Consider the following 125,927-nt stretch of genomic DNA (forward strand, 5'->3'; position numbering starts at 1 on the left):
CCTGCCACATTATGCGCAGGAATGCCACAAGAACATCAAAAACGTAACAGGCGTCACCGCGTGACGACTTCACCGAGATCACAAGTTCTCAGGTAGCTGCAGGCAACGTGGTCACCCATCAACGACAAGAAGGCCGCCCATGTCGTTCAGGTACTACTGGATATTACGTAGCTATAATATTGCATGTGTGCTGCCTGCATCTGTAATAATTGGAAACTGTGTGAATATCTCAATGAATATCTCTGTGAATATCTCAATTTTAATCATATACGCTGCCAGCCCGCGATTTATGAACGTTACGTTGCTGGAAAATCGTTCATAAATCGAAGGATTCATAAATTGTGGTTTGGAATGAGGAAGGCCAAGTGCATTATCCTGGAGGGCACCGATGACAAAGCGAGGGAATAGTAAATCGAAGTTTCATAAATTGACAGTTGACTATATAGCATGATGTACGTGGAATATTCTGTCGTTCTGATTTGTTCATTCCTGTTAATATTTATGTGGTACGATTGACTTCTACGATTGTCTCGTTGAGTTAAGTTATGTTTGAGTTTAAAAAAAAAAAACGATTCCACTCTGGTTCATAATCTGTCGCTGTGCCTGGTGATGCGTAAATCTCAAGAGTTCGTGAACGGTTCTTTCGCTCAAATCAAGTTTCGTATAAAGTGCTAACTGTGGCTGTGGTTCTTCCTTCCAGCCAAACGCTCCTCCTTTGCTGGGCTTGCGCCCTTCCGTCTTCTTCACGGGAGGGCATTGCTGATAAACAAGCGTTCCTCCCACACCGAATGTCGTGGAGTTTAGACGAAGCTGGCCAGCGAAATCTATCCTTCCAAGGTGAGGATGATATTTTTTTTTATCGTTGTTCGTTGACCACGCGAACACGTAATTGCTGGTGAAAAATAACATGTACCACAACCAGGGATCGGAACCGAAATTGAACCTGAACCGAAAACCGCAAAAAACCCGTATTTTCGCTGAACCGGAACTGAACCGAACCACAATATTGTTTTCCCGCGTTGAACCGAACCGGAACTGAATCATTATAAATTTAATCGGTTACCGGTTCGCGAAACGGTTCAGACGAAATGTGCGTTGTGAGAGATCGGAACTACGATTTACAGTGCGGATTCACCACCACCACCACCCTACGCGAATTGTGTCGACCATCAACCCCAAGTTTTCATTTTGGGCTGTGAAACTAACGGCCAGTCCATGAGCGGATTGTAACCGGGTTTATCGATGAGTGAACATAGATAGTACAGTATGCTACCGTAACGTTGCGCCTGAAATGCAGATCTGTAACACATATAGTGTTGAGGTGTCACCTCATCATCAGGACACATCTCATCCTGCCCATTGTGCCTTGGGGTAGTTGGCCGTACCATGTGGCGAATTTCCCCATTCCTCATCATTAATCTATCTGTTCTTGGTGTTGTTGAGGTGAACCACTGCTGTGTCGGCAACAACAACAACAAAAGTACATTTCTGTTATTTGAGAATCGTAAGGATGTGCTTGCCTTTAACCCATGACAATCTGCTCAAGATTCACTTTCCTGAACCGGTTTGAACCCATATTTTGCGCTGCTGCGGAGCTGAACCCGAACCGAACAAAAAAAAAAAAAAACTGTTCCGATCCCTGACCACAACTGAACTCTGTCGGACTTGCTGTAATTTCCGTTGTATCACGTGTATGTACAGTACCGCCCTAAACAGTATTCATGGTATCTAAGCTCGACATCACCATGCATGTCGCGTCTGTCCACTGCTAGTTTTTCTTTTTTTTTCTTGTTGGCGCCACACAGCAACTGACAACTGGCTGTGAGCCGCATTATTGTGTATTAGTGCTCTCGATATTGGTGCTCGCATGGTGTGCATTTGTTTCTTTTTTCTTTTCTTTTTTTTTTTGCAGGCGAAAGGATATACGGAGGCTATACCCGAGAACCTACTTCTGCTTCGATAAGGTCTGCAAGCGTAGCGTCGTTCTTTGAAGAAAACGCCAGAGCACTCGTATCATGTGGGTGAGGCAAACAAAAATTCTCGTGTCATATCTGCAGTGTGAAATATGTGCTACTGTAGATCCCTTCGCCACGAGGTGTACCTACTACACTACTGAGCCTGTGGTGATAGGCGTCGTTACAGAGCGGTCCTCCTACAGTCTTTTGAAGTTCGGTGGAAATGTAACAATATAAAGAGTGAAAACCGGAGCAGTCGGTGACGGTTAACCACGGTATAATCAGCGCCCCTAACAGGTCTCTTTTTCAGCAGACTTAGCCACCATCATCATTATGGCTAGCTGAACAATCGTGCACATCAAGTACGAAAACAAACCTAAACAAAAAAAAAAAAAACGTTGAGATGTGTGGGACCGTATTCGCAGTAACCCCGTACATCATGTAATATAAACTAAAATAATCGTTAAACAGTGCAACTTTCTCTTGTGCCGAGTCAGTCAGTCAGTCAGTCACCTGCAGAAGTTACACTTCTGACTTGTCACCTCATTATCTCTTGGAAAGTAAGCTAGATGGTAGTCGACGAAGTTATACGCCTTGCAACTACTCGTTGTGCGTTAATCGTCGCATTCGGGACCGTCAAGATCCTCCTGCTGAATCATGGCGCTTCTTTATGAGATACGTGGTGTCCTTCTGGAGACTTATCCTGTCTCACAGAGGCTGGGCAAAGGACTCTTTGTTCTATGTCCTTCAACCTCTACTTGCGAGTCCGACTGATTGATGAGTTCCGGCTTACTTAAACTTGGAAGCATGTGTCGACTCAATTATATGAAATTACCAGCAGCATGCATTACGGTGTTGTTAGAATACGTAGAAGTTGTAGTTCCCGCGCGTTATCAATCAGGACATGCTGTAAGCTCTGCATATTGTGAGTGTCGTGATTCTCATGGTATAAGGACGTGTATCAGATACGTTTATACATAGCTCACCTTCAACATTTAATGCATCTAATCATTTCGTAAACATTCGAATGTAGAGCATCTTACGCTCATTGCTGCTAATAGTTCACACTCACATTTCAAACTGAATATGCAGCACTTCTTGCCGGTGTATCGGTGTATGACAGCATCACATTGCTCTGCTAGAACAGCTTATTTATAGTTAACCCGTGCGTCAATACCTGGTCGCAATCTCAGAACCTCTTTTCCGAGCAGTGTTCTCCCTTTGATCTCTGTTAGCCTTATACTCATGCTCTTTGCTGCACAGTGTGTCTTCATGGCCATGGGGGTGTCCTCTTCTGACCTGGACGCGTGCATTACCTGCACTGCACGAAGTGTGCTCGGCGGAGAAGGTTGCATGCAATGCAACATCCCCATACCGGACAGCTGACGGCATGTGCAACAATTTGGTGCACGAGGAATGGGGACGTGCAGGCTCCTGTCTGAGACGCGTTCTTCCTCCGGACTACGCAGATGGTAAGGTCCCTGGACACTAACACTAATTACTGTGACTAAGACTAATAAGTGATAAAGAGATAAATAAAAAGACGCTGTTGGTGGTACTTGAATACTGTAGACCGTGCGCTTTGGCGTTCGATTGTACAAGGAACAACACAGAGATGTATATTTATTTCATTTCACTTCGTTTATTGAGACCATTAAAGTCCCGGAGGCATTACATAAAAGGGGGGGGTTCAAAATAGTTATACAAGAACGAAGCAAAACATGAAATAACAACTTCGAGGCAGCGGATTGCCAGGTAGACCACATCGGTAGTTACAACAGAAGAATATGTAATACAAGTTATAGCAAACAACAATGCAAGTTCTATATTATTTATGAAGACTGGCTACAATAAATATGATAAGAACGAAACATGAATAGCTGGAAAGTATACGTGCATGTGTGGGTAGATATCGTGTTTCCCTTTCGAAAAGCACGAGAAAGGGCGATTCGTCCCTATTCATGCATCTTTGGATGTGTATTCCAAGAGAATTGCAACGGTTTCTTTTGTCTTCAGCGATTCATTTCATACCAGCGTGTTTTGGAATAATTGAAATGATGTGGCCATCATCTGAAATTTCGAAAGCCAGCCATTACTTCTACATTCAGCAGCTGGGTGCATTCACTTCCTGTTGCTTGTTACGTCTTGATACTTCGGTTATTCAGTTTTGTGAGCCGGATCTTGACTTCGTCCTTGGTGCCATTATGAGACGAAACGATAGGCGCTACATGGGAAACCTGCGAAGGCCGGTATTTCTATAAAAATACATTATCTGTCTTTCCACTAAACTATGACACTTCAGCAGTTACGGGCAAAGTACCAGGAAAAGTAGTACTTCACGTAAGATATTAAGCAGGGAAGGGTAACGGTAATGGTAACAGAAACAGAAATGGTATATTACCGAAATTGGAGATGGTAACGCATACTACGGTCTTCCATTATCGGAAACAGAAACGGAAACGAAAATTATCATCCGGTATAGAATTCGAGTGATGGCTATTCCTGTTGTGCGATGACATTTGAGTGACTTTTTATTTTATTTTTGTATTTTGATGACTCTATTCCCTGTAATGCTCTAAATGCTACACGTGAGCGTGGATATTGGATCTCGAGGATGCATCCCTTGCTTACCTCGTCCCAGTCCTCGTAACTTCATGATATCAACACATGATTATACTCCACCATAGCACGAGGATGACAGCCTACGATTTTTAGTTCGTTGTTTTTTACTTTTTTTTTTTCATTGTACCGTGGCCATGGCAGTATTATTTAGTACCGAGAGTGTCCGCTTATGAATGCGACATTGGATGAAGGCTACGTCCATCTTGAGTTGCTGAACTCAGAGTGAGTGAAGACTGAAGATATGTTACTACATTTAAAAAAAATCTTGCAAGATGTGCGCATCCCAACGACGTAAACTTACTTGTGTAGCGTTTACGCGTGACACAGAAGCAGCACTTGGGCGAAACAGGGTGCTGGACACAGAGCTGGACTGACTGCCCTCCCGCAGCTCGTAACAGCTGTTACGGAGCTGCGGTCAGCTGTTACAGAGATGGAAAGGCTAGCCTTTCTATTACCGGAAACGTAACAGAAACGAAATTGAAAGGCTGGTATCAGAAACGGATAACGGAAACGAAAATATAGCAGTAACGAAAATAGAAACGGTAACGAAAATACGTCCGTTACCCTTCCCTGGTATTAAGTACTTGCTAAAATATGTACTTTAAATCCAGTAAAACTCCTGCCATTGCTAAATACTTTAAGTAAAGCATAAAGTAGTGAGAAGTACTTGAAGCACTTATTACGTACTCTCAAATACAACAGGTTAATATGCACATACATATGTTGAAATGTAACCTCTCAGACAAACCAAACACGGGCGCTATATGGATGAGAAAACAACGTGGAAGAGCACGTTGAGGCTTGCCAATATATCGGCTCCTCCGACTGGCTAAAAGGATAGCTGTGGGCTAGCAAGGCTCACAGAATACTTCAAGTACCGCATTGGAAAGTACGGCAAACTATACTCCATGCAAAGTACAAAGCATAAATCAGCAGAATTACTTCACGTGAAGCGAAAGTAACCCCCCAAAGTACCTTAAGTACTACGTAACTACAGAGTATTTCAAGTACTGCCCATCACTGCATTTCAGGCATCAGCGAACCACGCATGGCAAAGTCTGGCCACCCGCTGCCGAACCCGAGAAGGATTTCCTTTCTTCTACACACAAATACGAGCGTGCCCTCAATAACTACTACGCACTTGCTGATGCAGTTTGGTCAGTTCCTGGATCACGACATTGCTCTCGCACCACAGCAGGCGAATACCATGGGTAAGATAATGGATTAACGGATTGTACAGGGGGACCTGGTACGTGCACATGATGAGAGAACTGCAGCAAAAAGACTAGCACACGGGATAATAAACGATGTAGATAGGACGACTGCAGACTCGCAGCTGAACCTTTACTTGACACACTGACTTATATGATAAACACTAACGGATCGCTTCCGCTAGCGGCACGTGCTCTCCCACTTTTGAGGATATTTCTATCACTGCTAAGCACAGAGAACAATCTGTCCGTGAAATCACTGAGGCACATAACATCCTCGCTCATGGGTAGCGTTCTATCAGTTCACCTTCTATCACCTAACTAACTTGTAGGTCGACTATCTTGGCCCGCTTTGACACACGCGCCACTGGGACTATGTAAGAAAATCTCCCAAAGTGCTATGGTTCAGCGCCACGCAAAATCTTTATGTTCCTTGTATTCCGGTGTTGGGAAGCTCACTCTAGCAGGAACAATCCGCCAGTATTTTCATATAAGTCAACCCATCTGTCACATAAATTTTTAGTTGCGAGCCTGCCGTCGCCCTATCTTCGTAGTTCATTAACACGTGCCCTAGTCTTTTACTGCAGTTCTTTCACCATGTAAGGTAATTTTTTTCAAGTTTTGAAGTAATTTGATTTGGCGTTTGTTGCCCGCCCTGGAATTGCTTATAAGTAATATTAATTCCTATTCAATAGCCCCCGTTTGCTTCTACGAACCTTATTGTCTAGTAAGAAAGGAAGCATATGGAATTGATGGCTATTGACATCAATGAGTAAACGTCCCTCACTCAAATGTCACACTGTGGGTTCTCGTTGACTTGGTTCTAGACCGTCAAATGCGCTTGGACTGCTGCTCTCCCGATGTGAAAAATGGCCCTGATTGCTATTCCATCGATATTCCACCAGAAGATCCCTTCTACACTCACTTCGGCGAAACGTGTATGCCCTTCGTCCGCTCGGCGCCCTGCACACGTTGTGTGCTAGGTGAGTCAGTGTAACATTCCTGAGACACTAACATCAACTTCATTCTCATATCTCTCACATAATGTTTACTCATGTAATGGGGAAGGGCACTGCGCCCCAGCGGTAAATCACCGCATGTCATAGTCAGGATTTATCTATTGTTGTTCTTGTTCCTGGGAGAGTGTGAAAAAAAAAAAAAAACAGCGTTCTGGCAAAACGAAACGTCGCAAAAAATAGCAGAGTCGTATCTAGGGCAGTGCAGTCTACTGTTCCGAAGGGCGAACGAAGCAATACACATAACTACATGAACGCGAAACAAGTCGTAGAAACATACACGAGTATTTCCTGTACTGCTATGTATCAGTACGTTATGATCCCGTTATGTGTGTGTTTAAATAAAATAATGTGTTTAATTAAAATATCGGTGTACCACGGATGCACAGTGGCATAACTGATGTCACGCGACTTCTTTAAAGCCGAGGGCTCAAAGCTGGAAGTTCGAACAACTTAACAAGGGTAGGGTTTGGAATGTGAAGAGAAGGGAAAGTTACAAACTGGCCTCTGAAGAGGGTCAAACGGCAAGTGGACACCCAGCGGCAGAGAGTCAGCATAAATATTGAGGACATTGGGAGACAGACGTCAGAAGTTGCAGATGAAAACCTCTCACGATTTTTACGCTGGAAGTCATTTGCAAGGCCAGATTCTGAAATTATTTTCTTAAAGGGTTCGCGAAACGTCAACTCAGGTTATCTGGGATAAATGTAAAAAACGGTTCCTGGCACCGATGACAACCTGCATTCCAAGTTTTACAGCGGAGAGGATAGTAGACGCGTAGAAAATTGGCACCGCGAACACCGAAGCTCAACCGGCTCTGACATTACGGCACGCGTCGCTGCCACGTGAACGTGGCCACGTGACACACACATTCTAAATTGTAGAAAACGAGTTTATTTAAAGCGATACAGTCTTGCACTTTGTTTAGTTTTCGCAGAATAAATGCAGATATCATGTTTTTTTTTTTGTTTTTTTTTTTAATGAAGTCTTGCGAAGTGCTGGCGCCCCAATTGATACTACCGTGGCGACACACTTGTCGTAGGTGCGAAGCTCTCCCGGGTGTCCCGCACCTAACGATACGCAGAATAATAATTCTTTATTCTCAGTATATTCGAGTGTAGTACAATGAGTGCATGATGCAATAAACCACATCTATCAACGTGTCACAACCCCTTTAAAGTCTGTGTTGAAATCATGCTCAGAGAGACGAAAACTGGTAGACACAGGAGTAGGCAACTTATTTACAATGTCACCTTTATGTCCGTAAAAAGCACGGGCTTACGAAAGCTTGTTCTATTAAATTCGTTAATTAATTGTGTGTAATTTCTTTAAAGTCACGTAATGGTAGGGTTAATAAATAAATTATGCTCCAAAATAAGCTCAGGTACATGGCAAGCACCGTATATCATCGAAAAACAAGGATATGCGTCGTCAGAGTACCAGGCGTGAACTCTCAATTGACTTCTTGGGTTACGTCTGTCGTATTCGACGAACGACCTTCTGTAGCTGATGCAGGTTTCTATAACTGGCCGTCCATCTTTCATCTGGCCTATGCAGCCAACTCTGTACGTTGCTTACAAAATGCGACCCCATAGTTGAGGATAGTAGAGATTTTTAAAAACCGTCAGCGCACCCCTGGGGGGAGGGGGGAGAGTCTTCGACTTCCTGTACGTCTTGGGAATGGGACCAGGGATTGGAACCGCTATTACTGGGGTTTCAGTTGAGGTTCGGATTTAGAACGCAAAACATAGAGGTTCGAACCAGTTCACAAATGCTAAAAGTTTTAATGTACTAAAGCGCAGTGCAAGCTAACACGTGTAGTACGGTGGCACGATTGCCCGAAACACTACATTTATGACAACAGGGTGTCAGTACTTGCTGAAAAATAAATAAATGTAGGAGTGAGACAAATTGGAAGAAAAGACAGGTAATTTTACCGAGTGGTTCTTGCCTTTATGCACGCTCGTAATTCAGGATGAATCAAGCAAGTCGTTATTTGTTTTAACTTTCTGGGGAACTGTACACTTTCACGAACGAGATCTCGTGGCAGGTGAGTCAGTGCATTGCGTTACATTCATACTTGGATTGCTGAACAATGGAAACTGCTTATTACGTCAAACGTTTCACGCAAGGTACCCAAAAATCCAAAACCACAATAAATTGCCATATCTATAGTCAGGACACTTGGTGCACTGAAAGGAAACCGTTGTCACATTAAAGCAGTTTATGTGCGGTTTTGCTCGTGAATTCGCCGAATAAAAGCCTCGAAATAAGACTTTCAACTCTGGAACCATTTGAAGTCCGCCATATATGGTTTGCAAGAGAAACTGGCTTACTGAAACGGCTGAGAAACGATGACTGGCTTGCTGAAGCAAACATTCCACCTGAACCGTTTCTCGGACTGGCAACCACTTGGGTTCAGTTTCGGCTCGCTTCAACGTTAGGGAAAAAATTGTTCGGTTCAGTCCCGGTTCGGCAAAAAATAACGGGTTTAGCGGTTTTCGGTTTGTGTTTAGAACGGGCTCTGATCCCTGAATGGGATACGGAGCGAACTTCGAAGTGTTCTAGTGAAATGGCCGCCACGCCACTCAGGAAAAACGAATGGTGCGGTCTCAACTTCTTTAGGGGAGCAAGTAGGTTGTCCCTAAGCACACTCCCTTTTGGAGTAAAGCTTACACCCTCCAAGAGGGGGTAACCATGACACCATTTATGGATCATGCTGACACCATGAAACGGGTTTATGCCAGTAACTCTGCAGCTGCTTTGTAATATCTGTGTATCCGCACATAAGCAAGTCGAAGCTGAAGCTCAGTTGCTGCGCCGTAGTACGTGTTCGATGGAAATGGGAAAAGTTGTGCGTAAATGTTGGAGGAAGTGTTATGGTGGTGTAGAAGAGGTAGGGGATATGGTACCCTTATGTCTCTAATTTGGGTAGTCGCAGAGAACTACTTGCCAGAAAAACAAAAACAAAAAGAGCTTCCTTCAGCAACCTTCATTGGGAAGACCAGGAAAAATCTTTCCAGGAGCAGTATTCTCAGTTGGAGAAATTCTCACCCTTACGTGAGGGCATCGTCGCATATGACCTCCTTCGCTCGAACACGAGAGACTCCGGGACAAGTACCCGACGAAATTAGTGAGTCACGATATGTCCTCACGTGAGGGTGAGAACTGCTCTAACTGATAGTCTTAATGTAAACCAACGAACATATAACAAAAATGATGCAACATCAGAATGGCTGCACTGTATTACACAAGTTCACAACTCAAAAATCACCGTACGAGAAGGAGGGTGATATCACATATCACTTGTTGAGTAAAATTTGGACGGCTGGAGGGAGTAATTATTTGCAGTAATGGAGTTACATGCCAGATGTACGAAGAAAGCGGGAGTCAGTGAGTCAGAGGGGGAGTGAAAATAAAGCAAGAGTAGGAAGTTGCCCCCCACTAATTTTTTATTGTTTTTCTCTCAGAGTGACGGTGCGATTCCATGGCAGCACCAATGAGCGATGAGAGAAACTGAATGGGTCACACTGACGTTCCGTCCGCTTAGCTGTTTTCTTTAACCACTGTGCCATCTCTTTATCCCCATCTTTCGTCTAACGAGCATGTAACAATTGAAGACTATGTCATCGTCCACCGTTAAGCGCTTGCACGTAATTTGTGAGCTTCACGAAACAGTGTTCGAGCTTCGTCGGGGCGCGACCCACGATTCAGCCGAGTGCAGTATGTCGGAGTTCAAGGTCCTATCAGTCGTACTGAAATACTTTGTCCATGAGCGTGAAGAAAATTGCCTTTGAAACCTTTTCAATGGGAACTCAGCGATCCTGTAATTACGTACTCAAGAATTCTTTCGGTTCTGTCGACAGTGCCAGTGAAGGTGCTACAGCTCCCATAGTGAATAGATAGTTGAGGAGGATTCATCCACGATACCTTTCGGGTTCGTAACACCTGGATTCCAAACATTCACCTGCCTAGCTTCAGCCGAGCTTTACAGCTTGGATCTTCATAGTATTCGGCCCCTCCAGAGGTGATGTTTGAGACTATGTCAGCGTTCCTCGCAAGACACGGAACGTAGCGTGAACAACTCGGTGCTGGGGAAATATACGAGGGTCGTTCAAGGTTGACCGAGATTTTTGCTCGAGCAAAAGCAGTGAACAAATGTAATTGAGTAAAACTTTCGGAGGACAAAGTGGATGTTTACTTTTTTTACTTTCTTTTGCTGCCATTGTCGTGTCAAGGGCATGTGCAGCAGTGCACGTCCAGCAGCCGCAGCTATCGTGGCGACGAGAAGTGTGTCTGTAGCTGTGGAATAGGGATGCCTAATGGAGTGTCTTGTGAAGGGGAACGTCAAACGACCTGAAAGTTTGCAAATATTACAGACACAGTATGGGGAACAAATGATGTCAAGAGGATAATAATAATAATAATAATTGGGTGTTTACGTCGCGAGACAGCTGAGATCATGAGCGACGCCACAGCGGTCGGTCTGTGGATTGCTTTTGCCCACCTGAGGGTTCTTTAACGTGCGATGAAAGCTCATCACACGGCGCCCCGTATTTAACGTCCCTCGCGGAAGACGGCGTGTCTAAGCAACTTGTACCCTGCCACCAAGTTGCTGGCGTCCTCGGCCGGGTTCGAACCCGCGATCTCGGGATCAGAAGGCGAACACGCTACCGACTGAGCCACCGAGGCCGGTGATGTCAAGAGGAGAGAGTACGAGCTCATATGCTCAGTAACATGCCTAGATTATCTTCGCGTTTCTTTCTTTCTTTCTTTTTTTTTTTTGTTTCACTTGTTAAACTGTACGTTTGAAACCAGCTTTCCAGTCAGAAACGTTTTAGTTGCGAGTTACCAGTGGTTGTGTTCATTTCCTTCGTTTCGTCCGTGTGTCTGTCCTCTTGCTGCTTGTTTCCTACGACACCATGTCATGTGCCATAGTCATAACATATTCAACTAATGCTCACCCTGTCAGCGGGCATAACATTTACTATGTTCACATCCTGTGGCGTTGCGTACAAATGTCCGTTGAAATCCACATACTGCTTGTTTGTTTGTTAGTAACGAAAAACAAGTGTGCATATGCTGTGTCCCAGCATCAGCCATTGATTTGATGGAAGGAAGCCACTCTATGCACTCTAAAAACAGAGCTTCATCGTAGGGCACGCTGAAGGCTAGGGCATCGCACGCTGTGCGCCAACCATTGCCACAAATGATAGGGTTATCGCTTCTGATTCGATGAGAGAGAGAGAGGCGTACGCCATTTGGGGCATTTGAGGCAATTTCGATACATGATAATTGCTAGAAAAAGGCGTACGCCTCCCTCTCTCCTCGAATCGAAAGCGATAGCCCTATCGTTCGCGACAACGGTTGGCGCAGAGCGTGCTGTGCAGTGAAGTTCTGTTTTTTGAGTGTGCGGTAGAGCAACGTGTCAGCACTTCACAAGTTCTTGTTGATACATGGGATATGAAGCGGAATGGAGACTTCCACTATTAAGCTGCGACCCGGTTACTCAAGCGCACTTGCATATTCTATTGTATACATAGTACTCCGGACGATACGTCGTGGTCAAAGTATGCCCAACAAACTTGAGTATTTTCAGAAATGCAGAACTGCTGCACAGAGCGGTTCTGCCGGACACAGTGCAATTTCCTAGCATCATCGTCACATCCAATGGGCTGCAGTCCATCCAGGCCTTTATCTCAAGAGCCAGCAGAACGCCAATCCTGTCCTGAACAGACCGACATGTTCTGTGACGGATAAGATGGTATATCAGTAGGCAGGCAAGCTGGGATTTAAAATTAATGGAGCCAAGCAATGGGCACGATGTATAAACGACAAGTCACGAAGGCTCAAAAGCCTTCGTACGGTGTCGTTCCTCTGCTGTGTCCATGCCTTAGGCTTTCCTAGTATGGGTGTCCTGTGACCTTGTTATTATCTTGATACATTCTTTCATCTAAGTGAGAGCTGCTGATTATGGGGTGCGGTTAAACAAGTACGTCTCCTGTCACGCTTTGTTGGGATGAGCTTTTCGACAGTTTTCTTTCTCCAGGGTACAGGGAACAGCAGCAAGCTGTGACGTCATACATCGACGGATCCCCTATTTATGGAAGCAGTGACGAAGTTTTAAACAGTCTTCGATTGCACAAAGATGGTGAGCTACTTCAATAATATAAGTTCAATAACACAATGCATAAACATCGAGGATTCGCACTGATGGGACGTTCTCTGGTCTCATACGAAGCCAGGCGTCCGGCCATATGCTGTACCGTAGGTACCGTAGAACTGTCACGATATACAGGCTGTTTTCTGGTGTTTTTAGCTGCACCGAATCTTTGATTTAAAAAAAGATGAGAGCAGTATACCTGCCGTTTTTGCACTTCACTTATACGGCCAGCAGGACATCCTCTCGGAAAGGTTACGTAACGGCTCGACGAATAATTACCTACAATTCGTTAATTAACTCTTCAATTACGAACTTTAGGACAAAAGTGAGATAGAAGAATGGGAGATAGCCCTCGTTGAAAGGTACTATATTTTTTTTAAGTCCTGAAACGAGCCCGTACCGGATTTAGCTATGCCAATGAGCCGGGACCGAAAGCGCGCGACTCAGCTGCGTTTACATGAATGCGACAAAAGCGTATCGTATGAACTTATCGCAACACATCTTCTATGACAGGGCCACGTCATCCAATCCACTCGTCGAGAGAGGTGCGAGGAGGTGCAATAATCCTTATAATGCGCTTCTTTCACATTCATGTAACCGAGGCTAGTTGCGCTAGACCTTCCCGTCGAAAGCTTCTCGATGCTCAACTTTTGGTTATTCCGTACGGCACGATAAGTGCACAGCACCGCTGTGATTCGTCACGGGCTACCGCGCGATGACCAGTCGTGTCGTTTCTTTGAAATCTCGGCCGGCCTCGGTGGCTCAGTATGTATAGCGTGTCCGCCTGCTGATCCCAAGATCGCGGATTCAAACCCGGCCGAGGACGGTGGTAACTTGGTGGATGGGTACAAGTTGATCAGATACGCCGTCTTCCGCGAAGGGCGTTAAATGTGGCGTGCGGTGTGTCGAGATTTCGGCGCACGTTAAAGAACCCTCAGGTAAGCAAAATCAATCCACAGACCCGACCACTGTGGCGTCGCTCATAATCACGGCTGTCCCGCGAGGTAAAGCCCCGAATCATATTATTTGAAATCCCAGCCTACCGAAAGGTTTTCACGCGGTTTGGAGCGCGCCAACTTCAAATAATAACGACAAGGAAAGGTATGTTCAGTTCAGTATCGTGCCCGGTCGCAAAGCGGTTTATTTGGCCGGCAGATCAGCACCTACTCCAATCATCTCGATTGCTCCAAAGCATGTGACCATCTGACGTGGAACGAGCACTGTCCTTTCTGTTCATTTGCATAGCAAAATTCGGAATTCGGAAATGAATATTCCAACGGTCACGCTCGCTTCATGATTTTTTTTAAAAAGTAGAATGGCTTTTAACGAGGACTGTCTCCCATTCTGCAATCTCACTTTTGCCCGAAAGCTCCTAGTTAAACTCTTAATTAATGAATTTCAGGTAATTATTCATCTAGTAGTTACTCTCTTCTAGAAGATGTCCACCTGGCCGTATAACTCAACTGCAAAAACGGCATGTATGCTGCTCTCATAGCTTGTTTCATAAAAAATATGGTGTAAAAATTCCAGGGTACAGGTTAGACAGGCATTAAAAGTTACAGAGTTCCCAAGCAAAGAGCGTATCTTCGAGAAACCTCATACAGGTTTCTTAGATGTCGCAGTAGAAGCTCTGCACGGTACGGGATCTCTTCTTTAGCGATTATAGGAAGCAACCTAATCACGCTTGGTGGTAGCATAACAGGAATATCGAGACGTAGAAATGCCGTTTCCGTATTTATCATGGCGACCCTTCGATTTGAACATTTAAAGATGGCATCATTCTCCTTACAAAACCTTTCCCCTTCTTTCTCTCTCAGCTTTGCTTCTAGACTCTTTCCTTATGATTTCTGTGGTCGACACAGCTTCTGTGCAGCTGGTACCTTTCTTCTTTTTCCTTTGCTTTATTACCACCTTTACTTTCACATCACAGTAAGGAAAACATCGTGTAGCTATTAGCTCCTTGCGCCGTACCTAGCGTTTCACTTCACTCCTTCTTTAATGTTCATTTATGCAGGATTGCTAAAGTTTCAAAGCGTCAACGGCGAGAAGCTCTTGCCGAAGATAGAGCAACCAGGTGATATGTGCAGTCGCCGGCCTATGGGTGAGAAGTGCTTCAGGGCTGGTGAGTCATTTTGCATTGTTTGCCAGCCACACAATCCTAGTACCACTCCATATTGGTCCAATGGTACCAGTAGGATAGTAAAATGGAACCAATAAATTGTAATTTCCTGATTTTATTGGCATTGCCTTAGATTACTGGATGTATTGCAGATTAGACGAGACGAAGCTGCATTAAAAAAAGCAATGTAGTGCCCTGCATTTTTTTATTGGGAATTTCGCCGCTATACTACCAGTGGAAATGCCCTGCGCTATGCTACCAGTGGAAAGTTACGCTATCAGGGGAAATGCCCAAGTGAAATACAAGCAGAGCACCCAATATTTCCGTTTGAGGGTTATCTCTCACAGAGGTTGGATACACGTGGAAGATACTCAAATGCTAAACAAATGTGTCTAATAAAACGGTATTGTGAAATACTATTCGCTTAAACCTAAGACTAAGGGAATCCTGGAAGGGAGTACCGCTAGGGTTGCTACCTTTCACTAAAAAGAGACCAAAAGGTGTGTGTGGGGGGGGGGGGGAATAGAGAGAGGAATAGGGGAGGGTGAAAGAGAAGCGTACCGGGAGAGAAAGCCCCTCATTAAGCAGCGTGCACAAACGCATACTGTTTGTTCCATTCGTAGTGGTCCAGTGCATTCGGCGTGCTCAGGACATTTTGAGAATCATCACCATGAAATGCCCTGTGTGATAAAATACCGACAAAAAACGCTGCCAGTATTGCCTTTCAGCCGGCACAGGCCGCAAAGAACACCAATATAACACAGAAATATAACACCTCTACTTAACTGTGGCGCACTTTGAAAAATACTCATCCTCACAGCTCAGCAACACCTGCAGGCTGTCCATTATGCGTTTTCTTTCGCAAAAGTTCCCTTTCTGGTCACAAAATTGTATAGCGATATGTAGATTTGTGTTAATCGTTCATTGTAGTATATTGACAGTGCTTTATTGGTGTTCATTAGGTGCTTGAGTATTTATCGGAGGAGCACCAGACATAATTATCAATAGTACAGTACACAATTTCTAATGTGCTTCATGTATAGTACGGCATACTTACAAACGAACTTGTACTGATATGTACATAAAAGCTTCATAACTTAAAGCAGCGTGGAAAGGGTTCGACGGAAATATGTCTGCTGGAGTAGAAATTAAGATTACAAGCCCCGGTACAGATATACACACGAAACGTACGAAGACTGTAGACGAGCAACACTGGTGCGCAAGAGTGTTTGCAATTTCTTCGGTCAGAATTGCTGCTTCCTTCTGCTAGCAGCAAGCGACGTAATCGCATCCTCCCAATAGTGAGGTCGCGCTTCTTCTTTTTTACTATATCTATTTTTACGGTTGCATTTGGGGCCGTCCGTCCCTCGTCTTTCGCAACGACAGTCGACCGACCGCCTTGCTCCCGCGATGTAGCAGACGATTCTCGGCAGCCAATAAAGTTGTTCCGATGATCTGAATGTCGTATCTTCGGATCTCTGGAAGGAACAATAAAAAAATGAATTTCAGGACGGACGAACTAGCGATAGAACCCATGAACCTTGCCTACACTCACATGACGTTACGCTAACAAGACATGCTACGATCACATGGAGTGATGCACATCCGTAAATGGAGTAAGCCAAGTCCATAAACTCAGAAGACGTGCTACACTAAGGCATGCTACGCTAACATGGAGTAAGATGGAATAACTAAACGTTCAATGCGAGTAAAACGCGATTCAACCATCGCAAAAGTGCTCTGCCACAACACAAGAAACGCCGCCGTCTTCATTAAGAACAATGAGTGAAATAGGAATACTAGACTCGCAAAAGAGAACGATAAGTGCCCTAAGATGAAATAAGAAAAATCCAAAGGGCTGCCAGGTACACTAACACGAACACAGCAAAACGGAAAAACTGTGTACCTAAGTGGGGAGGAAGGAATAAGGGATAACATGGTCGAGGGAATGCTCTTCTTCAGATGTGTGGGACAGAATGAGGGATCGTCGGGTGATGTACGCCGCAAAGCCCGCTAGGGGCCTAACACGTATTTCAAGTTATCTTCGCTTTCACTAACTTTCACCCCAGTACTAAATTCACGCCCACGACTTCACACAACGCTGTTATCTTCTTAGACCTCACCACCCGCGTCATACCAAGGTGTCTATAGTACCATACCAAGACTGCCTATAATACATGAAGATCTTGGCTGGGACCAGCATATAAATATGGTTACCGGAACAGCTAATTCTAGGTTAGCGTATTGACGACGTATTCTAAAAGATGCTGACAGGAACACGAAATTGGATTTGATGTGTTATGTCTTATGTTGGATTACATTGAATTACATGTCATTATTGGATTATACGTCAGTAATTTGGTTCCCCGAAGCAAGGACTAGAATTAATCTAATTGAAAAGGTCCAGAGATGAGCCATTCGTTTCGTGGGAATAGTATCGCCTTGACTCTCGGACTGAGCTTCTGTTGCAAGCTGATCTGCCTCCGCTCGCCACGAGAAACAGCATTCAGCGGCTGAAATTACTCTGAATAATCTAACTTCTCTTCATGGAGATAACTACTACAGCTTTTCTGAACGAGGAAACTCACGGCTTAATCATTCGAGGCACATCAAGCAGTACATGTTTGAAACAAATTGCTTAAAACAGTCTTTCTTTCCCCTTGTTATCAGAGATTGGGATCTGTTACCTTCGAGTGCAGTTGAGAGTTAGCGACACACTATCAACCTTTGTTACCCCTACCTGTAGTGTTTTTTTTTTTCATGTAAAAATTAATGTTATTTTGCATGCACTTTTTTCTTGCTTTGTTGTTCTGTATTGTACTGCATGAACCTGCAGTACCAACAGTTCTTCCGCTCTTCGCCCAAATTTACATTGTGAAGCATTTCTGCGTGCGTTATCAATCGTCGAAAGAACAGATGTGACACAATATAATAGAGATGCAAGGAAGGAATCACAGAAGAAGCGAAACATGGTCACACTCAAGTAGTATTTATTTTCGTTGATTCTGTGGCTGGCGTAAACTCCCAGCTCCCGCGTAAACTCCCAGCGGTGGGATAGTAAATGTCTACTGGACGTCTAAATTTAGACGACTGGCATGTTTTCTAGACGTCTCCAAAGAACATTAATGTCTAGAGGACATCCTCTAGCATTCCTGTAGTAAAGCTAACATTACACCAACTACACGTCTAATCCTAGACCTCCAACACCTTATTCTAGCCCAACTTCAGCCATTTTCTTGACGAGGGCGAGGGGGCTTCTAGCCCTGTATTAGCCATAATGCCTCAATTTGACGAAAGCTATAACGCAATTTCCCTTGCCACGTCTAGGGTTACACCTTCATTGGGCGTTACTTGGAATACATATAGCAACTTTTCTGTATTTGTGCACCTGCTCTTTCAGAAATGTCTGATGTACGTGGGAAAGTAACACGCAGTAACCGACACAAGAAATATATTTTGCCAACAATTTACTCGAAGTAAAGCTTTTAGACACTGCAAAAGTGACTAGCGTATCACTGTACGTTTGCGCAGCACTTCGACTCGACAATAATGGTACAGGCACTTATCAAGGGCTAGATCATGACGAAATAGTATGAAATCAAATCAGCTTACGTGTTTGTGTCGTCCATGTTTGTATCATGTCTCGGCTAATTCTCGTTGCTTCGATAGCAATGTTCATAATACCAGAAAACATATTGTTGAACTTGTGGAAATAACATTTAAATATCAAGCTCATGCTACTTATGTTCCCTGGTGAAACACGTTCACTCCCGTAGGCTGACTCTGGAAGTACTCATAAGCAAAGATTCGTTTAAGGCGGACTCACTTCTTAAGAAGTCAATGCGCAATCTTTGTTCGCAGGGTTCTCGTAAACCTCGCTAAATTTCTACACCAAACAGGTACAGGCATGTTCCCCTCGAGTTTGTCTAGGGAATGACATATTTTTGAAAGCCTGATGCGACCCACCGATTTTTGGCGAATTAAAGTTTGTCAAATTTTCAATAAATGGGAGTCTATGGGAGATGCAACGAAATCGCTTCTCTCAGCACGCCTGCCCGCGATATTTCGGCCAAAATGATGTCATTCCCTACAGTAACGGTCGGGGAATTGATAGCAGTGAACAAATTCGACAAGCTTACTGCAGCTTTCCAGATCCCTGCGAGTGAAAATAATGGCTTTGTCGTTAGCTATCATGTTCTGCACGCTGGCGCCGACTACATTACTTAACTAGACCGCATGAGTCGCCTTAAAACAAGTTAGCAACACATTTCAATAGATACTGACGTCAGCTCCAAGAAAAGCAGTTGAATGCCCCACATTTTGGTAGCATAACTGTGGTATAATCCCACAATGTCTCACACGAAACAGTGAACAGCAGCAACAAAAGCTTGATTCATTACTTGCATGTATTTGAAAGCGTACCGTTCATCATCAACACACAGTGCCGTTATCCAGAAAGCGTAACTCACGCGGCACGTATCCGCAATGTCCGACCAACGAACAGCCACGACTAAAAAAATCTTCGCTATCCAAGTCGGGTTCAAGGTAGGCCGGGCGCTCACTTGGGATTTTGACCACACGTGTCAAATCGAGCTCGCTGCGCTAGAAAGCTTCCAGCCGAGGAGGGTTTCTGAAGGCGTGGTTTCTGGAGGGACAATCCCAAAATTCGCGGTCACCCCCCAGCCGGCGCACTCCGTCACTATACTCAGCCGCTATGCGGGAAGCTGCCTTACAGGATGTTAATTCAATGGGAAACAGCGTTTATGCCAATTAACAGCAAAACAGAATAAAATTTTTAAGATGTCATCGCCTAATAGAGAAGAACACCATGTAAAGAACCCCTGGAGACATGAAAGGCACCAGCAGAATATAAGCCTAGTGCACCCTGGCCAAATGAATTTTAATGCATTGCGCCTATGGGGATTCCGTCGATTTTTGCACATCGCCCATGTTTAGACTACGATTTTTCGACAAAGGCACTCAAATTCTGCAAATGTCATCGCCTATTTTCGTTCAGTACGTCCTCCAGGCCACATACCAACCACGGCACGATGTGTGAGTGTTAATCCTGATGCACCCAGGGCCTTCAAAGTTGCGACTCAGACAGGGTTCCCCTCCTAGGCGCTCGACGGACTAAGTCCCAGTATTATCGTAATAGGCATGCGCTGAGACTGTACGGCTGGTCTGAAGGAGTTCGAAACGAGAACTGTCATGTTTTCCAGAACTCGAAGTGGCTGACAGAACAGACAACTTTATTTTCAGTGAGTAATATAGAAATGATACCGTCTTGTATTTTATATCGCTTTTATATTAAACTATACAACTTGATAAAACTGTCCATTTCGAGTGCCGTTTTGGAAGTGATTTTGTAAAACGCGACCTTTCAGGGTGCAACAGGAGAACAAGGTACGAGGCTCAAACCCCGTGATCGTACTTTCACATATACATACCTATATACATTACATTATATAATCAGCTTAGGATGATGAAATTCGCCATTTGGCCGTTTTGGAAGCGATTTTGTCAAACGCGACCTCTCAGGGAGCAACAGGGGAAGATACGGGGTTCTAACCCCGTGATCTTACTTTCACGTATACATATTATAATATCAGCTTAGGACATCTGTAATATTAATTTTATATCAAATGATAATAAGCCCCGACGTTTACGAAATTGGCCACTTGGCCATTTCGAGTGCCGCTTTGGAAACGATTTTGTCAAACGCGACCTCTCAGGGTGCAACAGGGGAACAACGTACGGGTTTAAACACCGTGATCATACTTTCACGTATACATATTACAAAATTAGTTTAGGACATTTTTAATATTTATATATCGAATGATATTGAGCCCCGAAGTTGACGAAATTAGCCATTTGGCCATTTCGAGTGCCGTTTTGGAAGCCATTTTGTCAAACCCGACCTCTCAGGGTGCAACAGGGGAACAATATACGGGGTTCAAACCTCGTGATCTTACTTTCACATATACATACTACAGAATCAGCTTAGGACATCTTTAATATTATATTCATACCCAATGATATTAAGCCCCGAAGTTGACGAAATTCGCCACTTTGCCATTTCGAGTGCCGTTTTGGAAGCGATTTTGTCAAACGCGACCTCTCAGGGTGCAACAGGGGAACAAGATCACGGGGTAACCCCGTGATCTTACTTTCACATATACATATTACAAAATTAGCTTAGGACATCTCTAATATTATTTCTATATCAAATGATATTAAGCCCCGAAGTTGACGAAATTCGCCACTTTGCCATTTCGACTGCCGTTTTGGAAGCGATTTTGTCAAACCCGACCTCTCAGGGTGCAAAAGGGGAACAAGATACGGGGTTCAAACCTCGTGATCTTACTTTCACATATACATACTACAGAATCAGCTTAGGACATCTTTAATATTATATTCATATCCAATGATATTAAGCCCCGAAGTTGACGAAATTCGCCACTTTGCCATTTCGAGTGCCGTTTTGGAAGCGATTTTGTCAAACGCGACCTCTCAGGGTGCAACAGGGGAACAAGATACGGGGTTCAAACCCCGTGATCTTACTTTCACATATAGATATTACGAAATCAGCTTAGGACACCTTTAATATTATTTTTATATCAAATAATATTAAGCCTCGAAGTTGACGAAATTTGCTACTTGGCCATTTCGAGTGCCGTTTTGGAAGCGATTTTGTCAAACGCGACCTCTCAGGGTGCAACAGGGGAACAAGATCACGGGGTAACCCCGTGATCTTACTTTCACATATACATATTACAAAATTAGCTTAGGACATCTCTAATATTATTTCTATATCAAATGATATTAAGCCCCGAAGTTGACAAAATTCGCCACTTTGCCATTTCGAGTGCCGTTTTGGAAGCGATTTTGTCAAACGCGACCTCTCAGGGTACAACAGGGGAACAAGATACGGGGTTCAAACCCCGTGATCTTACTTTCACATATAGATATTACGAAATCAGCTTAGGACACCTTTAATATTATTTTTATATCAAATAATATTAAGCCTCGAAGTTGACGAAATTTGCTACTTGGCCATTTCGAGTGCCGTTTTGGAAGCGATTTTGTCAAACGCGACCTCTCAGGGTACAACAGGGGAACAAGGTACGGGGTTCAAACCCCGTGATCTTCCTTTCACGTATACATAGTACAAAATTAGCTTAGGACATCTTTAATAATATTGTTATATCGAATGATATTAAGCCCCGAAGTTGACGAAATTGGCCATTTGCCCATTTCGAGTGCCGTTTAGGAAGCCATTTTGTCAAACCCGACCTCTCGTGGTGCAACAGGGGAACAAGGTACGTGGTTCAAACTCCATGATCTTAGTTTCAGATATACACATTAGAAAATCAGCTTTGGACATCTTTAATATTATTGTTATATAAAAATATATTAAGCCCCGAAGTTGATGAAATAGGCCATTTGGCCATTTCGAGTGCCATTTTGGAAGCGATTTTTAAAACGCGCCCTCTGAGGGTGCAACAGGGGAACAAGATACGGGGTTCAAACCCCGTGATCTTACTTTCTCATATACATACTACAAAATCAGCTTAGGACGCTTTTTGCTTAGGGAGTGTCGTTTCGGAAGCAGTTTCTTCAAACGCGACCTCTCCATGTACGGCCTGGCACCAGGATTAAAGGGGCTTCGCACGTTTTAAAGGGCTCGATCTGCTGCCGAGCGTTGCGGTATCCTCTGTTACAATCCCAGTACAAGCCGTTCATAGTATCTTTTTGGCACAATGATACAAGTCATTTGAGTCATTGTAGAGGGCCCTGGTGCCGCCTTTTCCAAATTTTGCGGTGGTTTCCGATGCAATCACAGGAGAGGGGCATAACATAAGCCGTCGCGTCTTTATAGGTGTGTAAAATGTCGGCCACCATGATTAAAGGGGTTTTTGTCCGTTTTAAAGGGCTCTGCTGTAGCCTTTTATGGAGTTTGCGGCCGCATCCGTTATAATTCCAGTAGAACGGCAATAGCATGCATAACCCGTTGCGTATACTTATATGACTTTGGAACTATGATACAAGGGGTATCGACCGTTTTAAAGGGCTCTGCTGCCGCATTTTCTGTATTTTGCGGTAGTATCTGTTACAATCCCAGTAGAACGGCATTGCACAAGCCACTGATGACATGTCTCCATTTTTTCTTTTAAAATCAATCAATCAATCAATCACATGTCATCGGCAGCATGATACAAGAAGTCTCGCCCGTTCTGAAGGGGTATGCTGCATCCTTTTCCCGATATTTGCGGTCGCCTGTGTTATGATCTCGGTAGAGTGACATAGTATAAGTAGTTGATAATATGACTGTGACAGCATGACACAAGGGGTTATGCTCGTTTAAGAGGGCTCTGCTGCCACGTTTGCCGAATTCGGCGATCGCCTGTGTTATAACTCCAGCAGAATAGGATTGCACAAGACACTGGTAACTTTCTTTTTTTCGCTCCATGATACAGGGAGTTTCGCCCGTTTTATAAGGCCTTGCTGCTGCCGTATCCAAATTATGCGGTCTCCTCTTGCGCAATTCCGGTAGAAAGGCACAGCGTAAGCCGTCATTAATATGCCTTTGGTACCATGATACAAGGGGTTTCGTACGTTTTAAAGGACTCTGTTGCTGCCTTTTCCGCATTTGGTGGTCGCTTCTGTTGCGGTCCCTGTAGAAGAGCATCATAAGCCGTTGATAATATCTGTTTGGAACCATGATTAAAGAGGTTTTGCCCGTTCTAAAGGGCTCTGCTGCGGTCTTTTACGGATTTTGCGGTCGCCTCAGTTACAATCCCAGTGGGAAGGGCAATAGCATAAGCCGTCTCGAATATGCCTTTGACACCATGATACAAAGGGTTTTGCCCGTTTTAGAGGGCTCTGCCGGTGCCTCTTCCAAATTTTGGGTCACCACTGTCAAAATCCCAGTACAAGGGCCTAGTATAAGTCGTTGATAATGGCTTCGCTATGCAGAATACACCAGTGACTCTTTGTGGTGTATTCCATGGGTGCCCCTAGCTGCCATCATCGGGGTTGCAGAAAGGTTACTTTCTTTTCTCAAAGAAGTTGGCAAGTGATGCAATGTTTCAGAAGGATACTGTGGTGGTGGTGGTGATGGTGAAAGGGCTTGCCGTTGTCGGCCTCACGTATATGGGCAACGTCACGACTGACGCCCTGGGGAAATGTGCGTCCTGGGCAGACTTCTAGGGTCACTGTGGGTCATTTCTTGCAGGTCGAGGTGTAAGCATACCATGGACTTGTTTATGCGTGCTGCACTTCGAGAAAAATTGGTTGATTACCATGAACAGTGAAATTCAAACGGCTTCGTAACGGATATGTTCTCAAGCGGTGAACCACCCCAGGCCATAGTCATGAACTATTTGTTGTTGTTGTTGTTGTAACGAATATGTATTTTCATATATGATGTCTTTTCCTCAGACTTTAGCACCAGTGCTCGTAGGTGTGTGTTGCCGTGTAAATGTTCGGACTGCCGGCGATTTGCTGTGCAAGTTCACTTTTGTGCCCCGTATCTTGACAAGTTTTTTTCCTTGCCGTCACGCTGAATTCAAACGGAAGGTATCAGCCTTTGGTCCGTTGCGCAACTCGTATCAGCAGCGAAGAGGAACGACAATTTCTTCTTTGTCATTGTTGTTGCGGCTGGTACTATCATCAATGCGCATAGAAGCCAAGATGCGGTACCCGGCGTGATAAGATGTCTGCGTGATTTCGAGTGGAGAGAACCATAGGGTGCTTTATCTATATGGATACATATCTATGCGTATATGCATTGGTGGCCAAGGTGTATCGAGAAATCTCATGAATTACAGGGGAGTGGTTGGAAAAATTCAGGGGGAGTGTACACCTCCCTGGGGGGTGGGGGTAATCACCCTGGAAAGGACCGCAATTATAGCAAAGTACCTCAGCGTAAACAGCTGAGCGGTATAGTTATTAGGCATTCGCATATACAATTCGTCAATGAGAAACTTCACTTGACACACCAGCAGAGACAAATGAGCTTCTTTTCCAAATTAGACATTGAAAATTTGAAAGGCGTTGCAAGTTCTTCGTACATAGTTCTTCACGAACGATTATCCCAACGTCCAGGAGCACTGAAATTGTAGGTTTACACACGGTATTGCTGATTTTGCTTGCATTTTCAACGTGAAAAAGAAAAAGGAAATCAGGGAAAGAGAAATAATTAAAAATATGCACACAATGACCCTCGAACATAACTACTCCATCTATTTTTTTTCTTTTTTTTCACTGCGCCTCTCTGTGCTCAGTATACAGTTTTTCGCGCATGATATCCGGAGAGGCTGCTGCTATGCTGTAAGCCCATAAACTTAGTGTAATAATTAAGATGATGTCATTCTCTGCACTTGTCTCCACTATAACTTCTCAATTATCATATTACTTACAGTGTAGCTTATCAAAGCTTATCAACGTTCAGACCAGATCGCTAATCGCTATAACTACTAGCTGAGGTTCATGAGTCACAAGAACTGCTCGAATGTGAATGTCCCTCCTAACGTCGACAGGAGCAACACTACATCGAGCAAGGGTAAAAACAATGCTTGAAAACCTGGTTTCATTCCCACTTCTTCATTATTGGTGTGCGTGTGTGTGTGGGGGGGGGGGCAGCTTTATTCTATTTAGTGGTCAAGAGCCCTCGGGACACAGAATAGCTGACTGCAAGCCATGCACATGCGGCCCGCTTGTGTGAGAGCCCTGATTGCCCTGATCTAAGCATTACTTCATCTTAAGTGAGAAATAAATAATGTACTCGAGGGCGCGTAGCACTTGTTTAGCGTTATCTCCAAATCTGGTATTTAGTTCTGCTCCAAAATATCTGGTCCAAAGAAGTCGCGTTTGATCAAACTGTTGCCACTCGCATCGCCACAGCACTCGCAGACGCCAAACTGTCCGTATCTTCCATTTCATTTAGTAATAATTCTGGATATAAACGTGATATCGAAGATGTCATCACTTAATTACGTAGTCTGTGTATCCATGCTTAATAGCTATGAGTCCGCGGCCCATACCTGATTCCCTTGCCAGAGCCCGCGAAGTAGCGTTTGGTCAAATCATTCATTTTCAAGCGACCAAAGAACAAACAGGAGACAAGATCAGACACAAGTCGCTCTGTTGTTGTTTCGTGTTTGTTCTTTGGTCGCTTGTGGATTTACACCAACCAGCCCAATCTATATACTTCAGACATTTTGCCAAATCGTCGCCCAAGAGGCACTCACTGGCACCAGTTTGTCAGTTTCCTCTATTTTAGCTCGTAATAACTCTTGATACCAATTTGATACTGATGGTATCACCATAAAATTACGTAGTCTGTGTATCGTCTGCGGACCGTAGCTGCTGTCCTTGCTGCACTCTTAGAACTCGCATTTAGTGAATTTGTCGTCCAGAATGCTATCACAGGCGCCAACCTGCCAATTTCATCCGGCAATGTCCCGATATCTGGAAAGTCTCATGCTCGTTCCCACAGTTATACATCACGTCTTATTCTTTATCTTATGCGAATGCTCCCGGGCTTGTTATCGGTGTTGTTATCAGGTCGGGGCGCGAAAAGGGAATTGTTCGCCTCAGATATGTCCTCCTCTCCCTGCCCAGATCTGTTCCTCCTCACGTACTCACGCACCACCCTGTAAACTTAGCTTCCTTGCGTAGTCCTCTGCTATATCAGGTCAAGCCGGGTTTCAGAGGGGGTGTCCCTGAATGCTGCTCTTGGACGGGCAGCTTCAAGTCAAGTCGAGATCAAGTCTCACCCATGAATTCGGGGTTTAGACTCCCTCGCTTCCGCTTCGTACGAACTTAACTCGAAGAAATGCCATTTCAAAAGGCACTGCTACAACAGCGTGTCAGTGCGAAGCAGGCATTGACATACCGGGTGTCTTTTTTTTTTTTTTGATACAGATTTTTCATTAAAACTATAACGGCTATAGACATACTGTTTTCATTTCTATCATCTCTGGGCCGGCGGACGTTCTTGGACATCTGTTGCTGAACCGTCCAATGACTAATTACCTAAAATTGTTAATTAAATTTTAATTATAAAAGCTAGGACGCTGTTCCAATGAGATCACCTGTTCCTTTCGGTCACCTGAAATCGTAGCAGTTTTCAGAACAAAAATCCGTTCGTTAGATCGTCCGCAAAAAATTCGTGAAGGAACACCTTTTTTTCTTTATTTTGTTCATTGCGCATCTTCGGAGACGCGTCTTCCCTTCACTCCCAGTGTGAGAGGGTGAAGGAGCACAGTGCCACCTCATGCCTTGAAGATGAGCTTTAACTTGCGGAAACAAAACAAGAATAAACGTATGGGGTGACGCTATCGGAACTGCCCTTATCTGGGTTTGCATTTTCTGTTTTCTTTCAGTCTTTTTTCAGGACGCAAGGGGCGATAGTGTGCTCTTTCCCCCTCTCACATTGGGAGTGAAGGAAAGACGCGTCTCCGAAGATGCGCAATGAACAAAATAAAGAAAAAATCGTGTTCGTTCACGAATTTTTTCCGGACGATGTATCGAACGGATTTTTGTTCTGAAAACAGCTACGATATCAGGCGACTGAAGGGAACAGATGTTCTCATTGGGACAACTTCGTAGCTTTTATAGTTAAAAGGTTAATTAACGATTTTTAGGTTATTAGTCATTCCACGCTTGAACAACAGATGACCAAGAACGCCCGCCGGCTCAGAGATGACAGAAGTGAAAACAGTATGTCTACAGCCCTTACAGTTTTTTTAATGAAAAATCTGTATTGAAACAAAAGACACCCTGTATAGGCATATGCATAGCCGTATACGCCGTGCCTAGCGTTACAACACGGAACTCGAACGGCATATTAGAGCTACAAAACAGCAGGTTACATCAACGCTAACGAGAACGGTGGATTAAAGTAATAAGTAAGACGCAGTAAGTTAAAGTAATAAGTAACAATAATGGTAATGGGAACGGGGGATTCAAGTTACAACAATGGTAATCGAACATCCCAAGCAGCACACAATATTGGGCCCATATTGGCTGGTCATTGGCGAAACGGGTCCCATATTGCCCACTGTGAGCCAATATTCGGAAAATCCTGGCGATATGGGCCCCATATTTCCCGCGTACACCCCATATTGACTGAAAAAACAGAAATTTGTACGTACTCGTGTTGCACAAATGCCCAAGCAGCACGGGAAGATTGAACGTTGAAGCGTGTGAAATACCCAATCCAGTACATCGTTACATCCAACAACTTCCCGCAGATGATACACATTGTTCGAAACAGTCAACGTACGTGGCAATCTCAATGTAACGTTCGCTAGAATTCGACAACTCAACATTCCACGTTCTGGAAATAGCCGCCATCTTCCTTCGCGATGCCAATGCCAACCGGTCGAGCCGACTGAGAGCGAGCGGGTTGTTTGAGCGAAATCACGCGTCCTACAGCTAATGCGCATGCGCGACAGCTCGAACGGACGCTTCATAGGGCTAAAATGTCGCTGGTTGCTGCAATGATAACGGAATTGCGGCAGGTCAAGTAAAAAACACAATGTTTGATAGGAAGGGATGGCTCTTCTGTAAAATTAGGTGCTTTCAAGTTGCTGCAAGCAGTGTGAATTGCTCTGGCGTATGTCCGTCACCGTGACGAAACTGTTTCGCTCTTTTGTAGTCTGGGAGCGGGTTGGAAATTTTTAGTCTATAGAATTTTGCGATCCCAGTTTCGTCGACTGCTTGTGTCCTTCAGTGAGGTGGACGTAGCGCCCGTTCTTCGTTTTTGTTTTTGGCGATTCCGTATTTTTTGTGTGTTTAACGTGGGTCAATTAGATCCGCAGAAATAAAAAAGCAAAAATCAGTATAATCAGTGGTGAATATTATACAGGATAATGCTTAATTGTTACACGGACTCTCCGTTGGTGTTATCACAGAAATATTGGCAATATTGGCGCAAAATGGGCTTGCCAATATGGGCAGGCCATATTGATCCAATATGGAGCCTGGTTGCAATCCCCGTATTGGTCTAATCTTGGCAGCCCATTTGGTCCAATATTGGAGTAATATTGGCGTGCTGTTTGGGATGTTACCCGTGTTACCGTTAGTTACAACGTACCAAGTACAAAGTACCATGCCATGCCTGCATAGCTACGGTACTGCCTGCTACTCCGATAACTAACACGACACCAACAACTTGGCCCCGAATTCAGTCGCTGTTGGCAATGTGAATATTATATTGCATAGCATAGTGCGATTGCTAAAGGTATAGTAATGGCGAATTCGCGTGGTCATTTCCTACCATATTTTTGCCAGATTCCAAGCAACTGTGTTCGCTTGCTCAAAACGTAGCAATCTCGTGTGTTCTCCTGGCGCTTCCGAGCGTCTGGACTTTGCCAGCTACCGTCTTTTCCGCCCATCCTGCGCCGACCGCGATCCAAGCGATTAAAACCGCTACATTCCTGGCGCTCATGTTCGGCAGCAACGGCCACGTGATTACAGCGTGGGCGCAGACCTAGCAATTTACGAGTGCTAGGCCATTTTGCCACGAAATGACTGCTCGAATTCGCCATAAAGGCTATATGGGGATGTGCGCCACCGCGTCACGACTCACGAGCATTCACGGCTACGCCGAAGAGCGCTGCTGGTACCCAGTGGTCAGGACAGTTTCAATGTTAAATTTGACAGGCACCTGGTGAACTCGCTTCCCAGGGTATGGAACAAAACTGCATCAGAAATGGCAATCCAAATGCTCACTGTAGCCTTGCAGGGGTGTAGCAGTATCACCTTCAGAAACGAACACGCAAAATCCACGTATGCATGATTTTCCTTCTTTTATCTTAAAACTCATGCGGGCATTATGCAAGTGATTGGCTGAACTGAACTACTGAGCATAAAAGTGGTTCCCAGTAAACACTTGAAGCCATGTAGCAGTATACAAAACATTATCCGGGAGCATCCCAAAGATCACAGATAACAGCACCCCTCACTATTTGGGAGCATCTCTGACGTCAGACCCCACACCCGCTCTGACGTCACTGCCACACTGGGCTAAAATTTTCATCTCCCTTAAAAGCCATTTTACGTTTCTTCCATGGGTGGCGACACAATAAGCCACGCTAAGATTTGACAGCCATTTGTGTTAAATACTATTTTGCATAGCTTTCAAGAGATGGCGCCAGAGTTAGCCGCATCAAGTTTAAATGGCACTCCACAATTCAAACTTGGCGCCAAGCACGGTTCCAACGATGCTGTCGTTATGTTAAACTTTCTTAGATAACTACTGTTTTGCATGGTTATTCAGTAGTGACATCAGATTACATATAAAAATATAATGATACTGCAATAGAGCATATTAGAGCTATACCTTCGCTTGTATTCACATGGTGTAAAGCATATTTATAATATGCAAAAATATTCAGTATTTCTTTTGAGAACATAGGGGAGTGCAGCAATTCTATGTGACTTTACTTTCGAACGCATCAAGTGGTATCTACCCTCATATTACGATGAGCAAGTTGAACTCGCTCTGCTGTCAGCGCACTAAGGTGAACTTTCCATTTCCGATTAAAAATATGTTACCGATAATGAATGGTGCATGTGAAACCAGGTTCCACGATGCGACTCCCACACCAGAGGATGTGAAGTTATTTGGAGGAGAAAACATTCTTTCTCCCATTCGTTATTTGTCAATGACCCACTACATAGATGTATCCAGTTCACTAGCAGTGCCCTAGTGTTATGTCGTTCGAGTCACATTACAGAGCAGATGGCAGTTATATGGCAGAGCAGATGGCAGGTACTTTCATGGCAGTCATTTGGACACGAAAAAGTGATTCACTACCTGCGATATACTGGGTGTCTTTTTCTTTCGATACAGATTTTTCATTAAAAAACTATAAGGGCAAAAGACATCACGTTTTCACTTCTATCATCTCTGGGCCGGCGGACGTTCTTGGCCATCTGTTGCTCAACCATGGAATGACTAATTACCTAAAAATCGTTCATTAACTTTTTAATTATAAAAGCTACGAAGTTGTCCCAATGAGAACATATGTTGCTTTCGGTCACCTGATATCGCAGCCGTTTTCAGAACAAAAATCTGTCCGATAGATCGTCCGCAAGCAAAAATTCGTGATGGAACACCCGTTTTTTTTTTCATTGCGCATCTTCGAAGACGCTTCTTTCCTTCACCCTCAATGGGAGAGGGTGAAAGAGCACACTATCGCCTTTTGTCCTATCACACTATCTCTGCACACTATCGCCTCGTCCTGGAAAAAGATTAAAAGAAAACAGAAAATGCAACCCAAGATAAGGGCAGTTCCGATAGCGTCACCCGATACATTTGTTTTTGTTTTGTTTCCTCAAGCTCATCTTCGACGCATGAGACGGCTCTGTGCTCCTTCACCCTCTCACATTGGAAGTGAAGGGAAGACGCGTCTTCGAAGATGCGCAATGAACAAAATAAAGAAAAAATGGTGTTCCTTCACGAATTTTTTGCGGACGATCTATCGAGCGGATTTTTGTTCTGAAAACGGCTACGATAACAGGTGACCGAAGGGAACCAATGTTCTCACTGGGACAACTTTGTAGCTTTTATAGTTAAAACGTTAATTAACGATTTTTAGGTAATTAGTCATTCGACGGTTGAGCAACAGATGGCCAAGAACGTCCGCCGGCCCAGAGATGATAGAAGTGAAAACAGGATGTCTATAGCCATTATAGTTTTTTAATGAGAAATCTGTATAAAAAAAAGACAACCTGTATAATGACGGTTGCCAAACACGAATATGGTGTTTGAAACACCATATTCGTTTATAGCAATAGACATGTCCGAAAATTCCTCAGACCAGCTCGGGATCTACAGTAATATATTTCCTGATGACCAGGAGGCAGATTGTGTATAAAACATGAAGCACATTAGGAACATATATTTGCTTCAGTTATTCGCTGAAGCAAAAATGCATTTCAATAGCCCAAATTTTACTCACTCCCTTCCTTGATATCCTGTCTGCAGTGAGTGGGAGTGCCATAGCAAAAGCGACAGGTGTATTAGTGGTGCACAATGGAGAAAGACCAACTTGTTCCTTACCCGGAAACTCCCATCACACAAATATAGAAGAAAAATGAGCCTCCACGAGAGCTTTCGCAAATTCGAGAGTCGTGCTTGCCTGTGAGTCAAAATGAAGGGTGAGGTGTCAGTTTAATTCGATTACGGACACAAACAGCATTGAAGTGAGTTATTGCTTGCAGTATTAACTTACCATGCAGATAACGGCTGTCTTCCTTACTGCTTTTGGTTTGAGGTATTCAGTTGTTCCATCCAATGTCCAAGTTTCCCATAACTTTCTACACCATCGCGCATTTCTCTCTCTCTCACACAGAATGAATGCTCCATTAACATCCCATCGGGGACCTGTTTTTCTGACGTCTTAAAACAACCGCGACGGGAAATCCATCTGACATACGGCTAGGGACGTCCATCCGTGTAGCTCCCACAGATGCCCAGAGGATATCCATTCCCTGATATGGACATCGGGATTGCAACTTTATTTACAACTCGTGCTTCTTGCCTCAAAAACCCTGCTGAATGTTTCTGTCACTGCCAGCTTCGACAATTTAACGCTGCATCAAACGCCAAAAAGTCGATGCAGCCCAAAGCCGAAGCTATATAGCACGGTATGATGCCGCAGACGGCAGGGTGGTGTAACATGTATGTAAATGAGTATCACATCATACAAGACTCCAACTAGAACTGGAACTCTACGAATTAAATTGAGCGTGTCTTCGTGCGCCGTTCTTGTTACTCGCGCTGTAAAGAAACGCGCAAGTAGTACAGTCCCAGCAGTGTCCCTCTCGTACTACCCTGGGAAGGCTAACTCTGATACAAGCGGAACGGTCCGCCACTAGCACCCTGCGGATGCCCTGCAGATCTACCTAGAAGAACGAGGACGGGATGATCCTGTGTGTACGTTCCACGGGCGCCTTGTGTTTTCTGGGCTGGTTATAAGGCTAGAGCATAGAGCCTCTCACGACTACTGGAACTCACAATTTCCAGGGACCAGATGACATATCTGATCATCATTGACGGCAAACCACAAGAAAAGACAAATATAATTTACCTTATTTACTACCTTGTGACGGGAACACAAAATGTTGCAAGACCTCCCTTTTTGGATTGAATTGTTCCGCTGTTGGTGAACATGCCAGCTATCCTTGTGCATCCCAGTCGACTCCAAATAGATGGAGCAGGATAATCACCAGTCAGTCGTACAGTAGGAGGTGCTAGCGAAGTGCACACCTCTACAAGTGTCGCCTCGAATGACGCGTGCTGCAAAGCGTGTTTGACAGCTGTGGGAAAACCTTCCCACTCTCGGGGTCATGCTCGGGGTCCGCAACCAGCAGTCGTTTTCCGGGAAGCGTCCCGTCTCCCCCTTTAACGCCGTCGCGCTCCCTTGTACCGCCTTCACGTCCCTCTGGCTCTCGGGCTCCTTCTCCCAATTCCGCGGCAGCAGCGCCCTCTCGTAGTAACAATACCGTGGTGACTATCCAGTGGCGCCTACACAGGTCTCCACACAGCTAACATGGACGCCACCCAGGCAGCACAGCCCGCTGGCCCTATGTCGGTGCGTAAACCCCCGGTAACGGACCAACAGGCGTTTTGCGATACGGGGATGTGAATGGTCCGATGTCGGTTACCAGTATCGTGCCCCGACCCCATCTCGACGCACAGGCGATATGCTGCACCAGAGCCGTATATTAAAAGGGAGTCTGGCCATTAATGGGTCATGCCTATACCTGAAGCTCCACCCACTTTTTCAGCTTTCTGACCAATGGAGTGTTGAAATATGGGACGCTATCAATCAACCTATCCTCACTATTTGTCCCCCTATCCAACATGGGCAGCGCCATTTTGGGTGGCAAGTGGATTGGATGGGATTGAAGTGGATACCTTTCGCAGTCTGCAAAACGAGTGGATTTTTGGTGCAAATTTGATGAACGCCACCTAGGGTGCGTGGGGCACGTCGGGAATTGTCGTCTGCTTCCGTCGTTGTACCGCTGCCGGCAGAAGCACCTGCTGGAAACATTCTGTCGCCGGTACGATTTTTAAACAAATCTACCTGAATAGTTGGAATATAAAAGGCAAGAATGATTATATCCATAAAATCCAGCAATTAAATATAATATTGTACAGCACAGTGCCGTTTTTTGTTGTTATTTCGTTGTGATCGCCGCGGATCGCCGTGTTCACTAGGCCTAACACCAGCGACAAAACGTATTATTTTCGGCTAGATGTCGATGGGTGAGCATCAGTTGAAACTGATTTTCGAGAAACGTTTATGGGGATGCACATTTGCAGCGTAAAATCAGAGTAGTCTGTGAAAATTTTTTGTCACGAAATCTCCGCTTCACTGTGTTGGTTTTCGTCGCCATTTTGGGTGGCAGTGAGGTGTCATGGCGACCCCCTTGCTAAAAAGCAAACCAATCAGTGGAGCGGAACTGTGATTGACAGGTCGAGCCTCTTTTTGTGACTCCTTCCAGTGGCCAGGCTCCCTTTTAATATACGGCTCTGTGCTGCACGCGGCGCTCCTGCCCTCTATCGTATCCTTGCTGTACAATTATTAGTGCGTGTCGAACGTATTTTGACGTGAAATCGAGGACTTTTAAAACTATTTTCTACAGACGATGAAAGTTATTGGCCATTAGGCCACGTTGCGAGGTTCATGGCAGCCACAGACAACACAACAAAGCAGCTGAAAGCTGTGTAATGTTGGGAGCGTTACCGTGTAACGACGGACCCTCAAGCAAGACGCACACACTTGGTGTTCGTTTCAAGAAAGAATGTGTAGAGCCTCCTCTACCCCCTCTTCTTCCGTTTATTTTTTCCATGACACATCGTCTTCGTCACATGCCCCGGTTAAAGAGATGTCGTCCCGACATAAACAACATTTTACAATAATTACAATACATATTTACAGTTATACATGACCATACGACGCTGACGGTCTCAACTACGATTTTAGTTTTTCGACGTGGACAACGTCGCTTCTGTACCCATCTTCCAACTCTATCTCGTAGTTCACATGAGACAGACGAGCCACCACTCGGAATGGTCCGGTGAACTTCTTTGAACCCTTTATGCCAGTAGGTGGACTCCTCAGAAGAACTAACTGTCCCTTCTCAAAAGTTATGTCCTTGCGTCCTCGATCAAAGTAAGACTTTTGCCTCTCTTGGGCAAGCATGATGTTTTCTGCAGCGAGTTGCCTAGCGCACATGAGTCTTTGGTGAACCAATGCAGTGTAGTTCTCGACGTCCTTTAGTTCAGCAATCTCCTGGCGGTTGAAGACCACATCGAGGGGTAGAACAGGGTCACGGCCATAGACCAGGAAGAACGGTGACTGTTTGACCGATTCCTGATATCCAGTATTGTAGTAAAATACTACATATGGCAAGATGTCAGCCCATTTCTCTCCTCCCGCTGTCATTATGGCTATCATCTGCTCGATAGTCTTATTGGCGCGCTCACAGAGTCCGTTTGCAGCAGGGTGGTAGGCTGTAGTCGGAGTGTGTCTGATTCCGCGATGACTAAGGAATCGTTCAGTGGACCTCACCATCATCTGCGTACCACGATCAGCGGTGAGCACTGCTGGAGAACCGTGTTTTAGTACAAGTCGTCTTTCGAAGAAATTTTGAACTGTGCTGGCCTCGATATTCCTGACGGCTTTGGCCTCAACAAACTTCGTAAAATAGTCTATAGCGACTATTATGTATTCGTATCGTCGAGATGATGTAAATGGACCAATGATGTCCAGGCCCACTGTGTGAAAAAGATCATGTACCGGCACTGGTTGTAGTAGGCCGAATGAAAACGTAGACATCTTAGTACTAGGCTGGTGACGACGTGCGGGTGAAAGCGGTGGATGAAGATCAGGTGCTAGAGATCGTCGTCCGTGCATCCAGCGATCGTAGTTCGGGCGCCAAGTTGTAACGTGGCGAGCGTTACCGTGTAACGACGGACCCTCAAGCAAGACGCTCACAAATGGTGTTCCTTTCAACGAAGAATGTGTAGAGCCTCCTCTACCTCCTCTTCCCCTATTTATTTGTTCCATGACACATCGTCTTCGTCACAAGCTGTATTAGCGTCATTAGCTGTATTCTTTTCTGTTGGAGAAGTAAAAAAAAAAAAACTAATGTTATATATTGCAACATGTCCTTATACTCTATTCACAAAAAAAGAAAAGGAACAAAGAAACAGACATGGAATAAATTTGTACACTTAGAAGTAAATAAAAGCACCATTTTCTGTGTGTACATTACACTTGACATGACTGACGGAAATAGCGAGAAGAAAATTCAAAAACGTCTCGCTGGAACAAATCACCTATATCATCACAAATCACAAATTTAGCACACAGGCTGTCGTCGGTGTCGATTCTGTGGTGTACCTCACGCTGTGTCATATCGTTGTATTTTGTGAACGCTGTCTCAGAGATTAATTGTGCCATGTCATATCCACGATTCCAAACGCGTTGGCTACACTCTAAACCCGGTGACGGATAGGTGCCGTCTGATCAACTGGCACATTTTTTTTTTAAAAATGTGGCAGATGACTCCAAGGGGCACGCGGTGCCTGCGAAAGCTGCAGGTGCCATGTGCCATCTGAAGCAACTGGTACGACATCCCTGCTGACGCCAGGAGCCACAGTGTACCGGACGTATTGAACGGTTACTTGTACCCACAAATACGCGAACCACATAGCGCCTCTCGAGTTCCCTAACAGAAAAATAACCTCCAGGTTTCGTAAAAAAATAAAAAAGAAAAAGCAAGGAAGAAAATGCTCCAAGCACATCAAACATGAAACATCAAATTTTATTGGCTTGCACATACCTTTAAATTGCATCCACTACATCATCGTCTGCCGAATGTACACATATGGAGCACACGTTGCACGGGCACACAACCCATCCGATGATCTGATGCACCAGGCAGTCCTCCAAACGCCGAACACACAATCCTCGAAACAACAGGCTGGCACTGCAAAGCTCAATGAAGATCCTTAGTGACGAACACGACAGTTCCTCAAACGAAATGGCCGAGGAACAATTGTCCAAACAAGTGGCAACTGACACCAATTCGATGTGAGAAGCAGTTGCAATCTTGCACGCGTATGTGTGACCGTTGAGACAGGAAACAACCTGTAAAGAAACCGAAGTGAATATCACCCTCGTATTGTTCCAACGCTAATGCTGGAATAGTACTCCATTTTGTAACTCACCTCCTCGCAATCGATACAGTCCCACGGTCACGTATAACGAAAGAATACAATTAACCTCGCTTGCAATGTACATCGTCGCTTCACCGATGCAGCCGATCCTCTCCTGCCGCCGTTTGCGTCCTTCCACTGTCTGCAACAGAATGTACTTCGATTGTTAAACACGAGTAAAACGCAGGCGTCGCACGATGCATCACAGCTGGGTTGACTTACCTTATGCAAACATTAGACCTGTACTTAAAGGGACTGGCGCATCCGGAACCGTGGTTACGAATCCAATACCAATGTGTTTGGTACACTACCACGAGCTATTTGCCAAATTGTCTCCATTCCAAAACGGACCGGGTGATGAGGAATCGAATTTAAAAGATCCGGTTTCGTTTTGATCCTCGAAAGCGCCAGCGCCAACAAGATCGCGTGACGCAAGGTGGAATCTGGCTAATCCGCTGTGAAGGACGCTGTCGTCTGCCGCCAAGTCTGGGGCTGCTTTGTTTTTTTCCGGCACGTCGCCCCTATTCACATGTGACACTTTCTAGTGACGCGGATACTATCTCTACGCTCGCATCCTTCGCGTGAGATGTCGTTTGGGAACCGACGCAGCGTTCCTGACTCCCGGAAAACTTCCTTCAAAAACCTCGATGTTTGATTTCGCACGCCAAGGATAAAGCTACAGCCAGACCCCAGAAGAAGCGAAAGTTGGAAGCAGCTACATCACTAGCGGGTATCCAGATGAAGCAAGGAGTGTTCATGCTGTCCGTGTATGCTCCTCGCATTTCACCGATAATGTGTACCTGGATGAGAACATCATGCATGTGCAACTTGGATTGACACAAAAAAGGAACGAATTGAAACTTGACGCCATTCCGACAGTGTTCCACGAACAAAGCGAGCCAGCAACTTCGACAGTAAGTCACAATGTCTATGTAGTTTCCCAATCGGATCTGTCACTCTTGCGCGTGAGTAACTTAGCAGCAAAAGACGAAATCGGTACAACGTAAGGTATTAAGGTATCCCCTAACCCATGATTAATAACTAGATAAATAAAATACAATAAACAAGTAAAAGAACATGATGTCATTCATATGAACGTGATTGCCTTTTCTCGTTGTCGGACGCGTTATCATGAAACTTTCCCTGTTACTGAACCTGTGACTTTTGTGGAATGTGGTAGACATGATTGGTTTTCATATAGGTACTCATCCGGTTCCTGGGGAGCACAGACGCCGCACCAACACTTTGATTGTTTCCTGCGTCGTAGTGTGAATGTCACGGGATTAAGTATTGAACACACTCATCATGAACGTACCTAAAGCAGTGGTCATGAGGCTCGTTCTGTTGCGCTAACGTAGCTGCGGCACGTACATCACCAGCGACTTGCAGAAGAAGCGGATCCGTCGAATATGGGCCGTCATCAAACATGTATATTCGTCACGGGAGCTATTACTAAAGGCATTTGAACAGCACGATTCGCCACTTCCGCGTTCCGAGTCCTCCATCTCGGTATGTGCCTTCGCCAGTCTTCCTCAGGTAACCGAGGATGCGGCTGTAGAGTATGTACCACTACGCCAATCTACAACGTTGCAAGCTCATTGGCCTAGACTGTGCGCGCGCTCCGATTAGTCGACAATGTTTGGAAATCGCATTTTCTACGCGCGCATGTGCGTGCAGCGTCCCGGCGGCCGTTTCAGCGGTTTCAGCATAGTTTCGAAATAGCTCGCATCGGCCGGCACGGCGTTTGTCGTCTTGTGTTCCATGTTTTGTCAATCGGCAGAACAGTTCTTGATTCTACGCGTGTTGTGCTGTTCCTGGACACGACTATTATCCCACGTACAGTCTATCAACTCCGGAACTGGAATGCTTCGTGGGTTGGAGAGTGAAGAACGCGTTCGGGCGCCGTTGGATTTTGAGGGCTGATAACAAAGACAGGATGACGATTACGTGCCACACAACTGCCTTCCGCTCTGAAAGCAACGAAAGAAGATGCTCATCATAAAATTGGCCGGAACGGCGTCCTCTTGTGTTTCGTGTTTCAGTGATGTCAATCGGCAGAACAGTTTGTAGAAGTGTTCGCTGGTTTATTCATGCGTCGATGTGTTTAACGTGTGTTGTGCTGTTCCTGGACACGACTATTATCCCACGAACATTCTATCAACTCCGAAACTGGAATGCTTCATGAGTTGGAGCGGTTGGAGAGTGAGGAACACGCTCGGGCCGTGTGGGATTTCGAGGGCTGTTCGTTTTGCTTCAAGTTCGAACTTAGTTACAGTGCGTCAACAACACAGTGGACTTTGTATTCACAGTGCATCCATGTATCAGATCTTTGAATCAGTGGTTTGTGTCAAATAAATATTTCTTTTAGCCAAAGGAAGCTTCAGTTATTTTGAATATCGGGTAAAGGCGGTAGGCATGAAATCCGGTAGAAGTCGATGGTAGCCAGAACCGGCCGAAAGCCCAGCCAAAGTTAAGGCTCCTGATTGGCCGACTGGCATTGCATAATTTCTACAACGTTGCACTCTCATTGGTCGTGTGCCCAGTGTTGTGTGAATTATCTCAAACTATGGGCTCTATGGGGAGCTGTTGGAGCCTGCCTTCGCCTTCGTCTCCCTGACCTTGCTCATGCAAGCTGCAAGCCGCGGGGACTCCTCTGGCTCGCCGTGTTCTTATTGGTCAGATTCCTTGTGATGTTGCTAAAGATTCTCAGCAGGGAGTTCCGCTTGACGACCGCATCCGTCGTCTGCTGTAGCGCCGCTTACACACGAATTATGCAAAAACTATTCCGTCGATCGGAATGGGACTTTCGGAGTCATGGTCAGTGAAGGACGGGGAATCTCATTTCACTGTGGTTTCGGAATCGATCTGTGGTCGATGCGACTGTCCCTTTAAAAAGCAAGGTGTCGTCCCTCTCAAAGGCGAGGTTGCAACGGAAAGGAACGTACTGCGGGAGAATACGTTGTGCCATGTCACTCCTCACCGGCGGAGCGTGGAGCAAAGTAGTGCGCTCCAACGGACGCACGCATATTCAGCCGGCACACGCATTATTCAACAAGCACACGAGTACAAGGTTCAGGAGCCACACATATTATTCAGCGGCAACAAAGCCGTTTCATACCAACGTGACGGCTTTGTACCTGCTGAAATTTGGCGATGAGGATCCCTGTGCTTGCTATTTGATAACCGTTACGGCTGTTTCCACACGGTTACAGCTGTGTACCGGCTGCACTTTCTGAAGGGACTTTTTTAACTGGCATGTGTCCGTCACTGGATTTAGACTGTAGAGGAAGGAGAGTAGACGTCTTGCCTGACAGTTGTTGAATCGGGAAATGTAGAAAATGAGCTACACTGCACGCAGTACAGTACTGCAGATAGTGATGCTAAGGGCTGTGACAAGCTTTTTCATTCAGTCAAACAAGGGCATCAGTTCCCGAGTGGGAGCAGGAATTTGTAAAGTCAGCCTTAACGACATTGAAAGACGTTAGTGCCTTGCAGCCCTTCCCAGTGCTCAAGACTGTATTTTTGAAGTACAATTGTACTGAGCTGACCTGAGATGATGTTTAGAGTTGGGGGCGTCTTGTGACCTAAGAATCTCCGACCTCGCATGAACAATAAAAAAACTGAAATGGCTGCTCCTTCGAGCAAACAAAAGATACAAAAATTCATTTCACAATGATCTATTGACATATTATAGCTTTCCAATGCGGCATTGCTTGCCAGTCCAATACTACATATTTCGAGTCACGTGCTATTAATCAGTGCTAGTCGGTGCTATATAGTGTGTATGCCCAATCTGTTATTCAAAGAAAGGTCCATAGAAATAGGTAGAGGACTGGAAGGAACAGTGACAGCAGCTCGGCAAAGTAGTTCAATTGGGAAAATGTAGAAAGCAACTGTAACAGTACAAAGTACATTTTGGTATCTGTAATTGTATCACTGTATTTTCTTTGTTTTTTGAAATGGTGTATCTGTAGCTGTAACGCAGATACTTTTTACAAGTAACTGTAGCAACAATGGTAGCAAGTTACCACGGCATCGGTACCTTGGAGGAATAGGTGGTTTTCAAGTTAAGCTGAACGCATGCTGGGTCTTCGAACTTCCGGTCCGAAAATTCGCCCAATTGGAGCAAAACGAAACATTATAAATTCTGGCTTGTGGGGAACGCCTGGCCCGAAAGAAGTATGGTACTTCAACAAATACTTCGCACGTAGATTTTTTTATGACAAATATATGATTTCGTAGCACATCGTGCATGTTTCGGTTTCGTTTGGCGTGCGCTTTGAAATTGCGATCTTTTGCTTTGCCATCGCCACCTATATACTTCAATGCCTGCCCAGTCGAAGCGGAACCCATGCGAACCGGCAGTCCACTGTAGTGGCGCCACATAAACGGGGTATGATGATCATATCGCTCCGTTTTCTGGCGCGTGATGTTTCGGTTTCGCGTGTGACTGCAGCGTCGTCTGCCTGCCAGCTTGTTCTGTCTGTCTGGTGTCAACCTATACCCTAATCTGTTTACAAGCCTGTCACTATAGATATAAATTGGGAAATTTGTATGCGCTTCGTTTATTTTGAGGTATCAAGTGCACCTCTGTTGGCGACAAATAATAGGTTTTCCGTAATGTTTGCATGCGTATTCGGTTCGCCTCTGCCAAAGTGGAGAAGCCAGAAAGGCACAAGAAGCGTAACTAGAGTATGCACTTGTAACCTTTCGGATAAGGCTTGGTGTGTTCTTTGTACCTGAAAGCACATTCACTGCCTGTATGTTTCACATCAACAATTGCTTTCATGACACAGCGCGAAGCAACTGAGGATATGCCTGACCTCTCGTCAGGGGCGTAGCGAAGGGGAGGGGGGCTTTGGGCTCTTTAGCCCTCCCCCCTCGAAACCGTACCTAATGGTAGTGCATCTGGGGAAGGACAAAGACAGGAAATTCGCCTTTGCCATATATGGGAGAGGATAGCATAAACACAGGTAAGCTGGGGGACGAACTCCATGACTGAAAAGCCTGAGCCTGGGCAGAGATGCAAACGCACGACAAGGGGACTCAGTCGTGGACGTTGTCGTGTGTTTGCATCCCTGCCCAGACTCAGGCTTTTGAGCCATGAAGTTCCCATATGAGCTTCCCATAGAACCTCTCCCGAACCTTTTTTTTTTCTTTTTTCTGGCTATACGTCACTGCCTCTCATAGCTGTGGTCTCGATCGCGTAGATGAATTCCCCTGCGCCTTTGCACTGCTGAATCACCTGGCCGAAATCATATCGTACGTCGGATGACAATCGATTGTCATGATTCGAAGGGTCACGGGTTCTTTCCTTTCTTATCTCCTTTCTGCTTTCGATGTTACTTTTTTACGGGGAGGGGATGACGTGGTGGATGATTCTGTGGCTCTTCCCAACGTTCCCGGAGACTGTCTGAGACAGAGACTGTCTGACAAGACAGATGTCTGGGAAATCTAATTCCGGGCATTTTCCTACTGTTATCGCCATACCGTGTACTGAAGCTGGCAGCATACCGAGGCACCCTGACGGCGTCAGGAAAACTTCCGTGGTGCACTTTCACTCCTGACACAGGTGAGACGTCGGCATGTCATACTGTTGCTTGCCTGGATGCAAATTTGACTCTAAGGACAAAGTCAAAAGCATCTCGTTGCATGAGATACCTAGTGAGGAGCGACTTCGAGTACAGTGGCTGAAAGCCATCTCTCGGCCTGACTGGTGCCCAAAAACATATTCATCGGCTGCAGCCTCCATTTCACGCCTTCCGATTTTAAACAAGGTTGCAAGGCACGTCGGCTGCAAATGGGTGCGGTCCCGAGTGTGTTTGAGGATACGTATTGCAGCCCTCCAGCTCCAAAGAAGAAAAGGGACGAGGACGGAGCCGCACAGACTAATGCCAATATTCCAAAGACTTTATGCGTTTCGCAGCCGCCACTTACTGTCCATGACGTGCAGTTCCTGCCTGAGGGTCGAGTTCTTAGCTCCTCATCGTCGCAACGTTCCGGTCTCAATAGCAGCTGTGCAGACGTGAACGTTTTCTCGCAAAGCGTAAATGTGACACCTACGCTAAAGGACCAAGCCGTCCAAGTCCACATTGATGTCCGCACGTCCGCATCTGTGGTCGAACGTCGCAGGTGGTCACGTAAAGAGAGAGACTTAAAATCTCGCATCAGGAAGCTGCAGCTTTCACTTGATAGCGTTAAAACTGAACTGAAGAACTTGAAGGAGGGAAGGAATGTGTCCCAATATCTAGATGTGGTAGCCGCCGCTGAGACAAAAGACGTCCGGGCAAGCTTCCTGTTGGACCAGGTCAAAAATTTCACACGGAAAACACTATCATGGTCCGACCTGACCTTGCGCCATGCCGTTGTGCTGAAGAACCTGTTCACGCAAGCTTACGAACATCTAAGATCCGAGGACATTCTAAAGTTGCCGGGCTGAGCACGCTGAAGCGATACACAGGGAAAATTTGCATGGCTGCCGGACAAGTGGGATTCACACCCTTTGTTCAAAAAAGGCTGCAGTCGGAGTCCGACGCGGTAAGTGCGCCTCAAGCGAAAGTTTGCTCCCTGGTCGTCGAAGAAATGAAAATCAAAGAGCGTTTGCAGTACTTGAAGCATCGTGACGCATTTGTTGGGGTGGTAGAACTGAGACCTGATCAAGAGCCTACGGAATCCAATGACCCGATTCTGGCCAATGCCTCCGATGCTTCGTTCTGAATGAACTCTCGCGGCCCCTCAGAATTCCAGTAGGATATTTTTTTACAAGAAACTGCACCGGCTCTCAGCTTCATGAGATTGTTCTCTACGTTCTACAAGAGGTGGAAAAAGTCGGGCTCGAGGTTGTTCGCATCGTAACGGACAACCACAAGGTCAATGTCCTTGGTATGCGCTTACTGTGCGGTGGGAACTTGTCGCACATCATCAGTCATCCAAATGACCCGGCAAGAAAATTCTTCCTAGCATGCGACCAGTGCCACCTCCTGAAGAACGTCCGAACTTGAACGTGAACTTGAAACGCGCTGTCCAGCTTCTGTCCACACCGCTGTCAACAGCCCTAAAATGTCTTCAAGGACAGGCTGGCCATGCCTGTGACCTCAGCTTTACGAATGCTGCTTCCACCATAAAATTCATGGAAATCATTCACCGCTGGTTCCTGCTCATGGACGTGAGCAACTGTACACAACATATCCACCAGAATCAGCCTGAGTGCAAAGAGTACCGCTTACCGGTGATGAGCGCCTTGGCTGACTAGAAGAGGATTTCCTCAGCTACCTGAACACCATGAAGAAAGAAAGCACAAAAAAGCAATTCCTAAGCCAATAGACTTATGAAGGTCTGGTATTCACCACGCTGTTGAACGTCAACTGCGCACGGTACCTTCTGGAGGAATGTTCCTTTAAGTTTGTCTTCACATGCAAAATATCGTCCGACCCAACCGAGTCTTTCTTCGGATGGCTCAGGGAATCCTCTGGAAGCAATGTCTAGACCGACGCCAGAACTGTTGTCTCAGGGATAGAGAAGGTTCTCGTGACAGGAATAATTCCAGCGTCAGCAAACAGTGACGTCCTGCACGAGGACAGCACCATCTCGGACGTTACGCTCCCTCATGGAGCACTCCAAGAAATCGTATCGAGACGTTTCCCGCAGCAGGCCTGTCAAGCACTCGAACGAAGTCTGTCGAACCCTCAACGACGTATTCCTACTCCCGACGACGCAGCCTTGTCAATGGTTGGAGGGTACCTTGCGCGCTGCGTAAAGGAAAACCTCGACTACGACCTGTACTTTGCCATGCTCGTGAAACCACAGTCTCGTGCTCCAACTGACAGACTAATTCACCACCAAGACCGGGGCGGCCTCCTGTAGCCGTCCCATAGCTTAATGCCCGTCCTCTTCGGTCTGAAAGATTTCATAGGGACATTCCTCAACCGTAGGGGTATGAAGTTAAAATCACCACTTCAGCAAGCTGTTAACAACGCGGTGGATGTCCTCGCAGGACGCGACGAACTTAAGTGCCCTGCTTCCGAGCATCACAGGCTTTTACTAACCATGCTGTGCACGAAATTCTTCATGTCAGTCCTAACAAATTATGCTATGACTGCCACGGACATATGCGATCTGGCAAAGATCTGCTGCGCAAAGCCGATTTCGAGGAAGGTACTCAAGCTCTAACTACGGTAAGTTCCGATTTTATTCCACTTATGAGATGTGATGGTTCAGGGACAGCACCGCCGTACAAAAAAAAGAAAAAAAAAAGAAAGGCATCTGTGCGGACCACGCTGTGAACATTGCACTAAAGGTGCCACAGAAATTGATGCTGTAGTATATGTTCCGACACACGCATTGTACCTCACCACTTACAAGTTATAACGAAAAAGCGCAATTCTTCCACCCCAGAAATGCATTTAAACGATGCGGCCTTGCTAACTGAAAAAGGAGACTCCAGGTACAGGCAACGAGAACCTTTCGACGCGGTTTTAGCGACGTGGGGCGCGTCGAGATATCTCGGCGTATGCGCAGTGGCTGACGACGCTCGACACATTCGACACGAAACCGTAACATCACGCGCCAGCAAGCGCTGCGATATAATCATCACAACCCCGGGTATGTGGCGCTGCTGCCGCATTATGCGCTGAACGGCCGTTCGGCCTCGACTGGGCAGGCATTGAAGTATACATATAGGAGGCTATGGCTGTGCGAAATGTTCTGTTAGAACGCGATCAAATTGACGCTTCAGATAACAAATATAACAACATTGTACAGGCAGTATTTTACGCAGCAGTCTTCTGCACTTTGAGGATAATACTCATGTAGTCGTTTCCTTTTAGTCTGGGAGGAAGCTGGACTTTAGTGATATTGTTTCCACATTATGGTGGGGGGGGGGGGGAGTTGATAATGCTATCACAGCCACGTACAATCCATATGATAAGTGTACAGCACGGCATTCGGTGACAAGCGCCTACACCCCTTACTTCAATTTTCGTTTACGCTGATAACATTTTTCCAAAGGCGCAGGACCCAAGGGTACACGATACATTATATGTCTTTTTTTCCGGAGAATAGACCTGTCCCTGTTTGTAAACAACTGACATCATCGTGTTCGACAGCGCCACCAATTTGGTGTAGTTGAACTACGCTCCAAGCTCGGGGCGAACAAGGTCGCGCCCAAGTGCCACGGTTTTGGGGGTATTACGATGGTCCCTGAAAGGGACGTGACCATCGGTTCTACTTTTTTTCAGTAGGAGGCAGCGAACAAGTGCCCATTCGTGGAACCCAGCCTTGCCATTCCGATTTGTTTCGGTTTCAATCTATCTACCAACGTCATGATGAAGTTTATCGGGTAGAGGTCTATTAGTGCAGTTAAGCGCTGAACATCCGTTTATTCTGACGTTAAAAATACGCTGACGTTATACGATTCCAGCAGAAGTTCGGACCGGAAGTGTAAATCCACGTGACATTGCAACTTCCCTTACGTCACTTTGACAGGAAGTTGCAAACCGCCCATAGACGACCCGCACTCCTGCGTCATCGATTACGTAACGCCACTGCATAAAGCATGCTGGAGGGCACTATCAGCTTTATCAGCCTATCAGCCAACGAGTTTTTGCCGCATCTCGCCCACCACAGCAAAATATAACCTCTAACCGGTCTTCTCGTGACGTCACATGTTTGTAAACAGAGGGTCGTCTATAGACTCGTCAGAGAAACGTCATCATCACGTTGTTAGACAGACTGAAACCGCAACAAATCGGAAGGGGAGATGATAACGAAAGGAAAGTTAGGTAGCAAGCGAGCTGGTGGTGACGAGCCATGTCTTGAAAACCTGAGACGATGTAGAGGACGATAACAGACAAACACAAACACGGGCTCAAACTCAGCTTTGAGCCCGTCAAAAAGAAAAAAAAAATCACGAGACGGACAGAGTGTCTAAATATGGTTACAATTCATATGTGTGTTATACGTTACAAAATGTAGACTTTTACCACGCAACGATCTCTAGTAGACAAATTTTTGAAGATATCTAAATAACATTTAAGCACGTAGAGGATAGTAGAATTCGTGTCTACGTGTCTAACCAGATAGACGTATAATAGACGTCTTCATGATAAATATATAACCCGGTAGAGGTCCAGTAGGCGTCTAACTTTAGACTTAGCCATGAAGTCTCAAGTTAGACCCTGTTTAGACATCTATTATCCTACCATGTGCTACCTGGGATATCGCGCAAAGAATGACGCGTTGTTGGAGGAAAGTCGCTATGACGTGGTCTGCTATAGCGCTGGATACGCCAAGGAATTCGTTGCATGCTAGGCATCTCTTTATGTAGTTTGGCCTCTGCCATCTACTAAACGAGCAAGAAGGGTTGCCTAGAGTACCCAGGTCTGAGTGTTCTTCAACGCCAAAAGCGCTACCGCAAAACATTAACTCTGTGCTTATCCGTCAAATTTGAGTCTTACTGCGGGACCGTAACTCGATGACAATCTGTGCAGGCTTAGAGAGTGTCCCATCCCATGTCATCCACCATAATTAGATAAAGAACAGGTCCTGTGTTCTGTACTGCATGCAATGTTATATTTTTTATAAGTATGCTCTCTTTTAGGTGATGTAAGGGTCAATGAGAACCCTGGATTGACGAGTCTGCAAACCATTTGGATGCGACAGCACAATAAAGTGGCTCGCACACTTCAACAGCTGAACCCATTGTGGGATGATGAACGGCTGTTCCAGGAGGCACGGTAGGACGAGACAAAACCGCTCTTGATCACCATCTGAATATTTCGTTGTGAGCATTCACCATGCGAGTGTTTACGACCTATGCGATATCAAGTACGATTATGAACTTTGTAGTAAGAATAGCACCATACGTATTGAAATGGAACGCATGTTACATACGGTAACACGTGGATGTCCGCCTACCACCAGTGGCAAGGCCGAGCGGGTTAAGGCGTCCGTTTGTTGATGGTAGTCAAGGTCGGCCTGAAGACTGGGAGGTGGTAGGTTCGAATCCTACCACCGGCCGTGCTGTCTGAGGCTTTTCTTGTGCTTTCCGAAGATTTTCCAGACGAATGTCGGCACAGTTCCCCCTGAAGTCGGCTCAGGGCGCATACTAAATTACTAAGCCCCTGTTTCCCACTCCTTCCTGCTGTCCTCTCTCCATCCGTCCGCGTCTGTACGACATAGCCACAGTTGCTTCGCGGCGCTAACATCGAATTAGAAAATAAAAAAAAAACGTCACCGTACGATAGTTGGTTGTTATTGGAACCTCGAAACACGTGCTCATGGGGCATATTCAACCTTTTCAATCAATCAATCTGACTTTTCTTCTAATTTTCATGCAAGTCCAACATTCTACCATGCTACGTGTGTCGAGTATCATATATAAATTTCTACGGGAAGCTGTAATAGGTATAATACTTACTTTCATCATGGCAGCTACGTTTCATAGGTGTAAGTGTGCTCAATTGATAGTAGGAGCCTCTTGAGTGAGCGTGGTGGTTTGGTGCTTCTGTTTCACGTTTGGTTACCTGGCTCATACTTCTACTAGGGACAAAAATTTATCTCGTTGCGTAGCGTTAAAGTTATCGAACGGGAGTTGTTGGCTTGGCGTTCGGTCACATGGAATTTATTTGCGCCTTTGCGCCACTGTGAAGAATCTTGTGTCTTGGTGGTCCAACTTAAATAATGCAATTCAAACCCCACATTAGGTTCTCGAAAAATATTCCTCCTCTATGTGATACGACGTTATATAAAATTCATTTTGGTTCGCCGCACTACATACTAGTTCCAGGTTGGGTTTGGACGCTATATATTGGCGCCCAGAAGCGTGTGGTGTCCAAGACCACGGGAACCCGCGCAAACTCATTGTCAGTGCGCTCCTCTGTGACGTGAGAGCACGTTTTTGCATTCGCTGAGTTAACTTTTTCCTCATTAGCTGTAAATCTTGTATTCCATAGTGGAATTGTTTCAAATGATCGCCCTGTACATCTATTCAGTATAACTGACGACGAATCCTCGTAGCCGTTTTGAGGTTACTGAGCGTAGGCGCTGTTGCGGTACCGGTGAAAAGCTCCAGGCCGGTGGTAAATAATTGTATTTTCTTTCTTTGCAGGCGAATAGTTGCAGCACAGGTGCAAATTGTAGTATATGGTGAATTCCTACCTTCAGTGTTAGGCTTAGAGCTGATGGCTCACTATCATCTGCTGCCCCTTGCCTATGGATTCACAAACTACGATCCATGGACAGACGCCACGATGTCAAACGATTTTGCCGCTGGAGCATATCGCTTCGGACACTCGCAGGTTAACACAAGGTTCAAGTTGTAAGTTCTATCTATCACAAGTCTGTGTGCGCCATTGGTGGTGCAAATGTTAAGATGGTGATACGTGTACTTGGTAGAAAAGTAGAGCACTGTTTCGATGATTGTTTAAAAATGATTAGGCAATTTACACTACACGCGAGTTTTTGCTGGCAGGCAGCATTCGGGAAGACGGTTACTGCCTTGAAAGCCGCATAAAAATGATGAAAGCGAGCAAAAGAAAAAACTGTCATTAATGCCTTGAAGCGCACGTATCGCAAAATATGCTGTTTGGTGTTGTAACAGCTTTCTGTAGTTGCGCAACGGTAAAATTCCAGACTTGGTAGCGTTCGCTTCCTTCCAAGTCCGAAGCCAGATAGCCCCTCAGATACGTAACATTGGGTTACGGTTGCATCTCGTCAGGGAGCCCAAACCGCGCATGTCAGGCGACGTGTAAAGAAATTTGGAGCGTTTTCGCATCGGAAAGCGGAAGATCGAGCCATCCGGTGAAGGTAGATCTCAGCAAAAACACTCAGGTCAGGAGCCACTGGCGCCGCCGGACATGAGGCATTTTCTTCAATTACACCCTGGTGGTTTACGTGTTCGGTCACGCATTGATGTCAGTGAGTTCAGCAATCCACAAGCATTTCTTTTTCGATATTTCGTTATGAATTATGAGGAATACCTCGTCGATCATACCTTCAGCTGCCTGGACTAGGGTTCCTGGACAATGTACTATTTTTCATGACATTTGCTTTTATTGTTTAAGTGGATGAACATACGTGCACGCGCGCATACGTACAGAGATGATGATGTATGAGGCTGCTGTCCTCTATCAAAACCGACCTGTTACCTATTGCCTTCTGAAGAATCGATGATATGTTTACAATGATAATGCAGTTAGTTGATTACAATTGCTAGAACGGTTGTCTCGAAGAAGTTCCAACAGGAGGAGGAATTACACCTTTTAGAAGGTAATAGTTGTCGCATATGTTGTGCCTAAAAAGTTGCAAAGTGCTACCTGGTTGAAGTCTGCACAACAGATTAGCACAAATCCCAAAACGAATTTTAGTTGCAGTTATCTTCTGTTGTACACAATGCGCTCAATGTCGACTGCATTGTCAATGCTAGGAAAGCAACACTCCCTGGAAGTGCATTGCTTCTGTGGCTGTAATAACAGCTCTTATACACATTTTGTGCTGCACTTGCAAAGAGGCGGTAACAGGCAAGGTTACCACCCTTTTACAGCCTTCCGTCAGACGCTATGTTGACCTAGGTGGTACCTATAGAAGTTACCACCTTTTCACACACTTTTTTCCGAGAGCGTATAACGACAGTAACAAATACATGCAGTGACGGTGAGAGAGGAAAATAGCTGGTATAAAAAGCGTGTACACGTATAGTGTAACGTAGTAATGCACTGTGTATTCGGAACACGGCGATGCTTCCAAGGACATAGATTGGATCACACGACATGTATGCATCATTTGTTTCCTGGTCTGCCGCATGGTACCTCACAAGCTTCTAGTACAAGACCACGCTCAAAGTGGCAACTTCGTTCCTGTGAAATGCCGATATAATGTTCTACACACGCACCTACGTCTGGCGCACATAGACGATAAATGACAAAACCATATTGTTGTTATTCAAGCATATGATGTAAAACATTGCCGCTAAACTAGACACGTTCATTAGTCAGGAAGGGATTGCAGAACCTGGATGTAACCAACCATTTCGCCGACACACTCGTAAAACCCTAGTTAGCATTGCAGAAACAGACATCGGAAGTTGAAAATTCCGGAAAGCGGCAACTGTGTGCAGCAATATGTCTTATACCTGATTTACTTTCAGTGAAAACACTAGTGTGAAGGAAGAATTTTTTGCCCTTGAAGACTTCTACTTCTTTCCTTTTGATTTGTACAAGAGAGGCCTCGATCCCATTCTTCTCGGCCTCATTCACCAAAGCAGCGACGAAGTTGACAGGTAATCCATACACGTTCTTGCATTCAGAGACTCTTAGCAGCTTCCTTAAACATGGTGCTGGGTGGCTCAGTATACGTAATACTAATAAATAATACTTCTGGGCGCACTTGTACGTAACGCGTTAGAAGTAGTTGCGTTACTAGTCATCAATCACTTTTTCGTGTAATTTTGCGAGTAATCGATTAGCTTTCCGCGTAAGTAATCTTTCAAGTAATCCAATTACAATTTTGGGTGATCGATTACTCTTGGACTAAGCTTTATTCATAGACGAAATCAACCTACTGGCTTCATCGCAGCCTTTCCTACCTACTTTGCATTCCACTACCATGAGTATGAATCATTATTACATGATTCCGCACATGCATTTTGAGTGCCTGGGGACACCTTAATCTCTTCCTACCGCAACCGTAATGTACAGTACCAAATGGTAGAGCAGGTCAAGCTTCATATAGTGAGTCACCTGGAATTTACAAATTTAGAATGTAGCGCCACTCAACGCTTTTGTTGTGAAGATCTCAATGGTCAACGCCTTAGAAGGAGATCCACAGGGATGTGCTCAGAACACTGAGTTCGTAGTTGCGATTGTTCTTCCTCTTCGATACTGCCATGTCAACTAGCTCTCCTGATTTATCGCCATGGTTTCCGCCTTTTGGAAATGTTTATAGTGATGGAGAGAAAAGACGAGAACAAGGTCATGTTTAAATGCATAATGTGTTTACATAAAGTCTGTTCCTCCTATCCTGCTTCTATCCTGTTCAAAGGCGACGAGCTCAAATCTCACAAAGCGGGTCAACGTATGTGCAAGTTTAAGAATTTTTATTAGCCATACGACTTATTATTAGCGAAAGTAACGGTCAAAATAACGCGTTACTTTTTTAGCCGTTACTTTATTACAGTTTTGGCCGAGTAATTTGTAACGGTAAAAAATTACTTTTGCCACCAGAGTACTAGTAACGGTAAGCAATTACCTTTTTCGAGTAACGCGTACAAGTGTGCTTCTGAGGTATTATAATGCATAATAGTAATACTTCAATAATACTTACCCCAAATAATAACAATAATGCTTCAATGCCATATGGGGCTCATTATTTCATTCCCCACATCACCACCAGCAATGGAGTAGAGTATGGCGTCTGGCCATGAAACTCCCCATCTCCAAATAAAGTTGTTTGCTGATTTTCGAAAAATAAAGATAAGGGATTTGAGGGTTCTAACCCTCCCAGAGCATCCGATTGATGCATTGACTGATTGACACTGACATAGTATCAAGACACGCTCATGATCTCAGTTGTCTCGCGACGTAAACACCCAATTATTATTAGTATCAAGACATACAGGTGGCAGTATCGCTCTGGAAGAAAAACAAATATGCAGATAATGAATGTCACTGAAGCGACCATGCCGAGCGACCATGCATCATCAAAAGCTGGGCCATCCTGGCAATTTCAGATGTTGACGACCTCCCTGAGTGATCTGTGTGGGCCATCCACGCAACAACACATACGGCATATGGTAACACGCTGCATGGTGTAAACCAGATCGCACAGCGATTTTTATGACAGCCAACCCCATTCTTCCACCAACAGATCGCGCAACTACTCAACACTCCTTGCAGCTAACTGAGGTTGTGCTCCCTGTACTTGTTGTTGTTCGGTAGTATCTGACACATGCTCGTCGGATGGTGTAGGAAACGCTCGAGCCAATCCGATCGACGGATATCTTCATACGCGTGATACTGCTACATGTGCAGGTCATGTGTGTACGATCGCTGTCGTTCGTGTTCAGGAAGTAAGTGCCTAACATGTCACCATCTGGGACACGTGAAAGAGAGTATTTCACGAAGGTTCCCTGGCTGAAGAATTCGTAACCAGGTGGTGCTATCGAAGAGCTTTCGTTTCAGTGAGCAATCGTGAGACATCGGCCACCGACTGAGCAGTGAGCTGCTCATTTTTATACATCCATTAAGTAAATAAAACTATTAACTTTTCAATTTTACTTCTCTGTTTTACCGATCGGGAGCTTCAGCGAGATATATTTTAGAAAAAACAAACCTCATCCACACTGAGATATTTCTTCGAGTGATTAGTTGGTTTCAGTTTACATACTTCGTGCGCGGAGGAACGTGCCAATGCACTCTTTTGCTCAGCTATCAGGCAATTTCGTTGTCATGCGCCTGGTTCACAGACGTGGGAGACGGATCATCTGGAACAGCATTCTCTATCCGACTAGCACAAATCGCTCGCAGTGCATTCACCATCATCACGCCACCGAACAACCCCCCTCTGTGCGTCCCTGTAGCTCAGGCTTTTCTTTTCTATCATGGTTCAACAGCCTACCCTGCCTTTTGTGTGTTCTTTGCCAGACATCGCGGAAACTCGCTTGCTGAGTCCGACAGGAGGCCGCCCGAGATTGTCGCGTCCCTTCACTCTAAATCAGGTAACGCATATGTAACGGTTAAGTACCGCTTGGCCAAGAGGTACATTTTTCTAAAAATGTACCTCTTAAAATTAAGAGGTACATGCGCCACGGCATGCGGTACATGTAACGGATAGCGCGCAGCGATTTAGGCCTACCCGTCGGGGTGGTTCCCCTCCTCCACGATATATTAACAGCCCCAGGAAGCTACGCTGCACGATAAATATAACAAACAAATACCTTTATTCGAAAATTATACCCATTTCAGGGGTGATGCTTGTCCATCGCGAGCGTGCATTGTCATGATGCACAAACGCCGAACACACGGGGCACAACGTATATGGATGAACGATGACCACTGCACCTCTCCTTCACCATTGCAGCTGCTCTGTGGTCACGCTTCTTTATCTTTTCCACACCTTTGGATTGATGTTCTTCACCAACTTCCGTTTCTTCCGCAGAACGTAACACCAACCACAGTAGACGATTGACTTACCCATTTACAACATCGCCTGGACGTAACCTAGGAGAAAATACAATGTAAAAAAAATCCAACAACCGAAATAGCTTGCCTGAAAAACATGCCTACTTGCTTGTGTAATCCAGGTGTAAAGTGCAATCTAGGCTCCTCTAATTCACGCAACAACGTTCGTGCATGAAGCACAAAGTTCGTTGTGTCCGTCCCTCCGTCGTTGTGTCCAGCCTGCCGGTGATCAGGACCACAGGGAATCAGAGCGAAGATGAACGAAAATGCGTCGTGCAGACGACTAATTACTTCAAAGATATAATACGCACCTTAAATGACTCCAATCTTGAAAGCGTCGAACGAATTTCTTGGAAGACCGAGCAGACTCGTCCTCGCTCCCCGACGTTTCAAAGCAAACTGATTTGCAGCGGTTGCAAGAAACGCGTTCTTCCCAAACGTGCGATCCCTCACTGTCACGGGTTCTCGTTATTGCACTTCTTTGATAGAGTGATAGTGCTGATCCATTACGGCACTGCTGCATAAGGAAATTTATTGACTGGTATTCGGAATCAAGCGAAATATTTTTGCAGCGCATGGATATCGTGAGAAGGCGTTCGTACTCATGCGCCGGAAACACGCGGTACACATGAGGTACAGCTGCAATAGACGGCGTTTAAAAGGTACCTAGCCGGTACGGATGGGTCTCGGAGTCCTTGTACCGTTTGAATTTCGCAGTAGTCGCGAACTGTACCTGCTGGTTGAGGACTGTACCTCATGTGTACCGCTTGGCCCAGGTGCGGGTCCTCTTTCATGCGGTACATATCGGTTGCCGGATTTAGAGTGTTCAGGAGACAGCAAGAACAGGAAAAAGTATTTTATACTTATTTGTTGTATTTTTGGGTAGTAATCATGAACGACCCGACGAATGAATCCCGTCCCTTATGTATTGTTGTCAAGGTAACCGCATTTTTCATTCCATTTCCACGAAGAGAATATTCTGCTCTTTAGTGCCCCTTTAACATGGAATACAACATCCACTATACACGGTGTCCCAGAAACTGTGTCATTCAATTATAATTTAAAGAAACTACGCCCCCTAGAATCATGCGGTCACCGGCATTTGTTCTTACCAGGTTTTGGCTACCTCCTCTTGTGTATGTCATCTAATTTCAGTTTATTATGTCAGTTTTTACGAACTGAACTTGAAAATTTGCCAAGTAAATGTCGCTTTTTTACCCCACCAATGCGAAGCGCGTGCCGAATTTGATCAAGTTCATGGTAATTGACGCCGGTATTAAGGGGCTATCCCATCGGAAAAAATAGTCGAACATCATGTGTTTCGGAACTCAAACAGCCTGGCGCTCGGCAACTTTTTGCGTGCCCTCGTTTTGAGTCCGACGAAAGGAGGTTGCTCATACGGGGCTAGTACCAGCCCATACGGGGATAGTAGAAAAAGATAAGACAGGTATGGCTTGTCGTATCCGGCTTCTGCTGGGATCATGCATTCCGCTCTCCCCATTTCCTGAACTCTCACTTTTTCTACTATCCATCTACGGGCTGGGTTTATCAACCTCCTTTCGTCGGACTGAGAGTGAGGCCACGCAAAAAGTTGCCGAGCGCTCCAAAACACATGACGTTCGGCAATTTTTTTTTCTCGATGGGATACCTCCTCAATATGCGTCTCAATTCACATCAACTTCAGTCATGAGACACGCGCTTCACATTGGTGAGGTAAAAGAGCGACTTTACTTGGGATATTTCAGAGTTGAGTTCGTAAAAACTGAGATAATGAAACTCCAGTTAGATGACATTGACATCAGGAGGTGACAAAAGCCTGGTAAAAGAAATGGCGTTGACCGTATGATTCCAGGTGGCGTAGTTTTTTTATTACAATTTAATGAGGCGTTTTCTGGGGCGCCGTGTATAAGTGATACGTCACCTGCTCTAACGGCGTTGTTCGATCATTGCTTGGGTGAGAGTTTACTGACTGAAAGCGAGCAGTCAAAGGTTCCTTCATATGTGCTTTGTGCTGCCGTTGTCATTGCAACTAGGCGTTCTCGCAGAAGAGCAATCATCATGACTGAGCTGTCGCTTCAGAGAAAGGTTTTCCTTCCGAGAAAATCATCCTACACTTTTAGAACAGAACTTCACCACATAGCACGATGAAGGCCAACCATTGCACACACTGATACCGTTATCACTCCAGATTTGTGGAAAGCGCTTGGCCTACGCACTTTTGTGGCAATTAACATAACTGCATAAGTCTCACAAAAAGCCGTACGCTTCATGTTTTCAACCAATCAAGAGGCGGAACGATGTCATTTGGGATGGTGGCTGGCTAAGAGCGTGCTATGCGGTGAAGTTCTGATTTAAAGTGTAAAATGGTAAAATGAGTGGGGTACTCGTCACTCCGTGATGTGCTTGGGAATGGCAGTGAATCCTACCACCGGCTGTGCTGTCTGAGGTTTTCACTGGGTTTTCCGAAGACTTTCCAGACGAATGTCGGCACAGTTCCCCTTGAAGTCGGCCCAGGACGCATACTAATCCCCCTGTCCCCCACTCATTTCTGCTGTCCTCTCTCCGTCTGTCCGCGTCTGTACGCCGCTCATAGCCACAGTTGCTTCGCGGCGCAATAAAAAAAAAAAGAATGCCAGTGGGATTGCTCGTCGCCTGACAATGTCGTTCTTGTCCATGTTCATTTGTCGTGATGTCAGCTGGCGCAATGAAGACGGCCTATTTGATTCCCTACAGAAAAATGTTAATTACGAGTGAGCACTCATCTTGGCCCCACGTGAAAGCAGCTGCATTAATATTGGTACTAACGGCACTGTGGTGTTACACGTAAAGTTTGTCTACGTAGCGTGGCGACATGTTGCACGTGCCGCAGGGTAGGACTGCGGATAATTTGGACCACATGAGACTCTTTTGACGTACACCGGAAATCTCCGACACACGGTGCTGGAAGCAATGTTTACCTCCCCCACATTGCTACCGCTACAGCTGCATTGTGCTAGTAAAGTTTCGATGAATTGCTCATTTCGAAGTTAACGGAGAGTTTTCATGGAGAGAATTGCACACGGTAAGACTCCGTCCAGAGGAAATATTAAAGCGTGAGTTGTATAGGGCCTACCAACATCGACAGCGGTGTAGGTCCGTCCGTAACACGTTTGGAGAGAAAAGAATAGAGGGGAAGAGATAGGGAATGAGTAAGAATAAATTAGAATAGGTACCAAAATATGGTGCAACCACCTGGACATCAGGATCCGCATTTCAGTACATTTGGCAGAACACCCAAGGATGGAGCCGATTTTTATTTCCTATGCTATTTCCCAACAGACTCGTTGATGAATGAGAAGTGCTTCAAGCAATCGTAAAACCTAAATATAATTTTCTTGCTGCACTCAACTTTCCTGGCCTACCTGTATACCTGCTCGTTGATATATTGCGTGGATCTACAGCATTTTGTGGAAATTCTACTGCATTTCCAGGCACGTGACATCAGCTGAAACGGAGCATCTGTACCGAGCAAGAACGGAGCCCTTCGGATTAGATCTAGTAGCTATCGATATCCAAAGGGGTCGAGATCACGGCCTTCCGGCCTACGTGGACTACGTTGAATACTGCGGAGGGCCTAATATAATGACCTTCGACGATATGAGGGCTTTGATTCCCGACAATGTTGTGGACATCTACGAACAATTATATGAGTGAGTTGTTTGTGCGTTCATTACAATCACAGTGCATTCTTTCACGTGTCCTTAATTGCTATGAGCGTGTAGATAGTTTTCGGTGATTGTTCAGTACATGATGCCCGATTGGGTGTCCATGCATTCACGCTTTTAACTTGTCGTGGTGCGGTGTCAGCTTGCTAGAGGCACTGTCCTCTAGTAAACCTGAAAGTTGCTGAGATCACTCAAACTCGATGCAGAAAATGCCAGTGTTCGATGCGAAAATGCTTGCATTTTGAAAACTAACTTTACCTATGCTATAGCCGTGACATTACTATTCGTTACATCTCAATGAGGTACTGCAATGGCTCCCGGAATGAGGAAGGCAAAACAAGCCATGTTCCAGGCGGGACATTAAGTAATACGGAGCCACCACGTGGTGACAGAAATCTTATAACTTGGTGCTTATATTGTTTATTTACTCTAGCATGCAGTGACAAATCCACCTCATTGAGGTTCTTCGGCCGCAATATTTTTTTTTATCATGACAACCATTCAATTCTTATGTGTCTTTTTTTTTCACGTTGAAACTTGTAACATGTATAAATATACGTGCAACCGTAATTACAGGGTAGCACAAACCCTGTACTGATGTAAAGCGTGCGTGACGGGCATCCGCTTGCGATTTACCTGAGCTTCACCAAAAGGAAAATCAACTAAACGTAAAACACACACACACAAAAACACACTTCAGCGCATTCCTTCTCAAATTTGTTTTAACAGTCATTGTGCTTGGGATGGCTCTAAGTACACTACCCCAGACGTCTAGATGCATGGTCGAAGAGGACAAATTCAAAATGATTCTATGTGCACAGCCATGTCTTTCAATTGGATTGCATTCCCTTAGTCACATGCACCTGGCGACATGTGTGCCTGTATAATGTAATTCAGCTCTAACGGTCACTCGGTGTCCTAGAGGGCAGCTCCGGGGAAAATGCATTGTGACATGTCACAACAAAAACGAGCAGGCACAAAGATTAGTGCCTACTGAATGTCGCTCCAAAATAGTTTGAACGAATACCCCGTAGTTACGGAGCAATCTATTTTTTGCGTTGCCGTCCGATCGTCCGCTTGAACCACTGACGTCACGGTCAGCTTTCGCTTTGGCTCTTCTAGGCTTGCTTACTTGCTCGCGGTTACGCAATAGCCAGCAATCGCCAGGCTGAAAGAGAAATCAAGAGTCGCACGTACGTACGAGCACCTTTCTGTTCGTCTAAATTTGATCATCATCGTTTTCTTTCGGCGGGTCAGTACACATAACTTCGTCCAAGGTACCACTTTGTGAGAGATGCGGTGTGAGAGAAGTGTGAGAATGCCGTGCTTCTCGCTGCACGAGCAGGTACGCTAACAACAAAGATATTTCATATCAAGTTCGCAGTTAATTTCGTGCGTGATTCGGTTGTATGAAACCTGTGGTTGAGTTCTCTGAATTTATCAAGGCAAAAGTGGTGCGTGCTCGAAGCTTTTTGCGCCAGAACGTTACGAGGTCGTTCACCTGACGGCCGATTTCCACTCGAAGAGTCGCTGAAAAGGGATGCGGCACCTGCCTTGTTCGACGACGACAAAGAGGATAGCACCAAAAGATCAAAGTTGCAGGTAAGTGTCCGGACGAACTTGCACACAAAATGAACATGTGAACGACAAATGTGCGGCTGCTGAGCCCTGTAGCCCGCGGTTGAATGTCAAACTACGCAGTTTCTCAGAGAAGTTGGTTGCCAAATTACATCAGTTTGAACAGGGTGTAGTTCCGTATCGGGACCACTCCTTTATAAAGATTAGTGAACGCGTTTGGAAGGTAAATATTGCATAAAAGTGAAAGAAGGTCATATACTGAATCTAAAAATGTAAGAATTATAAAATTCTCTGGACTAGAACGTTTTTTTATATGCATTGCAACAACCCCATCTCATGCACTTCTAGCGCAGGAGAAACACGGGAATGCTAAGCCTAACGGATTAAAAGGTAAGGTCGTTGAATTGGGATAAATCACCTCACTTTAGTGAGGTTAGACCAGGTTGGGTTTTACAGAATGGGGGGGGGGTCTTGCCCCCTCCCTCCCCCAGGCACGCTCTAGGCGGTGCGGGCATGAGACTCTGCCGCCGGTTAGATCACAAGGTCCTCAGGAAAGATGGCGGATGATTTTTTGAAAGGAGTTTGATTTTTGTTTTTATTGTTTTTTTTAAGCCAGTGATCCCGATACGGAACTACATCCGTTTGAAGATGCCTGAGCTTGGGCACAGAGAAGACGAAACAGACGCAGCAGTGAAATAGGCAACAACTTGAAGGTTGCTGATTAGAGACACTGTGTCTGTCTTGACTTGTGTGTGATCACGTTCAGCCCTCAGCCTTACCCCAACCATGGAATTACCCCATATCCCACTTACATAGAAGCATTATTATTCCTCTTTAAAAGCCGGGCTGTGTCTGTGAGTGCTGTGAGTTAAAGTTGTAATGTAAGGTTATCACGTGCCACAAATTTTCACTGTGTTCTTCTAGTCCACTGAAGTTGAGTCCAGCAACCGGCAGGCCTTCAAAGGGTGCTCGAGTACCTTGACCAGCAAGGGATGACAGTCAGCATGCTCATCTCTGATAGGCACAATTAGGTGAAGTCCTTCATGAAAAAGACTCATCCATCTGTGAATCATCGTTTTGACGTGTGGCACGTTGCAAAAGGTAACCCAAACTTCCTTTGTAGTGCACACCCTCATAACACACATGTGCAGTCCAGCCTGTGTATGTTGGTTGACAACATATTTCTTATTAGAAGGGTTACAATTGGGGACAGGCTTTGCTGTTAACATTGTTGATCACATTTGTTGTTGCGATGATTTTTGCAGATTTTTTAGCAATGTTCGCCTTAACAGGTATAATTATAATATCTGCTTCTCCTTACTCAGACCACAGGGAAAAGTTGCATGCGCAGCACTGGTGAAGCAAAATCCGGTGCTACAAAATGGTGCCACAGTATTCTATACCACCTCTACTGATACGCATGGAGAAGGAATCATAATGGGAAGCTGGTCCTGGTAAAGTGGTTCACGATACTGTGGTGCATCGTGGATATTTGGATCGTGGTGTTAGTTCACATATTCATGAGCATCAAGGTCTTCATGCAAGATGTTCACATGGAGACATTAGAGAGCAATTATGGGTACATGAAGGTGATTTGCAATATTCAAGTTAGCAGGGATTACTAAGTAATTGTCCTGTATTCCTCACATACAGGGAATGAAACATTGGAACAGTTGGAGGGAATAGTGGATGTAGCTCCCTTCTGAAAGACATCCCGTCATTGTGTGCACTACAGGTTTCCTTGCCTCAATGCTGTTTCTCGGGCATGTATCTAAGATATCAGAGCACCACTTCTACTACAACTATGTACCACATATTGTGTCTACACATGAGGAATGCATGCGGAAAAACTACTGAAATATAAAATGGTATTGTTCTTTACTGCGCAGGTCGGTTCAGTCTGTTTTAACCATTCTAGTAATGCTAACTTTCATGTCAGGCCATGTCCAGGAGCTTACTGACGCCGTGTTCGATCTCTATGCACCGTGGCTGTTTATGAGACCCTGAGCAGAAGGAAGAGGCTACACAGGTTTACCGCAAGAGACACGGTGAATGAATCACTAAAACAGTGACAACCCTGCAAAGCATTAACTGCAAGTGCACAACAGAAGGGCTCCAGTGAATGTGTACAAGCAGTCTCATTCCTAGGATTTTTAGCTTTCGGCGTCTCATTCGCCATGAATCGGTGGCTTCTGTAGAAGTGTAGAGATGGGGAAACAAACACGAGTTTTCTCTGCAGACGGTAATCGGTACCCCCAGGTTCCTTAACCAGTTGAACTATATGAAGTGTCAGGGAAGGATTAAAATGGTTGGGACACTTTCATAGTTGTTGTTCATTACATCATGGGTGCATGTATGCCACAAAATAATATTGATAAGATATATATATATATATATTTTTACGTGTGGTACTTCGCGAGATAAATGCCCTCGAACAGATGCCCGAGTAAAGCGCAGATGTCACAAAAACATTAAAAAAAAATACTGTCCTCAAAACTATACGGTGTCAACGGTACTCATATTCGGTTAGCTTTTGCTATGACATGCGTGCACTTTCATCATAAATTTCTTTTGGTCGCGAGAAATTTAATTTTCTGTCTTGAACTGCGGAATAATTCGCCAAGCAATGTCACGTTTTTTTACTTCTTGCCATAAACATAAAGCGCATGTCGTATTTACCCCACTCCATCACAAAATACATTCCTTATAATAATGCTAATAGCTGAAAGGAATATTGTGAAAACATTTGTTTCGAGAGCCATCAATTGCCGGCCGTGCTCATTTCTCCTCCAAGTTATGCAAAAGCGGCGAAAAAAAAAAAAAAAACGGTGACCCCCAGCCCATTCCAATTTCCTCCTCAGAGTTTGAGATAACGGTGGCGTGTCAGCTTTGCTGGAAGCATGAAAAATCATCGGAGGCATGAAAAAAAAAGAAAAAAACTGAAGGTGCGGGTCACAGATTTCTTCAACGGCTTCTTGGCTTGCCAAATTTCTAAGTTCAATTCAGAAAATTAAGTTTAGCACCATGTTCCAAGTTCCACTTTAGACAAAGTTCCTCCGCATTTGTAATCCCATCCGAAGGCGTAGTGCAAGGACGACGCCTTTCGCATCCAACCTGATCAACAGATGCAGAACTCTATGCCATTCTATTCTTATCTGCAGCACATAGTTTATATTAGCCCGCAAGAATGGACAGTGTTCACCGACTCCAAATCCCCACTGCAAGCTAGATGGTAGCAGAAAAAAGAAAAGAAACATATATGCTGCTTCTTCCTCGGGCACATCCACAGCTTTCGATGCAGTAGTACCACCTAAAGATGGCCACAAGTCCATGCCATCAATGATAATGGTGTATGTTCACTTCAGGTGATATTACCAATGTCAAGGATGTCTGTCAGATTAGCCGTCACCGCCGGCAAACCTTCCTCCCAAGTCCGAGCATCGAGAAAACGCAAGGAAAAGGGGGACACCTCTCCGGTTTACCCTCTCTTTCGATCAGCGCCGCATGACTTCTCCAGTACTCGTCAGGTAAACGAGGATGCGGCTGTAGAATATGTACCACTGCGCCAATCTACAACGTTGCACGTTCATTGGTCCAGACTGTGTGCGCGCTCCGATTGGTCGACAATGTTTTGAAATCGAATTTTGTACTCACGCATGTGCGTGCAGCGTCCCGGCGGCCGTTACAGCACTTTCAGCATAGTTTCGAAATAGCACGCATCGGCGGCATCGGCATGGTACGGCGTACGGCGTCCGTCCTCTTGTGTTCCGTGTTTCGGTGGTGCCAATCGGCAGAACAGTTTGTGATTCTACGCGTGTTGTGCTGTTCCTGGACACGACTATTATTCCACGAACAGTCTCTCAGCTACTCAACTACGGAACTGGAATGCTACGTGAGTTGGAACGGTTGGAGAGTGAAGAACGCGTTTCTTGCGCAGTCGGGTTTCGATGGCTGACAACAAAGACAGGATTACGATTACGTTCCACACACGCGCCTTCCGCTGTGCAAGCAACGAAAGAAGATGCTCATCATAAAATCGGCCGGCACGGCGTCCTCTTGTGTTCCGTGTGTCGGTGGTGTCAATCGGCAGAACAGTTTGTAGAAATGTGTTCGCTGGTTTATTCATGCGTCGATATGTGATTCTACGCGTGTTGTACTGTTCCTGGACACAACTATTATCCCATGAAGAGTCTACCAACTCCGGAACTGTAATGCTTCGTGAGTTGGAGCGGTTGGAGAGTGAAGAACGCGCTCGGGCGCCGTCGGATTTCGAGGGCTGACAACAAAGACAGGATTACGTGCCACACAAGCGCTTTCCGCTCTGCATGCAGCGAAAGAAGATACTCATCATAAAATGGTACGCACTCATAAAACTGTCTCGGTATTAAGCAATGAACGGTGTATTCGGTTTGCTTCAAGTTCGAACTTGGTTACAGTGTGTTGAAAGATATAGTGAAAGTATAGTCAACACAGTGTTGAAAGATATAGTTTGAGTTGCGACAAAATGTTGCATCTGCTCTTATATTATATTTCAATTAAATGTTACGATGCGTTTGTCGTGTACACTGAAGCCAGTTTCAATTTACAGGGCTGTCAAAAGTACGTTACAGAAGTACATCTCAATTGCAGTAACAGAGAACTTATGCAATAAATTATATAGCCATTTTGGAGTACTATTGCCCACACCAATGCTGCATGGTTAACTTTAAACCCAGATCAACGGTTGCTAATACTTGAAGTCAGCCCTCAAGTCCTTCTTTACAAATGTTAGTTGGTGATATGGTAATGAATCAGTTAGAAGTACTACTTTTAGCAAAACTGAGTTAATTAAGGGTTAAATCTGAATCTCTGTTCAAATATTAATTGGCATTTGGAAACCTGGTCAATAAGAAGTATATTAAAAGGTTATGAACACAGTTCAGCTGAATGACACTGATGAAAATTATCTTATTTACTCATATATACAAGGCATGAGTATAATCTACAAATACAGATATGCCCCCCAGGGTACTTAACCCTCCAGGAACAAACTAATAATAATATGCTGTGACTGCAAAGAAAAACTAATGAGAAAAACTTGCAGCAAGCAAGAAATGAAAAGTTGCTGACATCAATATATACATTTTTACAAGTCTGCACACTGATGGGGAAATCATCCCTAATAGCATGCACGACTAAGGCAGGAAGAATACTTTCTATTGTACTTTCTCAGAGCACCCCATATCCGCCTTGTGAATAGCCGACAGGTGATATAACGGAATTTCCTGCAGAAATAAGGGTTTGCCGTTCAAGTAGCGCGTAAAGACCACTGGGCGCTGCCGAGTATGTTGCCATGCCCTTCGGTTTCTCGGATGTATGTAAAAGACACTTGCAGTACTTCGGTGTCAAGGCACAGTATTTCAAAATATTCGTTAGTTGTGATGCAATTGTCTGTCTGCTTTTCACACGCATTCTCTACCTCTCGGCAGCAAAAACGCTGGTCCGTAGTATCCACCGGTTTGCATTTCCAACATGAACACCTGCACGACGAAAAAACAGCGCTTGTTTCTGCTTACACAAGTGGTTCTCCCTGATACATGTAACTTTCACAAACCAGTCCGTGTTCACGGCACGGTGAGGTACTGGTGAGGACGAATGTGACTCCGGTAAATCTCTGGACGAGGAATCTTCTGCTGCGAAGCACACACTTTCCAGTACGCTATCGCACGAACAGAAGTTCTGTGTAAGCGATGTGTTCTCGAACGCGGAATTCCAGCGCACTCATGTTCGAGAGGTTCGACATTCTAGACATAGAAAGTGGTCACAAATGCCCACTGCCATTTTCGTTTTCGCCGGATTAGCGAGCAGAAGCGCGCGTATTCCATGCGTCCTCGACAGATAGCGCGGGGTGATGCAATTGTTGACATCCTCTAGGTCCCTGGACATGCAATCATCGAGAATTCCATTACAGAAAAACTACAGCGATTTCAGCGGAGTTCTTTGATATTTGAGCTTTTGAAGGTTCAAGCTTTTCGCTGAACATAAAGTTTCGATAGGTTTATATTCACTTTCGGTCCCTTTAAGTTCATACGAAGCGGCAAGTAATGGATCGAGTCGTCGCGAGCTGGTGGTGAAGCTCAATATCGCCGAATTTGGGTCAAGAAGGGCAAACCGGACGGAAAAACACGAGTCCCCAAGTCTACGGAAACAGAGATGCACACCATCGCCGAGCAGCTGATTGCTTGGAAGGAATTTTTGGTCGTCTCTGTTCGTTGGTCGGACATTGCGGATACGCAGCATACGCCGCATGAGGTTACGCTTTGTCGATTACGGCGTGTGTGTTGATGATGAACGGTACGCTTTCAAAGACATGTAAGTGCTGAATCAAGTTTTTGTTGCTGCTGTTTACTGTTTCGTGTGGTTTCTTATAAGCGATCCCCATCTCGATGATGAGTGCTCAAATCCGTGTAAATAACAGTTGTGTGATTTGAGGTTGCTTTGACACGGCTACTAATTTGAGGAGAGCACAAGAGGCGCAGTGCGCATGGATGAAATTGGACCTTGATTATCCGATGTCACAGACCATCTAGGTCCCAAATTACATACTGGTGGGTCATTCCACAGTTACCATGTCAATCATGGGTCATCAGGGTCATTCCACGCGAAATGATCCAAATACCTTTTCGAACCCCCTTAGTTCTTTTGCGAAAGAAAATATAAAAAAACTACCATAGATACTCCGTTCGACCAATAGGCATTTGTCGAAGTTTAACTAAAAATATTGAATTGCTCTTTAGTTACGACGTCGGAAAATTTACGCATTTGGCCAAAGGAATCGCATTTTGCACATTGCTGTGGCCTCGTTTTGTCATTCTCTGCCAGAAAACCCTGTCCATGTGGATAAGTGCGCCCTCTCGACTGCTTCCTTCGTCTTTTGCGTAAATCTTGACCCTTCAAAACTCAAGGGCTATTCAATATTTTTCAGTAAATCTTTGGCAAATACCTATTGGTAAGACGGAGTATCTATGGTATTATTTGGAGTAGAACTGAGGGGGTCGAGCATATGGGAATCCGTCTGCTGGGGAAGTAAACCAAACTCTGATCATACTAACAGTCATTTAGTAACATACCAACAGAATGCGGGGTACACCAAGAAACCGTTTTCCGTGCCAGACCAAGGCAGTCCGCTCCTGGCAACGCCCCGAGGGTAAAAACCCTTCTGCCTAACGCGGCATCGTTTTTAAGCAGTAAGATACCGCCCCCTTTGCCAACAGGTGCCACAGATATCAACTGGAAACCGTACCCCATGTCACTGCTATCAACAGTCCGCAGATCACCATCTTGTCGGGCGTGCGATTAGGTTTACACGCTTTTCCACAAGCAGGACATTCGGATCATTTGGCGTGGAACGACCCATGAGGATTGCTCGGTGTCGTTTTTTTGACAGGGTTAGGTTACATTGGTCGAATATTTGTCAGCTGATCATAACAATGTTCGACTGACTGTCCGACTGATTGGGCTGTGTTGTTATGAACATCATAGCATTACTATCATGTCAATGTATGCCACTTGGAACGTATTATACCGCGGGTATGCTACCAAAATGTGGGGCATTCGACCGCTTTTTCGGGCGCTCAGTATCTATTGAAATTTGGTTTAAATGGATATTTTGCTTTTGAGTGCTTACAGAGTCAGCCTACGAGAGTTGCAGATGTATCATCAGGGAACATAAGTAGCTGGAGTTTAATATCAGTGGTTCATGGTATATAATATTCTGGTATAATATATAATATATAATATAATGGTTCAATGGTATTCCTAGAAGTTCAACAATATATGATGTGATATTATGAACATTGCTATCTAATCATTCTCTAGGCCTTGATAAGTACCTGTACCATTATTGTCTAGTCACAGTGCTGCGTAAACGTAGACTGCATATGCTAGTCACTTTCGCAGTGTTGTAATAGCTTTACTTCAAAGAAATTTTTGGCAAAATGTGTTTCTTGTGTGACCTAGTGCGTGTTACTTTCACAGGCACAGCATAGCACACATTTCTGAAAGAGTACACACATACAGAGAAGCTTTTGGTGTGGTCTAAGTAAAGGCTAATGAAGGTAGAGTCCTACCTTGCAAGGAAAATTGAGGTAAAGCTTTGGTCTAAATTTAGACGTTATGGCTAATATACCTCTAGAAGCCTCCGCGGGCTTGTATATAAAAAGTATAAAGTTGGGCTAGGGTAAGAACTTGGATATCTAGGGTTGACGTCTAAGTGACGTAATGTTAGGTATGCGAGAGGAATGCTGCAGCAATTCTCCTAGACATTAAGCTATTGGGAGACATCTAGTAGACATGCCACTCGCCTAAATTTAGCCGTCCATTAGACATTTAGTATCCCACCTTTGGCTACATGGGTGGTTCTCCAGTGGGTCAGGCCCAGAGTGGTGTCGGGGGAAATGAACAGGCTGACAGCGCAGCTGAAGCGGATGTTTCATCTAGGAAACGAACGGGCATTGCACTGCTGAGAGGAGACCGTCGTTCCATTCTTCGATGTCTAGTGGCACCCCTGGCTTCCCAGCAATTGACAACTGACATTCTCCCCCTCTATGCTTGCAAGTGTTGATTTTGATCCAACGCTTGCTTTCCGGATGCCACGAAACACCTCTCGTCAAGACGCTGCATTAATTCATCGAATGCGACACAATGTGGCTCAGTGGCGTTACCGTTTGCGAGAAGTTGTTTCTCCTAGAGGGCATCACTACGGTCATCTGCAAGATCTAGAGCACAGCTTTCTCCGTTGCCCGCACTACTAACATTTCAGATCCACGCTATCGGTGTCTCTAAATCAGCTGGGCTCCCGCCCTTTCACTATGTCAAAATTGCTTGGTCCATGGTCAAATCTAGCCCACCAACGCTCTGCCCTAAAAGCAGTTCTCAAGTTTTTGGACACCGTAGAACTTCGGTCCTCACTGTCAGACGACTGATTATTCCATTTCACCGCATTACCACCAGCAACGGGGTAGAGTATCACCCCTGGCGATGAAAAACCCACTCATCATCATTTATATAAAGTTGTTGTTGTCAATTCAGCGCGACTGAAAACTGATCAAGGTGCCCGAATACTATGGCAAAAGTTCGCGAAAGATAGGCACCGTTGGTTCCATAATTTTCAGACAAGTATATCCTTCTGTCATACCTCACGTGAGACACCTTCCCGTAGAACGCATGACCCTTAAAGTGACAGCAGAGGTATATAACTCAAGCGCTCATATAAACGAGTAATTTCCTTAAAATGTTCCCTCAGGGTACCAATACACACCTCACCTACGCATCCATGCAGTCATGCGCAGAAACTCGGATCAGTACATATATCTCGCTCATGTTTTATATTACTACTCTTCCACGAGGTTCTCCTGCTGATTTCTTTGTTTATTCCAGCAGATTACCTGTCGACTTTTTTTGTGTGCGACATGCTTTTACTTGTGTCTCTCACCTCTCGAAGTGGTCACGCCCTCGAATTTCCCCAGACATAACCAAGCGTATCCAGGCATCGTTACCACGGTGGCTGAATCTTCATTAGGTTTATCTGGAGGTACAGTTTATGTGGCCGAAATGTTGCCAAATCCGACTGTATCAGGCTCGAATGCTCGTGAAAGAAATTAGCTACGGTGTTGAAACCGTTTATTTTCCAAAGTTGCCGGACGATCACGCACTTTCAGTTCATGAGCACTACTGTTTATGAGTATACATCAATACAAATGATGTGCATTGATGTTTCAGAAATGCCAGGGACGTTGACCTCTTCACCGCAGGACTCACCGAGTTCCACGTTGCTGGTGCCGTTGTAGGACCCACCTTTGCATGCATACTTGGACAGATGTTTCACAGTTTAAAGTTTGGAGATCGCTTCTACTACGAGCATGGGAACGAAGCTGGTTCCTTCACTCGAGGTAACGGACCCCATGTGTAAAGATACTAGTATCATACATACCGCATATACCGTGCCATATACCGTATACCAGTACCATACATACCGTGTTACATATCGCACCATCCTTAAAAGGAAAATTACATGCTCACGCAGAGAGTAATCTGTACCGTATACTCGTGAGATGTTCTTTCAAGACCGTAACACTGTCAATTTTCCCAACGCGTGAATAAGGTATCATAGAACAATAAGGAGCACAAGCCAATGTGCCTCCTTCTATTCCATCAGCTCGCGGACGTTTCATCCTGTCCGTACCGCTTTATCTACTATACTTTTATGCATGGAGCTTCCGCAGTAATTACAGAATTAGACACCCGAAATCCTTTTCCGCAATACCCGTCAAACGGGCGTTACGTAAATGACATCTGATTCTTCTGGAATACGCTTGGGTACTTCTCGTATTCGGATGGCGTTCTGGTGAGGCGCGATTGTCTGCCAAAACATATGACATCACATAATTAACAAAAATACCGCACTGCAGCACTTTACTGTATGTATTACTGTACATTACTGCGCTATATGGTGTACATTACCTATATTAGATGTTCCACATCGCAAGGGTTTGTTAAGGAAGGGGACTGAATTCTTGTGATTAAATGCACTTCTTCAGTTGTTCTCTGCCGGGGATACACGCATGTTTTCAAACGGAAACGATGAGAAGGAAGGTGGAAAAGAATATCTGTACGCAATTTGTAAATATTTGCCGGCATCATGTCAGCAGGTTTAGGAAGGTTAGACATGTTTTTAGTTTTATTTTAGTATATATTTCTGAGTATTTTGTATTGGCCACCAGGTGTTATTGTCGTTTGCAGTTTTCAGCTATAAAGGAAGTAAGAAATTTGAAAGCATTCGCTAACGATATTTTTTTAGTCTCATGTGACGAGGAAGTCATTATTTTACAAAAAGAAGGGAACGTTCATGAGCACAGTCACGTTTTGTTTCGGCATTAAATTGTTTCGTTCACATTATTTTGTATTCCGTGTTAGCGAAACGAAGCAACTGTGGCTATTGGCGACGTACAGACGTTGGCATGGAGAGAGGACAGCAGGCACGGGTGTGGGACAGGGGAACTAGTATGCGTCCTGGACCGACTTCAGGGTGTACCAGTGCCGACATTCGTCTGGAAGGTCTGCCCGAAAACCCAGAGAAACCCGCAGGCATTACAGCCGATGCCGGAATTAGAACTCGTGTCCCCTCCCAGTGTTCCCGTGGAAGGCGATCGTCCTAACCTCTACGCCATGCGAGCCGGTCTTTCGCATTCTTCAAACGTTTTCATGAAGCCAAAGTAAAAAAAGAAAAAAAAATGAATATACATTTTGAACTGCTTGGCAAGATAAGAGTGTATGCTATTCCAAACACGTAAACTTGCGCGGACGCCTCCCATTCGGAAAAACTTGATTCATTACTGAAATAACTCTGCCTAAATACATCCATGCGAGCTATGGGTGTTCAAAGAGAATCTCGTATTCAGGTCTGTAAAAGTGGTCTATTGCATTGGAACAATTAACGTGCTCTTTTTAATCAGTTGCATGTGTCACTGCAATTATAATGAGCACATCGTAAAATTGGCATGCATTGGCATGCACCCGCAAATTTTGGTTATATTGTTTAAACATCTTATTTATTTATATATATTATTTCTTCGGGTTTCTTTCTCTCTCTAGCTCAACTGCAGGAACTACGGAAAACGACTTTTGCGCAAATTATATGTGACAACAGCAACGTGATCAGAAGAATCCAGGCGAACGTGTTCCAACAAGTTTCTACACAGTAAGCTACACATTTAAACTTTTGGCTTATATAGGTTTACATACAAATCATCTAATAAGAGTTTTATAATAAGTTATACAACGAGTATCGAGGTTGAACAACCGAACTGAAACAATTCTAGTGACACAAACCTTAACATTTCACAAAGAGGTACGAACGGAACAGGAGCAAATTGCTCGACAAGAGGAACCGACACGAATTTTGTTCACAAAACATGGAGTCACAGCTTTCCAAGTTGGAGCATTGAATAAGCATCCCAAATAAAGTATATCCACTAAAACTGTTCCTGGCGGATGCCCACTATAGAGTCAATGGCAAGATTCGTCGGCAATATTATGCCAGCTGCAGTTTGCTGCAGATGCCAAAGCTGTAATGTTTGTCCGATGAGTCCACCACCTTGCACACATATGTGAGGGCTACGTGTGGACAAGTGCTTCGCAGGCTTCTTCGCCTTGGCTGCTTCGCGGGCTTGGCGGGCACATCAGTGCCAAGGACTATACGGTCACCTTGGACGACCACGTGCAGTAACGATTATTATGCAACACATGGCGTCATCATCTTGTGTCAGGATAATAATGCACCGGTGCGCAGAGCAAGACAGAGCTTTGAACACTGTTTTGAAGAACACGAATGTGACGTTGAACATCCGTATGGTGTCACATTGAACCAACATGGGGTGTCCTGGATAACTAACTGATAAATCGTTGCACTCCACCAAGCGGCATGTAGAGAGGGTTCCGCAATGGTCTTCAAGGAAAATGGCTTCCTCTGAACACCTAACGTCACTTATATTTGGTCTTCCAGAAATCCACTAATGCGGGTAATAATGAGGTCATGTACCCGACTAATATGCTATAATTATGCAAAAACTATGTGTCCCGATTCCACAATGCATTTCCTCTTCGATAAATGTCTAGTCTACTCAGACCGTAAAACATTATGAGTAACTATAGGTTGGGTTCGATTTCGAACGACAACAACAACAAATAAATTGTGACTATGACATGGGCTGATTCGATTTCGAAGATACCAATAGTGCCTCAAAATTTCTATATTTTACAGCAATCCCACTCGGTATTGCGGGCAGCTACCAAGGACAAGACTGACACCATGGAGGGAGGGGCAACATGGATAAAGAAAACTTTTCTAACAATAACGTCCAGGACATGTTGGTACTGTCAACGAAGTGTTCCGATCAGGTTGAGTTGCTGTGTCACGTTATGAGTTGACACTACGGCCGGTGCTCCCTAATGTAATGGTTAGCCTCCTATAGAGTTTTTTTAAAGGTTAATTACAGATTTTTTTCTTGCTAAACAAGCTGTGAGAGCAGCAAATATGCCATTTGTGCAGGCGGAATATGCGACGGGGCGGACGTCCTGTCGGAAAGGGTTTGTAACTATTAGACGACCAATTAGCTAAAATTAATTGATTCACTTATTAATTAGATGTAGGAAATGCGAGATAGCAGACGTATAGTCATTCATTACGCAAATCCATCGCCCTTGTTGAATAACCTGGGAAATCAACGTAGTTCGAGATTTTGCTATGCCAATGAGCCGCAACCAGGACTACGGAGCAGAAAGACCGACAGGCATTTCATGTCAGAGGGCCACGTAGTTTGGAGCGATCGAGCTGCTTGGAGTAGGCGCAAATATGTTGGCCAGATAGACCGCTCTCAGCCCCCATATAAGGCGAAGGTCGTGTCACTACTGCCGCTCGTGGACTTCGTAGCTCTGATTTCGGGTCATTTGGATACCGAAATTTGGCAAATTATATCTCGAGATACGTTCGATTCTCAAGGTGGTTAATAAGGACGATGGATTTAAGTAATGATTGGCTCCAATGCTATCTCGCATTTCACAGAAAACATCTAAATAACCCGTTGCCTCATGCGTTTCACGTTCAGATATTTCTTTTCCAAACATACGTCCTCGGCGGAGAGCCGCAACACATGCACTCTCTTCAAGCTTTCTTTCCAGAGGAACAGCTAGTGTTCACGTGACAGAATATCTGCACTCACTAGGGAGTGCTGCAAGCTAGCCCTATACCTGCCAACATTTTAAACGGTACTGCCAAAACCGTCACATTGCCCTTGACTACGGCATGAGTCAAGATTGTGCTACGTAGCATTTGTGCCAAAGTCATGCCTGGGGAGGCAGACAGTAGCAAGTGAATTTTCTGTTTTCTTTCTTTTTTTCATTGCGACGCAGCGCCATCAGAGAAGTAGTACATTTTTCATACATCGCTCAATAAACAAGTAGCTAATGGTGTTACCGTAAAGGCCGACCCGCATACGACGTTTTCTCAACAGAAAAACTTCGAGGGCTCGACGGCTTTTGATTGGCGCCGAAAACAATATGTCGTGACCTGTTTAGCCGACGACTTAGGTGAACAGATCCTTGAGGGTAACGGAGAAAGTGACGCGCTGTCTTGATCAATCGCTGTCTCCCGGACGCGGTTGCTGGAGTACGAGTGTGCTGGCTCCTGCGTGGACAGGCAGCGAAAGAAGCAGACGACCAAATTTGCGTGCCGACGAAGTGGACAACACAATTGAGAACTTGAATTGAATAAGGAGGACAGAGGAGCTTTTCTCTTGTGGAAGGAACCAATAAAGTCATCCCAGTTATAAACACACAGGTTGCCGCGACGGTTACTTCCCTCTATCTTGAAAGCCCACGGTCCTACAAAATGGGAGGACTGTTCTCGCATTCGTTATTTGTTTATTATTATTATTGTTATTATTTTAGCTGTCGGTACACAAAACCTGTTCCATTGCTGTCAAATAAAGTATTCATTTCTGCTTTTGAGCTCCGTCTGTCTTCATTGGTTCGCCCGTTCCCGAAAAATTGAGATGGCTACAGGAGCAATGTCGAAGGCACCCATAAATGATGTCTGACTTTTTCGACGACTGCCGTATTTCAATTATTCATGTTCTATGTTCTCCTAGTTAATTGTCGTGACTAAAAATGCTGGCAGGGGCTCGAAAGACTTAACCGCCAAGCATCGCCGGCACCGCCCAAGGAACCATCGATAAATCACCTTGTGCGGCCGGCTCGGCGGTTTTCCGTGGGGCTGACATCACGACCGCGGAAGTCGGCGTCTTTACGTCGAGAAACGTAACAGTGCCACGAGTCAGGCAATGAAAAGCGATGACGAAGCTGTTACGAAGCAGCGGCTGTGAGCACTCGCTGTAGAACTTGGAGAACAGTAGAAGGCGAACTTTCTTCAAACTCCCTCCAAAGGGTGATCGTCGTACCCTCCAGACGGGATGTGAATGCGCTGATGATTTTTTTATCTTTTAAGAAAAAGTACACATGCAGACTTCCAAAATGTTATGTGAGAGGGTGTCTTCCACAAGTGCCCCTTTTTTACTTCCTAAGACGATCTCAACTATGTAATGAGCTGCAGCTGAATATCCTGACGAAATTTTTTTCTCGCAAAAAACTCAAAAATTACACCTGAAGATTTTCAAAGTGATAAAGGAGAGAGCCTCTTTACATATAGGAGAGTGTCACAAAGGCATCGCCTTTTACTTGCTAAACGAACCTCAACTAACGAGTTAGCTACAGCGGAGTATGGTACCGAAATATTTTTTTTCTGGTTTTACAAAAAATATATATCTAGATTTACAATATGTTATAGGAGAGCATCTCCTTCATAAACGGCACAATTTCTTTCACTTCCTAGACGACCTCAGGTATGTAAAACACTATCTTAGTAGTGGCATTTTTTACAAATGGTCGATATTCTCGATCGCTTAGATAAACAATTAATACTGATCACCTTCATATTTTGAAGTACGTGAAACTAAATTTCATACAGTAGTTTATGAGCATAAATAATCTCAGGCTCCTGCCAGAATACTAACTTGCCTAAAAATTAATTATAAACGTGGGTCAAACCACTCTCCATTCCTCAGCTCTCAGTAAAATTCACCAAATTCGTTCTCGTTCAATGTGCCCTTCGGTAAGCTAGATCGACACTTCCCCTTTAACACCAGGCAAAGAAAGCGTAGAAATGTCGTCTGTACGCGTCAGAAGAACGCGCGGAACGGGCAACACATTTTCATGTTTCAGCTGAGTTCGACAGATCCCCAATGTTCAACAAAACAAAATCTTGAGAAAAAAGGTCATCTCCTATAGGTACACCACGATTGGAATGCGCACATTTTTTCAGCGAAATCGAAAAGCGTCGAGCAACATCGCTGGCTTGTTTCGGTTGGAGTGGCCCAGCTCTGAAGCCCAAGCTTTGAAATTCGGTTAAAAAATTTCGAAAAGATTTCAACGATTGGGTTCGCTGGGATTCGAACCGCGGACTTTCACGTTGTCAGACTGATAATTTACACCTCGGCTACTGGCAAACAGGGATCCATCCACAAATCATGCTATCGACGAAGCTTGATCATGCTGCATGGTAAGCTCATCACATTATGTATTACCGAGCCTTTGTCAGCATGATCAAGCTTGTTTATTTTTTTAAATTTTGTTTGGCGCCCTATTTTCGGAGTTGGCTATATTTTGGTTAGATCGATAATATCTCTGACGACCATCTTACACAGTGTCTTTCGCATGACGTTTAAGAGAATTTACGTGCATTTCTCAGCTGCACTCTCTACCGCAAACATAATTTTACTTTGATGTCCGTGATAGTATTGAGTGCGAAATGGGATAAACACATGTCCAAGCTTGTCTAGGCACTTAAGGATAATTCAATATTGATCACCTTCGCTCTTGGCTATTCGCTGACAAAATTTATGGGGGTTGGTAACTGAAGCGCTCGTGCAAAGCGAAGAAACAACTGTTCGCTACTACCACCAGGAAACAGCGCAAGAACGGGACAAGATACAGAAAAACGCGGCGCTGACCAGCAATTGAAGATTATTGGCGGGAAAGAAGGAGCGAAGAGGAAGGAAAAAACACCACAAAGGTTTAGTGAATAACATACCATACCCCCAGGGGAAGGAGTTCAACGGAGGGCGCACTGACACAGTTATCACCTCTATTGTGCATCTGATTTTTTTCTGGAGATCGAGCTTCGAAGATTTCTCTGCCCCTTCTTTCTTGATACCATCTTAACACACGTGTGCTTTCAAGCGAAGGCAAGCATCCGCAGTGACGACAATGGATGGCTTAGTTGCTGCCCGTGTTTGAGCCTAGTGAAACTGCGTTGTCTTCAAGTCTGTCCTTGACACACCGTCCAGTTTCACCAACATTTGTCCTCCCACAGGACAGTGGTATTTCATAGACGACATTGCAGCGGCATTAAACATAAGGTTTGGTATGATTTTTGTTGAAGTCCAATTTTAGAAGTCTCTCTCCGTCGACCCCTCGGCATAATCCACCCAGCTTATTCGGCGCTGTGAAAACCACACGACCACCAACAGACCCAGCAGCCTTCTTGATGTTGTGCGAGACCTCATGGACGTACGAAATAGCTGCAACCTTTGCCCGCAGTCCACCCGGAAGGGCCTCATCAGTCCGCCTTCGCTCTCCTCTCAAGAGGACCTCTGCAAGGCCGCTTATCAACTGGGTGGGGAACCCCACAGCCTCAAGTCTCCGAACCTGGGACAGACGGCTGAACTGCACTTTGTGAGTGCACGACCGCCCTGAGAGCATTGCCCAATGCTGCCAGGGCTATGCCACGCTTGACCAGCTTCGAGTGCGCTGACGAAAAAGGCAGAAGGCTCTTCCTCGAGCGCGGGGCATATGCCCAGCACAAATTAGGAGGTTCCACAAATATCCGCATGTCGAGGAATCGAAGCTTGCCTTGAACAGGCAGTTCTCTTGTTAGACTCCTCTGTTAGATCGTTGGCTGATCTTTGGCTACAGAGGGGCTTGTTTGTTGTCGACAGGTTGGCTTCGTGTGTCACAAAATTGGCTACCTGTGGCTTTTGCTGTCTGACAACCATGCTCAGGACTACTGTTGAAACACTGCATGAAACACGTGTGTGCGTTTTTGATCTATTGGACAATGAGCACTCATCGAACCCATTGTCTCCCCGATGAATGGCTTCATTTAGAACTTTTCTCTTCCGTGTCACGAAAAGCTGAAACTTTATGCTCTCCGGTAACCGTTTATGTCCTATTTACTGGCTACAAACGTACGCCGCATATATTTCACGCAAGTTGGTTCTTTTTCAGCGCCCATGTGTACGTGAAAGGTAATGTACTAAGCAGCATATATAATGGAGCAGCAAGCTGGCGGTGTAACAGAAACTCGATTCTTTGGATTTATAACCGTTTAGAAGCACTTTGTTTTACGCACATCATCAGCAAGCCATGCGGGCGCTTAGCACAGGTTAGTACCTACCTGACAACGTACTTTTGAGCTTTCTGTGCATGATGTGCTATAGCAGTATGTGATGTAGCGTACATATTGGGTAGTTGGTCAGTAATAAGGTAAGTCCATCTCGAGTGTCAAGCTTTTTCCAAGATTCAAATTTTTCAAAGGACCAATCACCGAGGTGCAACGCTGTAGTCCCCTATCGTGTCTGAGATAAGGTATTCTGAAAGAGGTTGATATATCAGACGGCTACGAAGTTGAATAAAAGTAAAATAATAGGACATGGACAACGGATTACAGGCAAGTTAATAACAGCTAGTTTATTTAGTGGAGAATTTAACATGAAAAGTACTACACGCTATGAGGCATTTAAAAAACGGTCGACGTGTCGACCGTGTCTTTATTAGGTGATAGGTGTCTTTTTTTTTTAGGCGATACAGATTTTTCATAAAAAAACTATAAGGGCTATAGTAAGATAATAAGGGCTCATAAGGGCTATAGACTTAAGATAAGGGATTTCACTTCTATCATCCCTGGGCCGGCGGACGTTCTTGGCCATCTGTTGCTCAACCGTCGAATGACTAATTACCTAAAAAATCGTTCGTTAACTTTTTCATTATAAAACCTACGGAATGGTCCCAATGAGAACATCTGTTCCTTTCGATCACCAGATATCGTAGCCGTTTTCAGACGTTCGGTAGATCGTCCGCAAAAAAATCGCGAAGGAACATCATTTTGTTCTTTATTTTGTTCATCGCCCAGATGTTTCAGGGTTCTTTTAAACGTGGAATGGCTGTCAAGGAAGAATATCTCCCGCTCTGTTAACTCGTTTTTGCGCGAAATCCCCTGAGTAAACAGATAATTAATGAATTTTAGGTAATTAGTGTTCTTGTAGTTACAAACTTTCTTTCAGAGAATGTTCGCCTCGCCATATAGCTCAATTGCAAAAACGGCATCTATTTTGCTCCGCTAGCTTTTTATAAAAATTATGTAACGAATGAAAAAAAAAAGGGAGAACACACACTGTAGAGGTACTAGAAAAAACGAGAGCAGACAACAAAGGTATAGGAAGTAAGAAAAAGGAGGGAAGTTATTTATTTACATGTGGAAAGGGACATAAGGGACACGTCAGCGTTGGCTTCGCGTTCGTCATGATGAAGGCGGAGCCTCCGACGCACCGTTGACGTGTGACCTCTCCGTTTTCTATCCCTCGTTTTTTCTAGTACCTATTTCAGTGCGCGGTCGCCCGAACCCATTTCTTTCAAAGGGAAAATAGCCGAAGCTCTGTGGCTGCACGTGGAGCGTATGAGTTGATCGTGCACTCCCAGCCGAGCAGGGCCGTTTCGTCCTATACTTGGGACTCGACGATCTGGAGTTGACACGACAGTGTGTCTGAGCGCGGCATGAGTGTTCGGCGGTGACGGCGCCACCTGTGGAGGCCGCAGTGCAAGCCACGTGTACATATACAAAGGAAAAATGGCCGAAGCTCTGTGGCTGCACGTGGAGCATATGTTTGTAAGTTTATGGTGCACTCCCAGCCGAGGACGGCCGTTTCGTTCCACTTGGCGCTCTTCAGCCCGGCGCAGGGAAGTGACACAAACTTGGGTCGGCACGACAGTGTGTCCCAGCGAGACATCAGTGTTCCACGGTGACGGCACCAACTGTGAAGGCGGCAGTGCGAGCCAGCGAGTACATACACAAAGGAAAAAGAGCCGAAGCTTTGTGGCTGCATGTGGAGCATATATGTATATAAGTTGATCGTGCACTCCCAGCCAAGGACGGTCCTACTCCATTGTATATGTACATGCTGTCGTACACTGCGGCCCCCACAGTGGCGCCGTCACCGTGGAACACTTGTGCCCTTTTCCCTCTCTTGAAACCTAGACTTAGGTATAGTGCAGAGGAAAGTCTTAGCGTGCATGGCACCCTCCCTCAGTCGAGCTCGATGGTGTGCGACACACCAGCTGACCTGAATAATACTTTTTCTGCTTATGGATAATCAACACTCCAAACAAACTGATCGGTGTCTGAAAAGAAGCCGTACCGAAAGGCTTACACAGAATTTTCTCTATCTTACCTCACATACCTAATTCCACAAGTTTCTAGCCATTCAGCCAAACGCCGTCAAACTATAAGATTGAAAATCATTGGAGAAATCTCTGCTTTTGCTCTAGCAAAGGAGCTGGAAAACGTCAACAGCAAATCATTTAACGCGAAAAAGTGAAAGAAAAACTGAACACTGGGGACATCCATGTTGAAGCTCAAAGTCAACAACAAAGCAATGCATTGCAAACATTGAAGAACATTGGGGACATTCCTGTGAATGTTACAACACACCGTACATGGTACATAACGAAGTATATAAAAAAGGGTTAAAAATAGGGCTGTTCGGTTTTAGAATCATGATTAAAATCGTTAAAACCCCAGTGCCGGGGAGCTAAAAAGACAGACACAGACACATTGCACAGTTAAAAATTGGGCTGTTCGGTTTTCTAGAATCATTATTAAAAGCGTTAAAACCCCAGTGCCGGGGAGCTAAAAGTCTCAGTGCAATGTGTCTGTGTCTGTCTTTTTAGCTTCCCGGCACTGGGGTTGTAACGCATTTAAACATAACGAAGGGCGTGATTTCAGAGAACGAGCTTCTCGAATGCACAAAGCCTGAGATTGGAGAGGGTTTGAGTGAGCAGGGTGTAGTATGAGCGAAAAGAATTATGATGAGGAGGGACGGCATGGAACTGGCCACCAAGCACATTATTCTGTCCTTCAAACTATACACAATGCCTTCCAACATAAAGGCAATTTATACACCTTTCACAAGGGCACATTTAGTGTCATTTTCGTGAAGTGCACTCAACCAAGCGAATGTCACTTTCACTACGTGCTTGCTGCACGGCTTAAACAGTGTCACTGAAGCGATGATGTCAATATAAGACTAAACGTCGGCTAAATTTTTAGATGTGCGCCACAATACCTTCCTGAGAATGTTTTTCGACACTTCCTGCAAATCTTGTTCCAACATAAAACAAATTGCAAATTGTCCTCACACACGTGCCACAACAAAAATGGTCGCCGCCGGATCGCCGAGACAGCGAAGTTTGGGTCGATTCACACGATGCAACTTTAGTTGCGTGCAACCAGGTTGCGCCACCAAGTTGCGCCGTGTGAACGCGAAGCTCTCGTTGCGCAACTCGAGTTGAAGGAGTTGCACAGCCGATCGCTTCACGAGCGATTTCTCCTGCAACTCTAGCTGCAACCTGTGGTGGTGGTGGTGGTGATGATGAAAGGGCTCGCCGTTGTCGGCCTCACAGAGCTGCAACCTGTCAATCACACGGCTCCGCCTTGCAAGCGCGACCAATCAGGAAGACTTCTATGTGTCAGTTATTGCAGCGGCAGTACGCGAGACGATGAGATTATCACTGACCAGTGGAAATTATGCATAATTATCAAACTCTCAACGGATTGAAGTCGTAACGAGCGGAAGTCGCAGTGCGATTGGACGAAAGTGATGACAATGACGTTTTTTCGCGCCATCTGGCGAGCTCGGTGACAACTACGGCATTCTGAGTCATGACCTACTACTATACTAGAGACCTGGACGTGCGCAATGCTCCCAGCACCGGGGTAGTAGTTCTGGCAATCGCCGCTTGGCTATGGGATTTGGCGCTACCTCGCACTATTCGTTACCACGTGACTTGTCAAAACCGCGGCGATGTATGATAGGCTGTGTTTAAAACGACGAAGATAATAGCGCGTGCTTAGCAACAGCCTGTGTATACCCCTGCGTAGCAGACTAAAGGCGGTGGCAAGGGTGATTCCCTCTCCCCAATAATGCTATGTGGCGCTTGCAGCGGTCACTAACGTAACTAACCCGTGACCCGTCTCTCCCATAGGGGATCGCCAGCTGTCCAGGTCTCTAGTATAGAGTAGGTCGTGTTCCGAGTTGCTCGCCGTATGAAAGGGAGCTTTTTGGTGCAACTTCGGTTGCGCGCAACTGTAGCGGGAACAGAGTTGCAGCAAAAAGTTGCATTGTATGAATCGACCCTTTTTCACAGGCTGTTAACGAGAGTAATGACTCTTTTTTTTTCGGCACAATGTCGTACTGTACTAAAATATAAAAAAAACGCGCTTTTGAAAATAATTGTTTAAACATATTGTGGTGTCGGGCCCTCGCTTTTTCTCAATATTTTTACCTGTACCGCAAAGTCTGCCGTCGAGGCTACCCACTCGGTCAGCCGAAGAGGAGTGAAGTGAGTTTGGGAAACTGACTAAATCGTTAGTGCACTTTCTGCCGAGTGTCACTAAAAGATGCCGTGTGACAGCACACGAATGACACTAAGCGCAATTGACACTAAATTAGTCCGTCTGACAGGGGCATTACCTGAGCTGTAATTTTAGGCACTATGTTCCAAATCCGAGACGTTGCTTCAAATGCCAGCGTTTTGTGCACAGCTGTCACTTAGTGACACTTGTACACTTAGCTGTGGACTTTTGTGCACTTAGTGACTTTTGTGCACTTAGCAGTCGCGGACATTTGACCAAGTGATGTGGCAAGGACCACCCAGGAGAGGCTTGCAGCAATGAATATCATTGTGCTACTGCCAAGGTGACCACCCAGTACACTCGAGGTCATGCCCACCTGGAAAGATAAAAAAGAAGTGATTAAAATCAAAGCACAACAGAATATTTCCTACTGGGCTACTAGAACACAGCAGGAATTTCAAAACAAAAGCGGTTTCTCGGAAGTGGTGCGCAGGGGAGTGGCACCACCGAGGAGATCCGTGGAGACTCAAACATTCTCGCATGTTGTTGAGCCTCCACCCCACACTCCCTAACAGAAAGCTGGGGACACTCACGTGTCTCCTGCTCCGACGGAGGTCAGACGTCCGACTGGCCAAAAAGCAGCAGCCGCGATGGCGTGCAGTTCATATGGCGACAGAGGTGTGAAAGCCCCCTTCCAAAAAGACCCTCAAAACATGGCGGTTGATGATGGCGACAAAACGTCGCAAAAGTCATCCTCAAGCCCCCCTGAAGTGCACGGAATAAAAAACGAGGAAAAGGCAGAGGAGCAGGAATAAAGACAGGCGAACCGCAGAAGCTACCCCTGCGAAACCTAAATGAAACTAGTGTTACTTAGTCAGCAAAATCGAAGTGCTCTGCTTCCCTCTCTTTCTTCTTGGAGGAGGTGGTGGTGGTGTTGGTGAAAGGAATAGCCGTCATTATGAACAATTCCTCCAATGGAATTGTCGTGGTTTGTTTTCAAATCTAGACGATGTAAATGATCTTTTCGGTACTACAATGCAGCATGCTTATGTCTCCAGGAAACTTACTTGAATACAGCCGCTCCAACTCCTTTATGTAGACACAACATATTCCGAAAGGATCGAAATGACACAAATTGTGCATGTGGTGGTGTGGCGATTGTCACGCGACCGTCTGTTCAGCCAACGCAGTTAACCTCACTACACAGTTGGCGGCTGTAGCGGTGCAGGGTGCCTGGGCTTAGGCACTTGAGGCTTCGTATGTATTTGTCATTTTTATGTGTTCAAGCCTCAGAACATCAATTGTCTCTTGTATATTTAATTTGCTTACATTTGGCTTCAATGTTAAACGATTTTTTGACAACTTACTCTCAGGTACATATTCACTAGAGACCACACACCAGATTTCGCGGACAGACAGAGGGGCTACAAAAGGTAACAAAATTTAAACAAAACAATACCATATGAAATGGAGCGGCTTATCGGGTGTCTGGCGCAGATATGTAGGTGATATAGATAGGACATGTTTTCGTATTTCTGCTGTCTGGTATGCAAATGTTACGTATGGAAGTAACTCGTTACTTCCAGGTAACGAGAACGCGTCCCTTTTATTTGTGAGGAGCGGGTAACGTATTTAGTATTTTTTGGAAGGAACGAGTAACGTATTTAGTTTCTTTTTTGGGGTAACGTGTACAGCTCTGCTGCCTTGGAATAAGGTCAAACGGCCGCAGGGCAGTATTGCTCGCAGTACTGCTCCTGAAAAGATTTGTCTTCCTGAAACCACTCCGGTGACCCCGACTATGGGACCATGGGTTCCCTCCAGACAGTGAACGCTGGATTGCGCGCATACATCAGCCGTACGCACATTGTATGGACCTGTGGAGTGCTCTAGCCGCTGCCTAACCTCTGCCCGTCTTTTTAACCATGTTCAAAGTAAAGTTTCTTCCGTTGTTGCTGGAAGATGGTCCGTTGATGTAGCTCACAGATCGAAGATATTCCCAAGAGACGTCCGACAGGCGGTATTCCCGAACAATAACTGGGCTTTATTTACATAGTTATTTACATAACTATATACATAGACAATACTCTAGCGACTGAAGTCACGGGGCTTTCGCCTCGTCTTCATCAAGTCGTTGCGGCTTCCACACACGAATTTTCGTGTGTCCTCCGCTTAAAAGGGTGACATTTGAGACACAACCCCCCGCCAGCAAACACCAATCCCAGAAGCCCGGTTCAAACGTCTCCAACTCATGGTTGGCCTAGTTTGAATTTAGAACGAACCAGGCACCTCCTAATTGTCCGCCCACTACTCGGTATTTATGGGTAACGGACCAAGCTGTCAATCCGTGCACCATGCAACTTTGGACAGTGCATCTTCCTTGGCCCACTCTACTGATTTATTGCCAGCTAGCATCTGGTCGCGAAGACCCCCTGAGGTGTCAAGTGTCCCCCGTCCAACGCGCCTTCCCCGAATCTCTGTTGGGTGGCTATTCCACTGAGGTGGAAATGTACAATATTTGCAAGGTTTCTAAAATGTACAACTCTTACATCTCCCCCCTTAAGTTACTTGTGGGGCACAATTGCGACACAAGGAACAATGTCAATAAGAGTTGTGTAGCCTAGTCATTTGGAATACGATAACAACAGGCTGCAAACACATATAGCACTTAAGAGAGCCACAAAATTAACCCAATACATGTCCAGTAGTTGTGGGTCACAACACACATATTTACAGGTTAGTTGTCATTACAGTGTCATACAAAAACCTACTGCAAGACACAATACAGGAACTGCCCCCACAATGAGGTGAGAGCCAGTGGCTCTCGAGGTCCTTCCACCCCAAACACCAATCTGTCTGATGCGACCTAGCTTCACTCGAACTGCAGACGCGATAGAGCGTCGGCGTTAGTGTGCGCACTGCCCTTCCTGTGGATTATCCTCACATTGTACCTCTGTAAGGCTAGTGCCCAACGCGCCAGCTTGGATCCCTGGGGTGTCGCGCATGTGAGGTAAGCAAGAGGGTTGTGGTCGGATACCACAGTTACCTGAGCCCCGAACACCCAATGATCAAATTTATTTAGAGCCCAGATAACCGCGAACGCCTCGCGCTCGATCGCCGCCCAGCGAGTCTGCGCTCCCGAGAATCTGTGGCTCGCGAATGTTATTGGTACCTCTTTGCCGACGTCATTAATTTGAGCCAAGCACGCACCAGCCGCGTGTGCTGAGGCATCTGTCAAAATCCAGTATGGTTTTTCGGGGTCCGGCGTCGCAAGTGCCACCGCATCTGCCAGCCTAGACTTTAGAGTCTGAAACGACGCCTCCGCCTCTTTGTCCCATGGAATTTTGTTGGGGACCTTCTTCCCGGTCAACCTTGTCAAAGGTTGCGCAATCTCCGCAAATCCCTTTACATACTCGCGGTAATAACCACAAAGTCCCAACACGCTTCTTAGTTCTTTCTTTGTGGTCGGTCTCTTGAGCTTTGAGATGGTCTCTACCTTTTCTGGATCAGGAGAATGGGCTCCTGAGCCCACGATGTGGCCCAGATAGCGGATAGAGCCGTGCGCCACTTGACACTTTGCCACGTTCACGGTTAACCTCGCGTCCTCTAATGCGGCGAGAATTAATCTCAAGTGTTTTAAATGTTCGTCCCAGTCTTTAGAATACACCGCGATATCATCAAGATAGGCGCAAGCGTATTCCTGATGATCGACTAGCACTGCATTTATAATGCGCTGGAATGTGGCCGCAGCGTTTTTGAGCCCAAATGGCATTACCCGCCAAGTGAACTGCCCAAAATGAGTCACAAACGCTGCCTTTTCCTGGCTCTCCGGGTCCAACGGGATCTGCCAATATCCCCTTCGAAGATCTAATAGGGTGATGAAGCGCGCCCTTCCTACTCGGTACAGTAACTCTTGTTGTATCGACATGGGGTAGGGGTCGTCAACTGTGCCCGCATTGAGTGACCTGTAATCAATGCAAATTCTTACCCCGCCGTCTTTTTTGTTCACGCACACGATAGGGTGGGCATACTCGCAGACGATCGGGTATACGAGCCCTTGCTCTAGAAGTTCATTTATCTGCAATTCCACCTCCTTCCTTAAAAGCAGCGGCGTCCGATAAGGATACGCCCGTTTCGGGACGTGCCCTTCCCGCAGTTTTATATTGTGCGCCCCCACGTCAGCTATTCTAGGAACGTCTTCACAAACTGTCGCGAACTCGCCAAACAGTTGTCGCACTTGACCCTGCTGCTCTATGCTCAAATGGGAGATTGCTTCCTGTGGCAAAACAGACTGCCCAACTTGTGCCGTCGGCGCTGGCTCCACGTTCCCAAAGTCTTCTTCCCCCTGGAAGATTACACCGACGTGGTTCACGCGCGCTTTGTACGCCCGAAGGTTGTTTGCGTGAACCGTGCGCGTTTTGCCGTCATCCATAAGCACTTCATAAGAGTGCTGACGCCGTTGTCCTATGACTTGATATGGATCCAGCCATTTCTGTTGGTGTTTAGCCGACCTGCGCGTGTCAAAAACTATCACCTGGTTCCCTGGCTTAAACCCTTTTTGCTTCGCCCGGCAGTTGTAGTTTTCAGCGTACACTGCCTGGCGCTCTCCCGCGATTAACTCTGCGGTTTCTGCGGCTGCGCGGAATTTTTCCCTCAGTTGCTCTAAATACTTTACAGGGGCCTCTCTTAGTTGACGCGGGACGCTGATCTCTCCTTCCCAAGTATTTTTGAGGATAGCCAACGGCCCTGTCGGTTTTCGCCCGTAGAGCAGCTGAAATGGTGATACCCCCGTGGTATCATGGGGCACCTCCCGGTACGCCCAGAGCAGAAAGGGAACAAATTTGTCCCAATTTCTGGGATCGTCCCGGGTTACATGGAACAACATTCTGCGAAATATGCGGTTCCATCGTTCGACTGCCCCATTACTCTCATGGTGCTCCGCGGTGGAGAAACGGGGCGAACACCCTATCCGTGAGAGAAATTCTTTGGTAAGCTGCGAGGTAAAGTTCGTACCCTGATCGCAGCAAAGGGTTTCGGGAACACCTGTCCGCGAAAATATTTCTAGTAGGGCTTCGCACGTTTTCTTTGCCGTCAGTGACGTTAACGGGACTACCTCCGGCCACCTGGCATGCAGGTCTGTGACGCATAGCGCGTATTTGTGTCCGCGTACTGACGGCACATCGAATGGGCCCACCACGTCTATGTTCACAGCCTGAAAGGGGTAGTCGGGTCGCGTAAGCGGCGCGATTGGCACTCTGTCTGCCACGCTTTTATCAGCATTCACCTGACACCCATGACAAGATTGGCAGTATCGGCGTACTTCACTCTCGATACCTGGCCAGTAGAAGCTTGCCTTGATGCGGTTCAAGGTTTTACGCAGGCCGAGGTGTCCTCCCCACGGCGTGTCGTGCGCAAGCAGCAGTACCTGTAGTCTGTTGTCCTCTGGCAATACTAATTGCCTTACTTTCTGGCCTGCTACCGTATCGCTGTGATATAAAACGCCGTCGTCGATGGACATCCCGTGGGTACCTGCCCTGGCTTTCTCCCACGCGCCCGCCAAACTCTCGTCTTCGCGCTGAGCTGTCCTAAATCTGCTCCTCTCGCTTTGGAGATGCGCCGCTTCTTCGCTGCTCCTAATCGCATTCACTGCGGCTATGGTGGTGTCGTCTTCACGATCGACACTCTCTTCGAACAAGCTGGTGAGACCCTCGTTCTCTTCGTCGGCTTCGTTGCCGTTGCTCAGCGGTTCTACCTCTACTTCTGGACGCTCGACTGTTAGGTTCCCTAAATTTTGCAAAGCGCTCCACGCTTCTAGCGACAGTAGGCAATCTATGCCTCCAGCTAACTTGTCCGTGAAAGCACACTCTATCGGAACATTTCGGTTTACTTGTATGTGGTCACCTTCTGTGCCCACGTGCCTTAGGGGCAGAATACCTAACTTGGCCTCTACCTCGTGTCCAAAAGCTGACGCTAACCGCAGTGGACTCCGGGAATCGCTCTCATGTTCGGGGAAAAGGTCTGCTCGCACGACAGTTACATCGGCACCGCTGTCAATCAACGCGCGGAATTTCTGTGTACCGCACTGCAGCTCAACCTCGCGACTCGAAATTGCGAAACTTTCCTGGTCTCCCGTCGCCACAGGACTGACCTTCGCTACGATTGCTTTGTCACGTAACCCCACTTCGGCCATGTGGTTGTCGGTCTCGTTACTGCCGATTACTGCCACGCGATTCACCCTCCTGCCACTAGCCTCCCCGTTGTCCAGCACCTTAGGCGTCGTTTTGTCTGCGCTCGGCGAATTCTTCTTTGGGCAATTCCGGGCATAGTGCCTACCGCCACAAGTAAAACAAGAAAACCCATGTCTTCCCTCGTGACGATCCTTCCCGTTTCCCTTGTGGGGAGATCCCTTATCTTCCACCCTCGCTCCTTTCTCTCTGTACATTTCTTTTCGCCGCTCGGGGCCTCCCTTGTCCCTCTGGCCTTGGACGGCGCTTCCCCTGCCTTTCGCATCCTCATATTTCTCTACGGCCTTTACCAGGTCACTTTCCGAGGCTTTAACCTCACACAGTTGCAGTGTTACGAACTGACGCGCTTCTTCGGTGAGTGAATCAACAAAGCGGTCGGCGATAAGGAGCGTGATTAGATCGTTATAGCTTGTTGCTTCTCTTGCCTTCGCGTACGCACCTACGTAGCTCCGAAGCCTAGCCCAATAGTTAGACCATGTTTCTTCTTTGGTTTTGACTGCTTCCATGAAGCGCTTTCTATATTCCCCTGGCGATAATCGCAGAGCTGCCAACACAGCTTCTTTTACCGTCTCGTAGTCGTTGAGCTCGTCTGTGCTCAGTTTGGAATAAAGATGCCCTACTCTGTTGGCTATGAGCGGCAAAATAAGGTGACTTTGCACGTCGTCTGGCACTTGGTACGACCTGAAGACGCCCTCTACCCCTTCAAACCACATTGGTACTTCTCTATCGGCTGGTAGGGGGAGCAAAACGCTCTTTAACCTTTTGGCGTAGTAGTTCAGATTCTCTTCGCGCGTCCTCGTGGACAGCGTTTCGCTACAAGACGAGCGGTCATCTCTGGCTCTTTCCAGTTCTATCCTACGAGACCGTTCTCGCTCCAACTCGATTTGGAGCTGCAAAATTTTTATGCTCTCACTGTTAGCTGAGCCGGAAACACTGTCGTTTCCTGATTCCGCCATTTCTGCTTCGAATTTCGCCTTTTCTTGCCTAGCTTTACTTCGCGTTAGCATCAACTATACGCAACAACCCTGGGACTCCGCACCTAGCGTTTCACACCTCAAAGCTTCCTACCGCAACCCGCGACCAAGTGACAAATGCACTGTGAAAGCTAAAAGCCTGCCACAAGAACACAGAGGTACACAAAAGCTAGAATCCTACAAGATCTAAGCTATCTACACGCGGACCTCAGGAGCGACTGACCACCCACCTACCTCGTGGAATCGTTCGTTGCTCCTCCGTCGAGTGTGTTCTCCATTGACCGGTGACTCCCTAGCTGGTCAGTCCCGTCACTGCACTGCCCTTGTCCGTCGCAAGTCCAAGTTGCGCTGGCCTGCTGGCTGTCCCCTCTTGCGCTGATCGACGCACAGCCTGTCCTCGTTGACCGGTTGCACCTTCTTGTCGATGACGATGACTGGAGCTGTCCCTTCAGTTTCCTGGACACTCCGATGGTCTGCCGCTGTCTTGCGCTGATATGCCCTCGTTGTTCCGACTCGAAATATCGTCCGTCCGTCCGGATGGTTCAACTCTCCGTAGGTGAGCAGACTGTCGTGCTGCGCCAGTAAAGTTTCTTCCGTTGTTGCTGGAAGATGGTCCGTTGATGTAGCTCACAGATCGAAGATATTCCCAAGAGACGTCCGACAGGCGGTATTCCCGAACAATAACTGGGCTTTATTTACATAGTTATTTACATAACTATATACATATACAATACTCTAGCGACTGAAGTCACGGGGCTTTCGCCTCGTCTTCATCAAGTCGTTGCGGCTTCCACACACGAATTTTCGTGTGTCCTCCGCTTAAAAGGGTGACATTTGAGACACAACCCCCCGCCAGCAAACACCAATCCCAGAAGCCCGGTTCAAACGTCTCCAACTCATGGTTGGCCTAGTTTGAATTTAGAACGAACCAGGCACCTCCTAATTGTCCGCCCACTACTCGGTATTTATGGGTAACGGACCAAGCTGTCAATCCGTGCACCATGCAACTTTGGACAGTGCATCTTCCTTGGCCCACTCTACTGATTTATTGCCAGCTAGCATCTGGTCGCGAAGACCCCCTGAGGTGTCAAGTGTCCCCCGTCCAACGCGCCTTCCCCGAATCTCTGTTGGGTGGCTATTCCACTGAGGTGGAAATGTACAATATTTGCAAGGTTTCTAAAATGTACAACTCTTACATTCAAGGTGATTGGGAAATTAAGTTCTAGTAGGCTCACTAGGACAGTAATGCCCACCGCAGCGACTCTTCCATGCGTTCAGGATTGTTCGCATGGTATGGCATGTACAAAAAGCTATCTCCCCGCGAGAGCGTTGCTATCCAGTATGTAAGATAGAGTTTCCGTCAGTGTAAATGGGAGGGACTACCTCCATAGGTATAGGTACCTCCATTGGTGGATCTAATAGCGCTTTGAATAAACCCGCTCAGGAGGGGAGATGGAGCTGGGCGGATCTCCCACCGCTGTGGATGTATTACAGTGGTGGATGAGGCGACGCACCGGATGCACAGACATATTGTTCTCTTTTCATAATAAGCGTCACTACCGCCACCAGAGATATAGTGGACAGGCATCACCTGGCTGACCTAACCAAGTTTTGTAGACTTTGCTCCCGCCAGAAACACTCACTGTTAGGGTAGACGAGGCCGTCGTGGCTTGTGTTGATGCCAACGTTATAAATTGTTAATTTAACTAATTTAATTGCTAATTTAATAAACTAATTAGTTAATTTTTGGCTAGACGGGTTGCGACAAAACAGGAAATAAGCGCTATGGGACAACAGTGCAACGTTTCAATGCAATGGCGTTTGCAGCGCTGCTGCACATAAGCAGGACGCAATGGACTGTAAGTTTGAACAGCTACAGTAGTCTCAGTATATCATGGGGACAAAACATGATGGTGTCCGTCCGCTTGCTGATATATTTTTCAAGAAAGTGATCGGTTACGTGTATTAATTGACACAGCAAAACGCAGCAAAAGTAGGGGGCTAGATTAACTGACTAGTAAATGGTTTGATGGACGATGCACAGAATGGAGTGTTCTTAGATTAGCCTAGCACACTAGAGTTAAATGACAAAGGGATGTAGTTAAGCTTGATCGTAATTAAAAGTAAAGGAAATTGCAAAAAAAACAGCACTCCTTGGAAGGAGATGTAACCTACTAAAAACCACATTTAGGGGACAACACATGAGCTGTTTTTTAACGAGATAGATCCTGAAAGGGTGATGGACTTTAGAGCTCGCTGAAGAAAGTCTGATACAGTCCGCTGCCACGAACCACGTTCAGATACCACAACCCGTAAGGGCATTTCCGGCTTATGATCTTTGATGAGGAATTTCACATCCAGGGTGGAATGGTTGCATTTCTGGATAGCTGCCGCAAGGGGGTGTTCACATCTTGAAAGTAGAGTGACGATAATTGACTTGGATTTCTTCAGGGAACCATTAAACGGCTTAAATAATGACGAAAGAGCGCAGTATCCACTTTAGATCTGAAAAGTTTGTTCGGGAGGACCGCGAATTTTCCAGATTTGTCACTTTGAAGGAGCTTCAAATCCAAGGTTTCAAGGTTCTTGATCACGGGAGCAAGTTGAGAAGACAACGGCTTGGTGTTTTTTGACATGGCGCTTGCAGGAATTTGGGAAACACATCTAGCAGCGAAGATGTTCTTAGCGGACGGGTCGGCAATCTTGCAGGCAACAGAATCTATCATAGCAGCCACATCAAGCTTTGTCGGCTTGACAGGAAGGCAAAACTTCGGTGTTGATGATAACAGGTCAACCACGGGTTTCGGCAGCGGAATATTGCAGGGATTGATCACAGAGCCACTGAATTGTTGCCCAGGGTTATATTGAGAAGGTGGCACAGCGTGATGACGAAGCAGAACTCTCCTTGAAAACCACACCTTTGCAAAGTTCCGATTTTTTAAGAAGACCCACTGTCGGAAGAAAATATGGGAACGATATCGGTTACCAAGAAGCTCAGTCCATATGATGGAAGAAATGCAGTATAAATATTTGATGTGGGAAACAACAGACGATTTATGTGCACGAAGAATTCCTCATCAAAGATCATAAGCCGGAAATGCCCTTACGGGTTGTGGTATCTGAACGTGGTTCGTGGCAGCGGACTGTATCAGACTTTCTTCAGCGAGCTCTAAAGTCCATCACCCTTTCAGGATCTATCTCGTTAAAAAACACCGGTGAGCTCATTGAGTACATCAAACCCTTGCATGCTCAACAGTTTCAATTGTTTTCGCTTGATATTAAGGACTTATACTACTCCATGAACATTCAGCTCTTGCTTCAACGTGTTTCAAGTTTCATTGATGACAATTTAACGGCCTTTCAGAACTCTGTTGGTATTCCTTCTGGGAGTTTTATGACTGTATTGCAAACTTACCTCGAGTCTACGGTTGTAACCTGGGATAACATGCCATTTATACAATCTAATGGTGTATGCATTGGATCATCTGTTGCGCCGATCTTGGCTGAGATTTATCTCAATGCTCTTGACAATGCGATTCGATCTTTCTGTAACTCTCAGTGGGTGGATAACACCATATACATTCGCCGATATGTTGACGACATTATTGTTTTGTATAATCGTCCGTCCTTATCACCTGTCACGGTTGCCGATGCTATTATGTCTGTCGCGCCGGAGTTAAAATTTTCTGTTGAGTATCCTTCTTGCAATAAGTTGAAATACCTTGACCTTACATTTGTGTCTCATTATGGTCTATGCTGGCAATATGGTAACGATGCTAACAAACCCATCCTCCCATGTTCTAGTTCACATTCCAAGTTAGTTAAGTTTGGGATCATTTCAAGTCTTCTAAATGCTGCTTCTTCAAAAAGTTGTCTTCATTGTGTTTCGTCAAGTATCTCACGGCAGGTTAACAGACTTGTTCAAGCAGGTTATGACATGAGCTGTTGACTCGGCATTACCCTTAGCTGTGGTTATCATCGCGACGTTTGTTTGGGTTTGTGGCGATTATGTAAAGATGTATGCTAGCCGATATCGCATGGATGGAGATGCCATTTGAGAGTTTTCGGAAATCGGTTGAGCACACCCGCTACGATCACTGGGGGGGGGGGGGGGGAGAAGGAAACGACGCGCATGCGCGTTACCTCGTAGGGATTATCCTTCCCGCGCGGCGATCTTCCTGACCGCTTCGAGGGCACGATCAGATCGCTTGCGATCGTTCTCTTTCGGAGACTCCTCAACGATGCTAAAACATGGCCGCCGCGATGGATTCCATTTACTTGTCAGCAGCGAAGTATTCCGTGGATGGCGTAATGGTTCCTCACAAAATTATGTTCCTCGTTAACTTCGCGGCGTATTTATATTTCTCGTTAATCGTTAGTGAGACTAAAGGTTAGAAACGCGACGCAGAAAATATCGGAGAAGACAACTGCCGCTATTTTCATAGCCGTTCCATGGCTGTGATGACTTAGAACTGTTCAAACGTTCCATTTCGTAGATTTTGCAATATCGTATCGGTTGAGTATACGAGTGCGAGTACGCTTATTGTTGTTCCGTGAAAGGATATTTACAGTGCATCAGAAAAATGTTTCTCTTCTATTATTAACGAGAGATGGCGCTACACGTATCGCGGCGGTTTTTCCCTTTCAGCTCCCGAAAACTCTTTGGCGAGTCTCCGGTCGGCTCCTTGCCACTGCACCACGCACCGACCGATAGATCGACCGCATGCGCCGCACCAGTTCCCGGAAACTCCTTATTATCTCAATGACACACGCGAAGGCAGCGCGCAAGCGTTTAGTTAATCACCATTATACCAATACACAATTTACATAATCGCCGCAAGCCCAAACAAATGTTGCGAAGATAGCCACAGCTGATGGTAATGTCGAGTCAACAGCTCATAGCAAGGCGGACACCCCCGCAGAACAAGCGGGACAGTCGAAAAGATCTTTCCCTTTGTTTCTCCTAAGCGCCTCTAGGGCGGCTCTCTTCCCGCTCCGCAGGTCGGAGGCACTTTCAAGTTAACTCTGCTTCAAGCTGTACTATGTCTTTCTCCATAATATGGAACCCCGCTTTTCGGACAATGGACAGCGCAAATGACTACCAAGCGTATGGCACCCTATATATCCTGGTTTCGGTATTATTTATTTATTTATTTATTTGGATAATACTGCCGGCCATCAGTTGAGGGCCAAGGCAGAGAGAGCACAATGAGCAACACAGGGACACAGCATCAATTTGGCTCAGACAGAGCCTAACATAACGAAAATAGCGCAAGAAAACAAGTGATCGCCTAATTCAACATGCTTAGTTGGTCAATAACTGCCTTAGAAAAAGCTGCGGGGCCAGGAATGCACGTCAGGTGTGGTGGTAGCTTGTTCCATTCGCGAGTAGTGCGAGGGAAAAAAGAACAATTGAACAACTGCCTTCTGCAACGAAACTCACTGGTGAGGTTAGCGTGTTTCTGCCTGGTGGAACGACTCTCGTCGAATTTAAGAGTGTCGTCGAATTTAAGACCGCTTTCACCATGTACAATACTATGAAAAAAAAATGGAGACGCCTTACTTGTCTGCGGCAGGCTAAAAGTAACAGGTCTGATGCTTCATGCAACGATGTGACCGAGGTATCTCTCCCGTACGAATTATATACAAAACGCAAGGCTTTTTTCTGGACAGATTCCAGACAATCAGTTAGGACTTGCGTAAATGGGTCCCACAAAATGTCGGCATATTCTAGAAGTGGACGTATTAAAGTTTTGTATGCTGTCAGTCGCAGTTTTAGTCGCAGAAGTACAATGACACATATTTCTTTTCAGGAACCAGAGCTTGCGTGACGCTTTGGCAACAATATGACCAATATGCGCTGTCCAACTAACGTTTGACGAGAGGATGCACAGTTAGTTAAGCACAGAGTTATGCACAGTTATGTGGCTCTTTCCCTGCCACACGTCTGTGATGCATAGTTGAGAGAGTTCGTAGTACTCCAACTGTTATGTGCATCTTTCAGACTGGCCCGGTTGTGATGGATGAGCAGCCATGGCTCTGTTGGGGATCACTCTGGTTTACACTTCGCAAAATAAACTTCGAGAATAAACTCCTCGAAATAAATCACGAAAAAATCCACGGTGTAAAGATAAAGCCGTAAAAATCAACTTTTGCGATACAAACGCTTCAGATTCAAACTTTCAAAATAAATCGTCTCTGATTGGTCGACAGCCACGGCAGCCTCAGAGCAGTGAAGGCTTTTGGCTCCCGCGTCTCAAAATAGTTCCTCGCAGGGTGAGGCTTTTTGCGATCGGCTGGGAACGAGAGTACCGAGTCTGGACGAATCGTTTACAGTATTCTCCGCCGGCTATCAGGATTCTGTTGACACTGCAGTTAATGATTTGTTCTGCTGCTCGCCTGTCAAATTTTAGTATGTCGAACTCTGAATTCGTGTGGTGTCACCCAATGAGTTCCCGGTGTTGGTCCCAGCTATGGTGGACACCTGCTATTTTATGAACATTGTCGCGAACATCGCCATTCTCCTGCAGCTGCCTTGGTTGTGAAGTCGTAGCGTTGAAAAGTGACGATCGACGAAAAAGCCTGATTCCGATACCGTGTGGATGTGTTGTGTTTATCCGTCTGTATGTGTTTGTGTGTGTTCCAGCCTCAGAACCGTAGAATCGTGAAACCGGAACCTGCCTGTGGTTTTCCTTGTGAGCCTACGTTCTGATTAACGCAGGGAACAGGTACTGGACAGAATCTCGAAATGCGTTTCTGCAAATAAGCTGCATATGAATGTGAAGAAATTGTTTGTTTGTTTGCAAGAAAAAAATATTTTCTCTCGGATGAATAACTTGAGTCAGCAGAGGTCCTAATTTTTTGTAACCAGCATACGGTAATCTCAAAGTGTAACGAAATAAGATTCTAATTTCAGGAACATCCACATTGATTCGCGCACCTTCCTAGACAACGATTTGCCATGCAAAAGCTGCAAAAGATGTATCTAGACATAATACTTCAAGCACTTTGTTTTCACTAAATTCTAAAATCTCAATTCTAAAATAAGGTCTAAAATTTACGGTACCAGCTACTTCATTGTATGGTACCCTTGCACCTATTTTTACAGCTTATAAATATTGTGCTGAAATATGAAATCGCTGTAAAACTTGCATCCTGCGGGACATTACATTAAATGTGCTGCTTGCAGTTCTGCAGCGTTGTTTCTTCCTCACGTTCAAGTGAAAAGGCAAAAAGAACGCTCCGAGACTTACTCTCACACAACCATTATTTCGGGGCCATGTCCTCACACTAAATGGTCACGAGCATACTTTTGAAAACTATAGCGGCACATAGAGAAACTGACATTTACACCGACCTTCTATTTCCAATAATTAAACGAGACCTAATTAGTACATCCACTTTGGATGTAGGACATGTTGTCAACTCATAACTGCAAAAATATGATTTCTCTATGAATAAAAAAATCAGTCCATGGACACGCTATATGCACCGCAGCTACTAGAAATTAACCAGTGCTTGCTGAAAATATACTGGTATTTGTGTTTTATGTGATGTATGACCCACATTTTCTTTTTGACCAGCTATGCCAGCGTGAGAGCTCCTACACCAGACTAGCTAATTCCTCCTCTTTGTCCTCCATGTGGTCACATACAGGGTGTCCCAGAAAACGTGTCATTGAATTATAATAAAAAAAACTACGTCACCTAAAATCATGTGGTCAACAGCATTTGTTCTTATTAAGTTTTTGCCACCACCTAATGTGAATGTCATGTACTCCAAGTTTAATTATGTAAATATTTGCCTCACTTTGCCTCTTTGGCTTTGGCAAGCGTTGCTTTGCCTCCACAAGCATAACTTTGACATAACTGCTTTGTGCCGTGATATAGGGCAGCGTTTCCCAAACTTTTGGCGGTGACGGACCCCCGGAAGCGATGAGAACCAATTCACGGACCCCCCCCCCCCACACACACACACACACAAATATACCGGGATACGTGCTGTGTACACTGCATTGCAGACTGCGTTTAATATGCGCGACAGGGTATAACGAGGAACGAAATTAATGTCATCTCTCAAGATTGATAATAGCAAACAAAGGTATCATCTGTAGTGCCACCATCGCTGCAAGAGGTCCGCAGGCTGCCAAATATAAAATGCGCTAAACACAGGAACACTCTCAGTCAGTTCGAACTCGAAGCAAAACGATATGACGCACTGTATGTCCCATGCTAGCCAGTGCATAACCAGCAACTTCGTCAACTGCTGCGTGCTTTCGGTACAGCTTCAGAAACGATGCCGGACTGGTTTCTTCTTCTTGTTTGTATGTGTATGACTCGGACAAACGTGCATTGCAGGACTTTTCTATCAGAAATTAGAAGCTAGCCGTTGAAGCATGCGTGTAGCAATTTTGGAAGTTCTGGGTGTTTGGAAATCGGGCAGCATGTACGAGCGCGTGTTTGTGCGGACGAAAATCCTCACTCAAATGTGAGAGACGGTCGCGGACCCCCACGGACACTCTCGCACATCACACTTTGGGAAACACTGATATAGGGTACTATGACTGTGTTCGCAGCACCATTTAAAACGTTGGCACCTATAGGGCTAGATTGTAGCCCCCTATTGTGTGCAGATATTCTGATGCCTGCAGAGCTGTAAGCTGTTCTTCCGGGTGAAAGAAAGCTTGAACACTGCATACGTTGTGGCTCACTGCCAAAGAGATACGGTTGGAGAAGAAATTACTGGAAATAAAGCACAGTGAGGCATGCTCCATCCAGGCCACAAGGAGGTACAATTAATTTGAGCCATCTGTTAATGCAGCAAAAACACCTATTTCCACTAAAAGAAAGAGTGTGGGCTTTTTTTCTGTTGTGGTTGAAGGGCACACGAGATCATAATAAATTGTTTCCAAAAGCTGTTATGGTCAACTGATGCTATAAGATCTACAGAAAACACATGGCAGCAGATTCTGCACATGCTATAGGAGAGGGTATGCCCTTGAAATGATGAGATTTGTTCACTTTCCAGATGAGTTCAGGTATGTGAAAACAATAATAAATGTTGACAAAGCTGTTATGAAGCAGCGACTGCAATTAATCTGTAGAACTAGGCAGAACGGTTGAATGCAGAATTTGTTCAAAGTGTGCTATAGCATCATACAGATGGGATACAAATGAGCTGACGAAACATTTTTCTTGCGTAAGAGCAAGTACTCCTGTAGGTTCTCAAAATCTTTTTTTTTTTTTTGCTTCCTAGGTGGCGTCAACTGACGAACAAGTTGCAGCACATTATGGTGACAATTTTTTTAAAGAAAAATAAACCTCTAGATTTTTAATATGTTGCAGGAGAGGACTAGTTATACAAATAAGGGAAGATTTCTTTTAGACGACGTATATGTGAATATACTACCTGGGTCATTCCAGGCGAAATGATCCAATGGGTGCGCTCGACCCCCCATAATTTTGGTTCAAAAAATTACCACCCATTCCTTACGACAGGAAAACGCATGTGTCCGAGATTTACTCGAAAATATTTGCCCGCTCAGAATTTACGCCGGGTCAAATTTTGCAAGAATGACGTAAACCATACCGGGAAGTAAGTAGATTAGTGGGCAGAATATTGCAGCTGGACAGGTGTTTGTGGTGCAGAACGAGAGAGCAGGGTTCAAATAATGTGCCAAGGTTAAAATATTCCCGCTTGTTCCACATTTGACCAGTCAAACGGACCCCATTCGCCTGGCTATTTCGTCCTATTTTGGGCCTCGCTAAGGATACTTTCCAGATGAGTGAGAAATCCAAGAAAAATTGAGCATATTATCCACTTCCAATACAATAAGTTCGTTTATTTTGAAGAGTAAATTCGCAGTAGTGTTTGCTACATTTAATCTCAAAGTTCGAACTTTACTCAAAGTTCGGTGACTTCGATGCCAATTTTGAAAATGAAGCGGTCGGCGGGCAACAGTAAAAAGGTATGCAGATGATAGCTCGAAATGCATAAAAAAACTAAAGAATTACTTTTCCATATGCGCGAGAAAATATTTTTTATGTCGGACATGGTACATGCGGACCGTGCGGGTATACTGACGGGCGGCTCGCCTGGCCGTGCTTTGCAGAAGATGCCTGCTGGCAGGGTGACAGCTGTACCATAGTAGTTCTGAACCTTTCTTTTTGAGAATCGAAATGGTCTGTGTTGATGATGTGGCGGCCCGTGGAAGACGACGACGACGCGCCTCTGCTGCCGCGCGCAACTGCGCCTGCCAGCCAGTTCTACCGGCACCGTCCTAGCGTGAGGCCACGTCCATCTGCCCGGTGGGACATTCCATCATCGCCGGTCAGGATTCATGTAGAGGAATACCACCTCCTCTACAATATGGTTTGTAATTCCTTCTTCAGCGTTCAATTGTGGCAGTAAAACATGGGTACGACGGTCTGTGAAGTCGTGAGGGCGGTGGCTTTGCGCTCTGAGGGGCAATAGGCTGTTTTCGCCCTTCCACAGCATCAACGTGCATTCACAGATAACGTCGGCACAAATTACCGCATCGAGGTGGTACTGCACAGGCAAGCATTTATTCGTGACACTGGTATAGTGATTAGCACTATCCGGCCCACTTAAGCGGCCTTCTGAGCGGCCCATGTGTATCCAGCCCCACCGACCCACCGGGAAATTTCGCGGTGAGTCGTATGGCCAGTCTTCCCCTGCCGCTGATGCTGTGGAAACGGGCGAAAACTGCCTATTCCCCCTGTGAGCACAGCGCCACCGCCATTACCACTTCACGGACCGTTGTGCATTTCTCTTACTGCGACGACTGAACGCCGAAGATTGAATTACAAATGATATCAACAGAGACAATTTAGGTTTTTAAAAAGGAAGGTCCAGAACTACTACGGCACATCTGTCACCCAGCCGGCAGGCGTCTTCTGCAAACCACGGCTACGAGAGCCGCCCGTCAGTATACCCGCACGGTCCGTACGGACCATGTGTGACATAAAAAATATTTTCTCGCGCTTATGGAAAAGTAATTTTTTAATTTTTCTATATGTTTTGCTTTGCATTTCGAGCTATCATCTGCGTACCTTTTTACTGCTGCCCGTCGACCGCTTCATTTTCAAAATTCACATCGAAATCACCGAACTTTGAACAAAGTTCAAACTTTGAGATTAAATGTAGCAAACACTACTGCGAATTGAATCTTCAAAATAAATTAACTTATGGTATTGGAAGTGGTTAATATGCTAAATTTTTCTTGGATTTCTCACTCATCTGGAAAGTGTCCTTAGCGAGGCCCAAAATAGGACGAAATAGCCCCGCGAATGGGGTCCGTTTGACTGGTCAAATGTGGAACAAGCGGGAATATTTTAACCTTGGCACATTATTTGGACCCTGCTCTCTCGTTCTGCACCACAAAAACCTGTCCAGCTGCAATATTGTGCCCACTAGTCTACTTACTTCCCGGTATGGTTTACGTCATTCTTAGAAACTTTGACCCGGCGTAAATTCTGAGCGGGCAAATATTTTCGAGTAAATTTTGGACACATGCCTTTTCCTGTCGTAAGGAATGGGTGGTAATTTTTTGAACCAAAATTGTGGGGGGTCGAGCGCACCCATTGGATCATTTCGCCTGGAATGACCCACCTGTAAAAAAAAAAATTTTTTGCAAGTGCTTGATATTCTCAAACACATGGTTAAACAATGAATATAGATCAGCTTGATATTTTTATGTGAAACTAATCACAAGCAATCAGTTACAAGCATAAATAATCTGGGGCTCCTTCAAGAATGCTAATTTGTCAGAAATTTATTGTAAACTTGACTCCAAATGTGCTCCTTTCTCGAGTTCTCACTACGTCACCAGATTTATACTCGTTCTACATGCCCTTTGGAATGGCAGACCCATGCTTCCCCTCTAACACCAGTTAAGGAAAGCGCACAAATGATGTATATGTAGATGTCAGAAGCTCGTAATGGACAACTTCATATTTTGGCACAGCTTAATGCGCCCCCATTGTTGAAGAAAACAAAATGATGAGTTACATTCGATATATGCGTCGTCTAAAAAATGCACACAATTTTTTCCAGTGATATTTAAGAGAGGCAAGCTACATCTCTGGCTGGTTTTGGCTGGAACAGCCCAGGTTGACAGTTATACAAGCTGATGTATGTCAGCATTGAAAATATAAAGGAAAAAAGGGGCAATTTAAAATGCCTCACTCAATTCACTACTTTTCATAGCTTACACCTTGACAGGTGTTTTTTATCCTAAAATGGTTTCATTGCCAAAATCCACGAGAATGACCGTCATCACATTAACAAGTTTCAACTGTATACCAAGTAATAACAAACATGTGCTTACTTTTTCTGCAATCGAGATGTGAATTACATCGTTGAGTTGCGGGCTTCAGTGAAAAATCACTGCTTGTGATGTCAGTGCTGAGTGAGTATGGCACTGCTAGTGACGCAACATGTGATTCCAGTGTCTTTCAATCCACCCCGTGTTATTTCGTGAGCAATTAGCATCAGAATCAATGAGCTTGCATGATGCACTTATGAAGGGTAATTTCATGTGTGACGATAAACATACTCCAGTGCTAGTTTACAATGTAGTTTGTGGCTGTGGAGCACACTCATATTCAGTATGCAATGTGAACTAGAGGAGCATTTTCTGCCATAAACATTAGATGAGCAAAGACCCCAAAAATGTAAGCACTGTTTATATGCATTTGACAACCTGCACTTTTATTACTGAGAGGCCCTCTTCGTAGCTAGAGGGAAAGGGCGCTGGCAATGTGGCACATGTTCATAAGCTGTAGAACCAGAGACACAGAAAAGGATTGACAGCATATCATGATCTCAGTCATGTCATTGTGTCCGTGTTACTGTCTCCTGTTCTGCATTTGTTAATCATTTTGTGTAGTTGCTGGATTTTAGCCCAACAGCAGGGGTCAGCAATTAGAGCACATCCAGAACACGCAAGGCATACATTTCCTAATTCTCCGCATTCCTCATTCAAGTAACGTTGAAGAAGTAACCATGCGAAGAAACAATACAACAGTGAAGCTGGCTTCAGTACACTACAACATGTCACATGTAACAATATACAGTATGCCTCAGTGTTTCCCAAACCGTGTGTCAGGACCCCCATTGAGGCCGCGATAGCCCAAACGGGGCACAAGAGAAAGTAGATGAAGTGAGCGCAATATGCCACAAAACAAAGGACACTATCTCTCTACGACTGCATTATATTGAAGTTGTTTTACAAAAATGCAAGTTCAGTGCAGCGCACAATCAGTCGGGAAACGACCTAACTCGTAGCAATGCTTTGAATCAAGTGTGTCGCAGTATTCCTCACTGTATCATGACGAGACCGTGGACCTACGTCAGACGCTACTTGCAAACACTAGTATAACATTCATATTTATTTATTTATTTATTTCGAGAACCCCAAGGGTCCGGAGGACATTACGTGGGGGGTGGGAACTGGAGCGTAAGATACATTTACAGCAACATGATAGAAACAAACAAGCAAGCAGAAAAGAACAACACGATTAGCAGTAAGTAAACAGGAAAATAAAGAAACGACGACAGTACAAACTTATATGAAAACAAGTATTAAAGCGTGAAACAGGGAGTTCGTTCACATAAGTACAGATAATTAACAAACATGATAAGGGGAGGTGAACATTTTCATAGCAACTGACATACAAGCGTGGTGGTCTTGTGGGTGGAGTGAACGGGAGAGGGTGTTACAAAATACTGTATGCTCGATAATAGTTGTGAGAGGTGATGGGAGGTTGTTCCATTCGATGGCAGTTGAACAAAAGAATGATCTGGATAATGCATTGGTATTACAATGAAAGCGTGTGACCTTATTAGCGTAGTCGATGCGAGGAAAAATGACACTCGGGCAGGTGATGGGTAATTGGTGCGGTAGCAAGATGAAAAAGAACCTATGCAAGAGGGCTAACTTGGCAAGACGGCGACGATGTTCGAGTGAGTCAAGATTAAGATTTGATTTTAATGCGGTTACAGAGGTATCGAATTAGTAGTCGTTGGAAATTAAACGGGCAGCGCGATTCTGGATGGCTTCTATGGCGTCGCAGGGATATTTTTGGGGAGAGTCCCAAATAGGTGATGCATATTCCAGCTTGCTTTGTAGAAGAGCCGTGAAGGTTAGGAGCTTAAGATGGAGGCCGCTAACCTGAGGGTGCGTCTAACAAAGCCTAGGGAGCGAGAAGCGTTAGTTATTATGTGGTTGATGTGCTCGTTCCAAGTTAGGTTGGAGGAAAGGTGGATTCCAAGATATTTGTAAGAATCTGCTCGGGCTAATGTGATATCACTTAGAATGTAGAGGAAGGGAGGAAGACAGGAGACCCGTCTTCGAGAAAACGACAAAATGCGACACTTTGCAATGTTCAGAGGCATTTGCCACTCATTGCACCGACGCCGGATTAGTGAAAGGTCGCTTTGTAAGGTTAGTTGGTCAGAAGGAGAGAGGATTTGCCTGTACACTACATAGTCGTCAGCAAAGAGACGAATCGTGGAAGATATGCCTGAAGGAAGGTCATTTATATAGATAAGGAAAAGGAGAGGGCCGAGGACTGAACCCTGAGGGACACCAGAAAGCGCAGGTACATCTGGGGATAGGTGGTTGTTGCAAGTAACAAATAACGTACGATAAGTCAGAAATTGAGCTATCCAACGGACGACATACAGGTCGAGGTTAAGCAAATAGGGTTTGTATAGAAGCTTAGAGTGCGGCACCATATCGAAGGCCTTGCGAAAGTCTAAGAAAGCGGTCTGATGATTATTGTCCGCGTGGAGAAAGATGTCGTGAACAAAACTGGCTATGGCATGGTAGAAAGCGCACAGAAACACGGACAAAAGAAGACGACACCACCTGCGCTTCGTCTCCTTTCGTCTTCTTCATCGTCTTCTTTTGTCCGTGTTTCTGTGTGCTTTCTACCATGCCGTATCCTTACCAACTAGCCCAACGTTGTTTGTTATTTCAAAACTGGCTACTTGAGTTTCACATGAAAAGAGGTTTCGAAACCCGTGCTGCAAGGGATAGAAGAAGCATTTTTCTTCAAGGTACTTAACTACGTTGGAGTATGCGTTCGAGAATTTTACATACTATAGAAGTGAGTGAAATGGGGCGGTAGTTATTAACGATGTGGCAGCTGCCTGATTTGTGAATAGGGACAACCTTCGCCGTCTTCCAGTCCTGCGGTATGGCAGAATCTTCGAGTGACTGAGTAAATATGCAACATAGAAATAGATCTCGTGTTGTATAGGACCTTCGGACCAGCACTTGACGGCAGCTTAAGTGACCCAATGATTTTACAAATGCCATGAGTGCTGATATGAATGGGGACCATAGGTGAGGAGGCGATTACTGATAATGGAGTTTGGGTGTACCCGTTATCGGTGTTGAAAATGGATGAAAAGAAGGAAGCGAAAGCGTTGGCGCAGTCGTTGGGCGACGGGTGTCAGTTAGACTGATAAGGTGGGATTTTGGTGGAGATAAACTTTTCCAAAATTGTTTTGGTTTATTCGTCAAGAGAGACGGGAGGTCGATGGTAATTAAGAACTTATGTTTCACTTCCTTGATCGAGCGCCTGTATTCCCGTTCACAGTAGTGAAATTTAGCCCATGATACGTTGTCGCCAAGACGCTTTGCTTTCCTGAGTAAGCGCTTTTTCTTGGTTAGCAAGATTTTAAGACTGTTCTTGAACCAAGGATTGTGATCATAAGATTTCACTCTTATCTTTGGAACATTGTACTCGGTAAGGTAGTTTATGTTGTCACGAAAGAGGGACCAGTTATCCTCAATGGAGTGAGGCGAGGTGCCATGAAATGAATTTTCATACAGAGCTTCAAGACCCTCGTTGATGGCTTGGAAGTTAGCTCGAGCATAGTCGTATATGGTTTTATCGTTGAATTTATGAACATTTGGACTACTTGAAGAGATATCTTAGAGAATGGCCTTGTGGTCACTGAGACCATCAGTGACATGCAAAGAAGTGATGTGCTCAGGATGGGAGGTTAAAACCAAGTCAAGGGTTGACTGCGTGGCATGAGTTATTCGGGTAGGATGTGGAACGACATGTGATAGATTAAATGTAAGGCATAAATCCACAAACAGTGTCTCTTGTGAACTCCGGGAAAGATTGCCGTGGAGCAAGTCCCAATTTATTGACCGTATATGTATCAGCGTATATTGAAGGGGTGTTTTTTTTTTTTTTTTTGATTGCGTGTTAGCGCCGCGAAGCAACTGTGGCTATGAGCGGCGTACAGATGTGGACAGACGGAGAGAGGACAGCAGGAAGGAGTGGGGGACAGGGGGATTAGTATGCGTCCTGGGCCGACTTCATTGGGAACTCTGCCGACATTCGTCTGGAAGGTGTATATTACTGTATATTACTGTATATGTATCAGGGCAGATTTCAAGCTTCCTGAGCGCGCACAGACGGTGATCTCAGTTGTCTCGCGACGTAACAGACGGAGAAAGACACCGGCTGTCACACACACAGACATCCCGAAGGCTATGCCCATCTTTGTTGATGCACCCACGGATCCACAGGAAGACTGCCGAAGCTCTCCCACTCGTATTAAGTACCTGTAGCTTCAACTACAAACAGTTTGGTGCACACTCCACAAAACGAGAACAGCTGATTGCTGCTTTCATGGGCGCGGCCATGCGAGCGGCCATGCGAGCCGAGAAGGACAGTTCAACAGAGGAGCAATTTTAGGTAAGTTCGAACGTGGCGCCAGCCGTCGGTGCAACAATTTCCAGAGTGAACCGAGCTCGATCAGCTCAGATAACGCTTTTTTCATTCGTTTTCTTTTTAGTAATATTTATCATTATTTTTGATTCATTTCCAATTCTAATTCCAATTCCAGCTCAACCGCTCAGCGCGCTGACACTAGTGCAACGTAAAGTCAATAAATCTTTCGCTTCCTCGCTTCCCTAAGGAGAAGAGTACTTGAAGTATATTCGTGTTGTGTGATTCCTTTTACCCTCTCTACGTTCCAGAAAGATACGGTTTCTGAGCCAAGACAATATAGTTGCGAGCGCAGTTGACTTACAGAAGTATCCCATACAGATCCCGTACCGTGAAGACTACCACCCCAAACGTGGTTGCCACGGTTTCGGTTTTGGCCATTTGCATGTCAAAATTCAGGGATTGATATTATAATGCACGTACGCGTTTCAAAATTTTTAAACGTGGATTTTACCTAGGACAGTCTCTCATATCGGTATGTGGCTTTTGTTCAAGACGTCCTTATTAGAGTTAATTAATGAATTTAATTGATTAGTCATATCCTTATTAGTCATTATAGTCTCTCTTGGAAAAGATACGCGCCCGTAGAACTCAACTGTGAAAATGACGTGCTCTCGTGACTTTTTTATAAAAGTTTGTCCAAGCTGAAACACACACACACACACAAAATAAACGGGGTGCCACAAACGCATGTCGTAGCCATTTTTAATATTTTGAAAATAAAACAACTAGGACTATGTGTACATCGCACTTACGCGTACGCGAGTGGAGGAAAACCTTATCTGCAAGGTATTTTGGCATTCTAATTTGCATAATTCACTAAGATATATTCTTTTTATGACGCTGTTTTTCTTTCTTCGAGAAACAGAAAGAGCAGAATTGCTGGCAATCGGTTTAGATATGAGATGAATCCTTCATCTATATGCTTCAAATTATTATCCACAGAGGTGACATTTGTTTTTAGTGCACCGTTAAAGATTTTCCATTATCGAGATACCTCGCTCGCACTAACTCGGAAGTCGGCAAGGGGGAGCGAGCCCTAACCTAACCTAACCCAACCTAACCTAACCTAACCTGAAGGAGAGCACTGCTGGACATTGAGTTGGAGATTGAGAAGTACGGCATTTTCAAAGAGGTCCTTGGAGGGAAAATTCGGGGGGGGGGGGGGCAGAGCCAGCACCGTGAAAATTCGAGGAGCGGTGGAGTGTTCCCCCTGCCCCCACATTCCGATTTATACCGAAACTAAACAGGAGCAGCTTTCCAAGCTAGGGCTCCGGAACGAACCGACAACAGTAAAAAACAATAAATGAAAACGAAAAAACAAGAAAGAAAAAAAGAGGAAGGAAGCACAAAAAAGATATATTCGACCGCAACGGGTAAAAAAGCATTGCAAACTCGTTTTTCTTGTGCCAGTCATCGGCATTTTTAGCAGCTTTTCTGAACCGTGATGTGGATTACAGGCCCAAATAATCACAAATGAGCAAGCACGCATCCTCGCTGCTTAATTTTTGGTCACTTTACGTCGTTTGAAGTGCAAATTGTTGCGCCTACCACTAGCGCCACATTCGCGTTCAAATTGCTCCTCTGTTGAACTGTCCTTGTCGGCTCGCATGGCCGCGCCCATGAAATCGGCAATCAGCTGTTCTCGTTTTCTGGAGTGTACACCGAACTGTTCACAGTTCAAGGTACAGATACTTAATCCGAGTGGGAAAGCCTCGGCGGTCTTCCTGTGGATTCGTGGGTGCATCAACGAAGATGGGCATAGTTTTCAGGATTGCTGTGTGTTCGACAGCTGATATCTGTGCGCTGAACTAACTTCTATTTTTTAAAAACAACTTCAATATATTGCAGTTGTAGCGTGATAGTTTCCTTGGCTTTGTCGCATATTGCGTTCACTTCATCTGCTTTTTCTTTTCGCCAAGTGGTGTAACCCCCGCTTTGACTATTGCGGCCTCCCTAAGGTTTATGTGTCAGTTTTGGAAACACTGATATTGTTACATGTGACACATTGTAGTGTACTGCAGCCAGCTTCACTGTTTGACTGATAATTTGCACGGTTACTTCTTTAATATTATTTGGATTACTTTCATCTGATACTGTACCATTAAATAGGATAGGAATCCATTATGGTTCAGAATTATTTTTCCTTTGCAATGTTCCCACACTGATCTTGACGACAAGTTGTCTCTCATTAAATTCCTTTTGGGTTGTATTTCACACTGCTTACAGCATAATGTGAGAATGAGAAAATGTATGCTTCACATGTTCTCAGCATCCTCTACAGCAACTGCTCCTGGGCTTAAAATACAGAAACTACACACGAAAAAAAAACAAAAAAAAAACAAAAACTGTAGAACAGACGACACATCAAAAAGGACACGACAAAATGATTGGGACTGTGTTATGCTATACTTTTTGTGTGTGTGTGTGTGTCTCTGGTCCTGCATTTTTGTGAACATGTGCCATGTTGCCGGCACCCTTGCCCTCTTGTCGCAAAAACATCCTCAGACATAAAAATGCAGACAAAAAAGTAGAGAACTCCAACTTAACATAACAAGAGAGAACAAAGATGGGGGCACAGGAAGCTTCTAGAGTCTCGGAACATACGCAGTGACCCCTCGGTTTTTAAGAAAAACCGTGGCCCCGAACAATACTACCATCTCCTTAAAGGTCAGATATGCCGATTTTGAAGTGCCGCAGAACTGAGCGATACTCGCGCTGTGTGTTCATTACCGAACACTGAATATGTGTGCGAAATATCTTGCTCCAACTGTTCGTAGTTTTTTAGAAAACAGTTTTTTTAGTTCCCACGCCCGGCCGTCAGACCGTCGGCAAACCCTGCGCACGGGCGCACCGACGTCACTGCTCTCGGTTTATCTGTCTTCGGCTTGGCATGGACTCTTGGCTTGGCTGCTTGGCTTCTTTCGTTTCCTCCTCTATGCATCGTACATAAGCGAACAGCTGTTATGTTGTTGCTAAGCCGGAAACAAAGCATGTGAATGTTTCTTTTTTTGGCACAGCGTCGTTTGGAAAGTGCACTTCCTTGTTCTGACCTTGCCTTTTATGGGCTGGAGCGATATGATTCGTGAATATGCCACGGCGAAGTTGTCGAAGATGCGACAGTGCTACGCTGTTAGAACAATTCATCGGAGCATTCAAGTGTTACCTATTATAAGCTGCCAAAAGACCAAGCAGTGCGAAGCTCTTGACTGACAGTGGTGCCTGCTAATTTCCACTGCAAGGATTTCGTCCACGAATGTTATCATAGGTTACGCGCGACTCCAGAGGCAATTTGGAATCTCGGCACGAAATCGTCTGATGAAAATCTGAGGTGCCCGACGCATAACATTTTGAACGTGCTACGGAGGATCAAGGCAAAAAACGAGAGCAAAAAATGGTAAGTCGAGGTTCAGATATAAAAAATAGCAAGCTTAATGAATCGATTGTGCAGCTGTCCTACTGCGCTTACTCTGATATAACCACGATTAACGACACAATAGTACTATTGATAATCTAACTTCTGAATTATCACAGGTGCACGCTGAAAGCGGGAATGAAGCATGATCTGGCTTGCATCTGGCCATGAAGAAATTGCTGACACGTTAGTTGCAGTCCACCTCCACCAACAGGTATGACAATGTGATGTTATAATTTGAGTATTCATCTATGTTCAACTTTTCATGTGCACTCGCATGCAGACATCTTGACACCACTTTTAAATCTGCCCTCAAAGTTACAACCTGTGCTTTCAGGGTGGAAAACAAAGGTCGCCATTCCTATTAGCTGCTATCTCCCAGTTCAAGCACTTTTGTGTCTGGACACTGGTGTTACACTGGAGTGTTACAAGCTTCACTGTCTGATATAGAAGGTACGTTACATTAGTTCAGTTAATTTGTCTTTTGCACATTTTTGTTACTGTTAGCTGGATTACTGTTGGACATACAATCCTTTGACACACCGAAGCTGATGTCGCCTCTGATAACGTTTTAGAATTTTCAGTGTCATCAACGTTCATTGAGGAAGGTGCCTTTACTATCTGTGAATCTTCAACTGAAGAATAGCCCAGAATTCATGTTAACATTGTCTACTCTTATTAATTCACTATCTGTTTTCTGAGAGCTAAGAAAAATGGAAACTATTTATTTGTGTCACAACTTCACACTGGATGTGGTACTGGCTTGACATGTAAGCTAAAATACCTGGATTCTACAATAATTGTGTTCAACTTGGTGCATTACCGTGGGCAATGCCACGTTCACTACATTTTTAGTGGATCCGGTGCACAAATACTGTGTGCATACTGCATACATACATACTGTTCGATAGGCAAAAATACCTGAGTAGTGCTGTGTAGTCTTTTTACCCAAAGTCCATACTCTTACTGCAAAGTCACAGTACGTAGAACAGCAATGTGCAGGTATGCTGCGATAGAGATTCACAACAGAAAGAAGACTGTTGAGAGCATCTAAATTTTAATGAGACGAGACTTTCGTGCACAAGGCTGCTCTTGTTAATGTCTAACATGAAGTTACAAAATCCCAGAATATATAAAACATGTTGTAATGTAGAGAGCGACGGGTGGTACAGACATAAAGATAATTATATAATCATATTTAATAAAATAAAAAGGGTGTACAACTCCCCCCTCAACTCAACTCGACAACTCAATAACTCTACTTATTCTCTACCTTACAACATGTCATATATTCTGGAATTTTGTAACTTGATGTTAGGCATCAAGAAGTACAGCCTTCTGTGCAAAAGTATTCTTTCTGTTGTGCACAATCATTATACAGTAAATGCGACTATCCATTTCTTGTCATTAAATGCTTTTCCTTTCTTTCTTTCTTTTTTTATGCAGTGATGAGCATCCATAAGGACACATGCCAGAAAGGGAGTCTCTTTGGGATGACAAACCCTCATCACCTCATGAGGATACAATGGTTGACGAATGGTTCTCAAGCACATCGAAACTTCAAACAAATAATTCATGAAAAAGCCAGTCAGTGCTAGCACCAGGAATTGGTTCTGGACCGTCCTGCTACCAGTCAGATATGTTCAGTGGCGTAGCCACGGGGGGGGCTCGAGCCCCCCCTACCTGCCGCGGACCGACCCACACAAATCGTGCAAATCCGAGAACATAATATATGGGGGGGGGGGGGACCAGTGTGACTATCGCGAAAATTCTTGCAGTTCATGGCGTCTATCTAAGAAGCACTCTTGAATGGTTTTCAAAGTATGAGCTTTTCAAAATGCTTCCAATCTCGTGACACCACTTCATTGGTCATGACAGCCTATCCATGTAATCGTACTGTGAACGTCTAAATCAACTATTTTCGTTCCCTTTTTTAATCCTCAGTTTGCAGTGTGCACAAGTATGCGTGTGTTGTCGACACAGGATCAGCGGGGGGGGGGGGGCGAGTTTTCGTATCGAGCCCCCCCTACCTTTGAGGTCTGGCTACGCCACTGGGGATGCTACATTTCAGGCGCTCATTGACTTTTGGTGAATTACTTGTTGACTTTGTCCCAAGGTGGAGCTCGCTACAGCTCATTTGCTATCTGTTAATGTTGTGGCGTTTGCTGCGTTTTTCTCTTTGTGTGTTCCAGACTCAGAACGGTTAATTTGGATCAGGTCAGGTAAGTTTCACTTAGACATGGCAAACATAAAGTGGTGTTTCTCAACACAACTTAGCAGTGGTCTTCATGCATTACTGCTACGGCCATTAAGCGTGAATAGAAACCTGCACATTATCCATGATGTAAAACCCCAAGACTAGGGAACACGAAGGGACAGACACAAACATGTCCCTTTGTGTTCCCTAGTCTCGGGGTTTTACATATGCATCATCTTCACCAGCTCGCTTGCTTGCAGCCATTTTTTCTGCACATTATGTTCACTCTACTTTTAACATGTGCTATATAATCTTGTTCAAGTTCTGTCAAACAACCTGTAATGCTATAAAAAAATTCAGTACACTGTTTGTGTGGGTTGAATGGTTGCGCATGAATGCAGGAAGGAAACTGTCATGTTATGGCAAGTGTTTATGTATTGTACATTTAACTACTAATTTTATTGGTTAGCTTTCGCTGGCATATCATGTCAATCCATGTTATATTAATTTGGAACATGGTCTTCTTAGTAGCCAGAGCAGCTGATACACAGAGAGAACATAGCCCGTGTGTGTTTGTCTTTTCCACCGCAGCCCTTGGGTTTCCTCCCTGATGGCTACACATGTCAGGGATAGGTTTCAGAACCGGTAGTTCCCGCCAAGTGTGAATTGCTTTTCAGGGGATCATCACGCTGGCAGATGAAACATATGGTTTAAATTATTTGCAGGACAGGAATTTCGCAGCTTCACACAAATACTACTACTACGACGTAAGAGTGGTTTCAAATCTAGCTTTTTTGTGTTCCTGACATTATTGCACAAGATGTAGTATCCACTATGATCCTTTATGTGGGGGGTATGTACAGTGCAATCAACAGATGCCATTTACAAATCTGTGTTTTCTACTGTGTTGAAATGGGGTAGTTTGTATCTGAGAGCCATAGTGAAACACAGGCCCTCGAGAAACATGGCAACACATTGCAGGGACTCTGGATGCTGCCTAAATTTCCAGAACACACAGCTCAAGGCAGCAGTTAAATAACAAGTGGTTAGAGAAATCCAAGAGAGTTGCATCCGTAAGCAGTCCGCTGTTGGATTTGCTTCTGTCAGAGATACGTTATCTCAAAGGGAACGCACGGACACACTCACAATGATACTAGGGCTGCCTGTGAAATAGAATGAGGAGAGGGGAAGATATATAACCCTTTTTCTTGTCTCTTATTCTATTGGTTAAATTGTCATTTTCTTAGCAGCATATGTGTGTATATTCCAGAGTCTGCTAATAAATATATCAGGTTAGAGCTAGCAGTCGCATTGTAGATGTCTCATCCTGTCCTTGGTTGCTTGTGATTCACTATGGCCATGCTTGCTATTACAAAAACAGAAAACAAAAAAAGACAATAGAAAAACACGGAAAGAGCGACCTAAAAAGCTGCCTGTTCTAGTGCTCACATGGAGGCAATGCAATGAGGTAACATGTTCCATTCATGAACTGTGCATAGTAGTACATATCACAACGGCAACCGATTATTCAGATTTTTCTTGAAGTACTTTGTTTTTTTTAAAGCTTTGTTTGCACAGTCTATTATTGGAGCTTTATGTGATTCCCCTCTTCAGATACTTTAAGATTGCTGATGCTGTGCAGTTTGTTAATTTTGAAACTGTACTGTGCTGAGGTACAAAAACAGAATTGTCATATCTGCATTTAAGCACATAGGAATAATTTGTAAGTACTTTACTTGTTGACATTATTATTTGCACCAGGTCACAACATTGTTGATTTATGGAAAATGTAAATAAATATATTTATTTGCTTGCCAAACAATGCACAAATGTCTTCTTTTCTAGTGAGATATTCCCTGTTCACCAGACATAAATGTGGAAAAGTTAAAGGGGCACAATGATGGTAGAGTCTAGCGTTGCTTTTTGCCACTTCAAATATATGCACTATTATTCGTGTGCACATGTAGGAATAGGAAGGTAAAGGATGCGCATAAAAAATTTCGTATGCAGCCACACATATGGTTCAGAAGATTAATTAGATGATGTCCAAGCATATATAATTGTGCTTCATGTGCAATGGGTATGCTAACGGATTGCTTCCTTGAAGCCGTTTTATTTTTTTTTTATAAATTCTTTTTATAAATGTTATTTTTGATTTTATATAAATTTCATATTACATATTGTATACTTATATTTTTATAAATTTTATAAACTAAAAACTCAAGTTACACGGCCCCTGTAAGAGTGCCCTTTGCAAATGGTTTGGTAACGTGTCTCGAACTGTAAAGGTAAGAGGCAATCGAGAATGCTGCAGACAAGGTTCCAACTTACATATTGCTTATCACGTCCTACATACAAAGTGATTTGTACAATAATTCCTGAGCACGGAATTAATCCCGAGGCTGGCCAGTGATGTCACCCAGGACGACAAGTCACATAATTGCCTTTAACACTTTTACACCCCATGGGCTGAGTTGTGAATTGAAAGAGCACTCTACAGAAGGATAAGGTGCACCTGATTTCTAGGATCTGTGCTATGCCCTAACTCTTCAGACACCACATTTCTAAGTGGCAATATGTGCTCTGGTACTTCTTTTGCGTCTGCATAGTGTGCAACCACATGGCAACTGGAGCTTTCGTGTGCTTGTTTTTGTGCGACGGTGTTCATTACAAACAACATCCAGATGTTAGACATAAAATGCAGTAGTTTGTAGCGTACCACACAACGCAGCGTGACATGGGAGTGTGTGATTCAAAGAAAGCTTCTGGAAAATGCACAGAATCCCACAAAAAGTTTAAAATGTGATTTGTATTTCGTTTTACGTCTTTCGTCGTTACATACCATCGTCGACGCTGTTGCACATTAATAAATCGTACGTAAAACTTGTCCCATAGCAGTATGCGGTTTCCCAAATACATAGCACAATTTTCCTGCAGTAATAAAACGCTGTCGGCATTTTCTTGCTGACACGGCTGTCGAAACGTCAGCCTCTACAATGGGTGCTGTAAAGGGGCTAACGCAGACGCGACGTGATACAAATTGTACGCGCTCACAAAACACAAACGACGAATTCCAGTCACAACATCGCACAGAGGTTGATTCGCGAATGAGTTCGCAGCTGCTGCACTGTTTACTTATCGCGGAACAGTGGAACCCCCGGCTGTCCGCTGTCCGCCATCCCGCCATCTTAAAGCACAGATACGTGAAGCCGCGAGAAGCCGTAGCTGAAATCCACTGACAAGTACGAAGGCGCGTACACGTCACAATGCCCGTTCGGGTGCATCTACGTCATAAAAATGGCTGCGCCCATGTGTGTTTCGGAATGAATTACGTATTTTTTTGACATGGTACTGTACCGAACTGAGAGAATGAAGGTGTATTTTGGGGAGTGCTGGATGTGGGCTTTCAGAATATCACAACCGTTTCGACTATTTGGAATATCGGCATAGCTGACCTTTAAATAATGACCGGTTGTGCAATCGCTCATTCAGTTTGGCACTGATGATGTCCGTCGCATGACGGATGAAACGTCTGAGTAAACCTTGTTATTTTGTTATGTTAAGTTGGAGTTCTCTACTTTTTTGACTAGTTATGTCGTCTCTCGGCTTTTGGAGTATTTTTGCATAAAGATGCAGGTTGTGAGAGGCACATAAACACTGCTTACATTGCTAACCTGTCTATCACAAGACATGTGAAAGGATTGCCAAATTAAAAGTCAGTAATACAAAAATGATTCTGAAATACATAATTCCAAGAGAAGGGAGAGTAAATAGAGAGGAATAACAGGTAAAGGTAAAGCACTGAAGTGTTGGCATTCTTCTGATGTGTATGATATACTGCTCTATTTAACCCATGACATATATGTTGTCAAACATGAAGTTCTTGCATTCAACATCAAGATGCTGTACCTATTCCATCTAAGCGACTCGTCTTTACACGGACACATGGCGCACCATTTTGGCACAAAGATTTGATATCTCTGCTTGTTGGACATATCAAGCAAATACTGTGCCAAAATTGTGTTACCTACATGACATACTGCTTTGCTGAGATATGTTACGGGAGAAATACTCCTGAAGCGATTAAATGAAGTGCATACGAGTACATATGCTTTGCAGAGTTGTTCCAAAGTTCCAAGTGTTGAATTGGCAAAGCATTAGTCATCTCATAACAAAGTGATGAAAGAAACTACTGAGAAATGCGAAGCCGCAAGCACTGTTGCATGGCCATGTTCACAATGGGCAATGACGCTTTTCACTTTGCGTACCGCGGACTGACTATGCTCAATGAGTGGTTTGCAGTATCTATGATTGATGTAAGCCATGGCAACTACCGATGCACTTTGCAGAGTGTGCAATGATGTCTTTTGTGAACGAGACAAACCTCAATATATTCCCACGTAATTTTGATCCTACAATTAATTGAGTTGAGGGTTTCAGGTATTTAGGTGTGTACCTCTCTTCTGATATTTAGTGAAAATCACACATTAGTTACGCATCCTCTAAGCCTCTTAAAAAAATTATCTTCTTGAAGTGGACACGGAAACTACCTTTCGCAGACAGTACACTGCTGGCATACAAAACCCTTGTACAAAGTGCCTTAGAAACGGTACAAATGACATCATACTGTTCATCATAAAAACAAATGACATCATACTGTTCAACAGTGCCACCAATTTGATACAGTTGAGCTACGCTCAAAGCTAGGGGGGACGAGTTCGCATCAAAAAGGCACGGTCTTGAGGGGATTATGGTGGTCTTTGACAGAGCACGCGACTTTCGGTCCTACTTTTCTTTCAAGAGGAGGCAGTGAACAAGTGCCCATTTGTGGAACCCAGCCCTCCCCTTCCGATTTGTTTCGGTATCAGTCTGTCTACCAATGTCATGATGACATTTATATTCTGTTGAGTTTCTTACATGCTGTCCAGGACATATATGTAGGTAGGTAGGTATGCCAATAATTTTTTTATTACTAACCTTTTTTTGTAGTTTGAATCCCTCGAAAAACCATTGCACAGCACCAGAACACAAAGGCTACATAATGACCCAGTTTCACCAACGTTTTCAATTTCAATTTCAATTTATTTCCTTGCGGTTGGGAGAGCAGCAAAAAGCCCATGAGGCTTGACACCGGCTCCTCCCCCAAAATTCACTATTTACAGCAACAATACAGTAACGATCATAGCGTACAGAAAAAAAGAAAAACAATATTGTAACAATAACCAAGTGAGAAAAATGGAAAGAAGAGATATAATGCCTATGATACAAACAAATCAACTAACAGTTCAAAATTGACTCAATTAACAGTTAAATACCCAACATAAAGCGACAGAGCATTCCTTTTGGCATCAACAATGGGTCCGGCGACGTACCAACAAACTGATTAAAAATAAATGGTGACATATACGTCAATGACTGCTTGCCGTAGTTTGTTCGATGCAATGGGACACACCAAATCCTATGTCGAAAAGAATACATAGATGTCAGCGTAGTTAACTGACATAGTTCTAGAAATGACGTGTTATTTTCACGGACGCTTTTTGAATAAGTTAAGGTAAGCTTATAGTTGTAGAATTTCGGTATCGGAATAATATTGTACTGTTCAAATAATTCCGCAGTATGAGACAGTCGACTGACACCAGCAATAATCCTTATAGCCCTTTTTTGCAGGACAAACAGCTCGTGAATATTTCCAGCCGTCGTTGTTCCCCACACTAAGAAACAATAATTGTACCGTGAATAAAATAAAGAATTGTAAAGCAGCAATTTAATGTTACCTGGAAGAACACAACTATGTCTGCCTGAAACGCCATTTATAGCAGCAAGTTTTTTGGAGACATAAGATACATGGTTGTCCCATTGCAGATGTTCCGAAAATATTACCCCTAAACATTTAAAGCTAGGTACTACATCAAGTTTATGACCGTCATAATTGACAGAAACGTCTTCGGTTATGATTTTCCCTTTAGGTCGAAACAGCAACACCTTAGTTTTTGCCGTATTGAGACTAAGGGAGTTACACTCGGACCATTCTTTGAATTGTTTAAGGGCGTTATTTGCTGCTGCTACAACTTCCGTAACAGATTTCCCAGAAAAAAGTAATGTTGTATCATCGGCATATATAATGAAATCTAAGTAAGTCGTACCAGCTGAATGTGGATAAACGTTGATTATATCGTTTACATATATGTTGAATAATAAGGGTCCTAAAATACTGCCTTGCGGGACTCCCGATTTTATAGTCGCAAAATCTGATAGAAAATTATTTATAGAAACGGCCTGTTCACGTAGGTGTAAATATGACCTTATCAGATCTAACGGAACACCGCGGATGCCATAATACTCCAATTTTTGTAATAAAATGTTGTGATGAATACAATCAAATGCTTTACGAAAATCTACGAATACCGCTAAGATTAGACGCTTTTCTTCAAAGTTTTTTATTATTATTTCTTTTAGTTTTAACAAAGCTGTTTCGGTTGATCTATGTTTACGAAACCCAAATTGCTCATTAATGATAACATTATGCATGTTAAAAAACTTTAATAGTCTATTGTAGACGACTTTTTCAAGGCCTTTCGAGAATATAGGGAGGACGGATATAGGACGGTAGTTGGATAATTCATTTTGATCTCCTCCCTTATGTATAATCGAGATTTTCGCCTTTTTGAGTTGCGCGGGAAAGATTCCCGTAACGAGGGACATGTTATATAAAGACACGAGAACAGGGCTAATCAAGTCGATTACATATTTGACCGGTTTAATTTGAACACCGTTAATATCACAACATTTGGAATTACTTAACGTCAAGAATGTTGCGCACACTTCACTGACATCGGTTGGTTGAAAAAAGATGGAATCATCAACTGATTTTTTTTAAAAAACCAAGTGCACCGCGTTTAGGTGTCTTGGTAGCTATGTTAACGAAGAAGTCATTGAATTGGTCCGATAAAGCTTTTCCAGATAAGACGGTGCCGTGAACCACAATATTGGCAAGACTGTCAGTGTCGGTGTTTTTCTTGATTATGTTATTAAGGCTCCTCCATAATAGATCCATGCGATTCGATGATTCTTCAAATATTTTTGAAAAATACTGCGTTTTTGCTTTTCTTATTTCAGAAGTTACCTTATTTCGAAAGCGTTTATATATTTTTAATTTTTCTACATCACGGGACCTTAAGAAATCGCGGAATAACCTATTCCTTTCTTTTATAGACGGGTAAAGCGAAGGACTTATCCATGGCTTCCTAATATTTTTTGCTATAACTTTCTTACGATAAGGAAAATGTTTCTTATAGATTTCTAAAAACTTTTCAATAAACAGCTCATAACAAGAATCAACGTCGTTGCCAACGCATATCGCGTCCCAGTCTTCAGAAGCAATGTCTTCTCTGAAAGACTTTAGAGTATCGTCTGTTATGGTTTGTGTCATTATTGTTTTGCTTACATTTTTTCTCTTTACCTTCGTGGTGCATAACATATATACTGGCAAGTGGTCACTGACGTCTGCCGCAATCGTGCCAGCTACGTTAACATGAGTAGCCGCGTTTGTCAATATGGCATCAATTGTAGTAGAAGTAGCGGAGGTGATTCGTGTAGGGACAGCGATGGTATTTACTAAATTATATGACAGAAGCATTTGCTCAAATTTTTCATACGACGAAGATAGGCTATGCATATCAAGGTTCAGGTCACCTCCAATAAATAACCTACATACATTGGTCTCCGCATAGCAGAAAACATCTTCCATAAAGGTTAAAAAAGCAGTTAAACTCCCATTTGGTGGCCGATATATGACGCAGAAAATGAGATCATTATTGACAAGGCATAAAGCTTCGAAATTATTAGTGATAACAGAGAACTCTGAAAGAATAGTGCATCGCCCGAGCGTGCGGGAAATTTGAATCGATATACCACCGCCGCGTCTGCAAGTTCTGTTTAGGTAAAAATGCTCATAATCTGGCAACTCAAACATATGTGAATCTTCGTTGTACCATGTTTCGGTCAGCATGACCGCATCAAATGAAAATTTCAGACTGTCAAATAGTACAGACAGAGCGTCCACTTTATTTGATGCAGACCGGCAATTTAAATGAAAAACACTCAAAGAATTCCGAAAGTGCAAACAACAGTTCGCAAAAACTTCAGGCAAGAGACCGCTCGTCTGCATGTGCAAAATTTAAAGAAGGCTGAAAGCTTAAAAGGTAATATACGTGAGAAACAAGATACACGTTACTAAGAACGATAGGCTTCGAGGTCATCTAGATGCTGTACAGATTGTGGCACGCCATTTCCACGTGACCTGATATACACCTTTCCGTTCCGTGTCCAAGCCTGGTGTAACTTTCCATCTTTTTTTAGAGCAATAGCTGCACCCAACAGGCGTTTCATGTAGGCACAAAGATGCTCATTGACAAAGACTGGTTTTTCACAGGAGATACCGATATCTACACATTTGATACGCTTTGCCCGCACCTTTTCAATTACGGAGTTTCTTTTCTGTCTCGTCTTAAACTGGACAATGATGTTTTTAGAATCGGTGTTGGGAATAGGCACAGTGTGACATATCTCGATGTCGTCCATGGAAATGGTTTCACTGATTACGACCCCGATCTGGCAAACAAGTTCTGGAATGTTCTGAATTGCAGCAGGTGGAATGCCTTTTATCTCTATGTTACGATTTCTGGAGTACTGCTCCAACTCTGCAATTCGCATCTCATTGCGTTTCAACTGAGCCTTGTTCTCTAGACACTGTTCGCGCAGTTTCCCATTTTCGTCTCTCAGCGTCTTGTTATCGTCCAAGACAGAATCCATTTTGCTTTGTAGCTCTCCGAAAGTTTCGTTCATGAAAGTCATGCGTTGTTTCACGTCCCGGAGTTCCCTGCGTACCTCCCGCTCAAATGTTTCTCTTACATTTTTAAACTCATTTCTAATTTCACGCTTCAACTCCTCGACGAGCAATGCATACTCTTTACTTTGTTTAGTTTCTCTGGCACTGCTCTCTTTAGACATTTCAAAAATAGTAGATAGCAGTGTGCAGAATCACCTATCTGCACTGTACAGCTTATCAATGAAGAATCAGTCGCTATTCTCGGCAGCAGCAGTAACAGGGAAACACAAAAATTTATAGATTGTATGTGGTCACCTGAAAGATACAGGGTAACTGTAAAAAAGTCTTATACAGCGACCGACAACTGTCACTGCTGCTGCACGAGTGAGCCTTGTGGATGGTGTGTCGCAGATTTATGAAGGTGGAAATCCCACGTCGGATGTGACGTCCAAGATTACACTTTTCCGGAAGACACTCTTGCACGTGTAGCTGAAGTACGTTGTAGTTGACGATGATAGGAAGGCACACAGACGCTGCTGATACTGCCACTGATAGCTTGCAACTTGTGCAGTGTTCTGAAAGATACAGGGTAACTGTAAAAAAGTCTTATACAGCGACCGACAACTGTCACTGCTGCTGCACGAGTGAGCCTTGTGGATGGTGTGTCGCAGATTTATGAAGGTGGAAATCCCACGTCGGATGTGACGTCCAAGATTACACTTTTCCGGAAGACACTCTTGCATGCTGTAGCTGAAGTACGTTGTAGTTGACGATGATAGGAAGGCACACAGACGCTGCTGATACTGCACTGATAGCTTGCAACTTGTGCAGTGTTCTGAAAGATACAGGGTAACTGTAAAAAAGTCTTATACAGCGACCGACAACTGTCACTGCTGCTGCACGAGTGAGCCTTGTGGATGGTGTGTCGCAGATTTATGAAGGTGGAAATCCCACGTCGGATGTGACGTCCAAGATTACACTTTTCCGGAAGACACTCTTGCATGCTGTAGCTGAAGTACGTTGTAGTTGACGGTGATATGAAGGCACACAGACGCTGCTGATACTGCCACTGATAGCTTGCAACTTGTGCAGTGTTCTGAAAGATACAGGGTAACTGTAAAAAAGTCTTATACAGCGACCGACAACTGTCACTGCTGCTGCACGAGTGAGCCTTGTGGATGGTGTGTCGCAGATTTATGAAGGTGGAAATCCCACGTCGGATGTGACGTCCAAGATTACACTTTTCCGGAAGGCACTCTTGCATGCTGTAGCTGAAGTACGTTGTAGTTGACGATGATAGGAAGGCACACAGACGCTGCTGATACTGCCACTGATAGCTTGCAACTTGTGCAGTGTTCTGAAAGATACAGGGTTACTGTAAAAAAGTCTTATACAGCGACCGACAACTGTCACTGCTGCTGCACGAGTGAGCCAGCATCTGAACTAAGATGAACGGTCATTAAACTATCTGCTTCACCACATCACCGATGGAAAAAAAGAAGTGTCTGTTAAGTGTCTGTTCGAGGATTGGCAACCCTTCATATTGGTTCAGTTAACCAGAGTTGGTGAAACCGGGCCTATGGAAGTCACCGAAACATTCGTCACATCACAAACCAAAGTTTGTAAAAAGAATTAAGTGCTAGCATGACGTTTTGGCAATTCTGAGTAGCATTTTAACTGCTGCCTATGTAGCTGCTGCATAATTACAAGTAATTCAGAAAAAGTAGTACAAAATTTGAGGGTACTCTACTCTATCTTCCTCTGCATGGTATTGAAAACTGTGATGATTCCAAGTGCTCATCGTCTTGGCCCAGATTCTGTTGCAGATTTATCAGCCATTTGTGTTCCTATTTGTGGTACTGTGGCAAGCTAGTCACTCCAGCCACATACCAGCATTCCTAGGTTACACATAACATGTGGTTGATATACGAAGAGGGGAGTCAAGTCCTGTAGATCGCATAAACAAAATACAGAAACCGACACTGAAGATTTTTGTTTAAGTTTAATTTGTACAAGGTTTCGCATGGAGGTCCACGCTTCCTTAGGTCCTACCTGAGGAAGTGTCGGTTTCTGTACTTTGTTTATATAACATGTAGTTATAAGAGTGGTTTAAACCACCTCACAGAAGTTACAGATGCTGTTCATCAACTTTATTTTGAGATGGACAGAGAGTTTCATTGCCTCGGGCGGTACTCTACCCCATAGCTGCTTGTGGTGTGAGGAAGGAAATAATGTCCCATGAAGTCCAAAATTGCCAAAAGAGCTTCGAGAGCAGGCATTCGTGGGCTCGATTTAGCTATAGGCCAAGAAATTTTAGAGAGAGGGGCAGGAGTTCAGATTATTGAGATCTCAAAATGGCAGTTTCGAAAGCTCAGTAGTGTGGGCAATGACAAAGAATATACTATGGACCTTCTACAGCACTGCAGTGACAGCACCTGAGAGAGTCAACTTGCCTCATGTGGTAATGACACTGAGCTGTAAATGCCCCATTGAGTCACAGTGCACCACACTGGCGAGAAGTGTTTTGTGGCATCCAGAAACCAAGCTCTGGGCCAACATTCCTCAGTATAGACGGGACAAAAACGTCAGTTGTCCATTGACAGGAACACTATTTAAACAATCCATTGATATGTTGGTGAACGAGATCTGCTTTCTACATGACCAGTAACATTCCTTTGCTATCTTTCACTGTGCACTTTGCACTTTCCTTTGCTATCTTTCAATTTAATTAAACACATCCCTCATGTGACGGCGTTCCCGGCACAGTTTTACCTTGCTAAACCACTTTTCGCGGCTCTTATCAAACATAACATTAGCGGTTCTTCGTAGGCCGAGGCCGAGGAAAGCAAGAGACGTTTCCATGATGTTTACGTGATTACCGTCGTGACAAATGGTCGACACAGCAGTTTTGCGGTACGTTTTATATGTTGCCCATCGTGGACATTTTTCGCTACCAGATTGCCTGTCCAAAACAGCTACGACTGCATCAATGTCACTTCACCAATGAATTCCTTCATAAGTTCCACGCGCGTGTTAGCACACCAAGTCGTTACACGTCTGAAAAATACCTGACGAAATCGGCAGAAGAAACATATGCTTTATTAAAGCTTGCAGTGATTATCCTTTTTATTCAGCACATCATGCAACACCATACAGCTCCGCCGTTACTCCATTTTCTCTAATAGCCTCGTCCCCAATGGTAGCCGAACGGCCGAACCTCTGAAGCGTTGTTTTCCTAGTATTCATACGCGTAGTTATTTACGCCTCTAACTTAATTAAATTAATGAATAATTGAGAGATACATGCTGAATACGACACAGAATTGCATAAAGACTCGTTATTCTGGAGTGTGACCTTCTTAAACACTGATTTTCTCACGGAAAACCATGCTTAACACTGGACTGCGTATACCCATTGTGATTTATTTTGACAGCTTGAATTTGAAAGGATTGGAATTTGAAGGGTGGATTTCTTAGCGTGGATTTCAAAAGTTTCATTATTAAGAGTGGGTAACAGGGTACACCCCTCTGTTGCAACCCGGATGGCCTTGTACAAATAGACGAGATTACTGATGTGGTCGAAATAAAGTGCACGCTTCGCTGCAAGGACAGTGTGATTGTGGACTACGAAGAAGAGGTGTCCAATGTAAACTACTTGAAGTTTGCAGATGGACAGCTACTCTGCACTCTCTCAAGAGTGCCCGTCTTTTATGGTTTAACTGTGCACAAGTACCTATGATTTCATAATCGGACTCCGCAGATTCAGAATCTGCACAATGGCGCCAAGCAAGTTGTTGCAAAACGCGAAGTAGAAAATGTCAGTCAATGAAACGCACAAAATCCTGGGTATTCTATGCAAACATAAAATTAGAAAAAAGTTTCGCTAAATCTAAAAGAAACGAAACGTGCAATGCAGCGACACTGGACGTTTCGTAAAGTCAGCTACACCTACGTGCTTGCAGGCGTTACGTGAAGTCGACTTGCAGAATGGCGATGCCTACCAAAAGAGTACCATAAAAACGATGTTAAACAAATATATGTTTTACTCTTATCTAGGGATTCTTACGGAAATCTCCATAGATTTTAATAAATCATCTCCATAATTTTCCTCCGACGGTTGTGGCAACACTGCTCATCGTGACGTGTCGTGGTACCACTGGAGCATGCGCAGTAGGATCCGGTGGATGCGTTCATAGGGAGCGGAAATCTCCATGATGTCAGCTTCCGCGCGATGGTCGCATCGTCTGGTTTTCGCCAACATACCGAGGAGATATTGAATGGTTGGTCGCCCTAATTCACATCCATATTCGCGGGGCATCCAATGCCATATGCTTGCCAGTGACGGGACGGCCAGCTTTTGATGGCACGAAGCAATCAGACGGCCGGTATGGAAAGACGGCGGGGTGCCGTGGACTGCTCGTGTTCGTGGCGAACATTTCCATGCTTGCGATTACGAAGCGGACGCTCAATCTCATCAACGTACTGGATACCTAGCTCAGTGTCGTTTGAAACAAGGTGCAGTGCCATCACAATACCTGTCCAGAGCGGGGAAAGAACATCCAACTAAACGGCGCAGAAGTGTGAGTACTTTTCGTTATTGGGGCTAACGAGCCAGTCTCACAGTCCATGTGGCCCAAATGCTTATCACATATTTCACGGTTCATGATACATAAAGCGCTCGGTAGGATATCAATACGTTATGGTCTCCCTGTACTCCACGGCATGTCCCGGACCTCGGTCTCCAAACTTCGTAGTATCTTGGCACGCAGCCTACCCGAGCATACCTGCAGGACACCTTCCTACCAAGAACTGTGATCTATACAGATGGTTCCAGTACAGAACACAGATCTGCAAGTGTCACAGAGTACCTCATCTACCGCTGTTGAACTACATGGTATGTTCAAAGCACTATGCCACATCAAAAAAACTCACCCGAAAACTGGGCTCATCTGCACAGATTCGAAGTCCTCCCTAGCAGCATCATCAAAAGACGTGATCTGAATTATCTGGTGTACAAAATCCTGACCTCCCTCAGCGTTGCCATACTATCATTTCGCAGTGTACCACGGCAGTCGATACCAGGGAATGAGGCAGAAGAGAAAACAGCGAAGGAAGCTCTAAGCAACACCAAGTTCAGCGTCATACCATTCCCGAAAGCCGACCCCAAAGTCTGTCTAAGGAAAGCGGCAATCCAAAAATCCAGAGCACTCTGGAAGGCATCCCTACGACCTACTGATTATCTCTCTTTTGTCGACCTCAAGTTGACAGCTATGCCCTAGAAGCCTGGAGAGACCACTGCAAACAGCCATGCACAGAATCCGCCTAGGTCACTTCTTACTCACGGACAACACTCTACAGAATGAAGCTCATATCAACATCGTTATGCCGCCCCTGCAACACTCCGAAAGACAAACTTCAC

The 125,927-nt window shown here is 44.8% G+C and overlaps 1 protein-coding gene across 1 annotated transcript; it reads left to right on the plus strand.

Annotated features, from left to right (window-relative positions):
- Positions 1-15,064: 15,064 nt before the first annotated feature.
- LOC135378028 (peroxidase-like) lies at positions 15,065-72,666 on the plus strand. The gene is made up of 8 exons (XM_064610855.1): positions 15,065-15,089; positions 47,936-48,071; positions 49,445-49,654; positions 51,482-51,613; positions 57,983-58,201; positions 69,554-69,723; positions 71,426-71,531; positions 72,594-72,666. Exons 1-8 carry the CDS (start codon positions 15,065-15,067, stop codon positions 72,664-72,666), a joined length of 1,071 nt encoding a protein of 356 aa, XP_064466925.1.
- The last annotated feature ends 53,261 nt before the right edge of the window (positions 72,667-125,927 follow it).

The sequence above is a fragment of the Ornithodoros turicata genome, chromosome 1, assembly GCF_037126465.1.
Source record: "Ornithodoros turicata isolate Travis chromosome 1, ASM3712646v1, whole genome shotgun sequence".
Lineage (NCBI taxonomy): Eukaryota > Metazoa > Arthropoda > Arachnida > Ixodida > Argasidae > Ornithodoros > Ornithodoros turicata.

What these genes read in the sequence shown, in the direction of transcription:
- LOC135378028 (XM_064610855.1), top strand. Translation starts at nt 15,065, where the DNA reads ATGGGTGAGAAGTGCTTCAGGGCTG. An exon ending in AGCAGCGACGAAGTTGACAG is followed by an intron (nt 51,614 to 57,982) that starts GTAATCCATACA and finishes CTGCATTTCCAG; the next exon opens with GCACGTGACATCAGCTGAAA. An exon ending in AGCTGGTTCCTTCACTCGAG is followed by an intron (nt 69,724 to 71,425) that starts GTAACGGACCCC and finishes TTCTCTCTCTAG; the next exon opens with CTCAACTGCAGGAACTACGG.